Source organism: Phoenix dactylifera, chromosome 5 (genome assembly GCF_051530095.1).
Source record: "Phoenix dactylifera cultivar Ajwa chromosome 5, Ajwa_hap1_PhDact_Kaust_v1.1, whole genome shotgun sequence".
NCBI lineage: Eukaryota > Viridiplantae > Streptophyta > Magnoliopsida > Arecales > Arecaceae > Phoenix > Phoenix dactylifera.
In genome coordinates, this window is record NC_143194.1 from 32,729,311 (window position 1) to 32,871,714 (window position 142,404).

Genomic DNA, 142,404 nt, shown 5'->3' on the forward strand with positions numbered 1-142,404 from the left:
TCTGCAACCATAAGTATTGGGCTGCTAGATGGGCCGACATGGACCAAAGTTGACAGCCCATCTGGAGGCCACTACCCGTTGCTTCGAGTGGAGAGAAATTGATGTACGGTGGTTTAGTCGTCGAACCCTCCAAAATCCTTCTATTTTCTGACCCCACGTCACTATTCCTCCCTCACTGTTCTCCTCCTTCCTTGGAGACAGAGTTTCCTGAACGAATGTCTGTGTCATCGGGGAAGGTGCTTGCGACTCCTCCCCGAAGCTAGGTAAGCTCCCGACCACCCTATTTTTCCTTTCCCAGCCTTCTTCCCTCCCGATTTACTCGGGATAACACAGAGAGAGAGAGAGAGAGAGAGAGAGAGAGAGAGAGAGAGAGAGAGAGAGAGAGAGAGAGAGAGAAAGAAAGAAAGAAAGGGAGACTCACCTCTTGCGGCCGCCATGGGTTTCATCTCGCCGGCGCTGCTGGCCTCGGCCTGGGGCACCGCGACGCCGCTGGCCTTAGCCGGCTGCTCTCAGCGCGTCTTCTCTGTCGGGGGGAGAGAGGGCCGGCCGCCGCTTCCCGAGCTCTCTCCTCTGCGGGAGGGAGAGAGGGCCGGCCGCCGCGAGCCGCTAGTTGCCCACAGGCCTCAGGCCGACTCCCACACGAGCTTACCTTCCTCCTTTCGTGGGAGAAGAAAGAGAGGAGAAGAGGGAAGAAAAGAAAGAAAAGAGAAGGAAAGGAAGGTTCGGGAAGAAGGAAAGAAAAGAAGAAGAAAAGAAAACGAAAAAGAGAAGAAAAAGGAGGAGAAAAGAAAAGAAGAAAAAAAAGGAGAAGAAAAGAAAAAGAAAAAGAAAAAGAAAGAGAACTAAAAGAATCGAAAGGAAAGAAAAAAAAGAAAAAAATAGAAGGCCCATCGTGGGCTGAATTAGGTCAAGCTTGGGCTCTATTCATTGTGGGCAGTTCAGCTGTGTGGAATCTTATTGGGCCGTGTCCAATAGTATTTTAGGTTTTGCTTAGCTATGAGATTAATAAAAAAATTAATTACATTCTAATGATATTTAAATAGGTGCACCTGACCTGTTTATCTGAAGTAGAAATTAAGCGAAAAGAGATAAGTAACTTAATACTTCAATGTGTGTTTTCTAAATTATTTGATAAATTAATTATCAGTAGATTAAATTTTGAGATATGTTTTGTACTTAATAAAATGGGTCAGACATATTAAATATAATTTGAAAATTTTGTTATATGCTATGAAATATGTAAAATTTGACTAAGCAAATTATCTATTTTGTATGTATGTATTCCTAGCATGGTTACGTTCTGGCTCCGCCAATAGAGATTATTCGGTGGCGCTGTCGACTTGTATCTGTGAGAGACTAATTTCAACACCGTTGTCATTGGTGATTAGAATATTGATTTTTGGACACCGTTTTCAACAATGACTAGAATAGTGGCTTTTGGACATCGTTGCCACCGATGGTTAATAATAGTAGTTTTTGGCACTTGTGCAACTCATGCCACTAGGTTATATGGCCGTAGCCTATTAATACTGGGAGTTTAATATCAAAGTTTTTGTGAAAATGGTAATAAGTTTCAAAAGGAAGGGTACTTGAAATTGTTTTCCTACAATCCCTTGCATTAAGCTAATTAATCAAATGAAATAAGAATTCATTTTTTCTATGTCAGGATGATGTGTGCTTAGGCCAACGTGGTCACCGTTAAAGTTAAGAACGGATATGGACATCTGGACCCTTTAAAATGGTACGTGTCCTTTTATTTGCGAAGTTATCCATAACTTGTTTCAGTATTACTTATTGGTTTGCCTCTTAACCACTTATCTAGATCCCATATGTTGCTGTTACAATCTGAGGTCGGTCTCCTGCTGAGGTATAATGAGGCCGGCCGAAATTAAGATGAAAGGCAGGTTGGCCAAGAGAATGCCGATGGTTCTGCATCACAAATTCAGTAGGCGAGCACGACCTACAAAGAAGTCTACTTGTTGGAAGGTTTTTGTCTAGAAACCCTCCGATGTTTAAATCAGTGGAGATGTAAAGCAACAATGGAAGAAAGAGAGAGAAGCAGAGTGGGAGGTGCTCGAGAGAAAGATAGAACTTGAGCGTGCTTATATGAATAGAACTTGAGCGTGCTTATATGAGAATCCCATGATCATCCCTATATATATAGAATGGAATGAGTATACATTACCTTATTCGTTGGGAAGCATAGTAATTGCATGGTAACAAATACCTGCGATGTTAATTGTGTATTTATGGTCAGGTTGAGTCGACCGCCATAAGTGTGCCCTTTTATTGATCCTTGGCGTCACTCTACAGCTAATTCTACTAGAATAGAATATCAGTCTGTAGTAAAGTCATTCACCTCAGCTAAGGTTGAGACTAGAGAGATCAAGATGACCAATATTCATTTCATCACAATCAAATAGAAAGAAAAAATCAGCACTCTGTTGCGGTATATCCCCTTTCCGACATCCCCTCGAGATTCTAGACCTCTTCCGCGCTCTCATCCTGCTGGGCCCTCACACATGGACCGATCTATAGGATCTTTAGATAATTTTTTATGCAGTTCAACAACCCAACCCAATATCCTGATCCCAAGAGGACATCCGTGGGCCACCAACTTCCAGCCCAGGTCTTGGACGGCGAGAATGCACTACAGTCCAAAACTCTACTTCTTGCTGACTGGTGTAACTAACCGTTGCCCACGCGTTGCTACGCGGCGAAGGCCATACGACATGTAACTATGAACGTGCCCCATCCCTCTCTGCGAACCCAGGGCACATCTCCAAGCTAAACCCAAAACACAAAGCACTGCAAACCCCTGCCCGGCCTCTGGTTCCTTTGCGAGGTCGCGTATTTGGTGGCTGTTTCGTCGCATGTATACCGACGTCACATGAAACGTGAACTCCCTCGCCAGAGACATGCGACAGCGAAACTGCAACGGGAGCTGGCTCGGAAAGGGCTGGCGTCCATCCGCTCCCCGCCCCGATCCACCGACACGCGTCCGAACTCGTAACCGTCGCTCGCGCATCCCGCCACCCCCCATCACTCGCTAGTCGCTCCGCTCCATGGCTTCGCTCATCGCTCCCCGTTCGCGCTATACAGTTCGCTACAGCTGTATGGGGCCCACTTTAGGACTCTTCCGAGGCTTCCACAGGGGTCCACCCCAGCCGTTGTTCTAAATTGGACACGTCAGCCTAAACGCCTCGGCAGTTGTCCCGAGCGAGACAACCCGGAACACCCTGACGCATATCATCCTTCCCCACTGTTAAATCCCGATCCTAGCATCCGTGAGGCCACGTATGTCGGTAGGGGAAATCTCGACCGTCCACGTCCCGACCAGCCAGCGTCCCCGTTGTGATGCACCCGCTGTACCGTCTAAGCGTCGCCGGCGTCCGTCGATCGCATCGCGACATCCGACGGCTGCGATTCCTTTATCCCCTCTTCGCTCCAAGTGTTTGATGGCATGCTTAGCTGCCGGTTCCTACGCTTGACACCAAGCAGCGAGCGGGGACAAGGACGACGAGATTAAAAGGAGACGACGAGGGATGGCGGAAGGCACCGATACCCCTATCCTTGCCCCCAGGCCCAAGGAGGAGGAGTCGGACGGAGCTCCCACCATTCAAGCCAAAATGGGCGGTTCCAGTCCTGGGAATTTCCAAGCTCCGCCTCCGAAGAGGCAGCAGGGCCCGCAGGAGGGCTCCGACGATGAAGCGCCGCCTAAGCGGGTCCGGAGCGTGGGCCAGAGCTCTGGATCCACTCCCGAGGCGCCTCCTTCCCCTAATCCCGCTCCGCCGGTGGCGGGATTCGATCCTCCTGTCGCTCTCGCTGCCGACGGAGCTGCAGCTCCCCAGGCGTCCGCCGCGGAGGCCGCCGCCGTCCCGGCCGTCGGCGTGGACGTGGAACCTCCGGGCCGGCTCCTGACCCTGCAGCCGTTCGGGGTCACTTCGCTGATCGGGAGACGGCGAACAATGGAGGACACCTACAAGGTGGCCCTCGGGTTCACTCACTCGCTGGTGGAAGGGGAGCCGGCGTATGACTTCTTCGGGGTGTATGATGGCCACGGTGGATCCGCGGCGGCGAAGTTCTGCCGTGATAACCTGCATTTGGTTCTGGCGGTCGAGGTGGAGAGGCTGCGGCGGTTGGCGGGGGAGGAGCTGGGGGAGCTCGAGCTGTGGCAGAGGGCCATGGCGGATTGCTTTGACAGGGTAGACCGGGAGATGCTGTTCATGGTGCCACAGGATATATTGGTTGGCTCGACGGCGGTCGTTGCAGTTGTGGGGACGAGGTCAATCGTAATAGCCAACTGCGGCGACTCAAGGGCGGTGCTCTGCCGCAATGGAATCGCCGTTCCCGTCACCTCTGATCACAAGGTTTGCGTTTTTCATATACGGATTAAAACTTTATTCTGTGGGCTTTTTTGCCATTACCTTACCATCATATGCTTTTTAAGTAACTCTTAATTAGATAGACTTGCTTCTCCTGTTGTGACGTGGATACGGTGTTTCAAGTTCTAAGAGAGAACAGCAGTAAGAGATCTATATATAGTATATACAGTTCTTTCTTTTTTTTTCTCTCTGACTGCTGAATATTTCCGGACTGCTCCTTGTATCTCGTATCTTCTGTTTGCTTATATTATTTGTTAGATCTTCACTTGGTGCTGTTTGGCATAAGAATAGTTATGTTTTCAAGCTTGATGTTGTGCTTGTTTATCATTTTTCGTCTTCCTTGTGATGAATTTTTCTTATTGCTGAAATGCACTTGCATGCATAGTAGGAATTCATAACGTGAGCCCGTATGGGCTTCTTCTTGTATTGGCAAAAGGCACAAGATGACTTCTGCAGAGCGGTCCTAGTTACATTATGTTATGGGATTTGGATGAAAATGTGTAGAGCGATGTTATAGAGACAAGGATTCTTTAGAGAACCTCCAAGCAGGCCAGTTTCAGACACTTTTTTTTTTGTTGCTGAAAAAAAGAGAAGGGGGGAGGAAGGGACAAACCCACCCCCGCGTAGCAGCCCCTAGGGCCTCCACCCTGCTAGGAGAATGTTCGATGCAGACAGAAATGACCGTGTGGGTTTCAGACAGTTCAAACAAGCTAAAATAGTGACTGGAGAATATAGAATTAGGTGCAGAAAACATAACTTGCGTTTTAATATTTAAATTGCCAAAATTAAAGGAATTTAAAATCTGTTTCAGTTTTTGCTAGAAACCATTGCATGAAATATATTGACCTATGAGCATCAAAAATGTCGCCATGCAGATATTTCTTATCCATTCACAATATCTAATTGTGTGAATCTTTGCTGCAGTTAGGTTCATCTGTCGAGCAATAAACATCGAGAACGTGGCCCTACTATATCTTCGATATATATTCTTTGTTTGTCGTGTTCAACCGTATCGCTTTTTATTTCCGTTAGGCTCAATTTTTGAGTAATGAATGTTGACAACATGGTCGTAGAGATATCTTAGATATATTTTCTGTATTTGTCGTATCCAGATGTATTAATCATTGTTGTCGTTACGTTCATTTGTTAAGCAATGAACAACAAAAACATGGCTTAAATAAATATCTTCTCTATTTGTCGTATTCGATAGTGTTACATTTTGCTATGAACGAGCTCATTTTCTGAGCAATGAAGGTCTAAAATGTGGCCCTAGATAAGTGTCTTCAATGTATCTTCCCTATTTGTCGAAACCACACGTGTTAATCTTTGTTATCGTTAGTTCATTTGCTACGCAATGAAAGTCAAACACATGGCCCTAGAGATATATTTTCAATATACCTTCTCGATCCATCGTATTCAACCGTGTAATCTTTTATTGCCATTAGGTTCATTTTTCGATCAATTAACATTGAAAACATGGCTCTAGAGACGTATCTTCAATATACCTATCAATTTGTCGTATTCAGTTAAGTTAGTCGTTGTTGTCTTTAGGATTATTTGTCATGCAATGAATGTCGAAAACATGGCCCTAGAGATGTATCTTCAATATATCTTCTCTTTGTCATACTCAATTGTGTGTTACATTTTGTTTCTGGTAGGCTCATTTTCTGAGTAATGAATATTGAAAATGCAGCCTTAGAGATGCATCTTCAATATATCTTCTCTATGTGACATATCCAACTGCATTATTTTTTTTTCCCTTTGCCCTTCAGTTCATTCTCCGAGCAATTCATTTTCTGAATTTAGCTTTCTATTTGTAATTATTTTTGCCTTTGGCTTAATTTGTCAAGCAATGAATGTCAAAAACATGGCCATAAAGATAAGAAATATATCTTTGATATTCTTCTCTATTTGTTGTATTCAACCATCTTACTTTATGTTACCGTTAGGGCCTTTCGCCAACTGAACATCAAAATTTTATCTATGAGGTATATTTCCTCTATATGTCATATCTAACCATCTGAATATTTTATTGTTGTTAGGTTCATTTGCTGAGCAATGAACATTGATAAAGTAGCTAGCTAAGAAGACATATGTTTGACATATTTTCTATATTTCTTATGTCCAATTCTATTAACTTTTGTTGTCATGAGATTCATTTGCCAGGCAATGGATCGATGTCAACAAGGTGGTTAATTATAGCTAGGTGTATATCTTCAATATATCTTCTTTATTTATTGGATGTAACTATGATAATTTTTGTTTCCATGAGTTGTTTTCTCCTAAAAGCCATTAGATTTACTTGCTGACCAATGAATGTCGACAATGTGGACATAGAGATATTTCTTCTTTATTTGGCATATACAACTATGTCATTGCTTGTAGCCTTGGAATGACTTTTAATTCCTTCTGTCATTAGGCTCATTCACTGATAATTTTCTTTCTTGTTGGTCCTTTTTTATTCGATTCATTAATTTCAACACAATCAGATAATGACTTGTTCTAAATCTAGAGCCCTGAATGGAATCTAATATGTCGTGTACCACACCAAGCATAGTATTATGTACATTCCACTTGACTTCTAATATGCATGCGATGCACATCAATTCCCAAGCTGTGTGATATACTGTGCATGTCGCATTCCTATACATGATAGTATATATAAATTTACCATGCTCTTACATATATCTTCAAATCAATTCGTATTAGTGAAGGGTCAAATCATGTTCACGAGCTGAATGTCTTGTCATGTGAAGAATCTTTAAGGCAAAAGTAACAACTACTATTTTGTGATGTTGTAAAAATTGAAGAAAAGAAATGTATGAAACATTCACTGTTATATAAATTACAATTATGAATTTGATTATTCTAGACAAATATGAGAGCCATTTATGATACATTTTCATGTTGCTAAGCCCTGCTAGCCTGAAACATAGAATGCTTACTGTCCATATCCAGGCAAACTGGCTATTGAATACTTTTCACAAATAACTGGTTTGCATGGGAACTCCACTTTTAAGCATTAGTTAAAAACTTAAAAAATAACCTTATACAACTTGCAGTTGAGAGGAGGTAGAAGATATATATGCTTGTATATAGACACATGCATACTTCTATGTACATGTTGCTTTCAAAATTCTTATGAGTGCTTTGCAAATTTAATGTTGTAATATTGGAATCACATAGGTATTATCTATTCAACTTGGAGTTGAGGAGTTGCTAAAATTAGATGCATGTGTACACAAACAAACACACATATACAAAGTTACTAATAATAGTTATTATACATGATGCACTCCACTAAGAAAATACCACTTGGCAGTGTATCGAGCATCATCTTCTTAATACTATGATGATGGTTATGAACTACTAGGTCCCGACAATCCTGACGCACCTATTGCAGTCTAGTTCCACATATTGGTTGATAGGAGTAATTAGGTCAGGTTATAAATATTGAACTCCAAGTGCGTGAATGATCTGTAAACATGGCACTAGGATTGCCAAGCATTACCGGAAGACCTCATAAGTTGACAGAAAAAGATATCAAGACTAATTGTTCGTACTCTATGATCCATGCTTTGTTGAAGTATGATGATTGCCAAGCAAGAAGAAATTCTTGAGCCCCATTTCGTGTGGTAAGCTTGCATTACATTTCAATTTTTTTCCTTGATCCTTTAGCCAAATTTACAATACAATCAGACTTGTGTTTCATTACTCTCATAAAAGATAAAAAATCATATCCTTTGGCTAAATTTATGACATTCTCAGAGTTGTTCTTGTTTCATTAATATTCATAAAAATGAAAAATAATTTTTTCTTTCATTTGGCTAGAAGGTTACAATTGATATCTTGGTTTTGATGTATCTAATCTCAAGTTGTATGCTTCCTGGACAGCCTAACCGGCTGGATGAGATGCAAAGGCTTATTCGGGCTGGAGGAAAAGTCATTGACTGGAATGGTTACCGTGTAATGGGAGTACTAGCAACTTCGAGAGCCCTAGGTATGTAAAATTCATATATGGTAGAACTAATCTATAGATACTAGTAGTTATTCTGATCTATACTAATCAGAAACATGGCAAAACAGATCTAAAATTGAATTTCACTATTCATATATTTCAACTTTAGTCATAGCTAAACCGAATCCCATGCACATGAGCTTAAATTTGTTTCACAACTTTCTTTGCTGTGGATATTTTCTTGTCCTCGACTTGGTTATTGATCCTAAGGGGTATACCATTCATTTGTTTATGGTAATGCTCCTCACCTTGTTTCTTTTACTCTTTGTGGAGTGAAATAAGGTGGAAGCTTATTTGTTTGCTTGAAATTAAAGCACTTGCTAAATGGAAAATATTAGCATATGTGGAGTGGTATTAGACATGAACGAAGATTTTCAAATAAGAAAAGACTAATAGAGCAGCTGGTTGTGAAGTTTGATGACTTGCACCAGCTAGTTGTGAAGTTCTGGATCTTTTGTATCATTTACGTTACCTTTGTTAAGTTTCAATTCTTCACCCTTATTTGTCCTCTATCCTAATGCCTGAAATTTGTTTGCCCATTCATCTTGCAAATTGCCTCCGGTTTAAAGATGGTTAATGTACAAATATGTTATGCTCTTGTATAGATATCATTAATTAAAAAGGGGTAAAAAAAACGGATGCTTTATGTAATTATATTTAACTATTTCACAGTTGTATGAAAGTTTCCTCGAATGTTTCTTTTCATGATTGCAATGCTGTTATATTCTATGTATCTTATGCATAGTTTTCAGACTGTGTTGTCATTTTCAGTATTGGTAAGCTTTTATATTATCAGAAATGTAAATTTCGTAAGAGACATGCTTTACTTTGTGGTTATTCTGCTTCCATTCAATTAGGTTCCGTTGTCTCGGGTGATGGAGCAAGCTCAGATAGTTTACAATCTGTCTCCCCAAAACAGCAATGAGCTACGAAATCTAATGCACATTTCATTGCAAGTGCTTCAACTATATCATTCCCAAATAAAGCCTGCCATTTATGTCATCGAGTTCAGTATCTGAACCTGTGATGAAATTATCTCTGTCAGCAACTAATGAGGGGTTAACTAGTTGTCTCAATAGGTAGATCTCCACCTTCCATGCTTATCCAGATTGCTCAACTATGATTTCCATCTAGATCCACTCAATAAATGATCTTGACTTCTTGACTAACTTTTTTTTGATTGAGGACCTGTGAGCTTTATATATACTAGAGTCAGTATAGACTAGGGTGAGTCTGACTAAAGTTAGTCCAAAGGTGAGCTACTTTTTTTTCTTCTTCTTCTTCTTTTATCTAGATGGTGGCAAGCTACTCCACATTTCATCGATAATGATATGAGACCAATGTTGAGCATACCGAGAGACTGTCCTGAACATGGACACATCAAACAGTTGTGATGCAGAGAGTTTTGTGTCTTGACCGTAAAGGCTGTTAACAAGTTTGTGGTAGCCCATAATTTGGATGACCTTCAGAACCGTAAGGTTGTCAAGCATCTTTTCTGAGCATCTTAGTGTAATGACTCTAATCGTAGCTAGAAAATTTTTTGTGTTAGTCCTAAAATAGTCTTTTATATCTGTTGTCTTTCTCCTTAACAAGCAAGACTGATGCAGGGGACTACTGCCTCAAACCATTCGTCAGCGCTGAGCCTGAAGTTAGTGTTATCAATCGAACTGAGGAAGATGAGTTCCTGATACTGGCAAGTGATGGCCTTTGGGATGTTGCGTCCAATGAATTTGCTTGCCGGGTTGTGAGACAATGCCTCAAAGGGCAGCTGCCCACGACATCCCAAAATGTAGTGCTCCAGCCTGCTGCTTCACAAGCAGCTTCCTTGTTGGCAGAGCTTGCAATAGCTCGAGAAAGCTTTGACAATGTCAGTGTGGTGGTAGTTCAACTTAAGAAAATGTAGGATGGCAGTCGCCTGTTTGACATTGGCAGTCCCATCTCTATGGTTATCTTTGTTCTATCTCTATTTTCATGTTATAAGTACTGTTGTAAGGGATCATAAGACTTGGGTTAGTATGTTTTATTTTGTTTCATGGAGGACCCAGTTAGATTGCTCATAGCCATACAAGCTCCTGGGTCAGGATGTGGAAAGTTTAGTTTCTCTAAAAGGTTGTGTTAAAATACCTCTGCTTATATGGTGTTTCTTGTATATTTGCGTGTGCATGCATGTATTGCTATATGAGTGCTTCAACTCTGATCTTTCCTAACCTGATTTAGCAGTAAGTTTAGTAGTAATGCACAGTCAGGAAGGACCTTCTCAGTTGACAACATTGTACATAGAGTATGACTGAGGTAGTTAGGGTTAATTGCAGAAAAACATATGCATCAACAACAAATAATCTAAACTTTAGACAAAGCAAATTAGTTCTGATATCACCGTCCCAAGCTCACCACTAATCTGCAAACATGAATGTGTACTAGACTAGCGCACATCTCAGTATTTGGAGCAGTTATGAAGACTGGAACTAGCTACTACCATATGGAGCAAGATCTTGGAGCATGCAAAAAGATGGCTAACACTGATCTTTAGAAGAAAGATGTGCGTCAAGACCACCCTTGACTATGTGCCCAAAAAGAAGAAGAAGAAGAAGAAGAGACCAGTACCCTTGACTTGATGCACCACAAACTTTTCAGGATGGAAACAGAATAGCACCTTACCGTGTTATTATTGATGGTGATAATTTTAGCTGGCGACTCTTCAGAAGAAAGCCCAGGGATGTGATGGTGGAAACTGTTGAACTCTTTGCTTGATGGATGTTCACACAAATTTATGGCCATAGGGGACGGGCGGTAGTTTAGCCGCGGTATCTGTCTTTAGGTTTGTTCATAATGGTAGCACGGGGTGCAGCATTCCTAGCAGAATATTTTGAATACGTGTGCATGGCTTTGTCCCAGAGAGGGGCTCTCTCATCATGAAGCAGTATCTTGGCTAGCTTTGGTTGTACAGATCAGGGCTAGCTTGTATCTTTTTCATCTTCTTTACTGCCATTACCATTAATGAAGCCTCTCTAGTCTCCAATTTAAGAGAGGCGGGGAGAGAGAGAGAGAGAGAGGAGAGATTGAAACTGCGCAGTTTTTGTTTAGATTAGATCTTGCTTGAACATTACGCATGCTCAACAGGATTGCTGATTCTAAGATTCTTTCAGCTTGTAGTAGTTTGGTTGGGAACGGCTGGAGGTAAAACGTAACAGTTCTATAGTGAAAATATTCTGTCTTCTTTAGCATAAACCATCTGAGGGACTCCTCTCTTTCAAGAGAATTTATGGCATGCCAAATCCTGATAAAGTTCCTCGCTTTGTATCAAATTAAGCCATAGGCCCATAGTGTACATTACTAGGGATTGGGGCATGCATGGCACTCACGCTACGGTACCAGCCGTTCAGAAGAGAAGAGGAAACCACATTTCTACATATGAAATCGTCATAATTCCCCTGGAAAGTTTTGTTGCCCATAAATCTCTAACAAATCAATGTACATTGGCGAACATAAGCACATTTACCTACTTTTTCCAACTTGATGCTCTTCCCTTTCTCCTCCCTCTCTTTCCCATATCCTTTTGTTTGCATCATTTTATTTCTTTTGTGACGTTTTTATGTAATAAAATTTGGATGATCTCTCCCTTTCTTTTCTAAAACAAATATTTCTGCATGCATGCCCTTGGGTGCGCACGCGAATACGCAATTGAGACCACAAGATCTATTCCACAACTAGACTAGCAATCAAAGCTTGTAGCAGATTCAATAACCACCATCTTGGGTTTACCGTTCGTTTGATAGGTTTTAATATCATTCACTCCAGAACTTATAAAGGAGAAGCAATTTCCCATATGCATTATCTGTGTGAGATTATATGGCATGCTACAATGAAGCAGTAGGGACTAAGCGCCTTGATTAGAGAGTGGTTATGAGAAAGTGGGGAAAAAAATGAGGAGAAGAAAAGAAGACTGCAACAAAGCAAGCCTCGAAAGCCCTTGTTTGTCGGGCGGGGCACGCTAAGAGGTGGAGCAATTAAAACACGTAAAATCTATTGTTGGGAATAAAAAATTTGTCTCTGAATTCGACGACAGTTATGGTTATTTTTTTTTCCACTAATTTAGATCTCGGAGGTCTTTGGCATTATGCTTGGAGAGGAACAAAAATCATCTAGGGTGGGCAACATAGAAAAAAAATATGGGCTGGACTCTTTATTTGAAACAATTCTTTTTGTGCCTGTCTTAAAAAAAAATCCAAAAGTCAAATAGAGATAAGAAAATTCCTACTAATGGAGTTCATCAGTTTCCTAACTTATAAGAAAACCAAAAAAAATTGCACGCATACAGAGAGATCATGCACGAAGAAAAATAATCTACATCCTCTTTCTTCCTCATCAAACATTTCCTTCTATCCTCTTCTTCATCAAGCCATCTCTCTCATCCACGTGTCTTTCTTCTTTTTTCCAATCTCTTTCTTCCTTCCTTCTAGAAATTATATATCGATTTATCTAAAGGTATGCATTGAAACTTGGATGACTGTTTTGTTAGGTATATATCATCCGACCGTGCAGTATGTACTGGCGGATACTATATTATGGAAACTATGTACCGATTACCTAAAGGTATATATCAGGTTACCGCTGAGTATGTATCAGAAAAGCTTGCATTATGTATTAGGAAGCCGATAAGTGTGTATTACTTGATCAAGTAGTGTGTACTGGTACACATCATATCCTGAAAACTATATATTGATTTATCTAAAAGTATGTATTGAGATATTGGATGACTATATTGCTCGGTGTATATCAACTAGAGATATATTATGTACTGGTAGACATCATATTCTAAAAACTATGTAATGATTTATTTGGAGGTATGTATTGGTTGCTATTAGGTGTATATCAAATAAGTTTATAATATGTATCAAGAAGCTAATGAATGTATATCACTTGACGAAGAAGAAAGAAGATGCGGCGGTCATTTTTGCATATGGTCTTTATTGATACGTAATTTTTTTTAATTTTTTTAAGTTATGAAATTGACAGATTCCGTTAGTAGTAGAAGTTCTATCTTTATTTGACTTCCGTGCTTCTTCTTTAAAATGGATGTAAGAAAAAATATGACAAAAAAAGTTCCGTCCTATATGATATCCTATGGTGCCCGCCCAATATGATTTTTGTTCTCGAGAGAGTCCTTATCCTAATTAGTAGCTCATACCTCCGCTCTTGTTTCTCTCTATTTTATTTTTCTGCTTCTTGATCTCCCCCGTTTCCAATGATGGAGTTATTTCCTTGCCCTCTCAACATTCCCAAATATATCTATAAGAAAGAAGAAAAAACTTTGTGAAACACGATAGGATGGGTAGTCATATTTTCCTTCATTAGGTACTTGATATGCGGACAAAGCTGGCATACCTACTCCTGCCCCAAGGATCTTGTTTCTTATTTTGAATGTTGAGGGCCAACTTGGAATCTCCTGAATAAAAAAACATATGAAGCACACATAATACCACTTTCCTAAGTCGTGAGGTTGCATATAGACATACAAAAAAATTATAATATTTTGTAATCTAATACAGTATTCGAAAATTATATGCCGTGATTTAATCCAGTTGGATGTTTGGTTTTCTAAAGAAAATAGATAAAAAAGTAAAACCATGATATCAAAAAATTTGACCTTAGTTAGAATTTTCGGATCTAAATTCATGATTTCCTCCTCTATAATCTTATTCATTTATTTCTTTCCCTTCCAAACTTTTTATCCATATGAAAACTAAATAAAGATCTTCTGAAATGATCTCAATTCTAAAATCTAAAAAAGTTAGTTGAGAAAAGGAATAAAATACCGACCTTGTGATTATAATAAACAAATGCTACTTATTTATAATTTTCATTTTTTTATAGTACAAATAAATCTACTTTATTAAAGAAATTAGTTGGCAAGCCTCTCAAAAAATGGTTGTTAATGTTCATCAAGAAATGGAGGGAGAAAGAAAAGCAGGTGGAAGTACTAGTCTCTTTTATTTATTATTATTATTATTCTTTCTTGTTGTTGTTGGCTCAAAGAAGCACCAGTCATCACTCTCTTTTCTCTTTTGACTACCACAATAAATACAAATAATCTTCGTACTTTGTTAGAATTGTCAAAGTGCCTCCAGAAGAAGGGGAACAAATATTGTTAACTTTGTGGTCTTGAATCCCCCCAGATATTGTCATTATATGTGGATAGCTAGATGTGGAACGGATGCACATGAAGCATTAATTATCTTGTAATGTCGCACGTAGCATAAAGTCTAAACCTCCCAATCACAATCATGATGCGCATTACCTATAAAAATATATTGTTAAAATAATAAAAAAAAAACACCATCATTTTCTCGAAAGGAACGTACTCAGATTAAAAGCAATGGCAAAAAAAAAAAAAAAAAACTCTTCGAATCCATGTGCACTTAAAAATCGATCGCTTTGGCTATAGTAGTTCCTAGGACGCAGCTCCTCATCTTTGAGGACATGTCGTGTCTGTGAATAGTAACCACTAATTGATGGCATACGTTCAACATGCACGTCCAATCAAGAGATGCGCGATGATATTTGATGGTTTTTGTCCAATCCAAAGGTACGTGGCTCTTCCAGTCCTCCAAAAAAAAAAAAAAAAAAAAAAAATCACTTGCACAAGATGAGCAGCAGCAGAAGAGAAAAAAATAATAATAATGATCCCGTCAACAAGGGCATTCATCTTTCGAAATATATACAAAATTTGGTAGACGTCATATTTTTGTAGCACGCCGGATGTCCTCTAGAAGCAATCGAACACCTCTGATTCCTATTGTAGAATTTATTTAATTATTTTTACTGAGTCTCTCTTTAGGATGATGCACCGAGTTTCTAGAACTCGGCATCCTCCCAAGCAATTTTGAGTCCCGCCCTCATAATTGATAACTCAAAGTTGCCCCGCTCTATCGCCATAATCACCCTAAACTCGTGATCTTTAATCACTAAGGCAACACCATGCTGCCTCCGACAGCTGACAAAGGACAGGCCTCTCGTCGTAGCACTCCTCTAAGTTCCGAGAACGTGTGGCAGCGCGGTGGTTAGCCGCGGACCAAAAAGTTTAGGTGGGCCGGGCCCAAAACCGTGGCTGTTTTTGGGTAGAGGAGACGTCGCCCTTATTTCTTTTTGGAATAATGGAGCGATACGGCGGTGGCAAGCATTCACAACCATTCCCATTCGGAAAGTTATCTACACGCTGTCAGTAGCGCCCACCAATCACGCGACGCCGTCTCTTTGATGATGAAGGAAGTCCGTGAAGGTTATTGAAAAGGAGTTCGTCGTCACGGCACTACGCTATCGTCGACTCGCGCCTCGAAGACCGAACCAAAACGGATTGAGGGCAAATCGGTCTTTTCGTGAAAAGAGGTGATGATCCCCGTCCACCTCTATAAATTCCCCCTGCCCGCTCCGACATCGCATCTCGAAAACTCGAACAGTGAGTGAGACCGAGAGAGGGAGCGAGCGGGAGCTATAAGGGTAATTTACTCGATAACGGAGAAGCATAAGGAGTTCCAAAGCGACCTACTCTTTCTCCAAGAAGGCATCTGTCGACGCCTTTCTTTCCCTCGTTCGCCATTGGAACCCGGTAAGCCGAGCCGATCGCCTCCTCCCTTCTCTTTCTCGGACTTCTTGCTGAGTTCTTACGCTTCCGCTAGGGCTCGGTGAAACCCTAGGTCGTTGGTCGGCGATCTCGCTCTGGAGACGCTTCAGTTAGCGTGGCAGGGGAATCGAATCTTGATTTCTTGATTCTTGCGTTTGTGGATAACTGTCGGTTACTTCCTGTACGTGATCTTCTAGGTTTTTATGGTTTTTTCTTTTGCTGTTTTAGTTGCTCGTTTTCGAAGATTTATTGGAGTTTTCTCTCCGATTTGTCTCTCTCTTCTTCGAGGTTTCTGTGGTCGGCTGGGTTTGATTTGTTGTATCATGTCTTTCTTTCGGAGAATCAGATCGTTCTCAGTGGTGATTCATGTTTGGTTGCGTTTTTAATCTTTCGTCATTGCGATTTATGCTTGTTGGTTGCATTCTTGTTCTTTTGTCGGTGCGGTTCATGTTCGGTTTCTTTGTTTTTGAATAACGGTGAGGGACTCTTGATTTCTTGATTCGTATCGTGGTTGCTAGTCAGTTGCTTCTTTATTTTTATGTCGGGGTTGATTGTGATATTAGAACATCTTTTGCTGTTTTTGTTGCCTGTTTCGGAAGATTTCTTGAAGGTTTCCCAAAATTCGCTTTTGTTTGTCTAGATTTCCATGGTTGGTTCTCATTAGAGTCTTTGATAAGTGTCCAGTTTCATTCTTTTTGGACAATGGCTAGAGGCTCTTGATTTCTTGATCTGTAGCGTTCTGGGTACTTTTTTCAGTTGCTTCTTGAGGTCCTTTCAATGGAGATGATTTTGATTCTTCCTGAAGATTTGAATTTTCCCAAGATCTATATATGTTCTTCTAGTTTTCTCTGCTTTTTTCCTTTTGGTGTCTTCCTTTTGGGAAATAAAATCTTTCTTCCGTGTAGCTCATGCTCGTTTGCTTTCTTTTCTGACTTGGTGAGATACTTGAAACGGCAAAAGGAAATAGAATACATGGAGGGAGGTGGCGCAGGAAAAGATTTGGATAGGATGCAAGAAACAAATGGAAGTGGGGGAAATGGCTCCGTAAAGGTCATTCCTCCTTGCTGCTTAAAGGCAAGGGCTTCGGTGCCAGAGTCTGAGGCTAAATGTCATGCTACTGTGGTATCAGGGTGGTTCACAGAATCTCGGTCATGCTCGGGTTATTATCTGTTATTTGTATCTGAATTTTGTTATTATCCTGACAATGATGATAGGTATATGAGGTGGTTTAATTTACAGTTCTTTTTTCCTTGCTATGGAATTGTTGCAGGTAAAGCTGGCAAGGTCTTGTTCTACAATAATCCTATGTGGCCAGGTACCCTCTCTTAAATTTCATGTTCAGTGTGTGCGCTTGTGTAGTTTCTATATACACATCTATGTATATATGATATATACACATCTATGTATATATGGTTTTTCTAGTCATGGACTTGCTTGACCTGACTCAGCCAATAACCCCACAAATGCCAAAAGCATTCAAAACATGTGAGGAGTATCTGGACCATATCCTCATCATACTGAGACCCTTGCCATTAAGTAAATGAATATTTATGCAAATTGTTTGTTATTTACTAGGTTATATTCAGGTTCTGGTATGATACTTCTACAAGATGTGGCATTCCTACCCTAAGAAATTATTAATTCTTCGCATGACGAGGCATGCCTTGAAGTTTTAAGATATTTATATTCAATTGGAGCCCTGCAAGGATGCTGAGGTATCAGATATACCTGGATACGTATTTGTGCTTGGCTTGTTTCTTAGTTTAGGATATTTATATTCTCTAGGAGCTCCTCAAATGTTCTAGGGAAACTTTCACTATGATGGACATTAATTTTTGAATTTTCAAACTCATTTTGTTGAACCATATTTTTAGATTGTTTGTCCTTTTGGATAAGGATTGCTTAAGTTCTGAATTGGTCTACAAAGTTAAGGCTTCCTCTAGTCCTCAGCCTGGTGAGATATTCATCTTATGTATTATGATCTTGATTATGTATGTCCATGTCTGTGATATGATTTTTTCCCCTCTAATGAAGATAGCCATAACATCCCTAATTGACTTGATTGCACTTTATAGTTGGCAAGTTAGTATGCATTAACTCCTTTTTTGACTATCACTTTTCATAGTTGGCCTTATATTGGAGTTACCAAATCTTTTTTGTGTTTTGTGGTGATAGTCCAAGGATTGCCATACCACCCCGTATTGCTAGATACGGGGCATATCATACCATACCGAGAGGAAACTGGTACAAAACTCAATTTTAAATCGGTACAAACCCCATACCGCCTTGTACCCCATTCCATACCGCCTCATACCGAGGCGTACACCGACCTGTACCGAGGCGTACCGAACGTACCGACCTTTATTGAGGCGTACCAAGATAAAAATTGAGAAAAGTGGTTGAAAGCTATTTCGGTACATGATGCGTATCGTACCGTACCGAACCTGTAAAATACCGATATGGTACGCGGTACTGAGATTGCGGACCTTGGGTGATACCAATCTGGCATGATGTCTATGCATAGCTTAAACCATTTGCTCTGTTGTCTGCAAAAATAGGTTCAATATGAACTTTAACGTTGAATCTTTTTTGCTTGATACTCCCTTGTATTGTAGCATTATCATTTGCTTTGTGCATATATGAGATTTCTTTTGTGCATTACAACATATTACTCAATGTTGACCTATATCGAATTGTGAATTCTTATATCTATTCCATGTGAATTTAATTGCTGCATACAGGAGAAACTCATTCCTTGGAAGTGGAGAAGATTCTATACCAGGGGAGGTCAGAGTACCAAGAAATATTGGTTTTTGAGGTTTTTCTTAATCTTGTTTGTAGACATTTAACTATCTTGAATATTTTGAGCTCTCTTTTATGCTGCTTTCCTATGCAGTCTAAGACATATGGAAAAGTGCTTGTGCTTGATGGCATTGTCCAGCTGACGGATAAAGATGAATGTGCTTACCAGGAGATGATTGCCCACCTTCCTCTGTGTTCAATTCCATCCCCCAAACATGTAACTTTACTGTTCTAAGCCTTTCTTTGTCTAATTACTTTTGGTACTTGATAAATTTTCAAACTGCGAAAGACAGCATGCTGCACTTGTAGCTTCCATGGTTAGGCACTTGCATGGTGTGACATCACATTTTACCATCTGTGCTTTAAGCTGATATGCCTTTGTTTCTCTATGTTAACATTACAAGTTAATGTTAAGATCATGCATCTATTAGTTCACTTGCCACTTCATCTATTCAGTATCAGTGGGACTTGTTAGTAATTCTTTCGTTTCATATTTCTATAGGAAGAACAAAGAGGTGAAGAGAGAAGGTGATGGTGATTTCATGCTAATGCTAAGACTGTTTGTGCTTGATGATGATATTCACTTTTTTCTCCATGTTAACATTAGAAGGTTAATGTTAAGATCATGAATCTATTAATTCACTTGTCATTGCATCAATTCACTATAAGTGGGACTTGTTAATAATTCTTTTGTATCATATTTCCATAGTAAAGTCAAAGAGGTCGACAATAGAAGAGAGAAGGTGGTGGTGATTTCTTGCATTAGATGGAGGTTTTTTCCACCCACCTTACATTTGTGGAGAAGGATATTTGTTCTAGTGCTATTGGACATGCTTCTGAGCTTTTATAATTGATTTGCGTTAATGAGCACATCAACTTCAGTTGCACATCATCTTGTTGTAGGTTATTCTAAGAACATTATGATAATGATACATTTTTATAGGTATATTATAATTTTGAAATTGTGTTCATGACGATCTAATGTTTTATTATATGAAAATGATAGTGATAACAAGAATCAATGCAAAGAGAGGGTGTGAAATGCTGTTCCAAGTTTCAATGTTTAAAGATTTGATAGATTCGTAGATGGCATATGTTGTTCTAAAAGTTTCTTTAGGCATGGGCTGTAGCTTGCTGGATTTATTTAGCTCTCTTGTAATTTGAGCTGACATAAACTAATAAGTGGTTTAGAAGTAGGCAGTTTGATTCTAGATGGCAGAATGGACAAAGGATCCAGAGATCTTGAGGTAAGGTTGATTATATGTATGGCATTTTAGTGAATTTTTTTCTTGTTTTTGTAATGTTAAAATGTCTCTTATCCTGTGTTAGCACTGATTTTTACAATACAAATAGCAATTATTCATGCTATGACAAGCTAAACAAGACTATTCAATGCAGGTTTTAGTCGTTGGAGGTGGTGATGGTGGTGTGCTTCGAGAAGTTTCTAGACATAGTTCTGTGGAGGTCATAGATATTTGTGAAATAGATAAGCTGGTGATAGATGTGAGTGTGTTAGGAATTTCTTTACCTTCTCATGTCACGGATATTCTCTTTTGTGGTTAAATATGTATGTGTTATGCAGGTTTGTAAAGAATTCTTCCCACATCTATCTGTTGGGTTTGAGGATCCTCGAGTTCGACTTCATGTTGGTGATGGTATGTTAAGAAATTGGCATATGCATGCCATTAATTGAGCAGTTTGTATTTATGGCATTGCTGTGGTTGGCAATTTGCGTCAATGTGTACTGTTATTATGGAATGTGAAGTCATATAAGCAATTAGTTTCTAGTTGCAGCTTTACCTACTTATGCTTAACATTTTCCTGGGTAATATGTGGGCTTCTTACAGCTGTTGAGTATATGCAAAATGTTCCTGAAGGGATGTATGATGCCATCATTGTTGATTCCTCTGATCCAATAGGTGAGCTGCAGTTACCACTTCTCTTCAGGTAAATTTTATAATGGTGTTATAGTTCATCTAGAAATCATTGAGGGTGAAAATTTTCATGTCTAGATGCTAAATCTTTAAAATATTATCTTTGCTTAGAAGAAATCACTTCTTATATCGTTGCAACAGGCTGCTCAAAACTTAAATGATCTATTAGAAGGCAATAGCCAATAATTTATATTCACAGACGTACAAAGCTGTCAGTATTTTTACAGGGGTAGTGGAATTATTATTACACATAGATGTACAATGTCAAATGGTATCATTCAGTTAGGTAATCACTAACACTATTAGATATGAATGTACAAGTGCTGTTCCCTACCATGCTGTTTTATATGTGCTCCTTATCTTTTTATTATTTTGCATGTAATTGAATTATTGTTTTTTAAAATAATCTGGTCGGCCTTATTGATGATGTTCCCACTTGTATAGGTGCTTAAACTTTATATGGTCTGTATCTAGGCTGTGGGATGTTCCTCCTTCAGCCAGTCACATAGTAATATTCGGTCGTTTGTAACGCTTCATGATCTCTGTTATATAGTTGCTTAAACTTCATAAGGTCAACACATCTAGGTTGTGGGATGTTCCTCCTTTGGCTAGTATAGTATTGTGTTAGCTTTCCTTTTGGTCTTCTGTAACCCTTTATGATTAGAGGGAGAAAGGTTCTCCATCTCGGTACTGGACCCCGTACTGGTGCCACACTAGCAGTGTCGGTACGGAATCTTTTCGTTGTACCAAGTGTTAGTACGCCACCTATATTGTGTATCGGTACCGAACTGGTACAATATGGTACGCACAATACTGCCTGGTTCGAGTCAGTACGATGAACCATGAGAGGGAGAATCCACCATTTATTTGCTAGTGATATCCATCTTTTTTTTGTAGGTCACATCGGGCTTTTTTCTCCCAAACTTTTTGAGGTCCAAGCAATCTTATGTGTATTGACCCATTGAGATGTTATGAACTTTATGCACATCGTGCCTTTTCTCTTCAATTTAATGACCTTATATGCGAGAAATCCTTTGCTCGACCTATCATCTTCTGTTGAAAACTTGCACAATCTTGTCTCCGATTCACATCTCAATCTTGGATGGCATCATCCATTGCAGCATCTTCATTCTATTGTGTTTACTTCAAGCTGATTTTTTTTAAAAAAAAACATGTAGTAGGGTTTTCCTTATATTTTTCTTTCCACCATCATTTTGGCTCCATAGTGGAACTCTATTTTCTTTGTTGGTATGATTGTTGCACCAATCAGTGATTCTTGGTGGTGCTTCATAACTTCATGTTTCATTGTGCATTGCCATCTGGACTTACTTTTTTATTTCATCTCCCCTTGTTGGTGCCTTCATTGAGATTCATAACCTTCATTTCCCTGCCTAGAACAAATCATTGTTCAATTACTTGTCAACATCAATAGCATGCATATTGGTGACATCATCTGTTCTGTTGAAATTGCATGTCATTGTACATCATTCAAGCTGACTTTGCTAGCCGGCTAGCTCTGTGGCCAGCTGACTTTGCTAGCTGCTTCATTCTACTGGCATGGTTCTATCAACCCTTTCATGTTGCAGCTCTGTGGGGTACGTCATTCTTCCAGTAGATCACGTAGAAGCTGGGTTCCCTGCTGTGCTTTGACACCAACTGTGACATACATGCAAATAGGGGTGTAAAAGGGCTGAACTTGAGCGAGCTGACCCCAGCTCCAGCTCGGTTTGATTGACAACTAGGCTGGGTCGAGCTCAGCTTGAGTTCAACTGCAGCTCAGAGAACATGGCTTGAGCATGGGTCATTTAGAACTTGAGCTTGCTCGATTAGCTTGATTGCTTTTTTTTCGGAGGGGGGGGGGGGGTTGCGGTGCAAGATCTAGGGCCATCAATCAAGAAATGTGGGGTGGCCACGGATATGACAAAGGTGGTCATGGTGAGGCGGAGCTCTAAATGGAAGCGAAGCTGGGGTGATGAAGGGGCTGAGAAGATCTAGTGGCCGGTGAGATCGATGACCTGCAGAAATCAAGGAGATTGTTGGCTGGAAGTTGGTGACACAGAGATGAGATCTTATGGCTTGCTGCTGCTGCCATTAGAGAGTGTGAGAGAAGGGAAAGGAAGGGGAAGGGAAAAAATAATGGAGAGAAGAGAAAGATTAGAGCTGATCTTGGGTTTCCCCTCTTTGGATCCCCTTTTTTTAAAAGGATTTTGGTCTCAACCATTGGTCTTGATTCCAGTAGATGGGAAAACTAAAACTCTGATATAACTTGATCTCCTTCAAGTTAATGATCTTAACTCTTAGACATCATCTGTATCTGAAATACTTTTATATTAGAAATAAAAATAACAGAAAATATAAAATATATATTTGAGCTATATTGAGATGATTATAAGCAAGGGTTCGCTGTACTGTACCGAACTAGGCGGTATGGAGTATATTGTAACGTACCGGTTTGGTACCGGTATACAATATGAGGGGTGTAATAACACTCGATACGCCGAATAGGCTCTGAATTGTACCGTACCGACACAGTGATAATGTGGTTTCGATACAAGGCCTGGTATTCATTACTGAGACGGCTTATCTTGATTATAAGCGAGCGGTCCAGCTTTTGTTTTGCTTGCTTATGTTGAGCTCATAATCTTTGCTTATATTCAGCTTATACTAATTAAGCAAGCTTATTTCCCTCTGAATTATGAGCCGAACATGAGCTGCTTACGAACAGCTTGCTTGTTTGACAACCCTATATCCAACTGCCTTTGCTGTCTTATTCTGCTTGCAACGTAAACAATTATGCTCCATTTTGCTTCTTCAGTGCCATCTTATCTCACCTATAGCGATCTTAGTTTTGATCACTTGATTCTATTTTTCTGGTAAATCACTTGGGTATGTAAATGCTACTCAAGCGGCCTTGCTTTGGTTTGACACACTATGACATCTATCCAACTGCCTTAGGTGTTTTTGCAGCTTATGTGGTTTGTGGGTATATGTGGCTACTATTTTTTAATTATTTTAAAATAAGTATAATATATCAAGTACAATAAAAACAAAAAAATAATATATTACTGGGCTCCCTCACTCCGGCCTATCCGATGAAGTTTCTCCCGTAGAAGACAGCTTCATTTCCAGTAGAAGATCTTGCTTGCCAAACTATCTCCCCGGTATATCTATCAATCATTGGGAAAACATCTCTATCCACGGGTACTAACGTTTATCCATTGGAAGGCAACTTCAAAATCTTAGACTTGTAACGGACTCCGTCCACGCTCAGTAACACCTGTTGTTGGGTCTGTGCTCATAAGGTTGCCCATGACCGAAAGACCGATCGCGACACAATTGTCAGATTAGAACTGTCTCAGTTGGAGGGTGCCAACACTTGGTCTTAGATCCTCTTTTCGTAGCGGCCAAAGCAGTAAGCAGTAGTTTTCGCTTCGTTTTGAGTTGAGTTCCTTTCTACAGGGACGCCCAAGCAGCGGGGATATGTCAAGTGAAAATGGAGATTCAAAAAAGGTTGGAACTATTTGAACACGACGTTTTTTGGGGAGTCTGAGGATCCTTCGATCCGTCCGATGGGACGCTCGATATAAATGAAATGTTGGCCTCTTCGCTTCAAATGGTAGGGTAGCCGGGCGATCCGTTTTCTTTTCCTTTTCTTTGAAATCAGCAACGGACCTTATTTCTTCAACAATAGAAACACGTGACATATTTGCAAAAATAGAGATTTTAGGCGCAATAGAAAGGAATGCTGTCACCGGGGTGGGTGAACCCTCATAGATATCAGGTGCCCACATATATTGAGTCAAAAGATATTAATAACAATATCTATGAGGGTAAATTTTTGTGGATCAATAATAGCAATATTAATAACAATAACAGCTAATAATTAGTGCTTATTACTTGACTATGACATAGTCAATATTTTATCACTATTAATGCTTGTATTAGGCCTACCTGAAACCCATATCAAACCTAATCATCACCTCATGGCCCACGTAAGAGTGGGCTATATATGCAGCTCCAGAATGCAATGGGCTCACATATGTAGCTTTATGATACTAAGCAGGTTGTATATGCAATCATGCAATGCTAAGCTGACAGTTTTTTTTCCTTTTTATAATATATGCTGTATGAGTGCATGTAGTATTGCATATAGGCAACGCAGGCAGTCAAGAGACCGCATGTCCTGTGCAACAATATGCACTGCATTTTACAACACTTTTTTTTTTCAAAGATACATCATTGTTTTTTTTTTCTAACATGAATTCTAAGTATATATATATTACAGCATAAATTTATTTGTTATACTGTCTTTCTTTGCTACTTTTATTTTTGTTGTATTAGTATCTTTATAGGGTATATATGTATTCTTCATATATGAGCCTCCAAATGTGCTGCCATGCTCGGATGTCATCTCTTACGTTTATTGGTTTAATGCCCTTATGAAAAAGTTCATCGAGTTCAGCACTTGCTCACCGAAGTCATTTTGAAAGAAAGCATCTTTATTGTGACTTCAATAATTTATTTTTGAAATGGTTCCAATAGTCTTCAATTAGTTATATAGACGACTGCATATCCACATGCGACTAGAACAGCCAAACCATGGTGCTCCCTGGCACCTTCATAAAAGCATGTTACTCTATGCAACTGAAGAAGTCTGGAATCAATGTTTTCTTGCTTTTCCTTTTGTGCTTTCTTTAATGTTATGTTTCTTTTTTCTAGTACATTTATCATTAGTGTTGCACACTGAACCTTCCCCCCATTGATTTACAGGGCCAGCTCAGGAACTTGTGGAAAGGCCATTTTTTGACACAATTGCAAGGGCATTAAAGCCTGGTGGTGTTCTTTGTAATCAAGCAGAAAGCATGTGGCTGCATACCCATCTTATTCAGGATATGCTTTCTATTTGTCTTGAAACATTTAAGGGTTCTGTCCGATATGCCTGGACAAGTGTACCCACATATCCTAGGTACTTTTACAGTTTTATTTTTCTTTTTTTGAGAATAGTTTTTGGTTATCTTTATCTGATCCTCAGAAGCTTTCGAACATGATGTTTGGCACAATGGCGGTTACAATAATGTTGCACTCTGTTTCTCTTATGTCTGTAACAGAGTGCCTGGTTCCTCCTGAAGCTTTTGATATCAGGAGTCTACTTCAGGTTGGGCATAGATAGACTTAACACTTGGACAGAAGTCTCCATTAGACAGTTTGGTATTGCATACAGCACCCAATCATGTTAAATGATTACAACGTGCTGATTTTGGTGCATGAAAGTGGGCAAGGGCTCTATGGATGAATGGCATCCATGTCTATGTGATGCCTCTTATAACTTAGTGACTGAGGTAGCCAAGCATCCATATAGCCCCCAAGTGTAGCCTTATTACAAGTTTGATATTGAAGAATAATTCAGCTAGTGATAAAATCTTGAATTTAGGAAAATGTAAAAAAATATTAATATGGAGAGTTAGATGGTCACGTGGATGGGAATTTAAGAAAGAAGAATGCTACAATGGTATCCTGGTACTCTGTCGCCAAGCAATAAGCATAGGTTGACAACAACAATGATGACATTAGCAATCACTTATCTGTGAACATTTGCTGATTAATGAATTCTTAGTAGTGAATGTTTCATGAATATGTTAAAATTAATTTGTGAATAGTTCAAGAACCAACCTTTGAATTATTTGAAGGTTTTTTGATTGTCTAGTAGTATATTGTATAAATTGTTTAGCAATGAGTTGAAAAATTGAAAGTATTGGGACTTTTTATGTAGCAACATCTCTCTTTTTCACCTGAAGGAAAACTTTCATTATGATTATTTGTTCTCGTCATCATAAATTGTAACTTGCTGGATTATTTGCCATCTTGTTATGCTATACTGTACTAGCTAGTGTATCAATTTGAGATAATTTCTTTACAACTTACTTAAACATTCTAACTCTTTTTTTTCCCCTTAATTTTGGGGGAAGGGATTTGCTATCAGTTTGAACATGTAATCTTGTTTATATGATTTTATCTTTAAGATGTGTTCCCTGGAGAGAAAGGTATATTAAGTTTTCCGCAGGGGAAACTTTTCTAGTTTATTTGTTTTTAATCCTGTGAAACATATAGACTGACTTATGACTGCTTGTATGCTAGCATTTTGTTTGTCTCTGCAATTTTTTTCAGCAGTTACATGTAAATGTTAAATTTGAAAAGAAAAAATTTCGGGTATCTGTAGGGAAACAATAACCATGATACTCCTTATCCAACTGGTTGGCTCGTTCAAATCCTCCTACCCCTTTAATTCCTAATATGGGCAGCAGTCACTGTCAATTGTAGTAGCAAAATCACCTTTCACTGATGCTATCTGCATTGTCTTCGAGTTCTCTCTTACTAATATCTGGTCCTGCTTTTCAACTCCAAGTGTTTCTCTTTACATGGCTCTGTAATCTCAAGATTGCTACTGAACAGTTTGTAATAACAAAAGAATAGTTGGCTAACTCATTGAAGTTGATGATGGTCAGCAATCGTCTTCGCTCCTTGTAGCCAGTGGCTGATCCAGGATATGATGTAAGTTGGGACAATCCTGATAACTACTGTTCATGAATACATCCAACATAAAAGTTTTTTTAGAGGAATAACAAAATTATAAAAAAATACATCTCATTAAAATCTATTGAAGTGTTCATTTAAATAATACAAGCAAGCCAGTATAAGATAGAAGTATAAAATAATAAAGAAGAAGATAAATGAAAAATAAATTGATCCCTAGTGAGAAGTCTGTAATATTTCACCGACCACTGTTTCTTGTATGTATAACATTTTAAACAAAAGCTCTAACCAAAAACAGTGCAATGACTATATATAAAAGAAAAAGTTAAACATGCACAAGGGAAACAATAATAATAAGATAAAATGAAAACGACGAGCCCTCCTCTCTCTCTCTTGGAACTTGGTAAGGGCATATGACTGCAAGAAGCTTGCTGCCTCTTCACAGGTTCTGTTTTATCTCCTTTATTCCAAGATGGTTGCCAAGTTATCCTGAACCGGAAAGCCAAAAACGGGCAGATCATGATCGGGTTAAGAAAAAAAAAAGAGTCATTGTTAAGGGATGAGGCTAAAAGAATACTAACTCTCTTTATCTATCAAAAATCTAATGGCCCAAGATTTTTACTCGGCATTTGAAAAAAAAAATCATATTGTTAAGGGATGAGGCTAAAAGAATACTAACTCTCTTTATCTATCAAAAATCTAATGGCCCAAGATTTTTACTCGGCATTTGAAAAAAAAAATCATATTATAAGTTGGTTCTTCGTTCAGAAGGAACCAGTAAAGTTTCCCACTTGAGATCATGCATATCTAAATGAGAATCATGATTTAAATAGAAAAGTTTGAATTAACTCCAAAAGAGATGAGTAGTTGTGGACTGTTACAGCTACTCCAAAAGTTTTTTTCCCCTTGACTGCCATGATAGGAGTGCATGACATCAGTTAGCAATAAAATGGAGCAAATAGCACTCTCAAATATCTGAGACATTTCTCCAATCCAGGGGGCCAACTGCACCCCCAACCCCCTGGCTCCACCAATGTTTGTACCTTATGAGACAATCTTAGCAATATGGAATGGCTACAGTTTAGATTCGCTTTCTTTGATGTTTCTATGTTAAATGTAAATGCAGTGGTGCAATTGGGTTTTTATTATGCGCAAAGGATGGCCCGCCAGTTAACTTCATGAACCCTATAAATCCAATTGAGAAGCAGGAACGAGCAATCAAGGTTGGGAGAGAGGTCAAATTCTATAACTCAGAGGTATTGTTATTGTTAGGAACGGTTTAAAATTTCCATTAGCCATAATTATAGTTTCACTGGCTTCTTGCACTTTCTTTTTATTTCTTCTTTCTAAATTTTAAGTGATTTGGCTGGCTGCTCATAAAGTTAATATTACATGGCATCAAGTTGGGTAACCTATTTGCTGTTTTTCAGATGCACAAAGCTGCATTCATCTTGCCATCATTTGCAAAGAGAGAGATAAATGCTGTTTATGCTTCTTCAACAATGGTAAAATTCTCATAAATTGCCTTGTTTTGCTACTCCTGCCAGATTTTTATTTTATTGGTGCATGGAAAATCATGGACTGATGACTTGAAAATGTCTTAGAAAGTTCAATCTTTGACGAGCTTTGTTATGTCAACTATAAATATGATAACTTGTCATGGGGTGCTTTGCTCAAAAAAAAAAAGACATTGGATGCAAATCATGAGTGCAACAGACTCCTATTGAGTGTTGGCTTTCTTATATAATAACAATCATTAAGGTTCCTGTAATGTTGTCCGGTATTTTGCTTTTACCCTAATGGTTGAGACTTAGGATATTTGAAGAAATAGATTAAATATACCAAGGTAGTTCTTTTTCCTGAAAATTCAAAGTCGAATCTTCTCTTTTTCAACATTATTTCCTTTATTGATTTTGAAGCGGAAAATATGCATTTCAAAACAAACATAATTGAAAAATGATTCTATAAGAGAATGATTTGAATAGTAGCTCTCAGGTGATGCCAGGAAATGCTTTTTATTTAGAGGGGTGGCTGGGTGGGGGTGGGTTCAACTGCTTTATGTGTTAAAGCAGAAAACATGCATTTTTAAAACAAACACAATTGAAAAGTTCTTCTCTGAAACGAATACTTTGAAGAGTAGCTTCCGGGTGATGCTAGGAAATGCTTATGGGGGTCCTCTGCTTTGCTTGTTGAATTTTGTGCTTTCCCCCATTTAGTGGTAACATTTTTTTTTTTTTGTCTTATTTCCACTAGTGGTACATGCGAGTTGTATGGTTCCCAGTATAACCACAACTTGCTCTGATAGGCCTGAGAAGAATGTCATATTTTGACTTGACGGTCAGGTCAAATCCTGAAAATAAGAATCAGAGCACCGCCACCCCCACCAAATCCTCAGGGCCCCAGGCGTGCATGTGCATGTTTTCTTTTCTTCTCTTCCTCCATTCTTGAGCCCTTTCCAAAATCTAATTTCTATCATTTTTCTTAACAAAAACACTTCTAGACCCTTAGAATGCCAGTGTCCTCTACTTCTCTCCCCATCTTTCTACTTTTCATTTCTTCTTTGCTCTTTTGTCCTTTCTTTTCTTGCTAATATATAGGAACCAGGGTTATCACATCCCGTGTCCGTATCAGATATTGATGCTCGTCGGATACTTTTTAGATACATGTTCTATAGTTATATTTAAGTATCTTATTTTTCAAAATTAAAAAATATTCCAAGTACTTCATGTATACACTCTATATACTTCCCCGATACCTCCGAAAATGAGAGGTTGAGGATTAATTTTGTAGTATACATTAATATCAAAATATAAAGTATGAATTATGGTCTATGAGATAATGACTAATTATGAGCTTGTAAAAGTTAATATTATGGTGTAAATTATGGATGTGCGCATGCATGTATTCTAGCCATATCATACGAAAAAGTTTACCTTTATATTTAGTGTGCTACAAAACTTATTGAAATTTCCCTATACCGCTGGTCCAGAACTTCTGCTGTTACAATCCTGAAACTATGACATGTTTCCTTTTTTCAAAAAATGCATCACCATTTCATCTATTGCTGTATTGTGGCAGGTGCAATTGAAACAGGCTGATGACATGTTGAAGACAAATGCAGCAGCAGAAAACGCAGACCTCACTTCCTAGGACCTGGTAAAATGGGTCAAGTGTATTGTATGTGTAGCGATTGAGTTGGGAGAGTAGAAAATGCCAAGTAGGGGACTTCATAATACAATTGGAGACGTATATTGCCATTGATAAATGAACTTATGATGTATCTTGTGACTAGGCCAATGTGAATGAAAAAAATAAATTTGACATTTTTCAACAAATTAGATCAGCAGATATAAGTGGGTTGCACAATATGCTCATGTTATCATATGAGATCTGTTTTCTGTGGTCCTGGCCATAAAACATGAACTTTATTCTTATTCGGGTGCATAAAATTGTGCACAGCCATTTTATGGACTTGCTAAAACAGTCACGGAGACTTGCTACATGTTCAACTTTTTTCAATGCTGGCAGTCTATGCTAAGATTAAATGTGAAGTTTGATTAAGTGAAAAATTATACAATGACATGTAATTTTGTGATTTGAGGTCTATTAATGGTTCTGGCAATTCTATGGCATCAAACAAGCTTATCTTATTGACTAATTCCTTGCCTGTTATTTCTCATGGTAGATGTAGTTTTTATCTATGGTTTTGTAACCGTGGTAGTGTTAAATTTTTTGTGCACCAAGTTACCGTGAGAGTAAACTGGGGGGCAAAGTTTGACCTTGTAAAATTCAAATAAAATATGCATGTGAAATTGAGTAGCTAAACAGTGCGTCGGAAAAAGGTATGTAATTATGTCTTTATCTTAGAAATTCTTCCTGTGTAAAATTGACAGCCTTACAGAATTTTGTATATGGAGATGTTTGTCATGCAGCATGTGCAGGTTTGCTGGTTCCAGGGGTTTGATCATTCCCAGTCTCCAAGACTGATAAAGAAGTTGGAGCGGCTAAGAGATGTGTGTAAACTTTAGAAGATTCGAAATTAGATCAACAGGTCGATCTAGGCAATGCAAGTTGGCGAATATCCAAATCAAATACGAACAAGATTTGAAATTAGATCCCATATCTGATTCAGGTTAAAACAAAATTCAACGTATATATGGTGCATTTAGATTCTGGTATATATTGAGTGCACGTGGATATTAGGTACTCATCTATGTGATACCATGCCACGCCACTATATTTGTTGATCTGTTTCTTATTTGACAAGGTGTCTTATCGGTGCCTTGGTGGTCTCATCCCTTTGAATTTCACGAGTCTTTTCCTGTGACGTTATGCGAGGAATGCAGCTGGTTATCTAGTGATCTAGTAATGACGTAGAAGAAATGATTTGTATGGTGTCCTAACATTTTTTCGGATGTAAACTAATATATATTGAGATTAGCTATAATGTGGTTAAATGTATAGGTTTAACATAATGTAGAGTCCTAACATTTTTTCAGACGCAAACTAATATACTTTGAGATCAATAATAATGTGGTTAAATGTATAGGTTTATATTTTTTAAGTCCTATTTGGCATTGCTATACATGGTAGAGTTTTTGTTCCTAGAACTTTAGATAGTAAAATTCTGCTTATAAAGCTTTTAATAGAAAGTTTATTTGCTGTTTACTAATTATATTTTCGAAGTGTTGTGAGACTTTAACATCTGTTTTATATCCTATTAAAAAAATATTTTTGGTATTATGAGATGATAATAAACGACACTGCATAATGCTTTAATTATCTAAATATTCGCATTATAAAAAACTAATATTATAAAGTATTCTTAAATTATAAATTATTTATTTTGATATTTAATCTAAATAATATGGTAAATAATAAATATTTCAATTTATAATAAAATATAACAATAATTTTATAATATTATTATATAATAATTTTCTTATTATAATATAATATTATTATATTATTATTTAGTATATTATAAAAACTATTATATTATAATACTATTAAAGTATAATAATATTAAAATAATAGCGATGGTGATGATATATAATATTATTAAAACACAATATAATAATATTATTTTTTTTATTGTATTGTTATTATATTATATTCTAAAAAATGGTTATTATAAAATACTATTAACTTATAAATTATCTTTTAATAAAAATTGTTCCATGGCTTGAACTCGGATTTTTTGGGGGAGCCTTTTGCCTAAAAAGGCAGCTTCAAGTAGATATTTCGCCTAAAAGTTCTAAATTAGAGCTTGTCCCTTTTTTTTTTTTTGATTTTTAGAGGATTCCGAAAGTTGTTTCAAAAGTTTTACCAAAGACATCAGAATCGTTCAAAAGAGAATCCAGCTCTCCAAAAAGTGCTTTTTAGCTTTTCAAAAACAATGATAAGTATGGTTATAATGTATTTATTTTTTCCAATGTAGAAAACAATTATTGTATGATTTTATCAAGAACTTTTTTTGTATTAAATAATCAAATATTAAGTTTTTTGATAGAAAATTATCAAATATTAAGAGATAAAATCATAACAGATTATTCTCCTAACTAGCCTTTATTGAAGCCCTTTTAAACTTGATTTGCATTGGTTCAATAAAGTCTTTGGTCAATATACCTAGGAGATGGGAATGGAATCTAGTACCTAAATAGTATGTAAAGTACAGATAACTAGATAAGGGTCTAAGACATACTTACCAAACTCACAAGGAGATTGACCCCTCAAGGGTTTAGATCATAGTCCAACCAAACTTGCACTAAAATACTAAGGAAAAAAAAATTATCTAAAATAAAATATATGATATAAAAACATCAATAAATTTAGTAAATTTTCTACATCAAATACCAGAATTACTATTTAATTGCAACATTTATAAAAGCTAATCATGAATTGTTTATTTTTTGAGAGCTGAGAAAAAAAATAAATGTAAATGTAGGAGTATGTAAATTCATTTTTCATATTTATTAAGAGAAATGGCTTTTTTTTAAATAAAAATACGAAATATTGTGACTTACACCAAATAACTCTATTTATTTAAGTTGAGGTTTAAAGACATAGAATAAATCATTGCCATAAAATTTGAAATTAATGCTGGAGCCTGACGGTTGAATTCTTGTTGCAAAATTACGTAGGGTTAATTTTTTACTAGGGTTTGTCAAATATCCAGACACGGATTTGAAAAAAAAAATGCGTGACGTTTGGGAAGCATGAGCAACCCATGAGCCCTCTTTAAAATCCAAAATTGGATCCGAATTTGATAAACTTTATGAATAGATACATAAGACCTAAATTTTTATCCGAATCCCATCTTACACGGGTCCCATCGTATATTATCATTATCCAATTCGTATTCAACCCAAGTCCGAGGCATCGAGGACTTGTACCACCGAGATGGTAGCCCAGTGGAAACTAGCCTGTCTTCCATCAGGGTGGTCCAGATTCGAAACGCGTAAATTCAGAGATCGGATATTCCACGCTTGGATGCTGCTGGTGGAAGTGCTACTGGTCTGTTGGTAACCAAAGTAGTGCTGGGGTGACGTACTCACATATAGGTAACCACGGGTGAAAAGAACACGCGGAAATTTGTGATCGGAGTCAAACATGCTACATGGGGAGGGCCCAGGAAGGCCCTTCTTCCTTCCTTCTTTTTTTTTTTTTTAATATATTTTTTACTACCAAAAAAAGGGGGACTTGTCCTGGGTACTGGCTACCCCATTAATATAATATCATCCTCCTTGGCTGCCAAGAAATCTCATCGGTAGGTCCATCGTCGGTCATCTTCCTGTCTTAAAGGGGAAAAGAGAAGGAAGCGGGGACGACGACAGCGAAAGAGAAGATGGAATCTGGCGGGGTTGGAGAGTTGGTGGAGATGTGTATTGAAGCGGCGAGCGCCAGCCCGGAGACCGTGGAGAAATGGCGGAGGCAGCGGAGGACCCTCGAACGCCTTCCCGCCCAGCTCGCCGACGCACTCCTTCGCCGCCTCATCCATCGCCGCCTCCTTTACCCCTCCTTGCTAGAGTTCGTTGACCTCTCTCCATACACTCCCCTTTTTATAAGAAAATTTCGTGTCATCAAACCTAGTTTCCTTCTTTCTCTAGCACTCTTTTGAGGATGAGATGTTTGATGTTCGTTGATTCCTGTGCAGTTCGAAGGCTAACCTATGATTCGTATTTTTTTAATGCTAAACGTTATCGTTGATCTCTTTTTCCCCATCGATAAAGGTTTCATCTTTGTAAATTCTCGCGGAATTTGGTGGTTATTTAAATGGGTGGTCCTAGATCCCAAAATCATTCTTTGGAACAAAATCGCTGCCGCTTATTTCTTAAATGGGTATTTTAGTAGCTCTTTTTGTTTTGTAAATTAGATATTAATTTTGACTCAATTGTTTTCTTAAAAATAAAATTAGAGATACTTATGTTATATTCTTGTTATGGTTTCAAAACAATCCGTCTCTTTTGTGTTACAGGTCTCCAATTTATCATTTATTCAGGTAAATACATATATTGTATTGGTACATTCAGTACGTGTGCTATGGGAATTTTGTATCATGGCAAATAGCAAGGACCAGTGCTATCGATGATATTGCGAGCCATATGTTATTATCATCACGATCATCCTTGTTCTTATTTAAACATGGTGTAATTGGCTTTCATTTGCAGAATTTTCCAGCACTCAGTGGAGGAAATTGACTTGAAAGGTGCAAGCTACGTGGATGCAGAGTGGATGGCATACTTGGGTGCATTTCGTTACCTGCGTAGTTTAAATCTTGCGGACTGCAGGGCCATCAACAATTCTGCTCTTTGGCTAGTCACAGGTATGATTTATTTACATGTCCTGCCATATAACGAATTCTATATTAGATGCGATAAAATGCTTAATATTCTGATCCTGGTCTTGGGATAGCTTTTGCTCCATTGCAAAATGTGTTCTGATGTTTGATGCACAATCCACATAATTACCATCCACATAATTACTTTAATAGCATTAGGGTGGTCTTTCATTTTTAAATAAACATTCCCTAAAGATAAACCTGTAGCCCAGTTGCCACTACCTCATTCCCCCCAAAAGTTCGGTAAGATACTCTGTAGCTGTTGTATTTCTTATCTCAGCATATCTAATCACAAACTAGTAGGGAAAGAAGTATACATTGTAATTCTGATTATCAGCATGCAGAATACGATGCTCAGAAAATGGTTGGTATAAATAATATTAGTTGTTCAAGCAATGTTGCTAAATTAATGTTCTGATTTTATTGTTTGTGGGAGGTCAAGAAAGAATGTGAGAAAGCCTTTGGCAATTAGTGCCACTGTACAAAAGTAAAACATGGGTGTGGAAAATGATGATTAGTATGTTGATTACTGCAAACATGAAGTTGTGAACAGCTAATGGATTAGGCTTCATCAACCATGAAGAATATTCAGTTGATTCAATGATGGTTAGAGGCGAATGCTACTTTATCTTTATAAATGATTAAACTTGATGGAGAGAGATTGTAATATCCCAACACATTGATGCCTATTACATGATCATCCGTATATGCAAGCTAAGTGAACTATAATAACTATTGATATATGTAAATAGGATCATCATGGGAATGAATCTTTTGTATGGGAATTAGATTGGTAAGGACTTGAACTTAATGACAACTAAGATCCTACTTCGAATAAGAAAAGTTTGACTATGCTAATATAGAAAGTTAAAGCCACCTTGTGCTTTCTCTAATAAGGCTGCCACCTTGTGCTTCTTTAAGCAACTGCCAGCTCGTGCTAATGACACCTCGTGCTTATTTCCAATCTCATGCTTTGCAGCCATCTTATACACATGCCACCTTATGCTTGTGCAGCCACTGCTTACTTATTATTAAGCTGCCACCTCAAATTGTTGTCTTAGCTACCACCTCACTTTTGTACACCTCTTGCTTAGGACTATCAAAGTATCCACCTTGTGTTTACATATTGGGGATGGATCCCTCATGTTTGAAGACATTTATAAGTAGGAGGCTGCAGCCCACATTCTATCATTTTTGCTTCTCTATTCAGCCACCTACAATGTAGAGAACTAGTGATAGAAATGAGAAAAAATAGAGAAGAAAGGAAATGAATACCAAGCAATCCATTTGAAGAGAGGAGAGTAAGGTTTACCATCTCGCTACCGGACCCTATACCGGTAACATCTTGGTACAATGTTGGTATGCTTGGTACAATCTCGGTTCGGCGTACTGGCAATTAGAATGTTTCCCATACCATGTACTAATTTGGTACCTGTACAATATGGTATGCCCAGAATGCACCGATACCAACTAGTATGGCATACCATGGAGGAGAGAGTGGCCTGAAGTTGTAAGATGGAAATTGGTAGGTGCCCTAACATGATTTACAATCTATATTAGTAACTAATTGATGGGCTTCATATGGATTTAGGAATTGGTTTTCTACTCTTCACTGTCTATGAATTGTCTAAATTCCTTGTTTCTAACTAAAGTTGGGGCAGCTTGTTAATTTTACTTTTAGAATTATCCTTGGTGACATGGATACTGTTCTATGTTATATATCTTGGTTATATGTAAATGATGAAAGTTTTCATAATTTTTTCATCTTTTTTTTCTGAATATTTAATGGCAAGTGAATTTTGAAAAATATGTACTTTGAATGAATATTTGACATGCAGATTTATCAGTGTTAAGTCATCGTGAAGTAAAATTTATCTCAATATATTAGGGAGATTTCTTTGATTCTAGCCATTTGAAATGTCCATTAACCATTATATTGCCTAAAAGTGAAACGTTTCATTTGTTATGATGTGAAACGAAAACTTTGGTTAGTTATATTATGATAAGTGATCTCGGCTAGCAAGGGTTAAGTTGTTGTCCTTCATGTTCTAAATAGAGACACAATGTAGGACCTCGGCTAACAAGGGTTAAGTTGTTGTCCTTCATGTTCTCGGTAGAGATATGATGCAGGATGCTGGTTAGCAAGGGTAAGTTGTTGGCCTTCGTGTTCTCAGTAGAGATACGATGTAGGACCTTGGCCAATAAGAGTAAGCTGTTTGCTTTCGTATTCTCAATAGATATATGATGCAACAAATCCTTGATCGACGCGTATAATAGTTGGTCTCAGTGAACCTTTAGTTAATGGGCATATTGATCAGTAAACTCCTGACTAGCGGATATAATAGTTGGTTACTGGCCAGTTGGTATTGAAATGATTGTAATAATCCTTTCAAAGTTTTGATATAAGTGTCCCTAGGGTAATTAAAGTTGTTCTAGATGTATTTTAGTGTTTTTCTAAACAACTTTTTTTCAATAATTTTGCACGAAAAGCATGCATATTGATGTACGAATTGTTTTCAAAAGCGTTCAAGTGTTTCAAATAAAATTACATCTGAGTGTACTTATTATATAAGTATTATAAGATATTGTTTATTGACTATTTTAATTTTAATAAGTATGTATCTTCACTATGCTCATCGTTCTATTTTTCTTCACACTTTATTTTTTGCTGTGTTTCGGTATTTACTAAGCTATGTAGCTTATCATTCAGTTATGACATTTCAGATTGAAAGTCTAATTGGTATTGGTCTACTACCAAGCTTAACCTTTCGGTGGATGTAGGGAAGCTACTACCATAAAAGGAAGAGTTAGATCCTTCTTGTGTATCTTGAGGTAATGCTTGTAGTTATAGAAGTGACTGTACTAGTAAGGTGAGGGGAGAGTATATAATGTTCCTATATTGAGGGATGAATATTTGCCTATAAACTAAATTATTTTGCATATTATAAGACAATGGAATGAAATAAATCTTGGGTTGATTTTATAATTTTGAGTGGCAAAAGTTTAGTTGGATGAAATTTTAGTTGCTGTATGATCAAAGTGCTATTTACTTTATAGTTACATGTCATGAGGTTTAAATTGATGCATATGTGCTTCTATTGGCAATCAGTTGAGTTCAATGAGGGTATTGATTTATTGAGAATCTGAGATTGTTGTCACACTGGGATTTGGCAGAACCGGGCTCCAGGTTGTGACAGAGATACTTCTTGGAAGGAGATTTTCGGCATGTAAAGAAAGTGGGTGCTCTCCTTAGCAAAAAAAAAAAAGGAAAGTGGGTGTTCTTTTGGTGTGCTGTCATATTTTCATCTTTCTGCTTTTCCTATGAAGGGAATGGGTGGTGACCTCACATCTTTATTCAATGATAAAATTCTCATTTGTTTTGAGCAATATGAACTTCTTGGACTTTGATTGAAGAGAGGCCCTTTTCTATAATCGAGTTTCGACAAACATCCTGCACTGTACGCACTTGGTGGATGCATTATCATTTTAGATCATCTTAGTTTCAGTCTCCTATTTTCACAGTACTCTTTAAAGTGTTATTCTATACTTTCATCAGCAGATAATCCTAAATAAAGTAACAACTAGTTTTAATAGGAATATTGGATTTGATCTCTTTTGTTAAAGGGGTGATTTTAGAAAGGAAGATAAATTTTTAGGTATGGATTTGTTATAATTTATGCAGGAGCATGCTGATACTTATAAACAAAGGATGTTCCATTATAAGTGAAACAAGTATAAGAAGAAAACTATATAATGTGCGGCGAAGCCTTCCTTCGGTAGTAGGCTTGGTAGTATAGGTTATGGTCGTATAAATCATGGGTGGACTGAATTTTAAATTGGCTTTTCACAATGATTATATTTGGATCTTTTAGAAGCTATTTTAATAAGCACTAAGTGTTTAGATGATAATATGTCCATGTCATTATCATTACTTGTGGGAAGCCTTTTAATGGATTCTTTATTACCTAAATCAGGAGTAGTAGGTGCATGTTCATTGAGTAATGTACTAGACATCTTAAAATTCTTATGCAGAAGTAAAATAAACAATTATGTAATACCAAATATTATTTATTGGATACTTTATTTGTATAAATTCATGAAAGGAATTAGAAGAAGAGAATTAATACGAGAATGGCTAGGGTGTAGATTCTTGATAACTTTTAAACGGTGTTCTGTGCACTAGAAAAGTTTGAATGTCGATTAACAAGTGATCGCTCAATATGTACACCCCCCCTCCCTCTTTCCTTCTCTCTAAGGTGATATGAGGTGATCTTTGGTTTTAAAGTCAAGTTTTTTTAGTAGTCCTGCAAGGGTTCATGTTGAGCTTTATGGAACATGCAGATTTTCTGTGGTCAGGAGTCTCCACTTAGCTTGTTTTATCAGTTTCTTTTAGAGCTTCTGGATGTACCTTCTGTTGATGACTTTTGAAGAGGGTTCATAAATAAGGGATGAGATGACAACAGTCATTTGGATGAACTTATAATGAAAGAGAACCACTTCTTGAATGATATTTGACTGTATTCTCACATGCTTGATGGGATTAGATCGTCAAACTGTTTTCAGGACAATTGTCATCAGGTCAAGGAAAGTTTGTCAGCAAATGATTGACGCCAGTACTCTGAAGGACCTTCATGCTAGTAACCGAAAGGTTTAACATCAGCTTGCATGATTAACGTATGAAGAGAGTAGACATATAGGGCTCGTTTGGTTCGCAGGAAAAGGAGGAGGGAAAGTGTGGTCAACGGGAAAGTAATGAAATGCCTCTTGTTTGGTTGGAGTTTTCAAAGGAGAGAGATGGAAAAGTTGTATTCCCATGGGAATATGATTCCCACATTTCATGGGAAAGTCTTTCCCATGAGAAACATGGGAAAGTTACTTTCCCATGAGGTGGGAATCACTCCTTTTTTATTTTTTTCCAAAAAGACCCTTCAGCATTAAAGAAGCACTAAAGAGGCATTAAAGACCTAATTTTTATTAAGGGCATAATAGGAATTATACTTAACTTTCCTAGGAAAGTGGATGGTCAACCAAACATAAGCACTTTGGAAATTTGTCACTTTCCCATGGTTAACCAAACATGCCAAAAGTACTTTCCTAGGTATCCTCTTCCTAGGAATCTGATTCCCAGGAATCATATTCCTAGGAGGGAAAATACTTCCCGCGAACCAAACGAGCCCATAATCGTCTGTTCACGTCGGCATGTGAATTGGGAGGAGACCTCCAACAGGAATATGCTCAGGGACTTGATGAGTGAGACCGAGCAATTTGAAACATACTATTAGGGCGGAACTTCATCAAGCCAGCACATTGATCCTTTTGCCCTTTTTTTGGTTAAAATTCATTTTCTAGTTGTTCATGAGGATGCTAGAGTTAGGGCACCTAAACTGGTCTCTAAGGGCTGACCAGTATCAATTTGGTTGTGAAGGAAAAGCTTAATTTATTACTTTGTATGTCTCTTTGTCCTCTCTTTCCTCTTTTTTATATACTCTCTTTTTTCACGTTGTTTTTCCAACTTCTCAAGGGGAAATTTATAACATCAAAGATGACAATAATGGGACAGGTAATTTATTTGTTTTAGACACCTTTGGTTCATTGATGAAGGTGATATGATAAATTTCTTTTATACTTTCTTGGTATTAGGAATGACTAGTCTCAAGGAGTTGGATCTGTCAAGGTGCTCTAAGATTACTGATGCTGGCCTTAAGCATGTGCTATCCATTAAAAATCTGGAGAAGCTATGCATTTCAGAGACTGGATTGACTGCTGATGGAGTGATGCTCCTCTCTTCCCTTAGCAACTTGTGTCTGTTGGATATAGGAGGCATCCCTGTCACCGACAAAGCACTATCTTCATTACAGGTAACTTTATATTTGTCTGTGAATCATTACATTTTGTATCATTGGTGTAGTTTAACTACTGTTTATGTTGTATCATTGAACATTTGACACATCCACTTTTGAATCTTATGAAGTTCATCTGCTGGTCACTATGACATGTGCGTTATTTTGGAAAGTATTTCTACTGATTGGTGCCTTTGACTATTATCTTCCTATTTAGATCTATTTGAATCTTGTATCTTTTTTCTAAATGTATATGTCATACTTATTGGTGCTTTTAGATCAAAATTGTGTTTTTCTCCCTTGCATTATATTTAAGCGAGATTTATCTTTGATAACTTATTGCAGGTTTTGACAAGACTGGAGCACTTGGATTTGTGGGGTAGCAAAATTTCCAACAATGGAGCTGCTGTCCTCAAAACGTTTCCTAGATTAAGTTTCTTGAATCTAGCTTGGACCAATGTCACTAGGTTGCCAAATCTTCCTTCTCTCACATGCTTAAACATGAGCAGTTGCACTATTCGTTCTATATTTGATGGAGACTGCAAAGCTAGTGCTCCTTTATCAAAGCTTCTTCTTCCTGGAGCTATTATTGATGATATTGATAAAGCATTTCGCGGTGTGGAAGTAAACCATATGGCATTCCTTGATCTGTCTGGCTCGTCCATTTGCAACTTCCATTTTTTGGTCAAAATGAAAAGACTAAAGCATTTGGATCTCAGCTTCAGCAGAATGTCTGATACTTTAATTGAACAAGTTGCAGATGTTGGAGTAAATTTAAGATATTTAAATCTTAGCAATACCAAACTCACCACCCAGGGAGTTTGTATATTGGCTGGAAATGTAATGAACCTTGAATCTCTATCTTTATCTCACACAGCAATTGACGACACTGCTCTCGCATATATTGGTATGATGCCTTCTTTAAGAATGCTTGATTTGAGCGCTACAAATATCAAAGGTATCAATCTTACTAAAAGTTTGCTTTAGGCCCCCTTATCACATAAAACAAGTGGTTGTTATATGTGCTTATTGTCATGTGTCATATATTTTGGAATGTCAGGTTTTGTTTACTGGCAAAGAGATGATTTAGAAAAAATATTTTCACTAAGCATGCTTCAGAATCTTAGTCACTTGGAAAGTCTAAACTTGGAAGAGACAAAAGTAAGAGATGAAGCAATCTATCCCTTGGGATTCTTGAGGGGATTGAACTGTTTGTATCTGAAGAGTGATTTCCTATCAGATATCTCCTTGCATGCCTTGGCGTCTCTGTCAAACTTGAAATTTCTTGGATTCCGTGGTGCTGTATTGACCAACTCTGGGCTTCTTCTATATATGCCTCCATTAACACTTCGTGTACTAGATCTGAAAGGATGCTGGCTCTTAACTGAGGATATTGTTTCATCGTTTTGTAGAACCCACCCTCATATTGAGGTGAGACATGAATCTGTTCAAATGATCTACACTAATGAAAATGTTAGTGCTGGTTCATCCCCATTCCACAGAACAACCCAAGCACCAAAATTGAAATCAAAGGGGGGAAAATTATCACAAGCCCCAAGTGGATTCCCAGAGGTTGCTTTTGCAGGTAGGAATCTCTTGTATTTTCTTGTAGAAAGCTGCTGCTGCTGACTTATCAGTTAGTTGTTCCTGTATTTTTATTTTGTTTATTTACAATATTCCATGTCTTACCATGGCAATTTTTCTGATATAGATGAAAGAATTAAATATACCAGAGAGGAATTGCTGGAGTTGCAGCTTTTGCCTCTATCAAGTTTTGCACTCTGTGATCCAGATGTGCTGCCAAAAGTGCTGAGGAAGGAATAAGATAGATATATGTAATTTCAAAATTTTTATTCATTTTCAATGCAAATTTGTTGTGATTATATTATAATATATTGTGAAAGGAAATTGCATTCCGGTCCTTAATATGAAGTCAAGCATTTTTTTTTTCTTTTCCCAATTTGCTTCCAACTTGCTGAGCCTGTTGTTGTTTATGCTTCGTATACCGTACAATTAGAGTATGTTATTTCTGTTGGAAATGGATAATTATGAATGAGCCTCGTTGACATCTCCTTGTTTTGTTTTTTCTTATTTGTTATTTTATGTTGAAATAATGAAAGCTTAGTTGAGTTGGCAAGGGAGGTTAATGAGGTGAATATGAGCTCTCCTCATAATTGTTTTTAATTGACTAATTTTTTTGTAGCTTGTACTAATTTTGTTATCAGTCAGTGCTTTAAACTTTAGACATCAATTGGGTTCAAGTTAAGGACTAAATGCATTATATAGACTCATTTTGAAATAAAAATCATTGATGTAAACTAGATACATCATCCCTCTATAAGTTTAGCTATTACATGTCCAATATGCAATGTATGAGGGCTGATATGCGTTGTGCTTGCGTCTAGTCAATCGTCTAAATGTTTGATGAGTCAAATTTTTGGTACTCTATTTAAAAATGAATATAGGATTCTGCCTTCTTGCTAATTTGCAACATCTTCTGCAGAATCCGACCCATACTAATGTTGGCACGGATAAGTGAGTTTTGGTCTTGCGAAAAATTTCAGTTGCTCATTTTATTTCTTCCCACTATCCAAATCCTATATGCATCCATGATAAAGACACCTTCAGGAAAAACATTACTTTGCCATAGCTGGATCATGTTGCCTCTTGAAGTTTCAGTCACTGCATTTGATAAAGAATTAAACTTAATTGAGAAACTTTTAATAGCCCTTCCTCTCCAGGGGGCTGCCCTGTTTTAGGAGAATGGAAGGGAAGAAACCTGACATTCCACCAGCCTTGCATGTTTTTCTTAGCTTTTTTCACTTCTACATTCTCTATTTGTAGGCGAGGTCACTGATGGTTATTGAAAGGTTACGAAACTTTAACTATTAGAAGAAATGAAGGTGTGATGAAAGGAAGACGAGAGGCCTACGGCCCCTTTCGTATTTCATCATGATGAATATATATCAGCTTGATCTGGAATGAAGACTAAACACAATTTTACAGGAGACAAGTTACTAAATGCTTATGATACTTGATTACATAAAGACAAACATACAGACGAACTAAGATTCTCTTGTTTCTTGATTCCATTACTGCTGCTGTGGTCTCCCTCCTGATAAAGCGTTCTTCCAGAGCCACTCACATATTTCCTTTATCTCTCTTTGCCTTGACCTTCCTTGAGACTTAATACTTGAGGTCATGTACAGTTGGAATCATTGAACCGACTGGATTGAATGGCCTTGGTATCCAAGTTTCTTTGCCTGGTTTAACAGCATGATGCGATAGAAATCCCCAGAAGGCAACGGACCTTCAGGATGCTTTACAAATGGCCCGAGATAACGGGAATCAGTTTGTACTGGCCCCAAAAGAATGAAAAAGAGCTTTCCTTAAGAAATCTCTCCTGCGTTTGACCTGTGAGACGACAGTGAAATATCACCTGTGAATTGTGATGCACAAATTCAGGGTTGCCGGATCCTGATAAATACATAACATTTTGCAAGATTTACCCTTTCAGTTCCTGCACTGACTTTGGATGCATGGACGAACTTCCTGCTTACAATTTAGTTCCTACAGTACATGGATGAGCTAAAAGGAAATGGTTTCCTTCAAATTTTAGTTTGGACCGCAGCATGCACCATCACATAACCGCAAAGAGCATGCAGAGTTTTACCAGTACCCCCCGCAAGAGCACTCCCCATTGCTGAACCGATGGAACCGATTAGAATCCCTCAAAATTACTTCCCGTCCAGTGGCCTTTGAGATGTACATGATTGCAGCATGACAATCTCCACAAACACGAAGGTTCTTAAATATGCGAATGGGTTTTGGTGCAGATGTGCATATAAGACCGTAGGCCACTGCTATCTTCTCACTGTGCTGGAACAGGTACTGTTCCTTTAGCTCATCCTCCATGTCATGAAGAACGAAATTTGTGTCAGGTACATACCCCATTTCCTTGATTTCAGCCATCAATTCATCCAATTTTGCATATGTCTCTTGGGCTTGTGGATGAGAAGTATCTCCTGCATGAAACTTATGGATGGTGTTCTCTATCTCCATCCAACTCAATCCAGCTTCTTTGTTCAATTTCCTCTCTTTCATGCCAATCCTTATTTTTTCCACATCCTCCCACTTGCCAGCTGCAGCATACAAGTTTGATAGCAAGACATGGGCTGCTGGATCTTGCGGCTCCAGCTCCATGATATTTTTAGCAGAGAGTTTGCCCAGCTCAATGTTTCCATGAGTTCTACATGCACCAAGCAAAGTCCTCCACAACAAGGCATCAGCCTTGAAAGGCATCGAAGTTATTAACTCAACAGCTTCATTAAGAAGGCCTGATCGCCCTAGCATATCAACCATGCAAGCATAATGCTCCATCCTTGGAATAATCCCATGATCCCTTTGCATGGTGTAGAAGTGCTCCCACCCTTCCTTAACTAGACCCGCATGGCCACAAGCAGATAGAACAGCAATGTAAGTGACCTCATTTGGCTTAGCCTCAGTTGAGATCATCTCATGGAACAACCTGAGTGCTCGGTTTGCATACCCATGCTTAGCAAAACCTGTGATCATCGACGTCCATGAGATCACATTATGATCATCCATCTCATAGAAAACTCGGCAAGCATCCTCTATGTCTCCACACCTAGAATACATAGATATAAGTGAATTACCAATACCCTTATCCAATCCAAATCCTGTCTTTAGTAGCTGGGCATGCATCTGCTGGCCCTTGCTCATCATTCCAATGCTTGCAGCAGAACTCAAAAGACTAGCAAATGTAAAAGCACTTACTCCAATGTCCATGCTCTCAGTTTGATGAAGGAGCTCGAGGGCTTCTTCGGCATTGGAATTCTTCAAATAACCATCAATAACGGCATTGTATGAAATGATATTCTTTTCATACAGTACATCAAAAGCTTTGATGGCATCTTCCATCCTACCTGACCGTGCATACATGCTGACTAAAGAGTTACCTACGAAATTTACCGATGCTAGACCTGATTTCACAACATGTGCATGGACCTGTTCCCCCATCTCAGGATCAGATAGACTGGCACATGCCTTGAGAATGCAAGAATAGGTAAAATGGTTTGGCCAAACTCTTCCCTGCATCATCTTGCACAAGAGCTTTATTGCTTCCTCATCATGCCCTCCACTTTGCACATAGCCTGATATCACCGCTGTCCACGACATGACGTTATGCTCAGGCATCCGATCAAAAACCTTCCTTGAATCATCCATCGATACCCCTACTGCACATTTTGCATACATGTCTATGAGGCTGCAACCTATGCAGGTATCGGAGGCAAATCCATTTCGAATCGCTAGAGAGTGCAGTTGCTGCCCCAACTTAATGGACTCCAGCTCGGTGCAAGCAGAGATCACGCTGCTCATGGTAAAGCGGTCAGGCTCGAACCCGTCGAGCACCATATCTACGAACAAACTGATTGCTTCTTTTCCACAGCCATGTTGCCCGAATCTCGTGATCATCAGGGTCCAAGCGACCAAGTTCCTATCGAGCATTCTGTCGAAGACCTTGCGAGCTGAAACCAAGTCGTGGGTCTTCGCAAACATATCGATCAGAGCACACCCAACTGATACATCCCACGGGAAAAATCCCATTTTGGACACAGATCCAAGAACCACTTTCCCAACCGACATGAACTTCGTATTCGAGCAAGCTTGAATGACGCTAGAGAAGCTGAACTCATTCGGGCTAAACCCCATTTCGAGCATTTCGCGGAACATCTCTATGGCTGTTTCTTCCATCCCATTCTGGGCCGCGCTGGAGATCATGGCGGTCCAGGAAACTAGATTTCTTCGGCTGCCCATTTCCTCGAAGATGGAGCAGGCGGCGTCCCAATCGCCGCATTTGGAGTAGAGGGTGATAAGGGAGTTGGTGACGACGGAGTCCAGGGGAAGGGCGGAATCGAGGAGGCGGCGATGGAGGAGGCGGCCGCGGGCGAGGTCGCGGGAGCGGATGCAGGAGCGGAGGAGGATGGAGTAGGTGACAAGGTCGGCCGGGACGCCGCGGCGGGCCATGAGGTCGAGGGCGGAGAGGGCATCGTCGAGGCGGCCGCAATCGGCGAGGCCGATGACGCGGCGCTTCAGGGGCTCGAGGGCCGGGTGTTTGGTGGCTGCTGGGGTTTGGGGGACGGTGGTGGTGATGGGGGTTTTGGGGTGACAAGGGGAGAAGGGTTTCAGAGGGAGCGGGGGAGTGGTTTTGGCGGGGAGGGAGAGGGCGTGAATCATGGCGCTCCTTCGTTCTCGAGCCCATCGCGGTTCCCAGACAAAACATTTATATGTACATATATATATATATATATATATATATAATAATCAGTATTACTCTTTTCTAACCAAAAAAAAAAGTATAGAAAAAATTGAAGTCTAGGAAAAGAATGATTTAACGATGAATTAAGAAATGGAATTATGGTGAATAGACAGAGCTATGTCAGGTTTTCAAAAAAGAAGTTGATAGGATCATGACACTAGTGGAGTTCTCAAAAGGTAAAAATTTAATTATTGGACAACTATAACTCTTTAGAAATCTACTCGGCTCAGACAAGTGATTGCGAGTCATAATTTACTCAATGAAGAAAGACTTATTCAGCCTTTTCTCTGAAATACTCTAATACAGGTTGGATTATTAATCAAGTGGCGTCTTATTAAGGTAATTAGAACGATGAACCTCTAATAAATGTTTATTTTGAGCTAAAATATTGTCAAGTATCTCATTAGTTTTTTTTGGCCTGGTTTCATCTCACAAGTGGAATTTTGTTAGTTCGAAATATTTATGATTCATTTGGATGGCTTTGATCTTTTAGCATATATATGATAAAATCCATCAAATGGTGCAATCATAACAGCTCTACAATAAGCCATGACAAAACGATGCACAAAAATTATAAGAAATGATGTAGTAAAATTGCATGGGGAGTTAATTTTGGGTTGGAGGTGCGTGCTTCCCTTAAACCCAATTCTGTCCATCATTCTCGATGGTAAATTTGGTGGCATATTTTGAGCCCAAGGAACAATGATTCATTGATCACTCAGCACATACTTACTACAATCACAAACAAATCTCGAAAAAGAAACACATCACCAGTACTGAAAGATAAGCGTTGTGCTTAATAGAACCTATCTCGTTCGGAGCTTTAAGTAAAATAAAATCTGTATTGTATAAAATAATAAAAAAATATTAATAATTAATTTTTTTTGAAATTGCAAATCTATTATATTAATATTAAAGATTCTTCTTTTGAGGTTTATAACTTATTTGTTCAAAAAAAATGGATTCTTCATGCAAGCTATGCTACCTTTTGGCTAACTCGTGCAATCTTAGAAAAATTCCTTCACGCCTAGCTTATAATTGCAAGGCTGCGGGTCATAAAGCGGAACTCTGTACGGTGAAAGTGACTCCTACTTTGGTGCCCAAGGATCCAAACGTTTTGGCTTTGGTATTGCTAATTATCAACAAAATAACAGGTACAACATACAAATATACTAGCAAAAGAGCTTAAATGAACGAAATATAACCCAACAACAGGATGAACATGAATTCTGAGTTGCAGCAATTCATCATATGTTGTTCAACAAGAACAGTTTATATTACCAATGTTCCCATAAGCTTAAAAACATCCAAAAGGAGAGTGTGTGTTTTCATCCAAGCATGTATTGCAGGTTCACTATACACAACTGTTTTGGGGGTATGAAATAAATAGGTTCAAGCATATTAATAAAACAAATTGATAAAAAATAGTCTCTACCACCAAAGAGAAGCAGCAGCAGCAGTTCCCTTAATCAGATATAACAAGGGAGCAAAAAGGGAGAAGCAATGCTTTGCCATATGCATCAGTCCCTCCTGTTTGATCAGTTAGTTGATCACTTGGTGTTCTTGTACAGGCCATTAATGACCGTCTGAAAAGAACAATTACCATGTTAGCAACAATTAAAAGAATATGAGGAATGATCAGTTTAAGGGTTTCTTCTTTCCTCCTTTCCTTTTTTTTTTTAGAGCTGGAAGATGTTTAACACGACCGAACTGTTGTACAAGTAATCAGCAAGTGGAATAAGCTCCTCAAACCAGGGAGATCAGGTTCAAAGAGAAGAGAAGATGGCTAACCTGGTAGTACTTGAGCAACTGGGGCCGCTTCTTCTTGTAAGTTGGGGTAAGCAGATCACGTTCCATGTCAAATGGTATGGGGTCAAGGTGAACAGCTTTAATGAACTCAAAACCTTTCAACTGCCAGAAGATTAAAAAGCAGCACTCAGCATCAAATTCCAGGAGCTAAAATATCATTTATCTAGTAAACAGGGCAAATTATTGGGTGATGATTGCAAAACCAAATCAAATATAAGTTACAAAAATTTACTTTCTTTGCTTTTGCAATTTTTGTGAGTTCCCCAAGGATTGATTCTTTAGTTTTGGGATTTTCACAGATGGCAGCAAAATCTCCACTTATACCATTTTCTTTAGCCCAACGCTCCAGAGCCAGTTCATTCGGATTTACAATGGCAACAAGGAAGGACTCAAAGCTATTCCCGTATATCCATATCTGAAACAAAGTCGATTATGTTGGTCAATTATATAAAGTAACTCATAAAACGAAATGATGAGGTAGATAATATGCTAGTTATTCAAATTTATTTTGATTCAGTAAACGTGGGCAATTATAATTTACTATTTGTTGCTAAACTGTTAAAATGATCAAGTCAACATCACAACGTCATTCTACTAGCCAGCAGAGTAGCAGACCTTTCAGCGTTCAGTTTATAGAGCAACTTTATTGCCACCTTTGACAGCCTTTGCAGTCAAAATGCAGAAGCCCACTTCTAATGCTTATGAAAAAATGATATATAAATAGTAAATAAACTTGTGAAGAGATCTTCAATAAGAGGGCTTGCAAAAATAAAATGACTGGCCTTTTCATTCTTCCCTTTAGTCATGCTCTACTGTATAAGTTCAAACAATTGTTAAACAAATAAAATTATCTGAGCAGAAAAGCCTGTTAGAGGGTCTGGTTAAAGTCTTTAACAGGAATGAAAACATAACAGCGAGAATAGCTCAACTGTTAGGAGCTGGCTCTACATAACAGAAATTCTTCAATACTTAAATATGGTTCTTTCTTAATTCTTCGTCATAAATTCAAATCCCTCAATATATCAAAAACCTCCTTTTGTCTCTCTCGCACATGACAATCTGAGAATATCATCTTCACCAATCATTTAAGTTTTAATCTGATGTCTTTGGCATCTATATTTCCATCAATAAAACCATGTCAATTGTCAACTATATAACCAGAATGTCCTGGCCATTGCCCATCCATGAAACCTAGCAGCACAACAGGAACCTTATGTGCTTATAGACATGCACGACACTTCATTTTTGGATAGATACACCTGCCTAGTTTCACTTTCCGAACATAATTTAGAGAAGACCCTGGTGAGGTCTATGCTGTGATAAAGCAAGTGCATTTATCAATCCAGCATAATTTTTTAAAAGAAAATCATAAATTCAAATTCTGACATCTCACTTCTCCTGCATATGCTCAATACTTGTGCAACATATAACAAGAAATTCCTTAGTCATGCAACGTTAAAACTTGAAACCTTCTTAAAAAATGCATGGTTGTATCTAACAAGGAATGAAGTGCATATATGAATTCAAAAGGCCCATACAAGAAAGATCATCAGTAGAAATCTTTTGACCAATACATGCTCCCCTGCCCCCTCCCTCTCCCTATCTCTGATAAAGAGAAGTATATGCATCAAAAAAGTGCATTTATGTTATGTGAATCCGTAAAGAGGTTATTTTATAATGATAAGCTTCCCATCCATAAAGATTTCATAAGAGGTCATTTATGTGCAATTTTCATGCCTTTATGCCACTTGCTATATCGTCACTACTTTAACGGTCCCTATTAATCCAATACATCCATTTCTGCATTCTCATGTTTGCTACACTCAGCTCTAATGTACGCACCATCTTTAAGACCTCATTTTATGCCCAAACAGACAAAATTGTTAGGTGCATTTGTCTATAGGAAAGCTTTTTCTAAGAATTCATTGCATGCACCAAATACTGTGGAAGCACAGATTTACTTCAGGAACCGATATCAGAAACATCTTAATGTGGTATCTGATTTTAAGGAGTTCTTTAGATGAATTAAATGAAAGGAAAACAAAGGGTAACCTTGTGTTGCAGCAATCATAAATGATATAATTTTTTCCTGCCAATAACATATTCCTTATGCCATGTCCTTGATAAGGCAGTCAGACCATGAGCACTCTATAGGGACATCATCAATAACCAAAAGAAGACAAGGAGACTAAGCTATATATTCTAACATAGTATCATATCAAAATAAATTGAAATAATAAACTTGATTATTTCTTAAAGAATTGTTCACATCGAATACCGCGTCTATATCAGGAACAAGACCATATATGTTCTCCAGATTTTCAACTGCAACATACTCTCCTTGAGAAAGTTTAAAGATATTTTTCTTCCTGTCAATAATTTTTAAGCTTCCATCTGGTTGCCATTCTCCAACATCCCCTGCATACAACAATAACTGTAAGCATCATTAGTGAAAAAATGGCCTCAAAATAAAATAAATGTAACACAAGAATAGTAAAAGTTGAAATTTTGAAAAGTGCCAAACATGAAATTAAATGTGTAGAATGTGAATTAGCATCAGAAGTTAAAGTTCTGACAACAGGATTTCGACAGTAACAAACAGGCGTGCAACTTTATCATGCATGATCTAAGTGAATGCTTATTCAAATAGAAATGAGGCAAAAAAAGTCATATTCAACAAGGTTAACCAAGCCAAGCCCAAAAGTGATAAGCAAATTTTCACCATAATCTAGAGAGATATCACATAAACACCACCAAAGTGCATGCTTGTTTCATCATGCATGTATAGATGACAGGATTTTATGTGACAAACCTGTATGAAACCACCCATCAATCATAACTTCATTTGTGAGGTCTTCTCTTTTGTAATATCCTGAGAACAAGGTTTTTCCTCTGATGCAAATTTCTCCACGGGGTATGCTGGAGAGGGCATCATATCCCATTTCAGGAACAGACTCAAGGCACACATCAACATTTGGCACTGGAGGGCCCACTGTTCCAACCATTGCAATGTCATTCGGTAGTGATACAAAAGTTCCCGCACAACTTTCCGTCAGACCTAAATCGAGAATAAATGCAATCAGCAATTTATGATAGACCAAAAATAAAGAAAATCTCTAGACTAGGTATAAAATAGAACAATTCTCACTGCCAATTCATAGAAGCTACAATAGGACCTTGTACATATATTCATATAACAGAATCATACTGATGGAAAACATTTTTTTAAAAAAAAAAAAATTAAAGGGAGGGTAGTTCCATGCAAAGTTTATTATGACAACTTTTTATGATACCTTAACTGGTTATCAAAAAACACCAATGAGCCGCTTAGGGAGTCGCAATAAGTTGATGAAGGACTTCATTTTTTTGCAATGTCCATTATAGTTTAGGTAAACAAATTAATTGAAAGCAGTATGCAGTCTATCAGAGGATGTAGTTGCATACCATAGCCTTGTACAACATGGGCACATGTCACCACCCGTAAAAAGGCTTCAACATGGGTAGCTAATGGAGCTGCTCCAGACAAGATAAGTCGTACCTTTCCACCTAGTCCTTGTTTCACCTAAGTGCATAAGAGGTCCAAATTCATAAAGCAATATAAAAACAGTTAAGGGCCACTAGTTTGAAAACAACAATATACAAGTAATATCTTTATCAAGAATCTCAAGCCACCTTATTAAAAACGATTTTATCTAAAATTGGAGACGCCTCGTCATGTTTACTTCCCCTATTCATGTTACGTAGTTTGCTGCAAAATTCCATCTCGCATGTTAAATATATTCAACAACATTGATACAACTATTTAATAGGTAAATCGAATTAGCAAACTTTAAAAAGCAAAAGAAAGAAAGAAAAGGTAAACAATATGAAAAATCTAGAATCATAGTTTGTGCATCTAAGATGGAGATAAATGATTAATGACATAATACTGCTTTTGGAATCCAAAGAGCTGTCAGCATCAAAATGTAGGAAGCATAACTTGTCGATTTTAAATGAAAATTAAAAAAAAATAATAGCAGATAAAAGAAGTGATTTAACAAGAGATAAATGAATCATGAAACTTACTATTTATAAGCAAAATTAAACAGAGTTTGCTTCAGAAAACCACCTGAAAAAATCTTATCTTGCAGACCTGGAATAAGTAGAAGTCAAGTTAGATAGTTTCATTATGCATGAAAAATGTACCCATGAACAATTAAAGAGGTAATTCTCTGTCAGCAGTCTCTTGAAGGTAAACAAGAATTCTCAAAGATCAAAAAACTAGTTAAAAAGGGAAAAAAAAAAACAAGAATAGTATGAACTATGATTTATATGCAAGAATCAGGCTTCTGCTTTTATAAGAAAAATCATGGCATCCTCATGTTAATGTTATCAAATTCTTTAGATGGAAAATTAAGATTCAGTGAGCTGTATGTGGCGTAAAGCAAGGATGCTTTATTGCGAATGCAATTATATCCAACTATGTGTTACAAATATCCAGCAGTTTCACAGTATGACCACACTGCACACTCATGTATATCACTACAACTCTTTCTTCCCCTACTTCAAGAGGATTCATTTAACTCGATTTTTAGTATTGCACAGGCCAAAATGATAACAGAGATAAGGTTGAAGAAATAAACCTACACAATGGAGTGGTTATGCATACCTTCAAGTTCTCGCAGATTGTTGACATATTTAAAAATATATCAAGTATTCAGCTATAATACTACATGCAGGTGTCCTAGTACATGCTGTGGTAGCAATGCATTAAAATTTCCATGTAAAAAACTACCTGAATAAATTCGATCCAGTACACGTGGAACCGCACAAAAGACAGTTGGTTTTAGCACCCCAATATCTTCAACTAACAATTTGATATCCTGAAGATGAAAAATTGAGTATTCAGTAACGATTTTTATTCAGATAATATAAATTCTAGTTGATTGGCTTACCCCACGCCAAAATCCTATTGAGGCCCCTTGAAAGATAAATAACTCCTCAATCACTCGATCAAAAATATGCGCCAAAGGCAGATATGATAGATAAACATCATCCTCATGAAACTATAACAAATTAAGGAAAAAATAAGTTACGTAAATTTGAGATGTAGAGTAAATTATGATAGGTAAACAATTCAGTAAATACCTAAAATTGTGTTATAAAGCTTTATGGTTTCATTTTGTTGAGGCATCTACTATGGAGCAATGTAAGATACTAAATAACAAATATGATCTTACCTGTTCATTTACACAATGAAGCAGCCGATCCACACCAGCAATAAGAGTAATAATGCTTTCATTGGATATCATTACACCCTTAGGGTCGCCAGTTGTTCCACTGGTGTACATTATTGTACAGATATCTGTTTTTTTATTTACTGGAAGATCAAATTGTTGATTTTCTCCCTGAAGGTAAATTGCATAAGGTGAGAATGTATCTTCCAGGTAATAGTTAAAAAACCATATTTACTAAAGTGTGAAAAAATTGTGTGCATTTCTGCTAACTTGCATGCAAAAAAGAACAATGGACAGAGAGATGCATTATTGTTAGTATTTCTCCATCATTGCACATCACTTATAAGACGCCTCTATTTTTACATCTATTTATTTCTGATATCTTTTATAGCTTATCCACTCCGTTGGATAAAATGTCAACTAGTTTCTTTTATTAAGAAATTAGAACAAACTATGTTCAAAAGAAACATCATGAGGAAAACTCAGTCACTCCTTCGACACCTTTATCCAGGATGTTGGCACCGATAAACTCTGCATTTCACATCTGATTAGCTAACATCATCTTCCAAAAGAATTAAACTTTCCACAATTTTCACAAGGTAGCACAGAACATGGCCACAGCATGCAATCTGAACTATCCGTATGTCCTTACAAGACTCTTTCTCTTCCTTCATAGTCAGCAATCAATTTCTAGTACATCTATGTTATCTCAGCATCCTCAGTTCAGTATTGCACATGCAATTTACCAGTTCTGAAATAACAACTCACTGCATTTGGCTGAATAACTTCCATGACTGCAATTTTGCTTTCATCAACTTTGTTTTATGAATAGATGTCTAATGCAGTCAACTTGAGATTTTTCTATGAAAGTCATGATGGACTAAAGTAGGTCCTGGAAATGCTGTAAAAATGTTTGCACCAACTTATCCCATTTAAAATGGAAAAGAAGAAGAAAATAAGCATATGCATGAAAAACCAACTCAATAAACTTTTGGAGCCAACAAAAGGAGTAGCTGTATTATTGTCCCATTTGATTTTTACACGGCTCTGAACAATTGTTTTCAAGTCCTATCTATGAATAGAATATTTAGAGCCATTAATTGGAGTCAAACATGGGAAAGTTGACAAAATTTGTCACCAGTTATTTTAAATGTGAAAAATTATTTTATGCAAGAAACCTCAGGAGTTAAAGCAATAGACATACCACAAGCAAAAATTCATCCCAAGAATACACTGCCACACCAAAATTTTCAACCTCTTCTCGCTGCTTAGGAGTGACCTTCCCAAAACTTACAAGTGCTGTAAACAAAATGGAACTATCAAGATAACACAAATGGTGCACAAAAAGCACCAGATCTGGAATAGAAAAAAGGAAACTCATGACACTTACTTTTCAGGAACTTGGTTGAATTGGGAAAAGTTTTCAACAGCTGAAAGGATCAAAAGTTCACAAAGAGTTGATCAAACTATATGCAGTAAATTCTAGTAGTGTGCAAAGATTTCAATATAAAACTAATATTGTCGTGATTGATAATAAACAATCTGAAAATAATTTTCCTAATTAAATGCAATAACAGCTAACTTACATTTTTCGCTGCCTTAAAATAAAATAAGGGAGATAAGCATGAACATGTATAACAACCCACAAGAGCAACCTTGAAAAGCATCACTTTGGCCTTCACACATCTACTGCTAAAATGTGGAATTTTTTTTAATCTGGTTAAAAATGAGGAAAATCAGGAAAATAAAAATCTTGAAACTAAATAAGATTCTATAAATTAAGGAAAACTCAAGAGTTGCTTGAACAACAACTTAGCAGTCTCGCTACCCTAGCACCTAACCACAACATCAAAGAGCTAATGCATTACTTGTGAAAAGAACATGCTCAGAATTTTAACCAGTGTTGCATGGACACTAGCATGAGAATCAGATTTGGATATTTGTCCAAGAGTTTGACTTGGAAAGATTAAAAAAAAAACACAAAGATATCTGGAAAAAATATTTGAATAAACAAGTACATGTGTAAATATTATAATAAAAGAAAACAACCAAACATTAAACAATATCATTTGTTAAGGTCTTCCAATACCCATGCATCTCATTCAAATTTCCCAATAAGCTTAAGGATATTAAGAAAATTGACATTTTGTGAGGTTACTTTAGTAGCTACATTCTTTACCAATCTCCATAAAGAACAAAAACTCATTTTTAACATTATTTATTGCGTTGAATTCATTGTTGGAAGAGTCTATCAAAGCTGTGATCAAAAAAAGGTAAGTATCCAACTGTCTAACACATATCTGATTTAGATATGTATCTGACATGGATTCTTGGAGCTGGATATGAGCATTTAAATGACAAAGATATGAAACTCAGCATGTTAAATAGTCTTAGGCATGGATTTTCCATTTGTGCTGGAAGACAGCTAGATTAAATGAGAATTGAAGCTATGGCTTGCAACCCTTTCTTTCCCTACTCAAAACAATGACAGTCCAGGACAATGATGTCATGGCAATAATGTGGAAACCAATTTCAGATCATGAAACAGAAGAGGTTGGAAAAAAATTCATATAACATAGTCTTTTATAAAGTTGTCAGAACAATTGGTTCGAATTAGTTTTTTTTTAAACATCTCTAAACTTTTAAATTAATTCCCATATCTTCTTTTTGATTGATCTTAACTATAATGTGGTTGTCCATATGCAAACCCAGCTTATCATCAATCAATAATGAAATATAGATTATTAAAATAGAACTGATATTGGTATTTACAAGACTAAGAAATAACCGTAAACCATGAAGAAATAACAATATACCAGAATGACCTACACTTTAAATGTAAAAAGATTTTAGATATAAAAATTAAATGTGATGTTAGGTAGCTACGAATAGTGGTGTACAAGAAAGAAATCATGAAAACATATTGGAGTACAAAGGATGCAAAAACTGCAGCACAGAACCAGAAGCTACTGCCCGTACCACCCTCTACTGACCACACAGCAACCAATTTTGATGTAGATATTCCATAGTGGCCAAACCATGAGTAGATATGGGCCTGTTTTGCAGTGCATGCTATACCGACCCATGATTAATATAGGCTCAAATCATGGTTTGACATTCTCAAGAAGAAAAAGAACTTCAAAAAACTGCGGATGCTCACATCAGGACATGGTTACAGAAAGAAGAGAAAAGTACTGAATGGCATTACAGGTTGGGAACTTAAAAGATATATTAATAAACTGATATTAATGACACAACATAGACATTTTATGACATTCTCAGGCATTTCACTTTCAAAAACTGTTCTTGGAGCTACTGAAATATTTCCAAGACTTTCTAAAATATTTTACTAAAAAAATTACAAAATAAGTAAACAAAGTAACGCATTTGTTCACAGGCATGTGAAAAGGATAGTATACCTCCATAATCTTTTTTTCTTCAACAAAAACAATCTGAACTTCTGCATGACATATAATGAATTCTACTGCGCCAGGGCCTAAGTCAAGATAAAGAAATAACAGATAGAGTTGAATCATAATACTCAGCATTTATCAGAACAAGGTTGAAAGAAATTGAATTTTCCAATTAAATTGCATCAAAGCTCATAGCTAAGGATCTGAATGAATCATAAGCACATTAGCTGCTCGCAAGCATCAGGCTGCTTCCTTCTTGAGACAGATTGGAATATGCTGACAGAGTCTATGTCAGAATATGGGAGGACTTTCTTCTTTGAAATCGGCAGAAGAAGGAATAATGAGATCTGAACCCCCACAATGAGAAAGGGTGAAGGAAACTCAAGAAAGAGAAACTAAACAAAGGGAAAAAGAAAAAGCAGCATGCCCCACTTCAAATGACATACAGCTTTTACTTCAACTCCCTTGTATCAAAATGATAGATTGAAGTCAGCACCAACTTTAGGAGAAGCAACATTAAAGAGAGACTCCCACCATGGTTGTGGTTATCAAAACTAAGTGAACGCATTTAAAATGCCATAAAGAATAATATAACTACATACCAAGGGTATCATACAGGGGAACACAGTAAATTCCATGAGCATTGCAAGCCTGCACAAGTCATACAAAATTCATCAGATAAACAAGAATAAAATGCAACATGCACCAATGCAATATTTTTGTTTTCATCTAAAACTTGCATGAAAAATATTATGCAGAGAATGCTTGACTGTCAATGTCAAAAGATCAGGACACCATGAGAACAAAATTTGTCCATAAAGTGCAAAAATACTTTTAAAGCCTCTTATTTGATAATGGTAATTGAAATTCTCAGGAATCAATAGTAACAATATTTGTTTTAAAACAACAATCACCAAGTAAATAAAAGCATAATACCTCCATAGTGATGACCCACTCAGGACAGTTGACTCCATAGATACCACAACGACCACCCTGGAACAATCAACTATAATAATTAAGTCTGAGTTTCACAATATTTTTATACTTTAATAAGAATATTTCCTACTGAGAAGAGAGAGAAGGAAGGGGAGAGAGGGAAAAACATCATCTTGGGTGATCCGATCTCAGCTCCAAATCTCATCCTTGGCATGCGACACAGGCTCAAGATTTGGCATGCGGTATCACATCCTCTTACTTGGTACCAGTTTTGATCTCTGTATTTTCTCTTGCGATCCTCCCGCTCCTTGGCATGTGGATGAAACCATGTATGGGTTGTACACATGAGTGGTGATCCTCGTTAGGATTTAGCAGCCTAAAAGATGGACCTGTAACCCCCATTGTTTAGTGGATTATTTTTGTCGCCCCGTGGTTTTTCCCTGTTCAGGATTTTCCACGTAAAACTTATGTGCCTATTTTATTACTTGTTTTTTCTCCTCTTGCAGTTTGTCAATCCCATAGAGACATACACAAAAGTCCTATCTTGGTACAACAGTTTCCACAAATTTCAGCCTGACATTTCACAAGTTCAAAATTGTGTCTGAACCTCTGTTTCTGCTGAGAAATCTTCTGCTACATTGCTGTGATATCCGGTAGAGACAGGTGTTCCGAGACCTAACACTTCCCTCACTTCTTGTTCCTTTATTATTTTATCCGTTATAGATGTTTTGCTACTCATGTCCTAAAGGATTTATAACAAGCTTGGAAGGAGAAACAAATGATGGTAGATTTCTAATAAGCTTTGAAACAAGCTTGGAAGGCGAAATAAATGGCAGTAGAGTTCTAAATTAAACGGAAAGTTCCAGCTGGAAGGATCAGATGCTTATATTTTAGGATCCTCAACGTAGCAATACGTACATCTCTTTGTATATTGAGAAGTTTTTCCTACTCATTGCTAGTAGTGATCCGAGACATGTATCTAATCATCAATCTTAGAACAGCATGCTAAAAATATTATAACAAATATTTTTTTAGAACCAAAAAAAAAAGTTACCTGCTCTACTCCACAATGGCGAATGGAAGCCCCAACTTTCATCACAGTGTTATATACTTCTTCGTAACTCCACCAGATATATTCACCCGCCTGCCAACCACAAAAAGGGACAAAAAAAAGGTGAAAAAAAAATCCAACATCAAGAAATGATATATAGGTGGTATTTATGATAAAGAGTAACGAGGACTAACCTTCCCATCAACAAACTCTCGACTGCCAAGCATTCGATTCTTGGGATTCTTCTCCACAGACATGCTGAACCACAACTACAAACAGGTCAACACTAATAACAAATAACGCCATATACTAAGAAAAGGGGTTTTAAAAAAAGAAAAGAAAAGAAACAATGTAGCTAAAATCCTAATCCGTTTGTTCTAGTCCCGATTAATTTCACCCATATTTTCCCAAAACAGAGAAAAAAGAAATCATCTAAGACAGCTGAATCTCGAAACAGAGAGCACGGAACAAAGAAAACATAAGCGCGCGAGAGAGAGAGGAGAAGAAGAAAGCACCGGTTCTTATCTCAAAAAGAACGGAAACAACGGTAGAAGAGGAGAGGAAACCCACCGGAAAACATCCCAACAGCTCTCCAAGCCGGGGACGGGCTGGGGGAAGCCATCCTTGGCGAAGACGCTCCGATAGGCGGGGCCGACGGACGGCCTGCCGTCGCCGCCCTCCCGCCCCTTCTCCACCTCCACCACGTGCTTCATCTTGAACACACCCCCTCTCCGCCTCTCCACGCCGAATTCCTAAAACCAACTCAGAGAGACAAGAGGGAAGTCCCGGGTTTTAAGCACAGGGGCGGCGGAGAAAGACTCATCGATGGGTTGGTTAACCGCTCTTCTCCTTGTTGTTGGCCAACGCCGTTGTTAAGAAAAGCAGGGGAGCTGTTGGAGGCGTTGGGACTTTCTCCCACTCTGGGATTCTGACCTTCTTCCCCTCGTCTCGTAGCGGCCTGCCTCTGTCTTTCCTCCGTGGAGTTGGAGTTGGAGTTGGACCAACGGCAGTGTTTTTAGTACAAGTAGTGACGTTATCGATGGCACGTGATGACGGGAGCGTTGCATGGAAATCACAACCATTGTTCTCCAAAAACTGGAATACACCAAGACGCGAGTGGGACCATCGGAAGAAGCGGCGTGGCGCAGAAGACTGATAACAAGAGTCGAGTTTGGCGTTTAATTTGGGTGCGTTGGATGCAGCTGGATAAGAAGTCCATTTTACCTGTCAAATCATCACATTGTTGGACTCATACATCGACACGTAGAACATGCATTTGTGACCATCATCCAGTCGTAAAAGACAACATTAGCTGGGCCTTGCCAATTGGGAAGTCCTGTTTTGGGACAAGCCCGGTTCCAAATCGTGGGCCAATCTGAGACCAACGTGACCAATTAATGACTCCGATTTACCTTGCCAGAAATTCATAAGCCCTTATCACAATGATAATAGCCCAACAACTAATTTTTGCCAACCCAAGCTAGATAGATAGAGTTACATTAGCTAAGATAAAAGAAAAGCATATAAATCTCCATATGTACATGGTGGAAGAAAGCCCACAAACTGAAAATTGTCCATATGAAGGTAACATGGACTCACAGAGTCAGTAGTTTTAGAAATAATATCATTATTATATAATTGTTCAAACTTTCATTTTATAGATTAGCCATGGTGCTGCTGCTGCTGCTGCTGCTTGTTCTATGACGAAAAGTAGCCATTTCAGCTCAAAGTCATGGATCAAGAACACAAAAAGGGGCAATTACCAGGGTACTAAAGGGTTGGCATAATGCTTTGGAGCTAGGTTATAAATAATTAGAAGCCAGCTATCAAGAATGCTGTCCATTAAGTCAGACATGTGAGAACGCTACATGCTGAGATGCGAATGGTGAGGATTTCTATACGACAGGCTGATAGTTGATTGTTGTCAACATTATTTATGTATGGCAAAAAAATGTCTCCACATACAGTAAGGCTAATTAGATATGGCAGTCATCTTTTCTTAAAAAATTGGAGAAAATGGTGGTAGTCCAATTAATTGTAATGCCTTAGCCACAAAGTGGGTGTCCCAGGCATTTTCTTTAATTAATTACTAAAGTTACTCAAGTAAACAATTGCTACAAGCCACTGAGATAGAATTACTGAAGTAGACATTGTTACAAGCCGAATCCACGACTTTTGTTGGGTATGAGCCATTGCTTGTATCATCAGTAGGAGCAATGTAGCAAGTAAACATATGGGCAAATAATGAAACAGTCCGAGTACTGACAAAAGAAAGTCAATGCAGAAGAGACCTAACTCATGATTCTTATCTGCTATACTTATGATCTACCCATAATGGTTACTTTGACAATCTACTATTCCCTTCAATTAAAGATGATCTCTTCAATCCCATTGACATTTATATCTCTATAATGTGCATGGCAAGTGTCTTTGGTCCTTAATTCATAATTACATTACATGTCAATCAGTTGTTCTTTCCATGTATGGCCAGCTGACAATGTAGAAATACCATATGAAGATGAATATTTAAAGAGCAGCGACCAATTGGATTTCATTTTTTTACTCATCAAAACAGTTGCATTAAATTAACAATGTGCATACCAACTTAAAACACGCAATATTGATAGATTCAGTTCAAGCACCCATATTATGTCACATGGATATACATGGTTACGTTGTACATGCATTAATATGTACATCCATAAATAGAAGCAGCAGCAGCAACTGTTTGATTAGATACAACTATTAGAATAATTTCAAAATATGGGCTTACACTGATTGTGTATTTTTGTTTTATAAAACGGGTTAGACATATGGCTCAGAATGGTACTATGGTTAAGCCCAATATGATGTGTGATCATTTTGTTTTATGGGCTTTGGTGCACCTTGAATGTATAGAATTGAGTCCTATTTATTGTGGTAATTTTGGTATGTAGGCCAGAAAACCCAATTAGGATTTTGGAGCCTTTAATGGAAAGGCTCCTCTATGTTTCCTATATATAGGCTAGGTCTCCCTCTCCTCTCCATATGGTTGATAGCTTGCCCCATTGACGGCTATCTGTTATTTATGACTAACAACAGCAGCACATCGGAAAAGGGATGAATAAAAATAACAGTTTGTACATCAGCTGCACTTGCAAAATCACTTGATCACTTGGTGCTTTTGTATAGCCCGTTGATGATACTCTGAACGTACATTAATATATTAGAATGTCAGGCATTTAGATCAAGTATATCTTGGCACAGTTAAAAAGATGTGTTTTATGAAATAAAATGTAAGGAATGAACAACACAACACTTCTCGTTAATCAGCGCTTGCAACAAGGGTCACACCCTTTTGCTTAGCACCCAGAGGTTCCGAGTTCGATTCTTGGATAGTGCATCCCAAAAATATGAACCTGGGGAATTATAGTGTGGGTATGTTCCCCTCCCTTTCTCTCTGTCTCAAGAAAAAAAAAAAGGTTTCTTTTGTTTTGGAAGAACCATGAATAGTTTAACAGAATCAGATTGCTGTAAAACCATCACTGAGGAAGCAAAAAATTGCACACAATAGGGATATGGACACATGCCTCTTTCTATGAGTCATGGAGTTCTTACAGTTCAAAGAGAAGACAGGATAACTAACCTGGTAGTGCTTGAGCAATTGTGGCCGCTTCTTTGAGTACTTTGGGGTCAGCAAATCGTGCTCGATGTCAAATGGTACTGGGTCAAGGTGAACAGCTTTTATGAACTCAAAACCTTTCAACTGTCAGAACATAGATAAGAAACAATACAGGTCAAGTTCCAGGAGCTTGAAAGCCATTTAGCCAGCAAATGAGAACGGCTTTTAACTGATAAAAATAAAGAAAATAAACAGCTAGATGCCGTTATGAAGTTTGACCTTCTTTGCTTTTGCAATCTTTGAAAGCTCGCCACGGATATATTCTTTTTCTCTGGGGTTCTCACACAGGGCAGGATAATCTCCACTTATCTCATTCTCTTCAGCCCAATGCTCAAGAGCCTGTTTGTTGGGATTTACAATGGCAACAAGGAAAGACTCGAAGCTATTCCCATATATCCATATCTGGAACAGAATCATCTCAATTACTCAAAGAGATAAAGGATTCATAATAAGGAAGCTGGCTAAGGAAATATAAATAACAGAACTAGTTCTGAAGATTTACATTACCTATTGAAATTATGATTTTAATTTACTACTTGTGCAATCATAATCTGCTATTGTAATTGCTACATGCTAAACACGTCAATATATTAAGTCATCATCATTTATTATCATTCCACAACTCAGTGGCCCCATGCACATTGAGCCCATATAGCAATTAATTGCCAGCTTTGCTTGCACCATCAAGCAGCATTTTTAAAATTAAGTAGCATTTTGCAGCCAAAGATGCAGAAGCTGGCTTTTAAGATTAGAGGAAAATAATAACTTAATAAAATACACTAAAATTGTGAATGGATCTTTAATATGGGCCTTGCAAAACATCACGAGGGGTCTATTTTTCTTTCTTTCTTTGTAGGTAGCCATGCATCAAAGACTACATGAAACATTTTCAGCAAAAAAAAAAAAAGACTACATGAAACATAAACAACCAAAAACAGAAAACCTGGGCATAAAGAAAATGTTGTTGAATGTTTCTACTTGTTATAATCTATAGCAGAATAATAATGATAGCCATAATGGAAAATAAGATTTATCCGGGATCTGGATCTTTAGAAAAATTTTTACAACCTACACATATCAAAGCAAGCATTTTTAAATCTTTCCTTGCTAAATGATTCAATTTATTTCCCCTCTCCCAACTGCATTTCCAGGTAAATGCCAAAATCAAATTTCTCAATATCTCAAAGTCCCCTCTGGTATCTTTTGGCAATTCACTGCCATTTTCAACAATTATCTAATTTCTTTACCTCATAGTAATGGATGTCTTAGTTTTCTTCTAATGCAGCCATTTCTCCTATATATAACCAGAATGCCTTAGGAATGCCTTTGTCATGCACCAGCTGAGAAGCTTACCTACTTGACAAAAACACTTGAAACTACCCTTTTATTGATAGCTATACTTAGTAGGAATTACCAACCTTCGGAGAAAGACATTGGCAAAGTCTATTTTGCTATCACTGTAGTCAATTTATTAAACCAAAAGCACTTATAAGGAAAAAGAAGTCAGGTTCCACCATTTCATTGGCTTGTGCCTTGCACATGCTCAATATTTGTATTAAATATAAACAGAAAGTACTATGTCATATTCCAAAAATATGGCCTGCTTACATGATTTGAAGCCTATATCATAAACATGTTTTCCTTTCTTAACAAACATGCAAAATTGTATTTCATGAATAATGAATTTCATAGATGAACTGAAAAGGCCGAAAGAACACTGAGAACCTCTTTTTCCCTTCCAACCCACAATTCTAACAAGCGAATTGCACTTGCTAAATATTCATTGCCTTTACCATCCTTACTGATCCAATATCTATCTTATACATTCTCATTATTTGTTCCCATGGTTAGTGCCTGTACCATCTTTCAAAACCTCACTCCATGACCAAACAAAATTAGCAGTTCTTTTATAAATCTTATACAAAAATTTCTTCTAAAAATCCATTGCATGCAATGATTGCAAAATATTCTAGAAGCAAAATTCCAACTAAATAACAACATCCACATTTACTGGCACTGCCTCTATCTTTTTTCTTCCGGATATGAGGAGTTTACTAGATAAATGAAATAAAGAAATATGAAAATCATGTTCCTTGTGAAGTGAAAATGGTAGAATTTTTCCGAAAACATCCCTTACACTATACCCTGAACAATCTGTGGCATGTCTATATAGGCACTCTATATATCGAAAAAAAATGCAGAAGATATATCTTTTTTTGAAAAAAAAAAATCTGAAGCAATAACATGTCGCAGAAAACAGGAAATATCAAACATAGGTTCTTCTACAAGATATTGTTCGCAAGACATACCGAATCTATATCAGGAATAAGACTATAGATGTTCTCCAGATTTTCAACTGCAACGTACTCTCCTTGAGAAAGTTTGAAAATATTTTTCTTCCTATCAATAATTTTGATGCTTCCATCTGGTTGCCATTGGCCATGTCCCCTGAAGTAAAACAGAACCAGGTTAAGAATAATGCACTAAATATATAGATCCACAGAAGAGTAAACCATGAAACTAGACACATAGCCTGACATCAGATGTTAAAATATTTACATCAATGTTTATCCATTAAGCTAAGTATATAATATGTACCCTAATTTATCCAAGTACGAACATGCTTAGTCAATGCTTAATTTTGATATAAAGGGAAAGATGATTAAGAGTAATGCCCAACCAGATTAACCTAGTGAGGCAAAAAGTTGATCAGCGTATGTTTACCTTAATCTTTAGCATGGATTCAAAAACCATCAGGATGCTGCAATCCGTACTGCCATACTGTTCTGACAGGAAATCAGCACCAGTACAGTTGCTAGGATGTTGAAACCCTATCTCGTATACAATCAAGATGACTTGAGAAAAATAGTATCATCAGTTGAAAACAAAACAAACAAAAACATCAGAGATAGTCCTCAATATTTTTAAAGAAATAAAGCTTTACCTTCTCAACTCCACAACTGTGGATGGAAGCCTCAACTTTCAACACGATGTCATATACTTCTTTGTAATTCAACCAAACATATTCACCCGGCTGCATCAGAAAAGGAAAGAACGAAAGAAGAGTGAACAAAATCGATATCAAGAAACCATGTCCACTGGCACTAATGGTAAGATGACTAACCATCCCATCTACATCTCCCGACGGCCAACATTCGGTTCTTGAGATTTTTCTCCGCTGACATGCTGAACCATAAAAATAGACATGTTTACGCCGATAGCCATCACGACCAAGAAGAATTTGAAGGCTACCTTTGGTCCTTTATCATATTGTCTTGAGTAACTTCAAACAGAAACACCGAATCAAGATTTAGTAATTTTTTTTAAAGAAAAAGACAAATAAAGATGTCAAGATAACTAAACTTCAAAAATTAAAGAAAATTAAAGAAGTAAAGCTCGCCTCTGTTGAAAAATTGCATGTCTGAAAACGATCTGGACCATCCATCAGGATCAAGAAGTCCCCACAGCAGACCCAAGAAACCAAGAACAGGAGCAAGAAACGGAAAGAGAAACGATGGATGGACTTCCACCGTCTAACAGAATAATGGTAGTGGAGGTATGGAAAGAAGACACAGATTCGAAGAAACAAACCGGAAAACGTCCCAACAGCTCTCCAAGCCGGGGATGGGCGGTGGGAAACCGTCCTTGGCGAAGACGCTCCGGTATGCCGGGCCGACGGAAGGCTCGCCGTCGCCGCCCTCCAGTCCCTTCTCCACCTCCACCAAGTGCCTCATCTCCGCCGTCTCTCCGCCTCTCCGTTTCCTAACCCTACAAAAGTTTCGGATTTAAACACGGCAAAAGGAGTGAAAGCTCTGTTCTTGGGACAGAACAAAAGGGCCTTTTTTCTTCGCAGGGATTGTACGGAAGAAAGAAAGGAGGGAAGTTGTCCGGTTTCCTCTCTTTAATTCCCTCCCCTTTCTTATTTATACCTACATTCCTCGGTCATCGTCAACCCGTTAAGAAATTGGAGGCAAAGTCCTTGCCCGTTCTAGAGGGGACTTAGTGGACATGGTCGAGACTCGAGAGAATTCTACTGGGGAGGTTGTACCCGACCATCCGATCTTAAAGGGCGTCCGGCGCTTATTACAGGTGTGCAATATCTTTCAAACCATACATGTATTTCCAAAAACAAATAAAATTGTTGGCTGGATCATCTTTTTAACTGTACATCATTTTAAAAAAATTTTCTGAACCCAAATATATTTGTTCCTCCATTTTTTTTTGAAATATTTTGGTTTTTAATTTTATAGGCAATATTCATGCGAGACTAGTATGAGCTGCCGATATACTAAAAAAAAAAAAAAAAATACAAACCACAGCAACGCCGCCCACTTAGTTCCACAAAAATAAAAAACATTATATATCTTGTGACCATCAGTATCAGAGTTTTGGGGAAACTGGGAAAGTCAGCTGCCATATTTATTAATCGGATATTTAAAAATATGTTATCTGTCCCTTTTTTTATTACAATAGCTTGTATATAATTTAACAAGAATAATATTTATTATTTAATATTTGCATCGACTATCTGTAACAGATGTTACATTTAACACTTAAATATTTGAACTAGCTAAAAAATAAATTGTTTGATAAAAAATGATATTAAATTTTTTTTTTGGTGTAATAGTAATTAATATACAATCATAATAGTATTATTTTAATATTAAATATTATAATCCAGGTGACTATTAATTGCTATGATGAATTTTTTGAAGATTGGTAGAATGTAGAATATGTGGTAGTTAAATCTACTGTGCAGCGAAAACTAGGGTGCAAAGTATAATCCATCTCAAGAATTGTGGCTGGAACGTTACTCACCATTATATAAATTTTTAGGCATCATATTCCATAAACATGAATCTCAAAGTTGGCTTAACCCTAACAAAAAAGTTGAGTGGTACCGATCATACCAATAATTGAAAATCAAAGCCAAACCCTACTAGAAAGTGGAGAAAAATGATCTAGGAATTCTTGCAAACTCTACAAAAGATAAATTTTCTATTAATATCTCATTTCTTTAAAATTCTTGCCACATAGCTTCTCTTTTATTTATATATGGCGGATCCAACTATTTGAATGTGAAAGGACAGCAATAATAACAATAACGATAATAATGAGAACATCATATTTTATTTATAATAAATTTTGAGATAGCATGCCCACAAGGCATTTATGGTTAATATCGCCAATAAGAGCTTCATCCTAGATGACCAATTATTACACCGGTATGGGAAAGTCCTAATGACAAAAGAAGAGCGTGGAAGGGCTGAGTTCTTAGAACTAGGGAAGCAAGTTGGATGATAGCATGGTAATCCAAATAATAGGTTGGTTGGTTTTTCTTTTGAATAAGAAAAAAACAAGAGAAAGAGAGAGAGAGAGAGAGAGAAAAATAATTTTATTTTTCTGTTCCATCACATTCGGTACATCTCAAGGGTTATATATATTCGTGAATAGACTTCATATAAGAAAAAATAATATAGGTTGATATAAAACAAGTTGTTGCGTGATCCCTAAAATTAAATTAACATCTTCCTCAAACTTAAGATGGTACTATAGGTGCCAGCTTGAGTTTGGAAACTAGATCACAAATGTATTCAAAAATTCGGCGTACTAGATCAAGAGCTAAAGTAACAACTCAGAAGCTAATATAATAGACTGGAGCGAACATAGCAGCTCAGAGGTTGATATGATGGTAATTCAAGAGTTGATATAGCAGCATAGAGCTTGATTGACAGAACACAAGCTGTAATAATAACTCAGAAGCTGATATAACATATTAGGAGTGGACACAACAACTCAAAAATCGATATGGCAGAATAATATGTTAAGTTAATGCGACAATACAAAATTTAATACGGTAAAACAGAAGCTGACATAGCAGCTTAGAAACTAATGCGGTAGATAAGAAAACTAATGCAGTAAACTGATGTGTTTGACAATGCTGATGTAATTAACTAATATGGTAGACTAATGTATCCATTGACATAACTGACTAACATAGCAAACTGGTATAATGTCGATGTGTCTGACTGACATGACCAGCTGACATATATACCGATGTGACTATTGACTTATTGAGAATACACGTAAAAGATGTCAATTACAATGAGGGCAGAGCTCAAAGAGAAGGTAACCAAAGGTTGGCGATCCTTGTAGATAGAGGCACTATGGAAGAGGAGCAAGAGACCTCGAATTGGATGGTAAAGAAACCAGAGGCAGCAAATAAAATTGGAGATGGAAAGAAAGGGATTGAGCAACGGTGAGGAAAGATGACTGAAGATCTAAAACTGAAAAGAAAAGTGGTGGAGAGAAGCTACGGATCTATTAGAAAATAAATGATCTTCAAATGTTAATCTACCGAAAATAGAGGATATACAGATCTACTAAAGAATATGGAATTTTTGAATGTTGATTCACTAGTAAATAGAGAATCTACAGAGAAACATAGAATCTTCAAATCCACCAAAAAATAGGGGATCTTCGGGTGTTGATTTACCAGAAAATAAAAATCAATAAATCGGCAATAGAGATCTTCGAAGCTTTTAGACATGGTGACGACGGCTATAGCAAAGGCAACAGAGATGATGGCAACAAATTAGATAATCAATGGCTCTGATACGATATTAAAATATTTGTAAAAAAAGAGAAAAAAGAAAGAGAAAAATAATTTTATTTCTCTATTCCATCATATTCAATATATCTTAGGATTATATATACTCATGTATAAGCTCCATATAAAAAAAATAATATAAACTGATATAGAATCATACTAACAAAAAAAAAAATATTATGAATTGATATAGTTTGTTACGTGATTTATAAAATTATGTTAACATGATTGAATATAGAATGGTGGTTATTTAGGCTAAAAGAATATCAAACATCTCTCACTAACGTCATCTCTTCGATCAGCTTTAATAAATTTAAACCGGTCCACTTGTGAGGGACGTAGAAGTGCTGCTACTTATGCCTTCCTTATTTCAGATAGGCTGGTTACCTTAAAGAATTAGCAAGAAGACCTTTTTCGGTTCCAAGCTATCACATCCCTGGATCATTTATCATGCACCACTGGTGACATGATGGTTTAGTTTGAAGCTGGGTTGAAAGGTACCATCAATCATAATTCAAATGAAAGAACATTGGCTGGAGTAAGCCATCCTCTGGTTCTCCTTAATATATTATAACTAAAATGGTACGTCGAAAAGGTATATCAAAAGTTTGGTGGTATGTGTGTCATATAAATTACCTTCCGCATGCTTTCATGAAGACTCGTGTTTGCTTGTATATGGTGTCATTTGAGGAGGAAAAGTGGCAATCTATATTGGTGTATCTAAGCTAATCACTCTCATATTTGGAGGGCATTGTGATCGCAGGTGATTTGGCAATTCTACGAACCCTTCATGGCTCGTTAAGCCGTCAACAAGTTAGTTTGCCAATTTATTAGATCTTGTCCTCTAAATAGTTATTCAATATAGATGCTTATCAACGAACCCTATTTTTCAATCGAGAGATTATACGTAGAACACTTGTTTCATTGAATTCCCATGTCTCTGCAAGTAATAGAACCTAAAGCTAGCGTTGGTAACTTTATTCTCAAAGAAGGTTCTTCTGTTTATTTTTTCTAAATTATTACCACATGGCTGGTCTAAAAACAATCATATCTTGAAAAATGATAATATAATAAAAACAACCCTCGTGAGTGAGCAAGAATAGATTTAACGCCCAAGTAATTGCGATTAAGGGTGAAGGCCTGTGGTTGGGGTGTATCTTTTGTGCAAAAGAATGAATCACCTTCTTTCACGACGTCAACCGTAGGATCGTATAATAGCTACTCAGGATCTACGAGGCAGATGGAAAGCAAGTTAGGAATGCTCTGAGATATGTGCAAGTTGCAATCAGTGTTGACATCATGAAAGAAGATCGATCATCTTTTTGTGCGAAAGATATATACAACCCAAACCTTACGAACATATACTTGATCTAAAGTCTAAATCGAAGTAAACCTGATTGGTAACCCGTTCATTCACTAGCCAAACCAACAATGAAGATCGACAGCCCAAGTTAGGGGTTTACCGTTCGATCGTTTACTTGGTCGGACTATTTTGGAGCCCTAAATTTGAATTATGGGAATCATTTATGATGGACCGAGGCACATGACTACGTTACTCTACCAAACCAGGACGGGTTGTTCGTGACTTCCTATCCGATACCAACTCAATTTAAGTTTCGCAATACGAAACTAATCTAAAGTTTCATACGTATCATCTAACGAAACCCAAACTATAGGTTGGATCGATTGGGTGGATTTACGTTATGCGCGCTCACTTTGTTGCACAAACCGAGAAATTAATGTACAAAGGAGGCAGAACGCTGCTTAGAAAACTTTCATGCACCAGAGATAAAACAACAGTCAGTCTAAACAAAATACAAGCACAAGTATTACATCCTTGCATTGAGACAATCACAATGAGCATCTACATGCTGCAATTATTCGTTCTACTAATCTATCTGTGTAAGTTTAGCCGTAATTAATGCATGCCTTTTAATGCTGAACTTCCTGGAGTTCTCGCGGCGGTGGAAGGCTGCAAAACAAAATAAAAAGCCAAAGGTGATTGTCAATTATCGTGCGTAATTATCCATCGCGCGGCCAAAATGGCAGGAGAAGGGGATGAGTGTGACCTGCTGCAGTCGATGGAGGGGGAGATGGTGATGTTGATGAGGACACCACACAAGCGCAGGAGAGTGGCGGTGCGTGAGAAGTCGACGCCGGGGAAGTTGGGGACGACGCTCTTGAAGCAGTTGCAGATGGCCACCCGGTCGCCGCGGGTGGCGACGGTCCCGTTCAGGGCCGCCACCCCGGCGCAGCACCGTCCGTACGGCACCCACACCTGGTACGAGAGGTAGGCCATGCATGGCGCGATCACTCGCGCGATCTCGTTGCACGGCGGGGCAGCGGCATACGCCCATGCCCGGGCGGCCGCGAGCACCGCCAGAAGCGCAAGGAGGCGAGCCATGCGACGAGAGTCGTGCAGAATTCTCGAGGGTGAACGACTTGGAGGAAACGTTCTTCTTTGTGGGGGTAAAAATTTGGAATAAAAGGTTCAAAGATTATTATGGTAAAGATGGGGAAGAGATGAGAGATATATAAAGAAAGACAGGAGCATTAAGTCTAGTTGCGTGAGCGGCCATGTATTTGTCGTGGCAGCAGGGAGGATGGAAGGGCGTTGCAGTGGGGTGAGTCGCGTGAACGCCCGGTTTGGGTGAATCACGCTCACCAGTTCGCGAGCACACCCCCGTGGTTTGCGAAGTAATTGTATAGCGGATGATCCGAGGAGATAAGTTCAAGCAAGTTTGCCTCCACCCTAGAGGAGATGGCCCAAAACTTTATTTATTTCATTGTTAAATTGAAACTTCTAAGATCCTGTACGACCTTACAAGGGCTCCATATGGCATGTCTCCATTTTCATAAAGATTGCGCATGCCAAAATCTAGTAAATATAATTGTGAGGCTGTCTGTAAATTTATACTGGGAAGAATGTTAATATGTTTTTTTTTTATTTCCCTTGTTCCAAGAGACCGGGTAAGACTTGTTGGGTTTGAGCTATTCATGCCTTGCTAAAAATTAATCCTCTCTCTCTCTCTCTCTCTCTCTCTCTCTCTCTCTCTCTCTCTCTCTCTCTCTCTCTCTCTATCTATCTATCTATATATATATATATATATATATATATATATATATATATATATATATATATATATATATATATATATATATATATATATATATATATATGGGGAGTCACACAACAAGAACTATTAATCCATAAATTTATGTCATTTTCAAGTTGCACCAATGTTACGCATGCATCATAGTCATGCCGCTAAGAAATGCCGAAACACATCATAATTGGACCAAAATAATTGGACCATTATAAGAGGGTGACGATCTTAATTGGACCAAAATAATTTATGTCTCTTTTAGACAACGCACGCGCACATGCGGAAGCATTCGGGTTGTATCGAATGGCTGACGTTAAGAAAGAAGATCAATCAATTAAGCGATTGAGCAATCCGATGGTTGAAATCAAGAAACAAGGTGGTGGGTGCTTAAATGTTCCGGGCTTGTTAGAGAAATTTGTGGTGATTATTGGAGGCTTGGGGAATTGTTTCTCCGGAAAGAAGACTCAAATCAAATCTCATCAAAGAGCACAAAATAGATATGATGAGCTGTGTCCATCCTCCAATTAGAGTGTGAAACAAGTAGAGGTAGACGGTACAAGCCCAAAGCCTTGAAACCAGACCATTTGGTACCGTGCGGTACATGTTAATATGTCATAGGAAATTAGTATAGAGACAAGATTTTCTTAATGAGAGGCAAAAATTAAATGAATTTGAAATTCAGAAACAATTTTCCTTTAGCTATTTGGTGCCTGTGTGCATACGGTTGGCACGTAACATGCTACACACAATAGTTGGCCGGGGTCATTGATACGCTTGGGACCCAAGCACTAGGGTTGTTAACAGGTTCGACATGGGACATACCAATGTTGCATATGCATTGGTACTAGATAAAAAAAAAAAAAAAAAAAAATTAAGTTTGAATTGAGGTTTGGATCCATAAAAAAATGGTTGAACTCTAAATTTGCATCCAAAATCAATAGGTGACTGGATTCAAGTTCTAATTCAAGTTTTTCTTTAAGTCAATTCAGTTATGCTTTTAGTAGGCTGATCCACCATGAGTTAGCAATTTCCAAAATTGAAAGCTCTATTACAATGGTACTCTATATATAGGATCTAGTGACAAATTTTGGTTGGAAGGGAGCATGGAGGGTGAATGATTGGTTTTGAAAAAAATAGAATGACTTTAAAAATATATTTATTTATTTATTCATATTAATCAATCTAATTAAATATAGCAAAAGTAATAGTAACATTAGTAATAGTGGTAGTAGCAGTATTATTATCATTGTTATTGCTGTTGTTGTATTATTATTATTATTATTTACATTATATATTACATAATTTACTGTTAGAAACTTGAAATTAATATAGACCGGCAACAAAATGCCCTTCCTGCTGGATCGAATCTGATCAATAATTGAATTTTCTTGTCATGCAGTGCAAGGGACAAGAATTGAAATCAAGGAATTGTATGCCCACCACGCTCTCTCTTCAACTTTGGGCATGCTCGCAATGCGGTTCACCCATACAAGCAACCATTCATGCTATAAGAGCCATGCATTTGTATACATTGCATCATATAGGAGCTCAAATATATTCTATGATTTTAATGTTCAAGGATGCACAGGCTTGCAATTCACTGAATTCAATGCCATGCCATGGATCAGGGCAATTACGTTGTATGTCACAAGCTCAAAAGACGTATGGAGGCATCTGGTTAGAAGCACTGCAGTTCACACCTGCGATTGGTCGCATCTAAAAAAATTTCGCTCCATATTCATCTAGTACATATTGTTTGTTAATATTCAAAGCATGTATATTGCTTTTCTATAGCTAATAAAATAGGTGAAATCAAAATACAAGCACAATTAATTGGTTTATGTGGAAGTCTAAAATGGCTATTTATTACAGATTTCTTAAGCATCTTCTTGATTACCTCTCTATGACATTTAGCATCAAAATTATTAGTGGATGGAAACAAGCTTGGTATTCATTATAATGCATAACAAGCCAGGACATGATACAGATAGGAGTTGACCATAGCTAATAATTACGAGAAGGATGTAATCACAAAAAGTATCTTATCAAGAGGTTTCATTTTTGTTAATTTAGAGAGAGAGAGAGAGAAAGAGAGCACTAAAACAATATGTATGTCATGCTATGCTTGCATACATAATATACAACTTCCATCTGTTTATAGTCTTTCATCTTGCATTCATCACATCACTCTACGTTGTATCCAAGATAATAAAAGTATCGGATATGCAAACATATGTTCATATTCATAGGTAGTCATCACAAACCACATCCTTCCCTCCCTCTGTGTGAATTGCATGTCCAAAAAAGACATAATATGGAGTTTAAGTGCGGTTCACAATAAATACAGGTTAGACATAAATACAAAACTATAGATTCCAATATATGCTGTCCATGTATCTTTCATACAAAGCAACGTGAGCAATGATATATGAAATGCTTTATACAAACTCTACATTCATTCGAGGTTTGGAACCAATTATGCTCGCAGAGGATTACCGAAGGTCATCATCAAATCTAGAATGATTTGAAATTTTTGGTCTAAACAAACAGACCTCCAAATTCTTATGCTGTAATGTACAGCAAAATTGGTCGAAATATAAGTTGAAGTTGGTCCGCAGAAGTAGTTCAAGCATTTATCTTTCTAGCTGTGCTGTTCTTGATTTGCTAAATTTTTGCTTGTAATTAGCTACTGATTGTTTAGACTATCGAATATTATATAAATAGTTTTTGTTTCTTGAATTTAGGTGGCATTTCCTGCCTCCTCTTCATTAAAAAAATAAATCAAACGGCGTGGCGGGAAATCAAATAGAAGCCTCCCTCGAGCCTCCATTTTCCTTTCACCGCACTGCCTCTTCTCGTCTCTGTCCTCGCTCTCCCATTTCCCCGCTCTCTTTTCCTTCTCCCGATCCTTTCCGTGCCCTAGAAACTGCTAAAAAACCCCGTTCCTCGCACTCGTCAGCGATCTCGGTTCCTCTTTCTCCTTCTCTCCCCCTCTTCCTCAAAACATAGCGGACACAATCTAGGATTTCTCTTCTCGGAATTCTGAGATCGGGAAAATGGCTGACGCGTTCGAGGACGAGGCAGAGCAGAGGGTCTCGAAGCAGAAGAGCTGGTACGGATCTTTTTATCTTTTCTTTACTTGAAAAATAAATCGGTGATTTTAGGGCATTTATAGTTTTTTTTTCTTGCTGGATTTATTTCCATTACCCTGTTGATTGGAAACCCTAGGAAGCTGACTTCGTTCTGGGAGGGGACGAGGGCAAGGAGTGGACTCATGCTAACGGGTACATGAAGAGGCAAGCGATAGCCAGCAACGCAGGGGTTTGCACGGCCTGTAGCCTCTCCTGATGAAAAGATAAAATAAAAGGGGAGAAAAACAATCGCCACCGCTGTAGCGAGACTGGTGAACTCTCTAGTTTGCTTAGCCAGAACTTAGTCTCGTGGTTGTATCTCACTCAATCTGAGAGTCCATCTCTTATAGAAGCGCTCCAATGTTGGGATTCTAAAACCAGATGGAAGCTGCGACAATTCTGTGTCATCCATTCTCCAACGGATAATTTAGTTTTAGACTCACGTATTTGCTACGATGGAGTACCGAGATACTCCATTTATTTGGGTTTCATGGCCACAGCGATCAACATCTCCTGCCACAATGGCTATGAGGTAGAAGGGATCCTCTCTTATCTGTACGTGTTGCATAATTCATTGTCGTTGTTCTCATGGAATTCTTTCTTAAGGACATGGAGTTTTCAATTTATTAGCTCAAAAATTGCATCTTTATTGGTTTGAGTGGTTAAAATTGTTAGCTTTACAGTGGAGGATCATTCCTTTGCGCCTATCAGTTATCATCTATGAAGAAAAGGCTAAACAAAGAGATTTAGTGACAATTCACTTAACAACTTAGTGAGAACAAAACAATGTCAAATCCCACACAAGAATATTGCTGTAACTTAGGCCTTTTTTTCTCTTAGTTTCGACAAGACCTCTATTTTTAGAATTTAGAGAATTTGGGGAGACAATGTTTTGGTTGGAGATTTCTCCTTGTTGTTAGTTGGCAGGTCGCCTCATTAAATCCTACTAGTTACTCTAATCTAGCCAAATAGTTTTAAGTTTTCTGTTCCTCCTTCCAAATTCCAACTTGCTAGTTCGCAGATCATGTTCTAGTGTAGATGACAGTGTATCGGTGTCCATTACAATAAGTACTATAACTTATTTTGCTTGTAGAGAGAACATCTCAAATTTCATTCCAATTGATGTGGCCATTTTCTTCACGATGTCTTACCAAGTCAATGATGTTGAATGTTTTGCTGATTCCCAGTTTTTGTGATTGTTCTAGGCACCAAAGCATTGCTTTCAGTAAGCAATTGTGTGTAGCAAGGCATTTGACTGAATAGAAAACTTGCTGCCTACATCTTTCACGTCAAAGAAATTCTATGAGTAGGATATCATTAGGGGCTCGTTTGGTTCGCAGGAAAAGGAGGGGGGAAAGTGTGGTCAACGGGAAAGTAATGAAATGCCTCTTGTTTGGTTGGAGTTTTCAAAGGAGAGAGATGGGAAAGTTATATTCCCATGGGAATATGATTCCCACATTTCATGGGAAAGTCTTTCCCATGAGAAACATGGGAAAGTTACTTTCCCATGAGGTGGGAATCACTCCTTTTTTATTTTTTTCCAAAAAGACCCTTCAATATTAAAGAAGCATTAAAGAGGCATTAAAGAACTAATTTTTATTAAGGGCATAATAGGAATTATACATAACTTTCTTAGGAAAGTGGATGGTCAACCAAACATAAGCACTTTGGAAATTTGTCACTTTCCCATGGTTAACCAAACATGCTAAAAATACTTTCCTAGGTATCCTCTTCCTAGGAATATGATTCCTGGAATATGATTCCTGGAAATTTTTCCTCCTCTTCCTAGGAGGAAAAATACTTCCCGCGAACCAAACGAGCCCTAGATATTTCTTCACTTCTACTACCTTTTTTTTATTGAGCAACTAATGAATAATTTCTCCATTTTAAGTAGCTTTGCTTGTAACTTTTACGGACTTCGATCATATATGCTGCAAAATAAGCACCAATGAATTGCTTTGGATTAGATATTCAATCAATGTCCAGAGTTTGTTTGAGTGCTCCTTTACTTAAATTTCTTGATAATGTCTTTCATGTGGTTTTTGTTTATCTCTTTGAATATTTTTGTAAAGTACACTTATACAAATATAGAATGTCCAATCTCTTGTAGAACCGTGAAGGGCATGCTGCATACATGATCAGAACCCTCTGTTTGCAATAGTATTTCATCAATTAAGTTACAGAATAGAAAAAACATTCTGCCACCAGTTTTTGAATGCTTGGCACAACTAAACTGCAATTCTGATTGCTCAAGTTGCCATGATACTCTCTAGAGGCGATCGATAAATCAGGTATCTTATTTAGATTTGATGACTGGTAGTACACTATAAGTCTGAAATTATTTAGGGAAGAGTGTAGTGATAATATTGGTGGCTGGTGAACCTGCCAATTATTCTGAAACTTGGTATATATCAAGAGTTTGCATTATAATATGGAAGACAACAACATTCATGTAGGTTACAATTACTAATGTGCCACTTAAACAACAACACCCCCCTTCCGACGAGCATGTCTCATGTGAGTTGGATGGGAACTCTTCATCAAGAAGTGAAAGTTTGCAATTACATGTGACAGCTTTTGCCTTAACTGCATGGAAGTCTAGCATGTGGCAGTAGAAGATAGTTGGTAAGGGATTGATGCTATTTAATGGGTTGAATTGGCATTTTTTGTATATATGTTGCTTTTACGGTAAGTTGTTGTAAATGAAAACAAAGAGATAAAGGACTCTAATTTCTTGATATGAAGGGCAGAATTCTTGTTAACCCTGCATCGTGTTGCTTCAACCTTTTAGATGGGCTTCCATGGCTGGAAAATTCATCTTCCAGCGTTTATGAAGGGGAAAGCACATGTCTGTCTTCCATATACACTTCTTTCCTTACTTTCCAAACCATAACTCTTTTCCATAACATCAATAAGAGCAGCCAGTCATGGATTTTTTAACAAAACCCTCTTACTGTGCCTACACCTCTTGGCCGGTCTTCCTACTTGTTCCTTCCTTCCCTTCTTTTTTACCATATTTCTTCTCAAACCCTCGGTTTTTTCCTTTATTATATTATTTGGATGTTTTTGAATAATTTGATACCTTATAATTCACCTCCAAATGCGCACATTGTTTTCAACACTTCAGTAACTTGTAGTCACATATTGATGTTACTGTATGAAACTAAAAGCAGCCTTATAGAGGTTTACTCCTATTTTTTTTTGTCTATCTCCTTCTAGTTTCCCCCCCTTCCTTTCTCTTTGCTGGTGAAGAATTTGAAATCTTAAATAATTTTCATGCATGTCACTTAGATCAATTATTGCTTGTTAGGCAGCTCAAAGTTGGCTTGATTTAGCAAAATGTTAAATGAAGGCTTAAGTAGTGTGATTTGCAAAGAGTACTCCATTGAACTCTTCTTCTTTATTCTGCATTTCTGCGGGATTAGAATTGCTTTTTTGTTGATTCTTCAGTATGTTGTGGACCCTTAGTGGTTGACATATCTGCTCATTGGTATTTTGAAAACTTAGCCTTCCATGAATATTTAGCGGGGAACAGTATCCTTTATATTCAGTGGAGCATCTGAAAACGTTAGTGCAAAAATTTTTGGTAACAAGGACGCCTGAGAAAAGTTTCATAAATATGATTAGTGACTCCTTACCCTTTAATTTGCATATATTTCCTAAAACATTAAACTATCATCCAAAGGTGACTAGAAGAGAGTCTGGATGCTATTTAAATGAGAGGACTCACCTTTAGTAATTGTCTCCCCCCCAAATTCTGCATCAGAACTTGGTCCTAGAAATGGGAGAAAGGCTGCTGACTAAGCTGGATATGCATCACCTGCCACATTTTGATGTGGTTGCGTGGCCATTAAGAGACCTACTGGGTGCAATTTTCCTTTTTTGTTAGGGTTCTTTTGTTGAAGCATTGCCTGTAATTTTGCAGGGTACTGGCTCAGGTTCGATCCAGATTTTGCCAATAATTCCACTAACTTAGCGGGGTGTACATCATCTGAACTGCTGATGCTCCTGGTTAGCAGCATATGCCGCTTGTCTATGCGGTGACCGGCGAGAAGGTAGGTTAGCATGCAGCAGGACAGGTATGATAGATCTGGGCAATTTATGATCTAGTGAGACCTACATAACAAGATTTGATAGTAGCATTTCTCCCATTACCTGGGTTTCATGTTACCTCAACTTTGCATGTGTATATGGTGTCTCCTGACAGTAAGAGAAGATAATGGACTGCAAATATATGGAACTACATAGAAGTTGTATATAGCAAGGTTATTCAACTCAGTTCCTTCAATAACAGCATGGTCTAGCCATTGGAGATCCAACACTCATCACCTACCTGCCTTCCCCTGCATGTGCTTTTGTCTGGAGAAGTCATTTAGTCAAATGCCACTTCTTGGCTCTAGTCATGCGTAGTTATTATGTCATTGTGACGTACTATGGGATTAGTATATTGACATTTGTGTACAGGTGGGGATATCCACTATAATTCCAATAACAAGAGAAATCAATTTATGATAGTTTTGTAAGTCATGGCCTACACAGCTTCACTAGCACGTGGAGTTTGTGTGGAGAAATCCATATCCTGTCTTGGATGACAAGTTGGCAACTTCATTATCTTATAGTCAAACTTACTTACTGCACTATTCTTATGTTGATTGGGACATGATAACTGCCATTTTTTCTATGCATTATACATTTGACACTTGGTGAAATAATTAAAGGATGATCTGTGGTGTATGTCATGAGGGTAGGGGATGTAGAGATTGACCTCAAGTGATAGTTTGTTTATTTATTTTAGCTGGTGAATAAAGATTGACCTATCAACCAGAAAATAAAGATTGAGCTCATGACTGCCCATCTTTTTTTCCTTTTTTTTTCTTTTCTTTCCACCTGTATCTCCACAGTGACTTGTTTTTGCCTTGTTATTTTTTGTCTCGCTGCACAAAATAAGGTTTCTAAATGCCCATTTCATCTATCTTGTTCGAATCCCATTTTCGATTTCCTTGTCCTTATCGGTGCTTTTCAATGTCCACTTAATAATACGGTGTTGGTATAATCTTTTATGTCCTATTTTAAAGCGCTTCACATCTTTTCTCCATGTGTTCATACTAAGGCCAGTAATTGTCCTAGAGTGAGAATTGACAAGGATTTTGTTCGGTTACTGATGGTATCAGTCGTATGTGTCGTATGGCCCTGCAAGAAGATGAAGTTTAACATTCACCCTTAAAATTTATATCTTTAGAACAAGGCTATTAAATTCACAAATATCATTTTACCTGAAATTTTCTGAATTGCCACAAGCTTCTCACATGTTTAGTGGATTCTGCTGCTTTATTTATTGGTTGATATAGATGGTATTCTGGAGCTGTCTACTTTAGTTGAGAGGTTTTGATATACTAAAATTTCTGCATCCGGGTAGTAGATATTATGCAACAGATTTTTGTTGGTTGTACACTAATTTGGTAGTGTGGTAGGTGTTTCAAATGGAAATGACAGCAGCCGCCCCTACTCTTTCCCAAACTTTAAAAGGATGCCTGCCCAACAGTGTCATTAGGCAGCCTACGGTTGTCTCCTATTTCAGTAAGTCAATTTAATGGGAATAATCAATGTGCCCGCCAAATTTATACATCTCTTTCCTTTTGTTTTGCTCTTGGAATCCATACTCTTACAATAGTAGTCTAATAGAATTTTACTTATTGAATAACTCTTCTATTTCCTTGCTTTCTTCTGTTTGCTTGTCTGTAGCTTCTTCTTTTTTCCCTCTTGTGCTTATCTCACAAATGAGGAGGCTTTAGGATCAATAAATGCTACAAGAGTAGAATTTTACTTATAACTGTTCTGTTTCCTAGCTTTCTTTTCTTCTGTTTGCTTGTCCGCCGCCTTATTTTTTTACCTCTTGTGTTTATTCCACAAATGAGGAGGCTATATGATCAATATATGCTACAAGAGTAGAATTTTACTTGCTGATTAACTGTTCTGTTTCCTAGCTTTCTTTTCTTCTGTTTGCTTGTCCGCCGCGTTATTTTTTTCCTCTTGTGCTTATCTCACAAATGAGGAGGCTTTATGATCAATAAATTCTACAAGAGTAGATGCCTGACTGTGACTAAAATATATTGCTTTCAGAAGTGCGATCGATTGCTCCAATTGCCATCTCTGGAGATGATATAAGGTCATTGACATGTTCCTAGGTGTAAATGGCCATGATTATCTTGGAGTAATCAAAGGATTCTTTGATTGGAAGGTCCTGCTTAGCGAATTTGCACTACAGTGATCTTTTGCTAGTGTTCTGCTCTAATATTAGTTAGAAAGGGACATCAGTCAACTTTAACAATGAAAATCTTAAATTAAGATGATGAGAGCAGGTGAGGTCTTCAATGCTATAGTATGTTATTCCAGTTATAACGACTGCTGGCTTTAGAATCTGAAACATCTCCACCTGCCTCCCCAGTCCTCTCGTGCCCTGTTCGCATGAGCTGGTCTACTTTGATGACATTGTTTACCCCCTTCCTTTCTTCTTTCCACTCCCATGAGGATTTCAATTCACAGCAACGTAGAATCTTTCCTGCCTGATCTTCTGGAAGCCCTTTGCCTCATTTCCCAAATGTTGCTGATTTCAGTAGAGCATTGCATGCTCATCAAAATGCTTCTGATTTCTTATAGTCTATCGATACATCCGATGTCTCGCAGGCATGAACTTTATATTTGCTGATTATGGATCGTAGACCATGATAGACTAGCAATCTGCTTTAGCAGCATATTTGACGCGTAATTGATTTAGATGTTATTTTATCGTATAAACAAACAAAATTTCACATATTCATCGTATCTATGTTTATACTATACCTAAAAAAACCTAAAACGCCATAAATCAGCTCTCACCCTTATTCCTATTCATTCAACATGAGTGATCCTGGAGCTGCCCTGGATGTGCTGCATTTTTCAATTTCCATCACACTTCCTCTCTCCAAAACTTAAAGCCCTCTTAAGTTCCGGTAATTAACCAAAATGATGAGTCTGTAAACTTTGGGAAGGATTGGATATGTTCTGGGAGATCAGTATGACTTATTTAAGCATATATTTAGTCCCATATTAGATATTTGTCATAGAGATCCTGAGTACTTATATAGAAATAAAAAATTTAAAAAATATTTTTCGACTAGCCATTTTGGATGAAATTCTGAATTGTTACAAATGGAATCAGAGCGAATACAGTTTATGACCTATATGGACTAGACACTGCATTATAGGCTTATTGAGGTTGAGGCTAGGGGTGGCAATCGGGTCGGGTCAGACATAAACAAGTCAGGTCAGATATAAATCTGGTCAAAAAATCATAAATTTGAACCGAACCTATTTATTAAACAGATCAGAAATACAACATGAACCTGACCTGTTTATTAAACAGGTAACCCGACTCATTTAACCTGTTTAATAAACTGCCCGACCCGATCCCACCTACCCGACCCGACTCGATCCGTTTAACAATTGCCCTCCCTAAAATTGACCCGTAGAAAGAAGAGTCAGTTAAAATAAAAGCCAATTTATTTTCCTTGTTTATGACCTCCCCTACATTTCTGTCTCTCTTTCTTTCTCTCTCTTCATTCAGTTGCAGTCTGCCTCACGTACCGCCCATCGTTGGAGGAGATGGGAGAGGCGAGATGGGTCCTCTACTTCACCGATCGGAGAAAAAGAGCATGTTGAAGCTGCAACCGGCGGCCGTCGTGGCTCCTCCTTCGCCGCTGGCGGGCTCCGATCGGTTCGGCAACGGCGGCATCTGGATCGCGGATCCGGCTCCGAACCCGAAGCCCCTGCAGAGATCGCGCCCCGGGGACCTGGACGCCATGGCTTCGCAAAAATCACGAACCAAGGGATGATCCGGATCCTTGGAGGAGATTTAGAGTTAGGGTTTCATTATTTCATACCTCTCAGTCTTCGGATCCGGTTGTAGAGAAGCTCGTAGAGGAGGACGCGGCGCTGCCATGGGACTATGGGAGCGGCCGGCGGCGACCTCGTGGGCGATGTACTCGTGGGTGCCGACGAAGGAGCAGGACTGGGTGGCGATCGGCTCGGCGACGAATCGGCTGGAGAGAAAGGAGGGGGTCGGCTTGCGGGGGTGGAAGAGGTGGTCGGGGAGGCAGGAGGGGTCGGAGGTGGCAGGCTTGAGGGTGGGGGAGGAGGTGGACTAGAGGGAGAGCCGAAGACTCGGAGAGGGGTCGAAGCGTCGAACCAAAAAAAAAAAAAAAGGGAACTGGTGCCCTAATGACCTGTGGGTTATGGGTTAGATATCTTAAATCTGTATCCGACCCAATTAATAAACAGGTTAAACGGGTCAACCTGTTTATGATCCGAACATGTTTAGACCAAATCCAAATCTGTTTATGGCGAGTCTAACATGGATCGATTTGACGGGTCGGATTATATTTTGCCACTTTTAGTTGAGGCTGATCACGGGCTGATCTCGCTAAAATAAACAAGTGCCACCGTGTTCCGTGAACGTTTTGCAGATAATGACACATTTGGGCGTTACTTGTAGAACCCCTCGAAACTTCAGCATCATATAGGGAACGGTACCAGTTTGTAGGAGCCCATGCAGGAAGAAAAGTCGTAGCAGTCGCTTTCTTAAGCGACACATCATCGATAAAAAAAGGTTTAGAGTTGCCATCCACCACCGCAATTTAATTTGTCCATCATTTCCGAATTCCGAGTTAAGGACAGCGGTTTGCTAGGAAAGCTCTAAAACGGCGGATCCGCTGTTCGGCCGTGGTTAAAAGTTGTGTGTTTTCGGTGGGCCTAGTCACGTCCTAACGTAGATTGACGGCCTTGATCTTTTCAACCGGTTATTTGCTATTATGGGCCGAGTAACAAAACCCTGGCCCCACCACGTGCTTCTCTCATCGGAAGCTTCAATCCTGGCGATCGATCACCTTTGACCCTAAAATCTTGTGTGTTGCTCTGTAATCCCTGGAACGTTACACTACTAGGATTGGAGAGCACTCCTTTTATTTTTTCAGGGCCATCATCCCAAAGCTGGCCTCTTGGAGACCACCAACAATACCAGATAGTAGTCTCTCTCTTAGTTTTGCTTGGAGCCAAGGATCCATGGGCAACTGCATGGAGACCAGTTCGCCAAGGCTGGAGGAGGGAGAGGTGAAACCAAGAGGAGTAGGAGAAAGTGGTGTTGGCGTTGGAAAGGAGGGTGGCTTCAAGGTTAAGATCTTGTTGACAAGAGGGGAGCTTGAATGGTTGATGCTTCAGATGGAGAAGGGGGAGAAGACGCTGGAGGACGTGTTGATGGAGATGGGTAGGGAGAGGAGGGAGGGAGCTGGGAAAGCCCAAGGTTGGAAACCCTCTTTGGAGAGCATAATCGAGGTACCGGAGGTCCAGAGTTTTGATGCGGGCGAATGAGACACCCTCCTCGGCTCTTTTGCAGTCACGTCTTCTTTTTCTCCAGGTCTCGTGCGATCTCCCATTGACTTCCTACTTTGCTTAGTCTAAGTTTGCAAGTACCAGGGGTTTCTCGTCTTTGAATCTCCATGATTAAAGTCGGAGATGCTAATGTTTTGATTTCATGGTCGGTGAATATGTATAGGTTTTTATAGCTAGAACATCTTCTGTTTCTTTTCTCTGATACGAGTGAAAAAGAAACTGTCTCTTCTATTTCGAGGACTCTGTTTTGGACTCATAACTGCAAATTTTGTTGCTCTTGTTCATCATTTAACGCCCGAGATGCAAATCCATTTGCATATGGTTTTGGTACAGTAAATATAACCCCTAGCTTGTGTTATGAGATCTCGATTTGGATTTACAACTAAATTTTTTTTTGTCTACCTGTATATTTTTTCCTCTTTTTTAATCGGTGCACTTACGGCATGGTTTCTACTTTCTTGAGACTATGCTGTGCTATGTGGATTTACGCATAAATGAATTTGCATGAAAAAAACATATACATGTCCATAAAGTAGGATAATGCAGATCTTCTTGATAAATACTTCTTGGGGTGTCAGATCTTTTTTTATCTTTTTAGCTGTTCGGACAATTCCAATCAGATCTGATGACCTCACTAGAAAAAAGGTACTAAAGTGCTCGCAATGAAAATTTTCAAGCAAGGGACTGAAAGATATCCCTATGGTAAAACATCTATATCCAATTTTGTAGGAATTTTATATCATATATATATATATATATATATATATATATATATATATATATATATATCCTGCTAGTGATTCATTTGCAATGGTTATTTTGATCAACATGCATCTATTATTCCATACTCCGCTGTATCTATTCCGCTGCTTGTAAATGTTAAATCTTACCAATGAGAAGCTTTCAGAAGAGTGTTAGGACCTGCTGCTGCTTTCAGAAGCTTTCATTAGCATTGTTTCATAATTATTCTAATTTTTTCATGATAGTTGAACAAAAAAAAAATTTACTGTTCTTCAATGAATTATAACGCTACTACCTTTTTTATGATGATCCACCCCTCTAATTATCAATATTTTATTTCCAAAATAGCTGGTTATATAGCCAAGCAATTAATGCTTCATAACTTGACATCATTAGTCAAAAGAGTGGATTGACTTTTTTGAGAAAAATCAAGGGAGTGAATTATCCAAGTGTAGAATGGTAATTGCAAGAAGACTACTAATTCCTACATGATTAAAAGTACAAGAATAAGATGGAAGATTTGAAAATGCCAAATACCATGGATATCAGATGACCTTGTGTACCGTTATAGCTTTAGTGTATAATCTCTTATCCTGGTTGAAGTCAGATGCAGAGACGCTGCAACGATATACTCTCCTTTTTCTTCCACACAAGCCTTTTCCATGCAATTCTGGATTTTGCATTGTGACCGTTATCACCTATCTTTTGGGCTTCATAAAGTTAAAAGGTATTTCGTCTATCTATCAAAAAAAAAAAAGAAGGAAAGCTTAGAAAGAGAGATGCATTCAATTGTGGGGTCTGCTCGTTAAAGTATATCAAACTTCTCACGTGGTAGGTAGAGTGGTGGACCATGAGATGTTGCAATGATTGTCAAAAAAATTTCTTACCGATGCTTTTGCCAGGAGCGGTGATTGGACCGCTTGAGCTATACTTTATAGTTAGGGTTTGGGACCTCCCATGTGTCTTCTGTGGGACGGGGTCACGGGATTCTTTCTGATAGCTAGCATCCGAGAAGATTTAGATCCCCTAGTCTTCTACGTTTAGGTACAGGATTTGGAGCTCGTTCTCTTCTGCATGGTTGTATTAAACTGTTCGTTTCCTTAAACTTTAAGGCACTCACTCACCGTCACATTGTCCCACCCTGTTGCTGCTCGTGATTCATTCTAATGTGGGGCTCGGGACCAGTGTCGCCATTGATAGAAAATGTGATGCTGTTTGTCTTCTAAAGCTCCTTGTAACAACCACTTCAAGGTTATTTTAACATCACTCACTTCGTAGACCTCGCTATGCATTGGTGAGCCATAAAATTGGGTTATTCCAATTAGGTATGCTTAAACTCAATGTGGTATCATGGGGGATAGGAGTCCAAATATTGTGTGTGAGAGAGAGAGCGTTATCCTTACAACAACCACTTTTAGGTTCTAAGAACACAGTTCTATATCCTCTCAATGCCGTACGTGGTGAGCCATAATTTTATTGGAGAGGCATGAAATTGAATTTAATGATTGAAATCATAACTATTCTTATGGTTTTGCAATCTTAACAGCATATTGTAAGATAGAGTTCTCTTGGCACAACAGACATGGACTTCAATGCCGAGCCTGGCTGGCTCTTTATAGTTTGGGCCCATTTTCCACCTTTCAAGCAGAATTACTCGGTAGTAAGTTTTCATGAACCTCTTCATTTTCTTGATAAATGGGTGATAGGAAGGCCTCTTTTGCATCCTCAAAACACTTCTTCCTACTTCCCTATGGTTTTTTTATTAGTTTTAGATTTTTATTCAAGTTAGATCTGTTTCCTCTTCCTAGAGAACAGTATATCATCATCGACTCTAAAGCAGATAATAGAGTGGGAGGGAGGATTTCATTACCCTGCTTTGCCTTTTCTACATGCCTCAATTGATTCATGTACACAGTTTTTGTTAAAATCACTAATTGTCCCGAAAGCTTAATGGGAAAACTTGGTATCAAAGCCAGACAATTTCACATTCAAAGTAGGCAGATTACGTTGTTGAGAGGAAGTAGCATCAGAGTGCGTCATAGGAACATTAATAGCAAAACTTGATGTTTGCACGACTCTGATACTTTGTTAAAATCAACGGGTGATTTTAACTGTTTTTATAGCCTATAAGCTGTTCTCGAGTGATATCATTTATCAATAAACTATCGGTCAAATAGAAATATTATGCAAACTTATCTTTCTCAACTTGCTAAGAAAACAACTTTGTTGGATGTATCTCTTTTGACGTCTTCAATAACATATCCAACAACTTCCAAGTTTTCCAACCATAATTAATAATTGGCAATTATAAAAAAACATTATTAGAAAACCAAGCGTGTCCTTAATTACACATCACCATGTGTCTAGTGGCGATTCTCATTGCACATGCAATCAACACTTCTGCAAGCCTTGGTAGATAGGGGAGAGAGATTCCACGCAAGCATATATGCTCAGGTGTTTTCCTTTTCTTCATTATTAACATGAAAACTTTATCCTAAGAGGTCTGCCATTTTTCACAAGAAAGTATGGCAAACTCCCCTCCCATCATTCTGTTTCCCCACTAGCTAGATACTACATAGAGATGCTTCAGAATTTTAATCATATTGTCCAATCTTCCATTTCAAATTTCTAGAGAAGTATTTGCTCAACCTTCTTCTCTATTAGAACAACTGAGTGGTTTATAACCCCCTCTAATTTCTTAAGAGTAGGAAGTAGTGAGTCATCTGTGAAATTTCCTCAAGAATGTCAATGATTTAGTTGCACTAAAATAATGAAGCCTCTAGGACCAATTATATAAACATAGACTTGATTAATACACACACCCCAAGTCTAGATTAGTTGTGAAAGAGTCCAATCATTTAAAATATTGTTGCTGCACGATTCGTCTTTTTATAAACATATGTCATCTCAAACGAAATAAAAGTTGCCTTCAAAAGTTCCTCATTTTATAATACATCCAGCGAAGGTAAGCGTCATTGCTTTATTGGAGGGTTCAAAAGACTCAAAAACACCAACTGCAATAGTTCAAACAAGCGATCTGGGTCGTATATTTCGCGTGGTAGAAGGATTTGGCTGCACAGAACGGAAGGTGCATCCTTCTTCTTCTTCTTTTTTTTTTTTTTTTTTGCTAATGCGGGTGGATCAGACCGGACGGGACCGGATACACCCAATAAAGTCAAAAAATAGAATACCTCGAAGTGCCAAGGACAACTTCCCATCGCCAATCCATAAGGTGCCTCCGGAGTGACAAGCTATATACGCAGCTACCCAATCCGCAGCACCATTACCTTCACGGTAAATATGCTTGGCCTAAAAAGCCCATCCATCCCTCGCCATAACCCAAATGTCACGGAGCAAGGGATGGTCACAACCGCCACGCCACCTTCCTTTCCTCACACAAGATCCCAATCGGAAATGGTGTAGTTCCGCCTCGCAGAATTGTTAGCATGTGCCTACCCAACTACGAAGAAGATATTCTCTGGCGTGGACCATCAAATTAATTAAACAAATCACTGTAAATCCTCACTGCTCCTCTGACCTTTATTAGTCGTAAGAGTTGCTATGCATGAGATTCTCCTAACCCACTTGTAAGAGAGAGAGAGAGAGATGGGTAGCTATGTATGCCTTGCATGGAGCCATGGACTGAGGTCCATAGGGAGTAGATATGCATCCAGCATTGTGGAAGCTAGAGAATGGTAGTTGTTGTTGATTAGCAATTAGATTAACGAGGTGATTTCTTTTTTTATTATTCTAGCAAAAATGGGGAAGGCCTGCCTTGTTTTATAAGGGGAGATTTTTATGTAAATGATATATCTACCGAAATAAGAAAAGGATTCATCAGATAAAAATTGATAGACTCTCTGCTTCCTGTAACTCATTCTCTCTGTAATCCTTTTAATGAAATCTTAGGTGGCTTTTGCCTATCAAAAAAATCTATAATCATTTCCATTACAAGGATCAGAACGAAGCGCAGAAGACTATCTTCCAAGGGATTGTTCGTGAAGAATACACTTGCAATGAGATGGGGAGAATCTGTACAGCTCCTCTCATTCGATTTTCTCTCATTTATGTCCCTCACATACCCCTGCAATATTGGCTAAATACCAGTAATGCTAAGAAATGAAAAGAAATTAAGGAGGAGGGGAAGAAGAACAAGAGAGAAGAGGGAGCTAGAGACCAAGAGCCTTGTACATGAGCAAGCACAACTAGCTATATATATGCTGATTCTTATTCTTTTCATGCGATCATCTCATCCTCAGGAATGCTCTCAAGCACCGGTCTCCACCCACCATGGCTTGATCCGAGTGCGACCCCAGTCGTGTGGCGACTCTCGAGCTGGCTCATTAACTGCGTCAGTGTCTTCTCTTCTTCACCTCGGATGCACATGGATAGTAACCGAGCTGCCTCCTTCTTTGTTAGAACGACCTTTACTCTGACGACTCCCTTCTCTCTCTTCTCTCGCTTCTCCAAGTGATCATCTGAGAAAGGTTTCGGAGTGCGATCACTAGCCTTTGTTGTGCGACCCCTGCGCTCAGCTTTCTTGCTCTTTTGAAGCAACTTCACGAGGTCGTAAAAACAATAGAGCTTTGGTCTGCTGGCTTCAGAAATCATGGGTTTATTGGCTCCATGAGCCAAGCAAGGTAAGAACTTGCCCATGGATGGGGAGGGGTGGGAGCCGAGAGAGAGACAGACGGAGAGATGCGGTGAGTGCCGATATGTTGTGAAATGAATATATAAAATATAAAGAGAGACGTGCAGAAGTTGGTTCAAACGGCCCACGGGAGGAAATCTTAATAAATTCCGTCAAAACACGAGGCTTTTGACGGTCAGGATGGATGAACTTCTTTAGCAAGATGGCTGGCCCGTTAAGGGGTGGTAAGAGACCACCATGGCAAACTAGTTGTGGCGGAAGGCCGGTGTACCGGGCCTACCAGCCCTCAGCTTGACTGTCATTAAGATGGAGCTTCCGACAGCGTAGAAGGGCATCTTCTATGCGAGGAGGATACTTGATGCTAATAGAATTAATATACCTTGAGGGGGATTCCTCCACGGTGATCAATTGGATTTGGAGTGTGGATCGATTTGGAGACGCACCCACTGATTTGGAAGACTAGCAGATTGGTTAGGACGATGTGTTCCTTTCAGGTAGCACATGTGTATCTGGAGGCTAACAGACCTGCAGACTGGGTTATCTCCTATGTTGCTCAGCACTTCGAAGTGATTCTTTGGACGAGTGCCACTAAGATTTTATTTTCTTTGTATCATCTTATTTCTTCTGACTCGGCAGATTGTACCTACGGAAGCGCTATATGAATGCCGTTTAAAAAAAAAAAAAAAGACAAAAAAACTACTCGGCATTTGAATCAAAGCCTTGTAAAGCAAATGAATATATAAATAATCAAGGCCCTGGTCCTTACTATGTAAAACAAATGGGATATATACAACCCATATGCATGATGGCATCATGTGAACTCCTAGTTGAATATATAATATATTTTTAATAACAAATGGATATGGATGACTTGATCCCACTAGCCTTTATGTTAGTTTTAGCACCCATAAATGCTTATTCCAATGGTTAAATTTCTTTGCTTAACAATTGGAGATTCTTAGTTCGAATATTACGTGGTGTATTCCAAGTATATAGGGCGCCTGGATAAATATACAGCGATGGATTTCATGAAAAAAAAAATACATTTGGAGATGAATCATGTTGCACTTAACTAAATTATTAACTGCTGCTGAGGGCATGTACCTTCTTCTTAATGAGTGATGGGTATGATGAGATCTTCTATTCCTAGTGACTGCTATGATATACCAATATTCAAAACGTCAGAGATAGTTCCCAAAAACAATCACAAAACAGACTGTTAGTTCTCTTTCACTCTATTATCTATCTTAAACTGTGGCCATTTGCATGTCTTTAGGAATGTAGCTGCCCCACAAATTAAGCCTGACAGGTAACAAAAAACCATGCTGTTATTCTATTCTAAGTTACCTCGATCACACAGTCATAAGCTGATGATTAGCTTCTCAATGGATGTGAACGATTTAGTGTAAAAGTCAGTATCTTTCTGCAAGCTTGGATTTGTGCCAAATATAATATCTAATGACTGCATAGTGTTTATATGCAATGTAATGCGTACGGTCTTGTGGAAAGGGCATCTCGTCCTCCGAGGTTGCGTTTGGAGACCAATCGCTATCTTTGAAAACTAAGAACAACCATGCACACCGGATAACAACAAAAATGCACCTAAAGGAGACTAAAATAGCAGCTAGCTTTTATCGACTTTTTCAAGGCAAAGTGCAAACTTGAGTCTAAAAAACATACGAAATCTCACTCTCCACCGGCTTTCGTCGTTGGTTCGTTTGGTTGGGATACATCAGATTATGTATAACTTGATGGTTTCTAAAGACTATTTATTTTAAAAAATAATTATAGTAGAGAATAAATTTTTATTATGTTTGGTTGATTTGATAGAAAAATTACTCTAAAAAATAGCACAAAAAAAAGTTTATTATGCTTGGTTAGAAGTAATCTTATGTAGAAATATTGTCAAATTTTTAACAATATTTTTAAATAAATAATACAAGTAATAATATTTTTTTTCGATTCATTTGTTGGTCATTTATGTCCAACTTATATAATTTTTATAAGTATTGGTTATTTTGAATATTAAAATATATTTATATGAGTTAATAAATATTTTTAAATTAATTATATATATTAGAAAATATATTTCTCATTATAAATAAATTTTAGTAATTTTTGGATATATAAATACATATATTAATTTTTCAATAAATCTTATATTAGATTTATTTTATAATTAATAAATAATTTTTAATTATTTTAAATAATTAATATTTATTAATAAATATATTAATATATTTATTATATGAAAGTATTTTTGTTAAGAAATAATAATTTTATATTATCTCTGCTCGATAATCCAGTATGGAAAAATAAATACCACCTTCTTAATGTTATTTATTTTATCTTTTTTTTTAGAAAAATAGATGTGGGATAATCATTGTCACTGACAATCCTCTTATCTTGAATGAACTTTTATGTGATCGTGTCATGGAGGGCCAATGCTTTTGTGTCACATGAAAGATTTATTTTACCCTTCTTATCTGCCCATTCATGAGGAATGTTTATCCATCTATGTTTCTATATCTGTATTTTCACATTTTTTTTAAATTTATCTATATATTTTATCTCTAATTCTCTATATTTTTAAAGGTTACATCTCCATATCTTTATAAGAAGGCAGATAGCACTGTTAATTGAGTGGCCAACTATCATAGTGGATCCATTTTGTGGGAGGCGTTATCAAAGTTATCTAGACGCCTCAAGAGATATTATAACGACAGGATGCAAGGAGTTGTTTTTTTTTTCTTTTCTTTTTTTTTTTGCTAGGAATGCAGGGAGTTGTGTTTGTACAAGAGTTTGTAAGGCAGCTGGTACGACCCAACAAAATTAAAAAAAAAAAGGGAATCACTTAGCTGGGGAAGCTAGATGTAAACTACTACAAGATTAGACACCAGCGTTCAAACCTTTCCTATCATATTTATTATTACTATTATTATTTGGTTGAATCTCATCTTTTTATTTTCTTTTAGGAGAATAGGTACATCACTTGTACCACACTCTAGTTTTTTATAGGAGGGTGGAACATTATTTTTTTTTTTCCTTTCATTTCCTTCTTTTTTTTCTTTGTTGTTGTTTTGTTTTAAGTGCGCGCCATCTTGAAAGGAAACGTGACATTTAGTTACTTAGCTCTCTCTCGCTCTCTCTCTCTCTCTCTCTACAGTTTTTGCAAACTTTCTTTTTTAATAAAAATCGGGAGCCTCCCTCTTCATCAAAATACTTAGCTCTCTCTCTCTCTCTCTCTCTCCCCGTTTTTTTTTTTTTTTTCTTTTTCGAGTTCACATGATGCATGGCTTACTCTCCTCGGTCCAAACTGGCTACAAATTAAGCCCGTGTGGAACACGTGTTGGAAAGGCGTTGGCTAACCCGGTCGCCCGGAGAATAGCGCTGTTTTGTCCCTCCATAACATTCTCCCGCTGATCGCGCAAGACTTTTTCGGCACGAGGATAAGAACGTGAAGAACGTTGATACGTGGAAATAACGGATCTCATGGAGAAGATGACACGATAACCAAGACAACGAATAATCTCTATATTTGGAGAGGCTTAGGTGCAGTTTAATGACGGGCATTTGGACGTCAAGGTCGTTCTACGACTATGAAGCCGATGAACTTCCAGCTTTGAACTGACTACTAGCCTCTGCACGGGCGTGGGCCAGGTTGGTGGGCTTGACAAAGATGAAAATTCCGTTATTTATGAAAGATCTCGCTCCCAAGAGATTTTAATGATCGAGATAGATTAGAGTATTAAGTTAATGTTTTAGTGGCTCTCGATCGAAGAATTGTGTTTGGTGCAATGCTATTGCCTCTTTTGGATTAACATCAGTGATTCAATGTGCCGCATAATAAATTCAAAATTACATATCAAATGAGTTTTTTTTTTTTTTTGCTTTTTCACGTGAAATTTTTTAACTGTGCTAGCATTGATCATGCGTGAAAATAGGATGCTTTTGTAAAAGGAATTGGCCTGAAAATATTGCTGGACCTCCTTACCCAGGATAGAAGTCATGCATGGATGTTGGAACATGTAGGCCTGCGATTCTTTGATTTTGAATAATCTATGTTGTAGATCACCTAAATATGTCGCATCTTGTAAGTCATGAGGTGAGAGAACCGCCAACATCTCCCATTCTTCCTATTGGTTGTGCTCTTCTTGGTTTGGTTCCCATCCAAGATGAACTCTAGGGGCTCGTTTAGTTCGCAGAAAAAAAGAAAAAAAGTGTTATCAACGGAAAAGTAATGAGATGCTTCTTGTTTGGTTGGAGTTTTCAAAGGGGAGAGATAGAAAAGTTGTATTTCCATAGAAATATGATTCACACATTCATGGGAAAGTCTTTTCCATTAGAAACATGGAAAAGTTACTTTATCATAGGCGGAAATCACTTCATTTTTATTTTTTTCCAAAAAAGCCTTTTAGCATTAAAGATGCATTAAAAATCTAATTTTTATTAAAGGTATAATAGGAATTACATATAACTTTTTTAGAAAAGTGGATGGTCAACCAAGTATAAGCACTCTGGAAATCTGTCACTTTCGCATGTTTAATCAAACATGCCAAAAGTACATTTCCAGGCATTCTCTTCTTAGGAATTTTCTTCTCAGATATCATATTTCTAGGAGGAAAAATGCTTCCAGCGAACCAAACGAGCCCTATGTGAACACAAGCTGGTTATTCATAAATTAGTAGATAAAATTATACATTTTATCACTTTCTTATAATTAGGGTTGCAACTCAGTCAGGTTGAGTTAGATTAAGGATAAAGTCAAACTAAAACTCTTGATCCTAACCCAGGCTGGACCAGTCTCGAGATGGGATTGCTCTAACCAATTTGGATTGGATCGAGATATTCATATCCGTTTCGGTTGTGCCACTCTAATTAGATTAGACTGAATCAAATAGGAACTTAAGATAAAGGAAAGATTTAGAACATTTCTTGTTGCATTAATGCATGTCGGGTCGAGATCTTAGCTATTCATTAATTTCTATGGCACACTACTATATAATTTAACAAAACTAAGATATAACAAAATATATAATTTATAAAAGTATAAATATAAATCATTTATTTATGTATGCATGTGTTGGGTCGGTATTAGGTTGGATTGAAATCGAATAATGATTCTCTAAGCCTAAATCTAATCTAAATTTAAAAATTCTCACCCAAATTTTAGCTAATGAGCGAGTACAACTACAGATCTAGATAGAACCGAGCTCTAACTGTACATCCGTTATACCACACTAATGGGGGTGGCAATTTATGATCCGTCAATTTGACCCATGAACGATCTATTTTAAGCAAGTTTAGATTTGACATAAAACGATTTAGGTCATAAATGGGTCAACCCATCCAGACCTATTTCTTAAATGAGTTGGATTCAAATTTATATTTGTAACCCATTTAACTCGTTTTGATCCATTTAATAATTAGATTGGGTCAAACCCAATTATCTAATATATATTAAATCTGTTTAACTTCTTTAAAAACTTACTTAACTTATTTAATTTGACTCGCTTTGCTTGTTTAACCTGTTTAAATCTATTTATTCCATTAAATATCTATTAGCCATTTAACTTGACTTGACCTGTTTAATAAATAATTATGTAGGTCGAATCAGATTACCTGTTTAATAAATAAATTAGATTTAAATCTAAAAATTTAACCTATTTAATAATTAAATTAAATTATGTTGATGAATTTTTGATCTGATTTGCAATCTAAAATTTACAATCCAATTCATATATGACCCGATCTAAACCGATTGCCACCTCTAATTGTAACACCTGCCTCAAAATTGTTGCAGCGTGGCGACCCCGATTCGTCAACTCGTAACTACCCATGGGGACCGGTTCAGTCTAAGGAATCCGGTTCGCCCAAACCAATGGGTCATGCACCGGTTCGTCCGTTGTCGTACAATGGGGAGCGACATATAGATCAGGAGATCCAAGAGACGGCGAGACGGAAGAAGTTTCTCCCTACGGTAAGAACACATCAGAAGCGAGAGCGAGGGAGAGAAAGGAGATGTCTGGGATGCATGTGATGAAGAGGATTCCTCGAATTAAATTCCCACAGAGGCATCCTAATCCCCAAGGTCTGATCCCGTTTCTCCTCTCCATTTACCGATTGCATTGCCCTAATCTCTCCTTTTTCTTTGTTTTTTTCTTGATGAATGTTTTCCGTTAAACTTCAAGATTTTTCTTTTCGATTGTTAGGGATTCTTATAGTTTCTTTGCACCCGTCTAATTTGTTTTTAATTTCTGACTGTCAATTATTTGTTTTGATTTCTTTTTTAGGATCATCTACCGCATCTGAGCAAATATTGTTCTCTCGATCGAGTAAGTTTATTTCGTAATCTAATCAAGAAAATTATTTGCTTATATGTGATTCGAAGAAAATTTGATTGCAAGGTTGTTTTGAATTGCTCCATTTATTATTATTATGTTTGTTGAAATTTCGATGTTCTTGCAAAAGAACTTTAATTCGTTTTTTTATGCTTGACATGGCGTCATCTGGATATCTGTTCCATCACATGCGTTTCGAAACTTTATGGGGATTATTGATCTAGATTGTGCTTTAATTGTCCCTTCAGCAATCTAGTAAAGATATACGAAAACAAGTACTTGTTTTGTTTTTGCTCTGTTAAGAGTAGGAAGTTTTTATAAGCAATTTGATATACGAGGGATTTAAGAGGTGGTCCTTGTTGTCTGTAGCATTTGTTGATTGAGGAGAGAATATCAGTTACGGAGTCTCTTTCGGTTAGCCTAGCGTTTAATTATTGGCCTAAACCCCAGTATATAGAAGAAATGACCAATTCCTGCTGGTCTTTTGTTGTTTTTTGCTAATTTTGGTCAAAATATTATGCATCCTGTTCTCTTGCGAAAGGGTTTACTGTCATACTATTGGAACTAGAGTTTTTATTATTATTATTTTTGAAGGCTTTACGTTGGTTATGTTTTGAAAGTGTCATTACAAATCGCGATGTTTTTAACATAAGAGAGGAAGAAAAAAAACTTGACATCATCTTTTTTTTTTTTTTTTTTTGGGGGGGGGGGGGGGTTTGGGGGAGGTGTGAAAGAATAGATGCCCTACAAGCCAATCGCAATATGTATTGCGAAGGATTTTTCTTTTCATTTGTCCAAATCATGTACATGACATTTAATTATGAATAAAGGCATTATGTTTCATCATACGATGTTTATTATATTTGTGATGAACCCCTTAGATTAGGGCAATGGTTTTAGGGCTATGATGAGATCATACTAGTGAGACCTAAAATCCTAAAATCCTAATCTTAAATATTTTCAGTCGTTGGTACATTGAGTCGGGGATCAATGTTACCGGCAAGATTGGCACATCTTATATATGCTCGATGCAGAGGGTGTTTGATCTCACAATCACTGAATTGACCTGTCTAGAAAATATCTTATGAAGTCTTACTTACATGTCAAAAGATGATTCTCTTAGTGGGAGTTGTGCAACTGATCCTTTAACCTGAGATCACCATAGTATCTTGTGCACATAAATCTATGTTTTGGTTTACACTCATTCATGACAATAAGTTGTATACGAGGTTTTTTGGATATGGTGGATTGTGTACGAAGATTATGAGTAGGTCAACAAGGAATCAATCACTTCTAGTAAAAGAAGATCGCATCCCATTTATTCTAATCATATGATAATTCAAGGAGCCTTTGATCAAAGCAGAATGAAAATTAGAAAGAGTTTCTAATGTTTCATGATTTGAATTATCATTAGAAGATTAAGAGAAATATGAATATGAAATTGAGTTTGACATCCATTCATACTCATACATATTCGGGATGCAGTTTGATTGAATGATTGAATTGCACGGTAACTTGCCACTGAAGGGTATTTTTGGTATTTCCACCAAATTTCATATTTTCCGGGTAGACATGACACGTTGCTAGACGTCAATCTTGTCTTATAGGTTTAATCGAATTAAAGAGTTTAATTCGATCGCCAATTAGAAAGAATTCTAATTGTTAAGTTCAAGTTCGTGTAGTTTGGACCTAAATCGATTAGAAGAATTTTAATCAAGTTGGGTCAACTCGCACTCACACCTATTGCTGGCTAAGTATGGAACCCAATGGGTCACACACAAGGAAACTTATCAGGGGTCTAATTGGATTAGATCATGTTCGCAAGGTAGACATCCTAGCAGATGTTGCAAACCCTTAGCTCCTGATTCGAATTGGATTCTTAATTGATCTAATTTGATTAGATCATGTTTTGATATGGGTTAGCCAAGAGTTGGCAGCTAATTGGCTTGGTTTGAGTCTAATTGGATTAGATTTGATAAATTATTCAATTTAGACCGTTAGATCTTTATCTACCGTTGGATGAAAACATAATAGTGAGTTGGTTTGAACCCAATTGGATTGGGTTAAATGTGGCTTTTAATCATGACCATTGGATCTTCTTCAGTCATTGGATGAAGACATAATGGGATGATTGGATGGCGCCATGAATGAGGACCATTGGATCATCCTAGAACCGTTGGATGATCACATAACTCCTTATGGCGCCTTGCATTCTAGCCATTGGATCATGATCATATGATGGCACATCAAAGGGAGAGGATGGATGGCGTGATGAGGATTTCAAAGGGAGGCGTGATGATGGTTTTCTTCAGAAAAATTATTTGAAGGAAAAGGATATGGCACCGCATGAAGAGGCGCCACTTGGTTTGGATAAGGATGTTTCATCCTTATCCACTTATCATTTTTTCTTGATACACCTCCCCCTCTTTTTTTGTTGGCGCCCCATCCAGATACGCCTCCTCCTTGTTACGCCTCTTCATGATGGATGTGTGGATTGGATGCATCTTTTGGTGATGCATCCCTACGCCTCTTATAAATAGGCTAGCGCTCCACCGTATTATTCCATTCCAATTCCAACTCTCTCTCTCTTATCCCTTCTTTCTTACAAGCCTTCTTTCTTTCTAACATCCCTCTTAGGTTGTCCTAAGCCAAGACAAGGAGGTCTTCTTTAGGACAAATAGCTTAGAAGAAGATTTAGAAAAAGAAAGAAAATTAGAAAGGAAGGAAATCAAGCCATTAGAGTTCTTTAGAAGAATTCTGCATTAAGGATCAAAAGTCTTGGGAGCTAAAGTCTTGATCAAGTTTTCGTGTGGATCACCATTGGAGGGCGGACACTTGGACGCCTCGTGGAAATCATTCATATTGGATTAGCGTTAGAGGTATTCTTCTATTCCTACATTTATATTTATATATTATTTGATTGTTACCATTAAGGTGATTTAGGCTTATAAGGGTTTCATGTTAAGGGACTTTATTAAGAAATTTTTAAAATCCCTAGCTTCTGCTGCCCATTATGACATGTTAAAACCCTTCAAGGTGGATGTGAATTTGTGTACAAAGCTAGCATTGTTATCCTTGTCGAAGATTTCAAAATGATTAAGCCTCAAAATACAGAATGCTAGAGGATAAGGTGAAAGGAGTGAGGGAGAACCCAACCTAACCTGCGCAAGTGGTTTGATTTGATCTTCAAGAGGTCAAGTCACCTAGACTTCTTAAGAATAGATCAAAAGTTTCTCATTCAAGGAACCAACTTGAGCCCAGCGGCGGCCCAATGCATTTTGGGGCTTAAGACGAACTCACTAAGAAAGACCTTTTTTTTAAAAAAAAATGATGAAAAAATTTTAATAAATGCAAAATACTTTAAAAAATCATTTAAAATATATGGTGAACTCAAACCAAAGATTTTAACTAGTTTATGATAATCTGATTGTACCCCTGCCTCATTTTCCCATCTTTTGAATGATGGTACTCAGATTTAAGAAGAATCACTGACTCGACCACATCCGGTGCATTTGAGAATACATGAACCTTCACCTAGTGATTCACCATCACTGCCCAGAGAAAGTAGAGGTCTACTTCTACACGTTCCATCCTCCATTACAGAGAATCATCAACAAGCTAACATATTTATAAGCAGCATCCGCCTAGTCTAGCACAGAGTGTTCTTTTGCAAAATCCTGCACAGGCTGCAGCTTGAAGCCCATTTCCTTGACCCTAGTGGAATACTCATGCACTAGATATAGTTTTGTTGGTATCCTGTTTATGGCAATATCATTGCCTGTTTCTTAATGATGCTAGCATGTTGGCATGGTTTCCTGACTTGTTCCCTGAGATGATGGTTAACATCCGAAGTTTATTTTCTATCTCTGACTTTCCATTGGAATAGTTCACGCAAACACTTTAACGAAAGAGTATTTTATATGTGAATGGGTTTTGTTTTTGGCAATCAACTCCCTTGCTTCTTAAGCTAAGGACTAAGAAAAAAAATCTTTTATCATTTGGTTTTTCCTTGTTACTTGGACGTTTGATGCTAACATATGTGAGACATTGTGTTATCGCATGGTGGCACGCACAAAAACCAGCAGGTGATTTTGCCTCTATAAAGTAGTATAGAGTAAGCAATTCATGAAGCGAAGATAGTATATGCACCCGTGGATTCCATCTTGTTCGCTTGAACAATTCATAAAAAAATATTTGAGAAACTATATTATACGCATGGTTGGCTGGACAGAATCCAGCAGGGACTTTGCTTGTATAGTAGCATGGATTGAAATAGAAGGTCATAGAGCAAAAATAGTTGTGCCCCTGGATCCTAATGCTGTTTTTGTATCTGCAGCATGTACAAACTTAATGCTTGACTTATCTACTCATCAATTATGTGATTTCATTTTTGCTTGCAGTTAGGGTGCCTAATCAATTTGTTCTTCCAATCATGAATAAATTTTATAGGCATTATTCTCTCTAAAATGCTGAAAATCATTCAAGATTACAAAAATCTGACTGTATGCAAAATTTTTATGAAGAATTAAATAGATTGCCAACTATTCAATGGTTGACAAATTTTCTGAATTATCTGCATATAAAGATATACTTAGTTTCTAAATAACCATTTTCACTAGTTCCCGCATGCAGTTGCGCACACTATAATTTTGCATCTTCTTTATGAGTTAGAATTAATTTCTTTATTAAATCACACTTTTGAACTTTTTTTTCAAATTATGAATCCCTACGGAGTTATTTTCGATAATTAACTTGTGAGTGTTTAAAGGCTTGTTCCTGCCCTAATGTTGCAAAGTCATTTTTGTGCAGATTGGGCAGGCTTCTGATGGAGGAAATGATTAGATGTTTATATATTTGGATTAGATATTTATATATCTGCTATGTTTGATTTGGTAATAAATAGAAGCATAATATATGGTAGTGGACCATGACCCCATTTGGATTTGTGTTGTTGAAGACCTCTCATAGGAAAAGATTTTCCTAATGACAAAATAATGCAGATGCTCTGCAATATTCAAGATATTGCTTTTTGTTAATCTTAATCTTGTATTTCATGAGAATATTAAACGATTGGGTTGAATTGTATTTTTATAAGGTAGGGTTTCTTCAGGACTTTGATGATGCTTATATCAAGTCTGAATATAATTTGGCTTAATTGGAAAATCTCTTTGCAGTCATCATTATTCTAACATGTTTCAACTTTTAACTTAAGAACTATCTGGTCTTGAGCATGAATAAGAAATTGGTTCAGACTGACTGGTGTTTGTATCACTTATAATATGCCATGATACCAGTTATGGTGGATTGGTGTATATTATGTGTATTGTTAATGGGCTGGTTAATTATATGTATAATTAACATATTTGCAAAGTTGATATATAGCCCAAAGTTGCTGAAGTTGTGGCTTGAGAGATAGATACTGTACAATTGTTAGACCGCTCAGCTGTCTCCATTTCTCTTTTTTTATGCTCTTCTTAGTTCTGTTATATGTATAGAATAAGAAAACATGTTTGTTTTGGTACAAAGAAAAGTTGTTTTCATTTTCAACAAATTATGCACGAGATCTTGTTGCTACATTTTTTGTTAATTAACTATTCTGAAATCTTTCTTTTCTGTCCGCATTATCACAAATTCACAATTGTATTCCATTTATAGGCGTGGCGTCCCAACCACAATCACCCCCATCATCTGGTGGGGTTCCAAATTACCGATTCAAATCAGATGTTCCTGCCCCACCCAGCAACACTGCCATAGGTGGGAAGGCTTCACTCTTACCAAAGCGTACACCAGTCTCAGAGAAAGAAATTGAGGCCATATTGGTACGCTAATTTCCTTTCATGATTCTTTTTCCTTTTTAAGGCACTTCATGATCCGTTTTTCTTTGTAGTTCCTTGTGCTTCATGCAAAGGTCAAAACCTTTCTTATATCTTGTAATTTAGACTACATACTGTTGCAAACACATGCTTCTATGGTGGCTGGAAGCTCAAAATTTCTATTCTCATAGTGTATGGATTATACTAATAGCTGAAATTTAAAATTGTCCTCTATGAAACGCCTTTCACTTGTCTGCTTCCTATGTGGCACTGAATAGATGCAGCCTTCTGTGAACGGCCCAATCCCTTGCAAATAACACTTACCTCTGAATAGCCACATAGTTAGGGCACATTAAAATTGATATGCTCTTTTAGATAATTAGTCTGATCTTCTTCTTTTTTTGAATGACTATATCTTATTCTGATGGGGATTTTTATTTTTTTGGCAGCTGGGTGGCTGCTTTTGACTCTGGATGCTGTCTGTTAGCATCACAAATAAGATTACATGCTGATTCTGTATGTTACTGGAGGTTGATGATTGAATCTTGTGAAAGTATGAAACAAAACATGGTTCCAAGGCATTTATCAAATGAATACTCCAGAATATGGAGGTTTAATGCGTTGTTGTTTCGTAACTGCTGCTCAGAACTGTAACTTTATGCCACATTTGACAATGTCCTTTTGAAATAATCTGCTACTGCCTGTACTCTTCTAAACCAGTTATCATAGTTCTTTTACTTGAATTAGAGGTACGTTCGGCATGATGATGTAAGCTTAGCTTCAAGTCTAGATTGACTCCTTGGAAGGAACATAAAGATATGCCAGGTATAGAGACCAAAAAGTGAAAGGCAGAACTCCTCGTTCTACATTATCATCTATATTTTTTATGGGGGTTTTTGAGTTTATTTTATTTTTTTAGCATTCTGCATTTCATTCTAGTATAGATTAGATGGGCAAGGGTTACTAAGGGAGGAAGGAGGGTGTTGCAAGAGAGTATTCAGACCCGAACAACACTTGAATTTTAGTATCTATTCTTCCGGGCTGGACCAATTGGGCAAGCCTCGTAGTCTATAAGCTCTTCTAGGGCTTGTAATTTGGAAGTTTTCATTTTGTTTGAATTTGAGATGGATTATATAGATGGTTACTTGTGTCGCCTATTTTTTCCTTCTCATGACTAGGCATTTTTATTGTGTATTAGGACTATCATATTTTTACACTATCCCACCATCGACACAACCTTGTAATAGAACTTTACAAAACTGTACCCCCAAAAAAATTATAAATCCATAGCAAGGTTTGCATGTCATGCGGGCCGCCCAGGTCTATGGATTACGTATCATGCGGGTCGCTAGGTTTGAGAACGATGGGTGGCAAAGCCAGTGGACATGGACTTGCAGTTATACTCAATCCCAAATGTAGTATAAGGTTAAAACAAGAACATAAAAGGTTACGCGCTCTTATCGCCGAAACACTTAACAAATAAATGCTCGGTAGATGAGCCTACTTAGAAACTCTTAGTCAGTGGCTTATATGAGCGTTTCCATGTTACTGGTCTATGGGCCCTATCAACACTTCTGTAATATCTTCTGAAGCTTGAATGCTGCTTCTAAAATGGCAAATTATACTCTATACCGCTTGCATCATGCCAATCAGCTCATCTTCTTTCTATAGGCCAATCACCAAAATAAGTGCAGGATGCATGAGGCCTATATGAAGGTAATAAGGTGATTGACGTGTTGCACGACCATATTGTGCATGTGGTATAAGGTATAATTTCGAACTTGCCGGATCAATTAGCAAGAACTTATGTCACTTTGTCCAGTAAAATGAGAGCCCAGAATTCTATTTACTTTCTCTGTTTTGCTCTGGCAGCTACATCTATTTAATGCAAATATCACTAAAAGATCACGAGCAATAGGCAAATGGGAACGCACATATCGTGTACTGCACTATAGTAATACGGAGTGGCTTTCGCCCCAAAATTTCCGCCAAATGAATTTCTTTAGTTTTGGCGGAGATCCCATGCATCTAAAAATATTAGTCCTATATACATCTAAGAAAGCCGGTTATCTGTAAAATGACACTAGAAGCTAAATGAGCTGCTGGGAGATTCTTATGGAAACTACTTCTCCATCAGCTCCTCTGCTCCTCATCGCCTGGAATTTCACTTGAAGCCCTGCGTACGCGCACGCAGCCCATTCTATTAGACAGACTAGAACCAAAAAGAAGGGGTATTATTTTGCTTCATGCGAGTTACTTGCTCACCCTCGTTTGGCTGGAGGTTGGTGTTGACGGCGACAGCGTGAAGGCAGAGCCTGGCCTTGGGCTGCCAGTCGCTGGGCTGCCCGATCCACGACTTCACATCCAACACCCCTATAACACCACCAACACCAGCAGCAGCAGCAGCAGCAGCTCGTTTTCCATTGCGACCATTAGAAAAGATAGGACTGAGGTAGAGATAAGAGTGATGGTTACCGGCGGTGCAGGGAGAGGTGAGGTATTTGATTTCGAAGATTCCCCCGGTGGCCGTGTCGGAGGGCTTCTCGATCCGGTGGATCCCGATGTCCTCGTACTCCCAGCTCCCGTTCCTGTACCCCTCCTCCAGGAACAGCTCCACATGCCTCGCGTCCAATACCTGCATCGTTCCTGCATGCGAAAAAAAATAATAAAAAAAAAAGGAGAGCGGATCAAATCACAATGATTGGACTGAAGAATCATATCATCTCGGCCGTCCGATCATCTAAGCCTCTTCCGGCCGTCCAATCTTTTGCGTTATATGTATCCGCCTGACCGTCGTCGCTTGGGAGCGAGGACGCACCGTGAAGCCTGGGGGTGCCTTCGTGGACACAAGCAAGATGGGGGTGTGTTTCTTGGCTCGGTCCCATACCTTCGCAGGTGTTGAGGTTGCAGACGGGGCATCGGACGAGCTGCAGATCTGAAACGTCCATTGAGATTAACAGAATCATAGTCGTCCCGTCTGAGGGCAAATCGGGAGATCAAACGGTCCGGATCCGCAGTCCTTGAAATGAGAAAGGATGCAGGGCGGGGGAAATGGTACCAGCGAGCCATATTCCGGTTCTGACGTTAGTTAAGACGCACGTGCCGGAGGTCTGGATGGTCCGCTCCGGGTTCCCTTCAGGCTTGGGCAGCTTCTTGGGCAGCACCAGCTTCTCCGTCAGCAGCACAGATGGCGTTTCCAAGACGAAACCGCCGATCCTCATCCAATCTAATGTCCGTCAAAACGACGTCAAATACCAACCGCAGGTAACAAGCCGACGTTAAATTACGGCTGCTCACCTATGTGCTTCTCCTGTTGACGGAAGCAGTACGCGTGGCTGCCGTCTGCGTACAAACGGACACGCGTCAGTTGGACGGTCTGGATGGGTGTTAGATGGGGAAAGATTCGTACGAGTACGGAGTACCAAAGGCGGATTTGTAGAGCTGCTTCCAGGTGAAGGACACGTGTCGAGGAGGAGGCACCTGGAGGTCGCGAAGGCAGGCGTACTTCCAGATGCTGTCCTCCATGATCAGACGGTGGAACCACCGATTGGTCATCCCCAGCCTCGCCAGATCCTTCCCGTCCAAGTACTTGGCCACCTCCGTCCATATGTCCGCCTCATACCTTTTATTTTTTTCTCAAAGTAGAACAAAAGAGAAAAATAGTAGATCAATTCATTCGTTTTTCTTATTTATTTAATCGAAGACAGTATGAAATCCTTCCGTCCAAAAAAATAGATAAAATAAAAAACTGCGGTTAGCTGACGGCATTCTGCGGACGTCCTTTTGGTTTCAGCTCACTCGCCTCCAAAAGGAGACGGGAGAGGGCAAGTTCGAGAGAGACAAGGGGTCGTTGATTTTTTATTATTATTATTATTTGAATTTCTGGGTTCCCGCTGCTTGGGATGGAGGGAGGAAATACAGTTACGGACTACGACCTGCACAGATCAGACGGCAGGTATTAACTGAGTGAATGAATCGAAGGCTTCTGTCCGCCTACGGAGATGAAGCGGCTCATGGACGGCCCAGATTCGTTTGTAACAGACTGTAAATGGCTTTTTGTGTAACGAGAAACGTAAGCGGGAAGCTTTGAAATGAAGAAAGAAGGAAAAACTAACATCAGGAATTTTCCATTAGATCCATATCTTCTAATCGGCGTCGGTACGTGCATTTCAGATCATTTGCAGCAGGAGCTGCGCCGATCCGCGATATGAGAAAATTTAATCTCGATTTTCCCAACGGGACAAATCGGATCAAAACAGACAAGCTTAAACGGCTTGAATCGATTAGATTTCTAGAGCTCCAGGTCTGATATAGCTTTATACATATAATTTGAATCTAAAACTAAAACTTCTCGATTCACAGATTGTTACACGGATCGCTAGAATCAAGTTGCTATGACCAAGATCAGTAATCTAAGCATGGATTCAGTGGAATTTTATAGTTCTATTAGAGAAACTCCAAGATGAGAGAGAGAGAGAGAGAGAGAGAGAGAGAACCAGTTGAAGCCGGAGCGGCAAGTGAGGAAGTTGGGATGAGGAGAGGTGCAAGACGAGATAGTTCGCTCTCTCTTTTTCGATCTCTGGATCGCCCCGCCTCCCCTCTCTCTTTTCCTCGATGGTTGCATCTCGTCGCCTCCTCCTTCTTCTACTTCCCTTTCTCTTTTCCTCGGATCCTCTCTTTCCTGTGAGATCGCTGGAACTCGGGGGAGAAGCCTGTGACGAGATGGCCAAAGACCCATCCCCTCCCTCTATTTGTAGGCGCTTGGAGGGCTACGTTCAAAATTTTAAATAGAAACTAAAACGTAGGAGATCCAAGTAATTTATAGTATCATTGGAGGGCATTTCTGGCATTATGATCAAATTGGGGGCCACGTGCCCACGCCTCAGTTACACAGTACGGCTTCATCTGTTTACTTGATCCAGCCACGTAACAAGATCGTAACGCCTTTAGATTTACAGAAAAAGTACATCTATGTCTAATAGTTTCAAATATTACAGGGGCCCGCAAGGCAAACTCTCGCTCATGATTTCAAACATTATCGTTGCAGCTGTTGGTATTAACGTTATTGTTGTGGTTAGAAATTTGGTCTAGGGTGACCATGCCGGAGTAGTCGGGAGAGCCGCCAGCCGGGATGGAGAAAGAATGACGCCTCTTGCGCTCCAGAGATCTTGCACAAAGCCTCACCAGGGATTCCGGTGAGGGCCCTCCAATGCTTAAGTTAGAGTGGATCTTGAGTGGGTTCGAAAGTCCCCATGCGTTACTTGATGTGAGCTATTTATAGTCCATGCAAGGTGTCCAGGTGGCGGAGGTATGGCCTGTTCTCATCATAGGAGGAGATGGCTTTGGTTCGGTGGCATGCAGACAAAGTTTGCTTAAGGCACACGATTTGAGCAGTCTTTGTGGACAGTGTGGTGTTGACAGATGTGACAGGGTACGACTCCTGACAGTAAGCATGGCTGGAGCAACAAAGCATGGCCCCCGGTTGACACGTTATAGCGTGATCAGCAAGCAAGGCATGGTGTAGTGAGGTTGTGATGTACGGCCGCCTGTGCGAGTATGGGCGCGCGCGTGGGTGCGGCGGCAGGCAAGGTCGGGGAGGCCGCGGCATATGCTTGACGAGGTCAGCTCGGTAAGCGTTTGGGCGACGTCGACTCGGTCTTCCTTTGGCCGAGGTCAGCTCGTCCTTCGACAGGATCTGAGGTCGGCCTAGCCTCTGGTCGAGGAGCCCGCGTTATTATAGATACCTGTGGTCGCGGGAGCTTTTTGGGCTCTTGGTCGACTCTACAAGGCGCCCCGAGCCCGGCTCGAGGGGCGTCATTGTAGGTACCTACAGTCGACGGGGCCTCTTCAGCTCTCGATCGACTCTGCAGGGCGCTCTGGCTTGAGCCAGGGCGTCATTACTTGGCAAAAATTGGATGGTTCCGCGCTAGAGCAGGACGGACCATTTTGCCTCCCATCAGTTATTACCATCGTTGTTACCACTAGCTTATTAAGCCCAGATATAACAATTCAGCCCCATAAAACTAATCAAAAAAAGGAGAGTAAAACTATGTAGAAGATTAACAAAACAATGAAGACATCAAGCTGAGGCAAATTCCTGAAACAAATTCCAAACCTACCCAATTGTATAAACGAGACATCTCCTTTCTCTATCCAGCTACCGTGTGTTTGCTGGGGTGGTGTCTTCTTTCATCAAGTATTTATCCACCTGGCATGCTGCTTGCCGGCCCTCAGAGATAGCCCAAACAACCAGTGATTGGCCACGTCGGCAGTCTCCAGCTGCAAAGACTCCATCAATATTAGTGGAGAAATGCCCATACACTGCTTTGAAATTGGATCGGCCGTCCCTCTCCAAACCTAGTTGGTCTGCAATAGTCTGCGAGAATATATTGGTTGAATATAAGTTAGTCCACAGAAGAAAAAAAAATGATATCGTAAAGGGAACTTGATTGGCCGACCCTTTGCTTTCAGCTGCGCGATGAGCCTCGAGGTCGAATTAAGTTCACCTTTAAGTATATGTACATAAGCAAATGGAGTTACTAAATTCTTGCAGTGCAACAAAAGTATGTATCATATGTTTGCTGATCTAACAGCAATCCAAGTAGAAGCAGAGTAATTCAAGGAAGGAGTTAAATTTTATGTTCAAATATGCAGGAAGCGTAGAAAATATGGATGTCAGAACGAGGAAGGTACAATGACAAAAAAAAGAGGGTCTTAATTAACAAGATTTCTATATGGGTTTCTTGGTGGAACATGATGAATGGTGAGACAAGGAACAAATGAGGAGCAAGGATGCTTATGCACAATAATTCCGTAGTGCAAATAAGCACTCGCAAGCGGAGCATGAGTAGGTGGGATGAGGATTGTTGCTCGTAGTTAAAATTATGCAAGGAGGTTGATGAAAGGATAATAAAATAAATTATTGACTATTGTGAGTAACGACCAGTGCAGACCCTGCAATGGCGAGAGCCCCGTGCACTAGGCTGCCTTTTTGTGGTTGACAACAACCAAGATTTCCGCATCTAAAATAGCATTCGTTCCTAGCATCATGGCCGCATGGATGATTTAGGAACTGATTTTAGCAGAGGTGGGTGGGCGGGCGGGCATGCGCAAATACAGAATATTTTCAACTGCATAGATCAAAAACTCGGGAAGCAGAACTCACTGATTCTGGACCAAGAAATCCCATGGCTAAGAGCACCAGATCAGCTTCAATTATTTCCTCTGACCCCTTGATTTCCTCAAATTGGAACTTCCCACAAGCATCCTTAACCCAAGGCACATGAACCACCTCCAGTGCCTTAACATTTCCATTTCCATCTCCTATAAACCTCTTGGTCAGGACTTCATAAGATCTTGGGTCTTTTCCAAACTTGGCAGCTGCTTCGTGGTGACCATAATCAACACGGAAAATGCGAGGCCACTGCAATTTAATTTATTACAAAAACAATAATAGGATGGTTAACACAGTTGCATCTGGTGTCAGTGTAGTAAAAAATCTTGACGGCATGCTATGTGCGAGAAACCATGGCCTAGTGCAAGTCTGGATCCTCTCCAGTTCTATGTGGGTCCCATGTAATCATAGCCATCCCACAATATATGGATTGCCATGATTAATCAACTGGCCCCCTCCAGTCCAATGCTGAATGAACCAGGGAAGATCAGAACTCTAGGGGAAATACATACTTCGTGCATACAGTGGATTTTCTTGTATAGTTGCATTACAGCAAACTTAACTCTTGTAAGCAGGGGAGGGCCACATTCCTTTCAAATGACCTGAAAATGATCATAAGGAAATTGATTTCTTTATCTGATGGTCATCATGATTAGATCATTCCATTCACTTGGAAAAAAAAAAGGCTTCGACCAAGCGACACCCGCAAAAAGGGCCACCATGAGCATATGCCTAAAAGTGAATCTAGAAATGCAGGGTGACAAACTTGTTATTTAGGTTCAGAGCAGAACCTGAGGCCATGAGTTGCCTGGAGCTCTTGTTCGAGGTGGCTGAGAAAGGAGTTCTAGATTGATAATGCTCGTACAACCATGCCGTATGGACGTCCCTATGCAGTCCGTTCCTGTATCTCCGCCACCTATGACAACGACCTCCTTCCCTTTGGCAGATATATATCTACCATCTTGTAGGTTGCTATCAAGCAAGCTTTTGGTATTCATATGCAGGAATTCCAAGGCAAAATGAATTCCTGAGAGCTCACTCCCAGGAATAGGCAGATCCCTGGAGGATGATAATGATGACGAGTTGTCAAACCTCTTAAACTTCTTACAATCATACATGATCTATATTATCACATTATAGGTTGAGATTTGTCACAAAAAATAAGATAGCAGCCATACAAGGTGGAGAAGAAAAAAGAAGATGAGGAAAATGTAGATGATATAATATGGAATAGGAACTAACATGTTCACATACTTCGTCTGATGCACTAAATCAACAATGATGCTCAGTCTCCAATAGCTAAGGGAATGCTTCATGTGCACCTTTTGTTTGCCTAGTTTCTTATGTATCTGATATTCCTTTCCCCTCTCTCTTTTATATTCTCTTTGTAAGATCAATGACACAGCAGCCAAATAAATTGATTATTAGAGTAATTTTCAGAAACAATGATGGGAAAAGCAGATTTACCAAGTAAGAGCACAAATTTCACTTATAATTGCAAGCGAGTAATGAATTTGCGCAACGGGAGCGAGTAATGAACATACACAGAGGAAGCATCAAGTTGAAGTCCATATGATTTTGCAGGAACATTTAGAGAAGAAATACATGATATTATATTTAGTTTATGGCATAAGACTTACCCAAAGGGCAATAACAGGGGTCGACGACGCATCCATCAAGCATCATTCTTACCTGTGAATCGTGATCTTGGTCCAATCAGGAAGGCCATGTTGCCCCGCAAAGGCTCAACTTACCATAGAGGATTTCCAGAAAATCGAACAATGATCGAAGGAGGAAGATCGAAAGCAGAAGAAAGAGCGGAACTAAAACAAATGGAAAAACAGCGGCAAATTAGTACTTTGGAAAAACAGAATAAGAGTTCCTAGAAATCAGTGTTGTTAACATTGAACATTGAAAGTCCTCATTGCAAGGAAAAACATTTACAATATTTACAAGAAGATGATCACCATCAATAACAGAAATCAAGTATAGATACATTTTGCTCAACCCCAAAAGCCCACCTCCCTTTGCAAAGGGCAAAGGCGAACATTATGGGCTCGTTTGGTTCGCGGGAAGCATTTTTTCTCCTAAGAATATGATTCCTGGGGAACAAATTTCGAGGAAGAGGATGCCTAGGAAAGTACTTTTAGCATGTTTGATTGATCACGGGAAAGTGACAAATTTTCAAAGTGCTTATGTTTGGTTAGCCATCCACTTTTCTGAAAAAGTTATGTATAATTTCTATTATGTCTTTAATAAAAATTAGGTCTTTCATGCCTCTTTAATGCTTCTTTGATGTTGAAGGGCCTTTTTGAAAAAAAATAAAAATATAGTGATTTCTGCCTCATGGAAAAGTAACTTTCGCATATTTCTCATGGGAAAGGCTTACCATGAAATATGTGAATCATATTTCTATGAGAATACAACTTTTTCATCTCTCTTCTTTAAAAATTTCAATCAAATAAGAGATATTTTATTACTTTTTTGTTGACCACACCACTTTTTCCTTCTTTTTTTTTTTTTCCGTGAATCAAACGAGCCCTGCCTACAAATTTGATAGGCATGGAGAAAACAATTAAGTGGCTGCACAGGAAAGGGGGAACACACCAGAACTTAAAGTCAAGAGCAAAAGACTGTAATGGCCATGTTTCCTTACAAGAATCAACGCATACCCGGTCCTTCCCTCTTTTATTTTGCGTAAAAAACCTCAGCAGCACCGATCAACGTTGTCCCTGCGGGATTATCCAACGAAGAGCCCGAGCCTAATCTCCCTTTCCGTACGGACTACCATGTCAACCGCGAGACACCGTACCGCTGACATCCGAGCCTCAATCCAATTACCATCCTACCCTTATCCCGACGGGTGCAGCAATCCCTACTGAAGCCAAAACCCCCTGGACCTCCCAGGAATACCATAAAAGGATCAAGGATTGTTTCGTCCATAGGGGTTCTAAGTTATCCACGGCTTCCCCCGGGCGCGACTGGAGTCCAAATTTTATCTCGAGAACGGAAATTCTCAGGGGTGTTCCTCTTTTTTCGTTCTGAAGGAGAAGGAATATCCCCTCGCGATTTCTGTCTCCGTTCTCTTCCTCCCATCGCCCTTGTCTCTTCCCCTCTCTTATTTCATTCCGATCTCCTTCCGCCGTTTGGAGAGATACTGCTCCGCTTTTTCGATCTTTTCTTCGGTATCTGATCCCAAGGCGAGCCTTTTTTTTCTGCGGCGGTGCCAGATTCCGGCAAGTACCGCAAGATTTCGTTCTGTTTTGCGGCGGAGCCATCCGGAAAGATTGCTTCTTGAAGAGGTTTGGGCGGGGTGTTGGGGTTTTTGTTCGCGTTTTGGATTTTCGACCCGGATTTTGGAGTTAGGGTTTTTAGGCTTGGCGCAACATGCCGCGGAGTTCCCGCCATAGATCGCACAGGGAGCACAAGTACCGCGAGCGGTCAGACTCTGAGGAGGATAGGAACTCGAGGGACCCCAAGGAGAGGGTTGAAGAGCGGGACAATGGTTCTAGGGTTTCGAGGGATCTGGAATCTAAGAAGCGAACTTCCTCTTCCGTGCCGCAGCCATCGCAGGGGAAGGATCAGACTGGTGCTGGTGGGGGGTATGTGTCTGTGGAGCATGGGAGGAAGCGGAAAGATAGGGAAGAGGATTCGGCAGCGAGTGATCGGTTGAATGGCGCTAGAGAGGATGATCGCGTGGCTGATCTGGGCCATATAGATGAGAACTTTGGGCTTGCGGAGTCGAAGAAGGCCCCAAAGTCGAAGCTTTCTGCTGTTGCTTCGAGGGAAAGGGCAAGCAGAAGGCCTGAAGGTTCCGCTGAAAGGTATGAGGATGGTAGCAGTAAGGTCGAGTTGACGAAGCGACGGTCGGAGAAGGATTTGAGTCGTGATTCGAGTCATAGAGAAAGCATCAGCCAATGCAAGGATGCAAAGGAGAAGGGGAGGGAGCGTGGATCAGAGAAGGATTTAAGCCGTGATTTGAGCCATAGAGAAAGCAGCAACCAGTACAAGGATGCAAAGGAGAAGGAGAGGGATCGTGGATTGGAGAGGGATAAGAAGGTCCATGGATCCAGGCATGAGAGGCCCAATGATGCTGGGAGTCGGAACCAAGCGGCCAAAACAGGCTTCTCTGAAGAGGAGAGAGCACTGAAGAAGGATAGGGAACTTACCGGTAAGATGACCTGTTACTTTGGCCTTTTCTTTTCCAGATTTCCTCTTGATTACTTTCTCCAACAATATATGCTTGTTAGGTTGTTATACGACAACTATACGGCAAGTTCTGTAATATCGTTCGGTACTTTCGGAACTGACATTGATGCGTGTTTTGTGCATCACATAGGTTTTGAATTTAGTTAGGTAGTACTACTATTAATGCACGTCCAAATGCATGTCTAGATGCATGTGGTTATCGCTCTAGCTTTTAGGTACAGGATAAAAAAAATTATCGTGGACTAGGCATTAATATGCCTTCCTCAAAATATTGATGAAATTGTTTATGACTTATGAGGCATATCTTGCTACGACCAACAAATCATGATTATTTTGGATTTGGGAGGATGAGGGACTCTTATCATGTGTAGAGTCAAAGAGAGTCCCCCCTCGGACTCCTGCTTCTTGGAGTTCAACGACGTTTATACCTTTTTCTGTAGAAGTTTAGTATGATTTAAGTGAACCCTAAGTAAGGTTATTATAGAAATTGAAAAGTTTGGAAACTTGCTGCTTTTGTATACTCTTAAGACTACAATTAGAATGGTAACCAGCACAGTTATCAAAATTTACAAGTTTATAAAAAAAACATACTAATACAAATGCGGTGAGTGGCACGTAGGCACCTGACTGCTCATTCCCAATGTCGATTATCTGGGATTTCATAAGTTTGATGCTGCCATATCGTTCTTCTACTGTAATTATTTGTATAATCATGTGACTGAAAAAGTATATGCAGGAAAAGTGTATGCAGCAAATGCCTTGATTCTGATGCATAATAGAAAACAAGCTCGTGATTCTCATTGGGCTGTCATGCATTACTTGTTAGCTATATCTGTGAGGATGGTGCAAGGCTGCCCTTAGTGCTAGTTAGGTCTTTTCACATTCTTGTGGCTATTATGTGTGGACTAGATGCAAGCTGTCCATCTTTTTTGTCTGTTAACTTGTTCTTATGTTTCATCAAAAAATAAAGAAACTTCTTGTTATTTTTCGCTCGCTTGAATATTCAATTCTTGTAGGTCTCATGGAGTTCGCTTTAACACCATATAATAGACAGTATCCATCATTACATATTGCTCTCATAGGATTAAGTTAGATTGAATTTTTGAGTGGGGTTATTTATAGTCACTCCCCCAAAAACTAGGGGATTGTGTGATTGGACTTGTTACCAAAGACTTGATTCTGTTCTATAGAGTGTCGATTCCATGCCATAGAGGGTCGGCCGATGCCATTTTTTCAATTTCTGTCTTTAAGTGGTTAATCAATAATCATAGATGAGTTCTTCTAGGGTATCAAGAAAAGTGCCAAATGGATCTTATATGGAACTTCACATAGCCAAGCATTAGATTTCAGGTCAAACCCTAATAAGAGGGAATACAAAGGGTAAAATGTAGGGATGACTGCTTTCTCCCTTTCTTAAACTCCTATTGTTTGCAATAATTGTGGAAATCTTAATGGCACTCTAGAATGGCAAATTCAGTAGTTTCTCTTCTATATGATATCTTTTTAAGGCTTGACATGAACGCTCTATTTCTTCTTACTTCTGCATTGAAGGCCTTGGCTTTTTTCTTGGGAACAGGCAAAAGGTATGGGTACAATGCTTTCCATGGACTGAACTTTATCGATTCTCTCTCTCTCTCTCTCTCTCTCTCTCTCTCTCTCATTTTTCCATGTTTCAGAACGACATCGCCTACTTTTTTTTAATGCATGCTGTTTTAGAACGTCAAATGATGTGGCCAAACTGACTTTTCTAAATTGAAGTAATCATGTTTTGAGTCTCTTAGCAACATGATATCTTTAATTTAGTCAAAAGATAGAAGGGGTAGGAGGTGTTTTTATGAAGGTTGATGAAATGGGTTATGCAATAAGAATTTAAAGGGTCTTGTTGGTGGAGTAATAAAAAGTGTGCTACTAGGTGGTGATTCACTAACATACTTTGTTCTGATGTCAAGCTGTTTATCTGTTTAATTCACCACATTTGCCACCTAACATACTTTGTTCTGATGTCAAGCTGTTTATCTGTTTAATTCACCACATTTGCTACACCATTAGGGGAAGTATTTATATCATTTTTTTTTTTATTTCGATTGATACTGATTAGATGTCCACCAATTTTATAAGATGCACATATGATGGGTCAGTCAGAATATGTCCATCTGTCTCATGTGAAACTTGATATTTTGACTTTCTCACCCTCACCCGGGTCAACTGACAAACATTTTTAGGTTATTGACAACAAGAGCGTCATCTAAACCAATGAATAGAGTAGTTTTGCGATAATCAGCTAACCTCCCTAAACCTTTGAAGAAGTTGAAGCCCCAATATTGCGAGCTCATGGATGATCAGAATCATTGCAGTAACCTTCGAGAGTGATTATTTTCTTTGGCAGAAATGACTAGTTACTTATTTATGATTAAAATACTTCTGTACCCTTGGTTGCATTATTGTTCCTATACATGTTTTGGTTGTTGCAGGCGAAATGGCAGTCTTAAAGGTTATTGACTATTTATTATCATGATTTTTAGTTTTATTATAATTTTGACATTTCATTTAACAATTTTCTATGATTTTGACATTCTATTTTTTGAGGGCATTGTTGTCTTGTTTACAAACTTGTATCCTACTTATTTGAATTTGAAGTTGAAACATGAAAGATGACAATGACTCCAAATTCTGTTTGATGAATATTGCTATCAGTTTTTTTTTTTTTTTGTTGCTTCTAAACTGCGTTTGTCCCTTCCTTGGTCTGCATGCACTAGCTACATTACTAGGAGGGAGGGAGGCAAAGCAGGGGAATAAATCTTCTACTTTTGGAATTTCATGATCTGTTAGAGTCCTCTACTGCTGATAACAGTTCTCTTTTTTTATTTTCTGTGAAAACTCTTAATTCTTTTTGATATTTTATAGAACTGTCTGAAGCAAAACAATTCTAAGATACATATTTTCTGTAAGCATGATAAAATTTCTCATTATGAACGTATTATTCCAACAGAATAGGGGATTTGACGAGTCTGGTGGACAGGTGATGGAGAAGTCAGTTAATAATATTTAAGGTAGTTAGATTATTACAAATCTTAAGAAGTCAATTTGGTTGCTTAAGGATAAAGCTGAGAGCTCATAAGTCGACCATTCAGGAAAAATAATCTTAGATGAGTCTTCTTTAACGCATTTTTCTGTGAAATGATGATCTCCACATTACTTAATTGTAATTAGATCTTTCATTTTAGAATACTTAGACATATTACACTATCCAAATTAGGTAAGGATCTAGATTATATTGGTCTCCATGGAACATTTAAAAAAAAACAGTCTTTGTTGCAATTCATAAGTTGTGTTTTTTTTTAAAAAAAATAGTGGATTTGATGTAAATATCTTTCTTTCATTATTACAGTCTCAATCAAATTAATGCTACACTCTATTTTGTGTTTTCCATGTTTCAGTGTAAAGAAAAAATTATCTACCTTTCTGTAAATCAGATCCTTAGATCTGCTGTACTGTTCTGGAGGTAAAAAAATAGTGTGTCATTTTTAGTTATAATATTGGCTTCGGCAACTGGTTGAGTGTCAAGTGGTGATTCTTGCCAAGATGGAGCAAAATGCTATTGGTTAGTACAGGAGCCTCAGTGAATGCGTTAGCTTTTAGTTCAATTTGGCTAGGCCAGTGGTGATAACAGTGGCACAAATCAAGCCCTCATTGTTGGAATGAGGAAGGATAGGCACAGAACTTTGTTAAAATAACCATAAAGTAGAGCACTCAAGTATATTTTTTGTTATTTTGATGGCAAGGGAGTTGTTATATTGATTTAGGTATGTTATCATGCAAGTTATTCTTTCTTTTGTTCTCTAGTTACTTGGTTCTTTTTGGGGTAAAAGATCCCCCTATCAAATAAGCTAGGATTGTCACTTTGACTGCATGGTGTTTTGATATAGACTTTTGCTATAATTTTATAATTGAATATGCATATTCTTGTAGTTTAGATTTCAGAGATAAAATGTGAAACTGATTGACTGATTCCTTTCTTTTCGTTTTAAATGTCTATGGAGATATACAATTGATTTGATAAGAAGAAGGATGGTGGAGGCTCAGATCGGAACAAAAATAGTATATAAAACCAACAATTTATTTTTATTGAAAAGTGTAGCAGAACTTCTAGAAAGAACTCTAGACAGCAGGGATGCCTAGATAACATGTTATCAGATGATGTGAAAAGCATGCCCACTAATAACTTTCATTGCCCCTACAATCAAGGTCAATCTTGTGAACACCTTCTGAGCTATGCTGCATCATTTGTTAATATGAGCTAGTTAAATTCTTGTCTGCATCTTTCTGGTTTTGAGTATTGAAGCCCTGTGTATCATGCATGTGCCATCTAGGGATCATGGTGGTATGTGTACTATGTTGTACCATGTTACACAAAGCTGTCAAAGTGCTTTGTAGCTGGTGTTTTAAGGTTTATTTGTTGAAACAGACCAATATTTAATTGCTTTATATTATTTCATAGGTGTTTTGAAGAAATAATGCGGCCATCAATTACTTCACAGAAATCTAGCATTGAAAGTCATCCTTGGCATCATTGTCAATTGCTGTCCGACATAGTACATACAAATTGCATAGTTAGGTAACTGTTGATAGAAAGAATTAAACAAACAGGAAACAATTTAGATGATTTCCATGTTCTGTTGCAGCCTTGAGAATAATATATACTGTTAGTTTCACTAGTGGTACGATCTCATGTACTCCATATACTCGACAAGATTGTGGTAAGCACTGACCACCACTGCCAACATAGGTAGCAAGCACATACTATATTAGTTTGGTACGGGGAAGGTAGCTATTAGTGGTGGTTGCACTTGCATATGCCTTCTAGGTATCCAATGACCAAAATATTTGAAACTGTCCAACTGTGCAAGTCATGTCTGTATATGAGTTACTAAATCTTGTTATGATTTTCACATGCATGAATAGGCACTACAGATCTTTCAGTTAAAACCATGAATACGCTAATAGAGATGCTAAACTCCCATATGAGATATAATTACTAATGGATCTCACCCAATTTGAATAATCTGGAGATCCTCCATTATAGCTTCTAAACCCCTGTCTCCCAGAGGATGTAGATGACATCAAACTGTGGTTCCTCTCATGGCATAATTTCTTCCATTTGCACAATTTTGAATTGAAGTGAGAAAAAATCTAGCTGGTTCCCTTTTTATATTTACTAATTTCTTTTAGCAAACATGCAGGTTGCTCCTTACTTTAGTCTCCCAATTCTTTGTTGCATTAGCTTACACCATCTTAACCAATTCACTGTAATTTAAAAGTAATGAATATTTTTGCTGTTCATTTGATTTACTCTTAGCCGGTTAGCCCTGTATTTCTTAGTTTTTCCTTTATCACTTTAATTGATCAGCATTCTGATCCATTTGAAGCTGTCAATGTTATTGCTGCCTTATAAAAAAAATATTACATTTCAAAGGCATTTGATGCTGCAATACTTTAAAAAGATGTGGTTGTTTGGCATTAGGTTGAAGGCAGTTGTTGGTAAAATGGTTCAGTTAGTAATGAAGTCTGACATGTTAATTCATTTCATTTGTATGTTTGAAATTCTCCCTCAGTTGAATATCTGCCTCTCATCTGAATCTTCTTTTTTAAAATCCCAAGATCAACTTGAACCAGTTACCAGGTTTCAGTTACTATTTTCCATCTTCAGTCTTTTGCCTGTTTCTGTGGAAATTCAAACTAGAGAACTGTCTTTTGCAGATCAGTTAGGTTATGAAAAGGGATTAACAGTTTGTTCATTTTCCTGTTTTGGCATATTGTAAGAGAAATAGCTAAAGAGGCATATAAAGCACACCACTAATTGATGTAGTGAGTATATGGATGTCCCTTAGATTGTTGTACTGAGATTAGGTGTGCACATACATCAGATGTTGAGACCTGAAATACATTGGAATGATCACAGTGAGATCTATACTTGTTGTTTCACAGTCTTAGCTTTGAATTAAGTGTTTCGGAGGCTAAAACTACTGAACTCTCAGACAGGTATAATTTCTTTCCATTATTTATAGTAGGTCATTAGGTTTTTCTAAAGCAAGAATAACAGTAAAATGTAGCTTGAGCTTGCTAATAGCTAAAAAATTAACCTTTTCCACAGTGCCGTATTGCCAGCCAATATTTTCTTGCCACCATTTTTCTCCGTTGGTTACAGCAAGGATTTCATTTTTTGGGTTTCAGTCAAATATATAATCATTAGCTTTTGACATCTTATGCGAGATTTTTCTAGATCTGTTCAAACCAAACTCTATTCTTTAGCATTTCTACATTTTCCTAATAACTTGTAAATAATATAACCTCTTTGAAACTAAGATTGGAGGTTCAGGGTTGGGCTAAAATATGGTTGCCAGAAGGTCTCATTGATGTGTTTTGATATGTTCAGTTTCCGTCATGGACTAGACTGTAGGTTATGGTTCTTATGAATAGCTCTCCCAGTAGGTCAGATTTGGGATCCTTCTGTATTGAATTTAGATTTTGATTTCAAAGTTGTTTTGATATCTGGATTAAGGGCATGGAATTTGATAGGCTTCCTCACCCCTTTCTGGATTTGTTCCAAGATGATAAATATTGGATATTTGGATCCGATGAACTTGATAATATATTGAACTCAAGTTTGATCGTTACAATTGGGGAGGGAACTTTTTTTTCTAGGGGGCATGCATCTCTTCCACTGCATATACATGGTCTAAGCTTTCATGCTTGGATTAAGGTATTTTCTCTAGATCATTTTCAATCTTTCAGTCTGCCTGTTGGGTACCACTTTCAGGGAGAGTGATTCTGCTGATGTCTAGTTTTTATGATTTGGTCCTCTGAAGTCAATTATATTAGTAAAAGAAAAATTTTCATCAGGTTTACAGAAGTTGGTTTATGATAGATTGATGGCCTTGAAAGATGGTTTTTCTGTTAAATGTTTCGGAATTACCATTATTTAATTTATGAGCTAGTTGAGTGACAGAGTGTAGAAAACACCGAACCTAAAAGTTGTTTTAGGCTTTAAGCAGGTCACTAAATAATTTAATTATTTGTAACATAATGTTGTATAGTTTCTCTGATTGGTATATTTTGCTAGAATCACTTTGAGCTGAAATATGAAGAGTTAACCATGCCTTTTGAAACTGTCAGAACAAGACACTGAATGTGATTCTCCTCTGCAATTCCTTTTATTAAGTAGTACCGTTTAATTTACTTTCCCTATTATCAGTATATTTGTTAGGCAAAAGCTCTGGATGGAATTTATGTTTACTTGTTATGCTGAAGTCCAGATATATGAGTCTTGATAATGGAGGTCATGATGATTTCTTTAGAAAAAGTATATGAGGTCGGGTATAAGCATATTTGAATATAAATTATGAAATCAAGTGTCAACTTTGGTGAAGCAGTACTTGTGCTATTCATTATGTGTAATTTCATCACATGTAATTGAACTTGGGAGGTGTCTAGAGTTGCATCATCAAGGAAGTGGTGGAGGCCTGGCAATGATGTTGATAGGGTTTTAAATCTGTTTTATGCTCGAATATGTGAGGACCCCAGATAACTTGTAGTAACTCGAACATGCACGTTAAAGTGATACTTACACCTGGCCTCTATTATGCTGTTGATTTATATAAATAAAAATATCTTTGTTACTATGGCAGCATACACCACTAATAGTTTCTGTAACATATAAAAATGGTCATTTTTGAGTTTAATATGGTACTCTCCCGTGAAAAAATGCTTATATGTTTTATGTTGTGTTGAATATTGCTAGAGGAAGAGGGTTCCATTCTTCAAAGGATCATATTTACTCTGTATCCTATTAGTTATTGGGTACGGATAGCTAATGAGAAATTAACAGTTTCGAGGGAAAACTCTAAACAATCCATCAACCTAGATAGATTTTGAGTATGCTTCCTCTTAATTTGGCAATGCCTGTTGTCAAGTCTAGAGACCTTGCAGCACATTGACAATAAGCTCAGGGTTTTAAAAGATGAGAACATCATCTGCAAGCCAATTTGACAAGGTTGTGGAGAGGCCATTAACCTTATGGGGTCCATAATAGAGAGATCCTTATGGGGCCCATAAGGGGAGATGGCAAGCTTGTCTGTGCTAGCCTTTCTAATCATAGGAATTCCTTTCAGAGGTTAGCATGTATAATCACAACCTATCAGGCATCTGTTCAGGATTTTTTTGTGCAAACCAACAGCAGGTACAATATGTATTCGTGAAACATTTGTTACAGTGCCCATTTATCTTCTACTTGCTTGAGATCTTGGAAGTTTGAACAGTATCAAATGAAGCATTGATTATGATGATCAAGTTACACGCTTGGAACATGTATTTTATTTTGTTGTGATTTGTGAAATGGCTGTCTGGTTAATATATGCATTTATTAAAAGATTAGTTGATATGTGCTTCTGTTGACCTCATTACATTGGGGAAAGTTTATGAGGGGAATTCTATAAAATAAGTTCTCACAGTAATCATCGATCCCCAATCATGTTCTCAAACATCCCACTTTGACGATTTATCCTTCTCTGTTGGAGATAAAATGTTGTGCGACATTTTTCTCTTTGGTTGATAATAAAGCATAATGTACTCCTCTTTTTTTATGCATCTAATTTCTTTTTTATCAGTGCTTGCTATGTTTAATTAGTCTCTTTTGCCTAGACAGTTAAGCACTGTGTTTTTCTTTTGTACCTGTTAAATTACGGAAGGGAGGAGATGTACTAGATATTTTCTTGATATGTATAATGTAGTCCATCCACATTAATTATTAAGAATATTTTTGACAATAACGATCAAGCATTATTTTTTAATTATATATTTCATTTGTTTTTGGGTTTATAGAATGGCAAATACGAGATGAATTGCGCAATGCTGAGTTGGAGAAGGAGCTTGAGAAACCTATGAGGGGGGGAGATGGCTCTGCTGATAGAGATAAATGGCAGAGTGATGGCAGGGATAGTGATGATAGGCGATTATCTTCAAGAGACGATTGCCCCAGAAATGAAAGCGATAGAAATGAAAGGCACAGGGATGAAAGGCATAAAGATGGAAAGTATAGAGATAAACATCGGGAGGATCTTGACAGAGATCAAAGGCATCGAGATGACAGACACCGAGAAGAGCTTTCCTCAAGGGATCATACTAGCAACAGATCTGACAGTAAGCGTCACAGGGATGAAAATAGGATTTCAGAGAATCGTTATAAGAGAAGTAAGCCTCAGGATAGTGATCATGGTGGTTCTTATTTTGAGGATCACAGCACCAAATATAAGGATTCGAGGGAAAGGAGGAGGTCATTTGATGAAAATGACGCTTATGGTGACTCGAGGCCTCAAAGTGCAAAAGAGTCACACGGCGACGTTGACAGAGCTAGGCCAGACAAGATTGATTCCAATCGCAGCAATAAACGACCAAAGAGTTCTCCCAGCTCTGTTGGTCATGCCATTAAGGATCAAAGCAGGTATGAGCAGGTTTATCTATTATATGCTGTTTACTCCCATTATACTTGGTAGTGCCTGGAACCTTCGGTCTTCATATCCAGTACCTTCATGATCGGTGCCTGCTTTAATTCATTCTCTTTGCATATAATTCAGTGAGATTATCGTGGGAACAAATAGTTGACCTGAAAGGGTGCACATATTGCATTTAAAATTAATTTAGATGGATACAATTTGGACATGGACCTGATATAGCTTTGTGTCCATTTGAGGTTGTTATAACATTGCATGTAGAAAGCCCCACTCCCTCCCACAGTCCCTCCCTCCCCCCCCCCCCCTTCTCTCTCTCTCTCTCTCTCTCTCTCTCTCTCTCTCTCCCCAACTGATTATTTGACTATCTGTAGTGTGTGGGGTTTGAAAGGATGTGCCTGTGTGATGGAGATACCCTATTGAGCGGTACTCCTGTATCTCTAGCTCCTGATGTGTCTTCCCTTGTTGAAGTTCTCTTTCCATGGATCTCTTTAGTTTTGTTGATAGCCTGCTTGTCAATCTGGTGTTCTTCTGCGCCTGATAACTTATATATGTGGTGCAGGAAATAACTTATGTGATCATTGTTTATGTACTAAAGTTTAAGGAATTGTTTTAGTTAGAAATATTCTTTACTTGAATTAATTAGACAGTTGACAGTGGGAAGTGTATAATGTGCTTTCATCTTTATATCTTCAGGCATAGCTTGAGGCAAGCAGAGCCTGCACGCCAAGAATTGCCATCTGGAGAGAGAGATCACTATAGTGTAGCTACCATGGGAGATCTTGCAGGCGTTTCAGGAGGTCGTGATAGAACTTCTGATTCACGGTCATTAGAGAAGACCAAAACAAAGGATCACGTTGCTTCAGGTGAATATCTGATTGAAACAGCTGCATCTTCCAAATTTGGCAAGACCCAAAGATCAGATGGTCGATCCCCATCAGTTCAGTTAATGGAAAAATCTCATTCAATCGATCGACAATTTTTATATAGAGGCGGCACAAGGCGTAGTCATGATATTGAAGATGTGGCCAAAAAAAGCAGCTCTTACAGGGATCAAAGAGATTATCCCATTGCAGATGTCAGAGAGCGAAAGTTACTATTGAAGAACCCCAGTATGGATGATTATTCTAAGGCAGAGGACTGTGAACATGTTCCTCTTGGTCCATCTTCTTTCAACCGAAATGATCGTTTCCTTGGAAGTTTACCGGGTCATCTTCCACCTCCGCAGCCTGTCAGGCATGGAATTGACAGTCCAGTTTTGGGTTCATACGAAGATGATAACATATCTCAAATTGGGGATCGCAAATCCAGTAGCCGTTACAGAAAAAACAGTGATCTCAATACTGGTAGAGGACAGGGAAGTGATTGGAAGAGTATCCCAACATGGCCATCTCCAGTTGCTAACAGTTTCCCGCCTTTCCAGCATGGACCGATGCCTCCTGGATTTCCTTCTTCTATGCAGCATTTTCCTGCTCCATCTCTATTTGGTATGAGACCATATATGGACGTGACCCATGCTCATGTCCGCCCATTTGGGTGGCATAATATAATGGAGAGTCCATATCCTCCTCAGTTGCAAGGGTGGGATGGAAGAAATGGTGTACTCGGTGATGATTCCCATGCCTATGGGAGACCAGAATGGGATCATCAGAATAGGCATCTAATGGACAGCAGAGGATGGGAGACGAGTGCTGCTACATGGAAGGTACAACATGGAAACTTGAATATAGAGATTTCTCAGCCTCAGGAGTCAGATTATTCAACTCATTCACTGCCAGATGAAGGTTGGGCTGGGCAGTCTGGCAACAAGTCAAGCAGTGAACAGGCCCGTTCTGAAAGCTCTGAAATCAAGCGATCTATTGATGCACCTTCTGCTAAGAATGCTGCTGAAGCACCTCCAGAAACTATAGATGAAAAGACCCCTGTTCCTTCTAAAACAGCAGGAGATGATCGGTCCCGTTATTGCTGTAATTACCTTTCTAAGCTTGATATCTCTGTTGACCTTGCCTCCCCAGAGTTGTATAAACAATGCTTAACGCTATTGGGAACTAGGGACCCTGGTGTATGTAATATTTCAAAGCATGGATGCCATCAGGTACTTACAACATTTATTGTATTAAACAAAAAAATTTTGTTGTGTACCTTCATGTATAATGTACATGTGGGTGTTGATTATCAAATTTCTTCTGTTACAGAACGTTAACGATGTGAATAAAGTGGTAGGGAAGAGTCCAAATAACCTCTTAACTTCTCTGTTTCCTACAAATACAGAGGCTTATTTTCAGGTATATTCGTGCTCTGTGGTGCTCTGCTAATTTAACTTTTCTTTATGTATTTTTAGGCTTTATTCTTCTTGCAAACTTCTAGTTTGCATGCAGATAAACTGAGATGCAAAAACCTTTCAGATTCATTCGATGGTGCTTAATTTAGATTCTTAAATTCTAACTGCCAAACATGGAGGGTTCAGTTACCTGTGTGAAGGCACTTTGTGTGACACACCGACCATGTGTACAGAGACATTTTTGTTTTGCAAAATGGCTGGTTGAGAGGTTGATTTAATCATTTAGGCTCATTGCTTTTTGGTAGTTTAGGGCTCTCCTCGTCTTGTCTTCCAGAATACCCACATTCCGCTATCATGTGCATAGATGGCTGTGTCCTGAACTTTTTCTGTATGTGTTTTTGCATATTGTAGACATATTTCCTGCCAATCTGAGTCTCACGACTCAAGTTTTCCACGTTAAGGTGGCTGTTTGTTTGCCCAGTGCCTAATTCTATGAAAATACATATGAGGACCTTAAATTTAAGGTGGTTTTATTAATAACCCTGTTGGGATGCATATCATATTTCCCACTTTGGATAAAGTGAACATAATAAAACTTAGTCCGACCTTCTTTTTCTTTTTGAACTCAACGTTCACCATCATTTGTATACTTGTGACGAGTCATAGTGTAGTACTGAGATGGGAAAAGAAGTTAATACATCTCTCCCGTGAAAGCATATTAATGACAGTTGCAAACAATTGCCAATTAATTTGTTAATGGCATGTGTGCTTGCTCCCTGGTTTGAACTGCGCAGAGAGCCATGTCACTGTATAAGAAGCAGCGCGATGTAGCAAAAGCGATGTTCCCTGTTGTAACTGCAAAAGGAGGAAAAGATTCTCTGGAAGTGTCTGATGCAGATAAAGCGAAGGTGATTGATGAGCAGCCTCCTGAAGAAATGTCATTGGCAAATGCTAATTCCTGTAGGAGCAAAGAAGAAGAGGGGAGCAATGTCATCGCTGAAGCCAAAGATAACGTTTCTGCTGATGCCAAGGAACGGAAGAACACCAATGCCAATGCACCAGGCGATCTTTCTGGTGATGCCAAAGAACAGCATTCTGATGTCATTTCTGATGCAGTTGTTTTTGGTGAGGGTTCACAGGCATGTGAGGCTGTGAGGTCAGAATGTAGGGTAAATTTAAGCCGGATACCTATTTCTCCTGAGAGTACACATTGAAACAATTTTTATTCCATGCTTTTTCTGCAATGCCATCACCAATGAGGATCATGCTCCTCAGCCCATTAATCATGGTTGGATAGATGGCGTCTGAAATTTTTATTTTTCATTCTCCACCCCCCCACAAATACCCATTTCAGTACTTCCCAATTCTCTGTGGAAAATATTCTGCTTCATATGGCTTAAAAAGCGGCTGTCAGCAATATAGATCATAGGAGAAATGGCATGAGAAATCTTTACCTGTATATTAATTTGTATTCCAAGTTGTGTTTGTAGTAATCATCTTGAAAGCCTATCATACATCTGCATAGAGGAGTCTGTTTTCTGTATGTTATTTTGCTAGCCATTTTTTTTCAAAATTTGCATAAATATCATAAGTAGAAGGCCTGCTTTGTACTTTGCTATGTTTGCAGCTGAGAAAGATGAGGGTGATTTCTGGAGAGAGAATAGAAGACAGTTATTGTGACGGTCATTGAAGGGTGCCACAAATTGTGTCTGTATCTTCGTTTTGGTACCAGCTATTTTAAATATTATATTTTTTGTGCACCAGGTGTTTGAAAGCATTAGTTATAATTATGAGACTAAACGTTGTGCAACTACATACGTTCTACTGTCTCTTGTTTTTCTATTTCCAATATCCAGTAGGTATTAGGTTATGAATGTTATGTTAAAAATTAAATAATTTTTCCAGTTAGCCTTTCTTTAAAGAAATTTATCCGCAACTGGTTATAATTTTTTTTTTAAGGCACCTTCAGTGTTGTCAATAACGTGTAGCAAATCAAGAGCGATGGCTGATTTGATTTGAGTTGGTGGATGGAAACATGGATCCAAAACCAAAATGGAATCCATTGGATTGGGTCTTCATCAATTATATTCTATGTAGCGGCATTATGTGCATGGAGATCAGAAGCAGCTGAAGGATCACCACTGAAAATTTAAAAATAAAAGCAAGTAATTATTCCATGTGTACAGGGTCCCAATATAATTCTAAAATCAAATAAACAACTAGCTTAGTGTCGTATATTCATACTTACGTTCTTACTGTGTTTGCTAAATCATTCACCAGCATTCAGATCAAAACTAGAGCATCTAGTTTGGGCTTCTTTAAGCTTTCCATGGTCGGTAGCGGCTGAGGAGGAGGAGAATTAAGGAGAATTTGGCTATACCTATTCTGAAGTTTTGGTCCTTCCTTCTTGTATGTATTCTCAACATAAAAGGAATTACACTTAGAATCCTAACTATAGTAGGTAACTCCTAATAATAGTTCCATATATTACAATAATATTACAAAATCCAATTCTACTATATATGACATGATTACTATATATGGCATGTTCCCACACCACCACCATCACCACCACCAATAGAAGCGGAATCAAGTAGATTGGACTGTAACGACGAAACACTAGGGATTCTTTCTTTTGCGTGAAACAAGATTCACCTTCCTTCAAGCTAATCCACCATTTGATCATCTCGTGCACAGATCTACAAGCACACTGAATCCTTGTCATTCAATGCAGCCCCGAGGCCCCCGACCAAATAATTAGAGGAGAAACCTTTGATCTGCAGATCTGCCGATTATTCTGCACCAGGCAAAAACAGACACATAGAAAGCCATGTTCCACCTACTCTTCTAGTGATGGTCAGTTCCATTGCATTTAGTTCAAGCATGCTTGATAACATTAGCAGCACTTGAGTTGCCACATAGGAGAACCAGAGGACTTAGTAAATTAACATCTCGCGGTATCCGGTGCACCCCTGGTGGCCTATGAAAATCCAGAGATCTAAGGGCCATCTATATCCGGTTGTGCTCATAATAACCGCATCAAGTCTCCAAGCTGAACAACCTCTAGTCTATGGAACAATATAGGCAAGGAAGGTCGGCAAAATGGATCCGTAACTACGGAAAAAAGATTGGCTCAACCCAAGCGTCTCTGCCCTAAATCTATTGGAGACATAAAAATTGAATCCAACATATCTCAATAGCACAAAGAGTAAGAGTATGGTATTCGGTTTCTATACTTGCGCAACAACATATGGATTGCTTCTTGGAGATCCAATAAATGAGATTAGGATCTATGAAGACACAATTGCCTGTCGTAAAGCACCGATCGCCGGTGCATCTTACCTAACCAACATTAGAAAAAAAAACCATGATCAGAAGGGAAAACAGAGGATGCGCAGAAACATAAGCCATGACCAAGAGTCCATTCAAGGTAGACGAGTTGATGCTGGCTCGTGCACAAATTGACAGCGTTAATTGACAGAACAAAAAATATCAGGTCAGTGATGGTAAGGTATGGAAGAGCACTGACCGCACTATGATATAGGGTGGAATCCTTCCAGGGAGTGCCATCACAAGGAGATAGATGGAGCGATAATTTGCTGCCAGTGATGACCAGACTGGGGATTGGTTTTCATTCCAACATGTCAGCTTTGCAAAGAATACCTGATATATACTTGGTTTGAGTGAGATCAAGCAAGTTGCCTTTCTGAAGAAATCCGATATCTTTCATCTCAAACTTTCGTACTATGGAGAGAAATAAGACTATCAACGGAACGAATATATGATCCTGTTAGCACAATATCAGCCATATATAAAAGCAAAATCAATATACTAGCAGAAATTCTGGGAACATACAGTAATCTGATGTGCCAGAAGTAGAGCCAGGCTGCCTTAAAAATGTATTAATGCGGTGAAGACACCTGATTTTTGTTCAGCTTCTTGAAGAATGATTAGAGTTGGAGACTTGGTTACTTGCAGTCAAGGTAGCAAAGTTGTAACAAGGTACTGCTATGCTCTGTAAGTCATACCAAACTGTCGCTTTGTTAGCTCTAATTGCCGACTGGCAACTCAAGCCTCGTCTAATGAGTCATTCGTCTCTGTATAAATTTTTCTCATCATGAATCAATCATTCACGTTAAGGGTGATAAACCTGGTGGACGTGCCCAGCTTTGCATGGCCGTCGAACGGAATCTTGGGAGTAATGTATTAAGCTTGAATTGTTTCTGTTATCCATCTGCAGCTGAGAAGTTAGCCATTTGAGCCTGACCATGTCTGAAACAGAAGTAGCTTTATGTCTATGATTTAGGCCTAGAGCTGAAACATTGAGTTGCGCATATTTGGCGTCTCTAACTCTCTATTAAGATCAGGTTCAGGAGGCGTTTGGAATATGCAGACAACACATACGTTTCACATTAATTTTTTTATAGCCAATCAGGTCCTAATTGATCTAATGTTGCTGGTTATGAGTCTAGTGAATGCATTACTGTCCCAGTTAATATTTGATTCCTTGTTCGAAATAGACGATGAATCTACGTCCCAAGTGTGGATTCTCAGGTCCAGAGATGAGTTTAGCCACCAAATTCCATATATACGAGTCTGAAGGTGCTGGGCACAACTTTGATTCATAAATTTCGAGCCTGACTTGATCTATCTATGAAACAGGCTCAAGCTGAGACCTAAGTAACATCAAACTTGACATCCCAGTCTTGGATGTAAAAAAAATAAATTTTTTTTTAAAAAAACTGCTCAAGACCAAGTTAAACCCCAAAGCTGACAAGAAAACTTTGCATTCTTTCCTGCGTGAATGGTTAGCAATCCTGCTAAAATGTAGGAATCGATCTAGACTGACACACAACCACACCAGCACTACGTCTAACCCAAGATTGGTTGATCTCAAACACGAACTGGATCTCATCACAAGAGTGCAACAAAATTTCGTTGTCAACATTTAGAATTAAATCTCAGAGATCCATTTGAGCTCAGTTTAGATTCATTTGTTTAGGAACCAAAAAGTGCTAATTTGTGATTGCATGAACCATTACTGCTAAAGAATCCCGTTTGTCTGTAAAATTATCAAATTGTGCTTCTACCATGCAATAATCCCTCTATAGTTTTTAATAGAAAATGTTGCATCCCTTCTTTTTGTTATCAAGATTATGTTTGGACAATCGAGCAATTTAACAAACCAATAATTTCAATAATTTTCAGAACATGTAATCCAGCAGCCTCCCCATGTTGAGATTTCCAAAACGTGGGTAATTTGTCATTTTCAATTGATTATATTTTGCAAAAATAGTAACAACGACATAAAGCTGGATGTGTAGCATAAGCATCCATTATCAATTAAGATAAAGAAATCGGATCAAGAAGGCTCTATATATGCCGGTCTAATATCTATAAGGCGAGAAGAGAGATTTATTTGCTAGTCCTAGTCCTAGTTCAGTTCCAATAAAGATTACAAGACTAGAATAGGAAACCTCTCCTAAGAATTAAAAGAACAGAAGAGCTAGTCTTTAAGAAAAAAGATCTCATGAATGACATGCCACACTTTAACCATTCAGAAGTCTGAATTCATCGATCCACAGCTGTTTATGTAGTGTTGAAAGCCGTGAACGGAACGCCTTTGTGCCCCCACGTAAGCGTAAATCACATACTGAGGTTCTTGGCCACATCAACCGATTGTTGGCTGATTTGTCAGGGGCCTCTTCTTTGCAGGGTGGAAGAAAGAGAGGCTCGTCTTGATCTTACTTCAACCTCTGTTTCTCCTGTGACTGCCTGTCTCTATATCGGATTCTGCATTCGCTTTACAGTTCCTGTTCTCGGATGATGCTTCGTTCCGCCTTACAGTTCTTGTTCTCGGATGATGCTTCGTTCAGTAGGGAATACTAATGGGAAGCATCTTCTAGACACTAAATCCTCCATTACCCTTGTGAGTGCCTGGCAATTAAAAATTTATTTTAGAACGAAAGTTAGCAACCTAAAAGTGACAAATAATAACCAGCACTGGCTACATAGATTTGATAGCTACGAGGCCGTGGACAAGTCCTGCATTCAAATGAGATACAACCTCCCCTCGGCATCCAGCTTTAGCTATTAAAGTCCCATTTCTAGAGAGCCAGGAATTATTTTTGAGCCCTCCAAAAATATTTTTGAGATACCAGGTAAATTGAAAATATTCTGATTTCTCAAAAAGTTGAAAACATAGAAAATCTCCATATTGAAGCTTCTCCCCAAAGCTAAAGCTCTACTTAGCTGCAGCTGTTTTTAGTTTAATAAAACTAACTAAAACACCCACGTTAACATATCATATTGTATTTATACTGCATCTAACTTTAACCATTAAATGTCAGCTACGTGGCTGGCCTCCCTGTACGCATGAGTATTTAAATAGAGAGATGATACATCTGAAACAAGAGAGTAAACAGTTGGGCTTTTACCCTTTCATGCTGACCACCTGATGACTGCAAACGAGTTATCCTCCACCCATCACAATGTTCTGAATGTTGGATGATATGGATGACTCGATTGATGCCCTTCCACGCACCCTCCCTCCACATTATAGATGCAAATGCTCAGGGCTCGCCGATGGAGGTAACTACGATCTGATTTAATAAAGCTGATAAAACATTCAATTTACGTCTTCTCCACAGGGCCACCAATTCTGAAACCCATGACGTAGACACACATTGAGCACTTCAGACAACATTGTCACCACCAGCATCTAGTTTCCAAAGATAACCAAGGAGGATCCCCACTTCTCCAAGAAGAAAAAAGGAGGATACCAAGGTGGATCAAACAAAGACCAACAACGGGGAAAATCTAAGAAAATGCTTCATTGACAATAATCCTGTAGTTTGTACATTAGAGTAAGCAATTTACAATGGTGATGATACCCTTCTGAATGTCAGTAACCTCGAGATGTAGCTTGATATTTATTAAACAATCTGGAAATAAAATACAGATTCATCTAACTTTAGCAGTGGAAAATCTCAATGACAAAAGAATGGCTTCCATGTCAAAGAATTAAATGGTAATATTGGCTTCCATGTCGAAGAATTAAATGGTAATATACAACTGCCTAATTCATATATTTCCGACAGTTTGGAGCTTTGCAGAGGCAGGGAACTTTGCATTCCTCAGCTTCATCAGGATCAAACAAGTAATCGTACCTACAGCAAGGAGGACGGCAACTGATTAGCCTAAAGATCATTTATGGGATATTAACCATATTGGCAGAATAGCATGAATGAGACAGCACAATGTCACCCGTCAAGCCAGTCATTCTATAACAGATCTTGGGAAAGGTACGGAAAAAATTATGAAGTGTGAGCACTAGCACTCATTTAATGTGCCACAAGTATTCTTTCACTCAAGATCAACAGCTTCAAAATTTCATTGACTAAAAAAAGAAGACTCGATACCTGTCACACAGTGCCAAATCATGATAATACAGATGCAAGGGCAAGACATTTTAGGACAAGACTGCATAAAAATGTAACTGTTGACCAACAGAGTGACCTGCTGAATTGGTTAGCTGATGAAGAAAAGGCACTCGCCTGATTAAATTTTTTTATTTCTTACTTTTAGTTACAATATCACTTTATCTAAACCCAAAGTTATGGATCTTAAGAATGATTGAAGCTGTTTTCAAATTCCACAGCAGCAGGTTTGTTATTTCTCAAGTAAGAGCCAAATTTAAACTAAGATTAGAGATTATAGAGGTAAGTAAAGAAGCAATACGTTAACTCCTCGCCTGCAGAAACATTCCTCTTGGCGATAAGTACAATCCGGCTCTGATCGTCACCAACACTCATTATTCTTGCATAGCAGTTGGGCATGCACTGCACCAAAAACCCTTAAATGTCAGAGTAGAGATAATTCTAGTAATCTGTTCTATCAAAATCTTAATCAAGGAAAAGGAAATTGTTGTCATGACTTACAGAGTGGTTAATTAGGCGTGCTATGTTTCCTTTATCTGTAGCATCAACCACCACTTCTTCACTGATTTTAAAAAGCTGCAAAAGAAAATAGATGGTACAACTATTTATAAAGAATGCATAAGCTAAAGCCAATTTGTAGTAAACCATAAAAGATTTTCCAGAAAAGCTCTCCGGCACTGCTTACATGCACTCCAAACATATGCACATGGTCGAGATCAATAAGGGATTGTACATTATGAGTTTAACTAATCATCAGAGAGAGACATGAACAAGCTTTTAACCAATAGAGGTTCGGGCCAGTAGCTTTACTGCAAGATTATCAATATGAACCTTGCTGGCTAATAAAAATAAAAAAGTGGAAAAACTAAAAATCTTGAAATGATAGATTCAAAAATGAGCAAGTTTGGGAGAGCAAGACTGGCAATATACTCTAGAGTAGGCAAAGAAACTTCGAGTGATATGGTAATGTGATGATTTACTTCAATACTCCGTGATTAAATTGTTAGGAAGAATTTGTGCATAGAATTCAAGGACATAGACCATGATAGGCATAGTTACAAACTTACAATATCATCTGAATCAGTGCGAAGTTATTTTGTTTCATTAGCTTATAGACTCCCAAAGCTTCATTTGCTGAATGATTCTCCTAATTAAGTCTGCTATAAAATGATCCACAATCTTTTTACTCATTCATCCATACTCAATGTACAATAATCAATTAAATAAATGGTGCTGTTGTTTCTTGGAGGTGGTGTTGTTCCTACTATTGTTGCTGTTGCCTCTTGGATGTTTGCACAAATCAATTCATGAATGTCTGCAAATGTCAAACAACTGTACAAAAGCAGTGGTTATGGATAAGGGATTTGAAGCAAAGGCGTTGGAGATGGCACAGCCTACATGATTGTCAATAGAGGATCTAGAGAACTACTGGGCCTGCCACCAAGGCTGCAAAACTAGAAAGAGAGATTGGATGCTACAGAGCTAAAGTACACATAGAAGCTTGCCTGATGGAAAGAGAATCTAGTAACATCAGAGGGAAGAATTACATCAAATAACTCAGCTCTCAGCAACCTAAAAATTCATTATATGAGCCTTTTTCCATGGAAGTACATAATTAGGATATCAGAATCAGGAGTATCTTCTTGTGGAGAGGGTATTCCACAGGTGGGAAGAATATAATTTGATGAATTGGAAGGTTGGCAAAAGAAAAGAATTTAAAGGTCTTAAACTTGTTGATACTAGGGAAATGAGTCTCACCCTGCAGGAGAATTATGACAGAAGCTGGCAGATGAAAATGAGGCCTGGGTTGCGATTATTTTAAAATGGTATTGGAAAAGATACTCAGAGGAAGCTTTTAAACCCAGAAGTAGAATAAGGGTATCAGAATTTTTAATAAGTAATTAAAAATGCTATTATTTTCGCTCTGGTACATAGGCAGTTTAGTATTCGCAAGACAACCCTTTCTGAAAGCATATATAGGCAAGTAAAGCTCCTTCAGTCCTTCAATTTCCCACTCTCTTGAATTGCTTGGAGTGGAGGCATGAATGGTGGAAGCACAATGGGAGAGTTTCATTGATGAATGAATTTTACATAAAGTTGAGAAAACCCATTGGCCAATGAAGCAAATATGCTTCTAGAATCCTGCAGCTTGGAATCTACAGCCAAATAGGTAGAAATGAGAATGTCAAGAACTAGTACATGAAGAATTCTATAGATTTTCAAAATTTTGGGTACTATCACATATACAAGATATGCCAGAGACTCTCTGTTGAAGGTAAGTGCATTTTGTTGGCTGAAAACCGATGATAGTTTAAACAAGGAAAATTCTTGCAGGAGAGCTGCTTATCTTGCAGTCAAATCAAGTGAAACAGTGAAAGATACTTCCCAACATGCCATTCAGCTGGCTCTTTGGGACCTTTTATGCTTCTTCATTAAGTTTAAATGTCACTGACAGAACAGAGACCAAGAATAAATTAAAAAAAAGTAGATGCATGCATGAGATGGCTGGGCCAGCTTTCTTCTGGAAGATCAGGGAATGGAGGTATATTCAAGGATTTTCCCTAGGAAGAAGACTGTTGCATCAGTTTTTCTATCTGGTTCGGTCTGAACCTCGCTTTCAGTTTTTGCTTCTTCTTAGACCTTAGAAATAAAACAGGTGGAATCTGCATGTTTGCTCAACAAAGTGTGAAAGCATGCAAGCACAAATTTGTATACGCACAAGCAAAGATGCAGAGATATGTAAAATAACAATTAACAAGTCAATAATTCAACATAGGTTCATTCTTCATTAGAACTTTATGTTGTATAAAGAACAGAGCCAGAAAGCTAGACGTAGGATGACTCACATAACAATCCTTTTTTTCCAGCCGATAACGTGCTTCCCTTAGATCCGCAACACTGCGTCTTACCTGCTCACCGCGATATTCAACCACCTGAATATAATCTCAGGTTTGTTAGGTCCAATTTAAGAAATCAAGGGTATTTCTTTTATTCATATGTGACTAAGCAAAATGGACTATTGAAGTGTATGTATCCATATATGTACATGTCATCTCCATATGCATTCAATTCATTCATAGTGGGTAGGTGAGGGTGTGGTGTGATGGTGGTGCTGGGATGTGTGATCAGGTGGCTATGGTTATGGGCAGGCATTGGGCAGGTGCGGTTGGCTTAAATCTAAAGCTTCCAGCATTGACAATCATAAGCATCTCAATAATGATGGGTGCATCTGTGTCTGGATATTCAAATCTGAAACTTTTCACAAAAGATGAACATAAGCAATTCAGTGAATTAAGTTAATTTCCTATTCTTGAGCGTAATAAAAAGATGTCAAGACTACGAATTCAAATCCCCCTAGATTAAGACAATTGAGTGAAGCAACATCTGAATCGACATAATGGGAAGGCAAAGAAGATATTTCTATCACCACCAACGCCTATGCCAACCAAAAATATAAGCTTCACTAACAATGTGAATGGAAAGTGTCAAGCCCATCAAACATTTTGTTATCCATGCATGTGTTTTGTTACCTCTGGGCCTCTTAGAGCATGACATCCACCTATTAATCTCAGATACATTCTCCTCCAAGCCTCACATTTACCTATTTCCCATAAGCCTGTTCACTAGCATTACAATGGAAACAATGAAAACAAATGTAGCATTATTACTTTTAATGTATGAACACTTGTAGATAACATCATCGACTTAAATGGACTTAGATTTCTAATGGTATTTTCCAAAATCAAGGGTGGTAATTTTTTCCTCATGCCACACAGAGATACAAGTACAGAATCCTCCTTGAATAGAGAAGGAGGAGAAGGAAATCGAGTTGCAATCTGGCTCCATCTTTTTAGATAATTCTAGGTGGCTTCTTGTAACTTGAGACTTGAGAGTAAAAGTGAAAACTTTGTTAAGGGGAGAAGAAGCATCAGGTGAGTATGAAATTGAAAGCTTAGACTCCGGAGTGGACGGAGTAATAGAAAGAAGATGCAAATAACTTGGAACAAGGTGTAGATCTTTGGTCTTGTAAGAGCAGATATAGTCTCCTAGAGAATTTTTGAATTATATCCTTAACCAGTTGGCCTATGCTGAACCCCCTGTTTCTCTCTCCAAAAAAAGAGAAGGAGAAAGGCAGATCAGAATCTATTGTCTATAAAGAAGATGAAAGCACTGAGCTGTTCCCCTCTCTTCTACTGCATGAACAAGGCAAATATTCTCAACCCCCTGTTTGTCTTTTGTCCGAAAAAGAGAAGGAGAAAGGCAGTTCAGAATCTATTTTGTATAAAGAAGATGAAAGTACTGAGATGTTCCCCTCTCTTCTACTACATGAACAAGGAAAATGATTCTCATTAGCGAAAAAATTGATCATTATTGATCCTTAAAACTGCACAGCTAAAAAAAATGCTCTTCATTGTACAATGCTGTATGAACTTTTACTTGACAATGTACATGTTTATATGATGATTTATCTTTTCTAGAACAACTTAGTTTGCAACTAAGATACTTTAACTACAGTCCAGTCGTAAATGAAAGTATTATGATCTCAAAAGATAGCAGCAGAATAATAACATCATATACAAATAAATCATCATATTGTTCAGCAATAAGCAGCAAGCTTCTACATCATCCTAGAAGGACTGATCAACAGATTAAAGGTTTTGAACAAATTTCATGCTTAATTACATGATCTCTACCTAGTCCACAGCACCGAATCAACTGCTATATCTTGAGGCAAAAAATCAAAATGATATCTAAATTTTTCAAAAAAAAAACTTCTGAGTACTTCATAGTTGAAAGTAGTACCATTTCTCCTTCCTGAATGTTCCGACGGGCAAAGAGGCCCCATCCATGTATTCCAGACTTACCAAAGCAGACCCTACTGTGTTCAGTTGACTGGAGACATGAGCAAACAAAGAACTAATGAGAATAAAAAAAACTGTACAGTGAAAGAAAATGTAGATGAAGAAGAAATTTACCTGCAAGTATTTAAGGCGTTCCCTGAATGTCAAAAATGATTTAGGATCCTTCTCTTCCTGTTCACAAGATCAAAGGAGTATCTTAAAATTTCCATGGATTATCACTCTCTAAATCAGAAGGATCTGAAGACTAATAACATGTGTATTGAACAGGAGAATTACCCTAGGAGCATTCAAATTTTCAATAGCATCCAAAGGATGGTGGCGAGGCCCCATCACATGGCAGGCAATAGCCTCCTCTTGTTTTCTCTGAAAAGCAGATAAACAATTTAATATAGGTAGAGAAGCACACAATGATTTAAGAAGGAAAAAATAAAACTAGAACTGCAATATTAACCAACACAAACAAGTATACAGAAACTCCATCTTTATAGCATTAAATGTTAGCCAAATTATTCAAAGATAAGTCCAAACATGCTTATGTTCTATAGATGCTATACTCTATGTAACAAATGAAGATTATGACGAGATTTGCATGGTCTAAGGAAAAAATGTAGCAACCTATCTGTCTGTTTTACTAAAGTTAAATGGTTACCGGTACAAGAATTTACAATCAAATGACATTAAGGTTGCAAAGTGACAGACTCAACAAGGTCCAGAAACCACAATCTTTATCAAGGGGGGAAGATAAAATGAAGAATTTGTAACCGTGTTAAAAATTGCCATAGGAGCATTATTATTAAGTGTTCAGCATTTAAAGGACATCTGAATGAATTTAAACACTCAGACATCAGAATTTTTAGATCCAATTTCCCAAACAAAAAGTGCTTCTGCATCGGCAAGAATAAGATCTCCAGTAACATACCTTAGTGTCTATCCTTTTGTAAATCAGGCACCTCGCAGCAGATGAAGATTCAGAAGGTGAAGTAGGTAGGGCTGCATCCTGGGTGATGTCCTTCCTAATCAGTCTCGAACCAGTCTGCTTCTCACTATTTTGGAGCAAATTTTTGGTAGAGAAAACACCTGCTGGTGTCTGCACAATCAAGACAGTATCTGGGTTTGGAGCCCTGCACAGAAAATGGTAAATTCATCTTAATTGAAATATGATATACAGGAAATTCCAATAACTCCAATTTTAACTGCAGGCTTTATACATTGCCCTGCAAATAATGGCAGCAGCAGCAGCATGCTGCTTTTTAATATTAATGCAAACAAGTGCTGCCAGCTGTACTGTACAAATTGAAATGCAATGGAGTATTCAACATCCAGAGGTCGCTTTTCATCATGCTTAGAAGAGTGCAGAAAAAGACCGCATGGGAGGTCCAAACAGCCATATGAAAGATTTTAATTACAAAATATCATGATCCAGAAAATCTTACCTGTGAAATGCGCAATATGAGACCATTTGTGTTATCTGTTTCCCATTTCTTTCTAAGCAGTGCAACTGCAATTGTCAAAGCAAATGTAAGTTCAATCATCCTTTTCCACTAGTTATCAAAATGATGATATAGCAAAAGGGGGGAAATGTAAAATGATGATCTAACATTTATAATGTAAAAAAGTTGCATTTACAAGACCATGCATAATCACTGTGCTTATAAGTCATAGTTCAATGACTTGCACATTGAACATCCTACTCAGAATTCAGGGTCTAAATCACCACGACATAAAAATAAAAAGCCTTACTAGAGCGTTCAGGGAAAAATTGTAGGAGGAATCAAGTTATTATTATGGTTTTTTCTCACATGCTTGACAAACCCAAGAAAAGAATTGAATAATTTCCCTTTAGCTTACAGTTCCAAAAATTTTGTTAGCATTTTCACAGTATGATATGTTCATCATTCATTATGATCAGTCAATACCTCCATGCGATACCCTGCTCTTGATGCACACATTGCATGATAATAAGTGGAACACTTGTAGCATTTTGTGCATGCACCATGCATCTTCTTACATATCACACATGTCTGCAGGCACAATGAAAACAAAATCAGTAATTTAATCATCTTATTTCAAAATTACAAGCTCTGAAATTGTATTGGAACGATGCCATGTTATATTTGTAGAAAACTACAGAGGACAATTATTTAAAAGATCATATCAACCACAATAACATCTTAACCTTAGTAAATGATTGTGGAGAAATATTCAATATGCCAACAGCAGGCTCCATGGTTTCATCACTGGAGAAAGAAACTTCTGGCTGAAACCAGGCACATGTAACATGGACCCATAAAGAATCAACATCTGTTGGCTTTAAAGCGCCCCCTATGAAATAACACAGGCAAAGTTATTAAGATTTATATGTACTCATAATGGAAATCAAACATGCAGCAAATTCGCCAACTAAATAGACAGTGAAGCAACTGTGTCATTGACAAATTCAATAACTAAACATAGGGCATCCAACAGGATTTTCACATATGACTTGGAAATTAAGATAGCAACCAGATCAACTTGTTCAGTTTGTAATGCAGAGGCATCTGTTTATAAAAATAAAGACATCTGTTCATAACAGATGAATAATACAAACATAATAAGATGGAAATTCAGAAATATATCGAAAAATACCTTTTACAGGACAAAGACAGCACTCCCATTTATGCAGAGGCATTTCACATGCCCTGCAAACCCAAGACGTGAAATCTTGTACATTTCGTGCTCCATAACATTCCTGGTGGACAGCTATTTGGCATCTGGAAATTATATGAATTTGATAGTAGATTATCTAAAAGAGTTCTGTCATCATCTTTTTAACTTTAGCCTGGACCCCAAGAAAAGAAATAGTGGCAGAGTAGGCTAAAAACCCAGATGATGAAAATGATTGCCTACCTGTTGCAGATAATGATTTTATTGTAATCCCAATCTTCAACCCATCTGCAGACTGCACAACGCTCTGTTGTCCATTTAGCATACACTGGATCATATGGTTCTGTCAAGAAAAAAAATCACAACCACAATTAGTTTGTCTAGTAAGGATTTCGGGGAGTGACGGGCATATGTGTAGCAATTGCTAACACAAGTTGCTAAATTAGAAGAACAGTAACATTTGAGAAGTGCTGTACCCTGCAGTGATGCTATAAGCTTCTGTTTCCTTACTTTTGGAGGTAAGCATTTAGCATGGTTTGCAGAAGACCCACCATATTGTTCTATCTGCACAATACCATGATCAAAGTTAACATTCAAAGCAATATACCAGATTCTCAACTATAAGAACATTTCATTCAGCAAAACTCTACTTTTACACCAACTGGATAGCAACATATCTTGAAAAATATTATTATTATTCGAAGAATAATGGCAATGTAGAAACCAAATATATAAATATATCAGTATTATAAATAACCAGCATAAAATGATTAAGAGCTTCGAGTAGAGATTCTGTCCAATTCTTATGATCATGGATTCCGCCTGAAGGACTTAATTTACAAGTTATGAGATGTTCATCTAAAGAAAAAGCTGAGCTAGAAACAAGTGTGCAATGCTTTCCCAGAAAAAAAGAAAAAGAAAAAGAAAAAAAGAATGATGGTCCATGGAAGCTGTAAACTTAATCAGAAAATACTGTATCTTCATCAAATACAAACCCATTTTCCCAGTGGCAGCATTGTACTTTTGACTTTAACACTAATCTTCCAATTTTTACTTCTAGAACCTGTATGCCGTTCCCA

The 142,404-nt window shown here is 38.1% G+C and overlaps 10 protein-coding genes and 1 pseudogene across 31 annotated transcripts in view; 6 read left to right on the plus strand and 5 right to left on the minus strand.

Annotated features, from left to right (window-relative positions):
* The first annotated feature begins 3,472 nt into the window (after positions 1-3,472).
* Positions 3,473-10,690, plus strand: LOC103703044 (protein phosphatase 2C 51-like). The gene is made up of 3 exons (XM_008785743.4): positions 3,473-4,370; positions 8,280-8,385; positions 10,011-10,690. The coding sequence occupies exons 1-3, from the start codon at positions 3,546-3,548 to the stop codon at positions 10,304-10,306; spliced, it is 1,227 nt and encodes a 408-aa protein (XP_008783965.4). The 5' UTR covers positions 3,473-3,545; the 3' UTR covers positions 10,307-10,690.
* Positions 10,691-15,841: 5,151 nt separating this feature from the next.
* On the plus strand, positions 15,842-30,626 carry LOC103702966 (spermine synthase-like). 18 transcript variants are annotated; one of them, XM_008785636.5, is made up of 13 exons: positions 15,842-16,009; positions 16,080-16,205; positions 16,966-17,183; positions 17,295-17,339; positions 18,766-18,842; positions 18,921-19,043; positions 20,225-20,329; positions 20,409-20,481; positions 20,674-20,745; positions 25,531-25,726; positions 28,418-28,547; positions 28,722-28,796; positions 30,370-30,626. In XM_008785636.5, the coding sequence occupies exons 3-13, from the start codon at positions 16,997-16,999 to the stop codon at positions 30,439-30,441; spliced, it is 1,155 nt and encodes a 384-aa protein (XP_008783858.1). In that variant the 5' UTR covers positions 15,842-16,009; positions 16,080-16,205; positions 16,966-16,996; the 3' UTR covers positions 30,442-30,626. The 18 variants fall into 18 exon arrangements, 14 of the variants coding, with proteins under 14 accessions (XP_008783858.1, XP_008783855.1, XP_088578587.1 ...); XR_016413323.1 differs by adding an exon at positions 27,264-27,309 and having other exon boundaries at positions 15,847-16,009; positions 16,080-17,183; XM_008785633.5 differs by having other exon boundaries at positions 18,766-19,043.
* Positions 30,627-34,000: 3,374 nt separating this feature from the next.
* On the plus strand, positions 34,001-42,931 carry LOC103702965 (Leucine-rich repeat (LRR) family protein). Of its 3 annotated transcripts, XM_088722466.2 has the most exons (7): positions 34,017-34,320; positions 34,769-34,792; positions 34,962-35,116; positions 40,772-40,989; positions 41,317-41,929; positions 42,032-42,556; positions 42,683-42,931. In XM_088722466.2, the coding sequence occupies exons 1-7, from the start codon at positions 34,139-34,141 to the stop codon at positions 42,793-42,795; spliced, it is 1,830 nt and encodes a 609-aa protein (XP_088578592.2). In that variant the 5' UTR covers positions 34,017-34,138; the 3' UTR covers positions 42,796-42,931. The 3 variants fall into 3 exon arrangements, with proteins under 3 accessions (XP_008783847.4, XP_088578592.2, XP_088578593.2); XM_008785625.6 differs by lacking the exon at positions 34,769-34,792 and having other exon boundaries at positions 34,001-34,320; XM_088722467.2 differs by lacking the exons at positions 34,017-34,320; positions 34,769-34,792; positions 34,962-35,116 and adding an exon at positions 37,861-37,963.
* A 944-nt stretch (positions 42,932-43,875) lies between these two features.
* On the minus strand, positions 43,876-47,278 carry EMB2261 (Tetratricopeptide repeat (TPR)-like superfamily protein). Its single transcript, XM_088722465.2, has one exon. The coding sequence runs from the start codon at positions 47,227-47,229 to the stop codon at positions 44,641-44,643; it is 2,589 nt and encodes an 862-aa protein (XP_088578591.2). The 5' UTR covers positions 47,230-47,278; the 3' UTR covers positions 43,876-44,640.
* Positions 47,279-48,563: 1,285 nt separating this feature from the next.
* Positions 48,564-67,295, minus strand: LOC103702972 (long chain acyl-CoA synthetase 4-like). The gene is made up of 26 exons (XM_017841783.5): positions 66,798-67,295; positions 66,522-66,680; positions 66,342-66,431; positions 66,122-66,252; positions 65,707-65,845; positions 63,617-63,799; positions 63,362-63,481; positions 60,307-60,960; positions 59,931-59,994; positions 59,740-59,829; positions 58,686-58,742; positions 58,352-58,400; positions 57,756-57,832; positions 55,727-55,766; positions 55,541-55,635; positions 54,340-54,507; positions 54,055-54,165; positions 53,895-53,982; positions 53,186-53,252; positions 52,793-52,868; positions 52,565-52,682; positions 51,933-52,178; positions 51,399-51,538; positions 49,353-49,535; positions 49,103-49,222; positions 48,564-48,897 (listed from the first exon to the last, which is right to left on the minus strand). The coding sequence occupies exons 8-26, from the start codon at positions 60,447-60,449 to the stop codon at positions 48,862-48,864; spliced, it is 1,968 nt and encodes a 655-aa protein (XP_017697272.4). The 5' UTR covers positions 60,450-60,960; positions 63,362-63,481; positions 63,617-63,799; positions 65,707-65,845; positions 66,122-66,252; positions 66,342-66,431; positions 66,522-66,680; positions 66,798-67,295; the 3' UTR covers positions 48,564-48,861.
* Positions 67,296-85,341: 18,046 nt separating this feature from the next.
* Positions 85,342-85,647, plus strand: LOC103702973 (uncharacterized). Its single transcript, XM_017841775.2, has one exon. The coding sequence runs from the start codon at positions 85,342-85,344 to the stop codon at positions 85,645-85,647; it is 306 nt and encodes a 101-aa protein (XP_017697264.2).
* Positions 85,648-96,995: 11,348 nt separating this feature from the next.
* On the plus strand, positions 96,996-103,957 carry LOC103702974 (uncharacterized). The gene is made up of 4 exons (XM_008785647.5): positions 96,996-97,151; positions 97,354-97,395; positions 103,057-103,220; positions 103,664-103,957. The coding sequence occupies exons 1-4, from the start codon at positions 97,082-97,084 to the stop codon at positions 103,679-103,681; spliced, it is 294 nt and encodes a 97-aa protein (XP_008783869.2). The 5' UTR covers positions 96,996-97,081; the 3' UTR covers positions 103,682-103,957.
* A 1,283-nt stretch (positions 103,958-105,240) lies between these two features.
* On the minus strand, positions 105,241-107,963 carry LOC103703047 (putative F-box protein At3g61730). Its single transcript, XM_089930912.1, has 8 exons — positions 107,711-107,963; positions 106,637-106,836; positions 106,512-106,556; positions 106,273-106,440; positions 106,102-106,149; positions 105,690-105,860; positions 105,480-105,587; positions 105,241-105,390 (listed from the first exon to the last, which is right to left on the minus strand). The coding sequence occupies exons 1-8, from the start codon at positions 107,950-107,952 to the stop codon at positions 105,305-105,307; spliced, it is 1,068 nt and encodes a 355-aa protein (XP_089787038.1). The 5' UTR covers positions 107,953-107,963; the 3' UTR covers positions 105,241-105,304.
* A 1,406-nt stretch (positions 107,964-109,369) lies between these two features.
* On the minus strand, positions 109,370-111,506 carry LOC120111731 (glutamate synthase [NADH], amyloplastic pseudogene; annotated as a pseudogene).
* Positions 111,507-113,332: 1,826 nt separating this feature from the next.
* LOC120111612 (uncharacterized) lies at positions 113,333-127,924 on the plus strand. The gene is made up of 5 exons (XM_039129155.3): positions 113,333-114,559; positions 123,475-124,093; positions 124,797-126,195; positions 126,296-126,385; positions 127,176-127,924. Exons 1-5 carry the CDS (start codon positions 113,776-113,778, stop codon positions 127,593-127,595), a joined length of 3,312 nt encoding a protein of 1,103 aa, XP_038985083.2. The 5' UTR covers positions 113,333-113,775; the 3' UTR covers positions 127,596-127,924.
* A 5,268-nt stretch (positions 127,925-133,192) lies between these two features.
* LOC103702976 (histone-lysine N-methyltransferase ATX4-like) overlaps positions 133,193-142,404 on the minus strand; it is a 13,790-nt gene continuing 4,578 nt past the window's right edge. For 2 of the 3 annotated variants that reach the window (XM_008785649.6, XM_088722470.2), the window contains 15 exons: positions 142,321-142,404; positions 141,802-141,889; positions 141,569-141,668; positions 141,308-141,432; positions 140,859-141,004; positions 140,599-140,703; positions 140,116-140,180; positions 139,602-139,803; positions 138,959-139,045; positions 138,797-138,853; positions 138,624-138,713; positions 136,667-136,753; positions 134,322-134,396; positions 134,122-134,222; positions 133,193-133,550 (listed from right to left, as the gene is read on the minus strand). The exon at positions 142,321-142,404 is cut by the window's right edge and continues 52 nt beyond it. In XM_008785649.6, the coding sequence (XP_008783871.3) occupies positions 133,460-133,550; positions 134,122-134,222; positions 134,322-134,396; positions 136,667-136,753; positions 138,624-138,713; positions 138,797-138,853; positions 138,959-139,045; positions 139,602-139,803; positions 140,116-140,180; positions 140,599-140,703; positions 140,859-141,004; positions 141,308-141,432; positions 141,569-141,668; positions 141,802-141,889; positions 142,321-142,404 (1,503 nt within the window). In that variant the 3' untranslated portion in view covers positions 133,193-133,459. Of the gene's footprint in view, positions 133,551-134,121; positions 134,237-134,321; positions 134,397-136,666; positions 136,754-138,623; positions 138,714-138,796; positions 138,854-138,958; positions 139,046-139,601; positions 139,804-140,115; positions 140,181-140,598; positions 140,704-140,858; positions 141,005-141,307; positions 141,433-141,568; positions 141,669-141,801; positions 141,890-142,320 lie in introns of all 3 variants that reach the window. The other variant, XR_003384848.4, reaches the window with a different exon arrangement.

What these genes read in the sequence shown, in the direction of transcription:
- EMB2261 (XM_088722465.2), bottom strand. Translation starts at nt 47,229, where the DNA reads ATGATTCACGCCCTCTCCCTCCCCGCCAAAACCACTCCCCCGCTCCCT.
- LOC103703044 (XM_008785743.4), top strand. Translation starts at nt 3,546, where the DNA reads ATGGCGGAAGGCACCGATACCCCTATCCTTGCCCCCAGGCCCAAGGAG. An exon ending in CCGTCACCTCTGATCACAAG is followed by an intron (nt 4,371 to 8,279) that starts GTTTGCGTTTTT and finishes CTTCCTGGACAG; the next exon opens with CCTAACCGGCTGGATGAGAT. An exon ending in AGCAACTTCGAGAGCCCTAG is followed by an intron (nt 8,386 to 10,010) that starts GTATGTAAAATT and finishes AGACTGATGCAG; the next exon opens with GGGACTACTGCCTCAAACCA.
- LOC103703047 (XM_089930912.1), bottom strand. Translation starts at nt 107,952, where the DNA reads ATGGGTCTTTGGCCATCTCGTCACAGGCTTCTCCCCCGAGTTCCAGCG. An exon ending in AACCGGAATATGGCTCGCTG is followed by an intron (nt 106,150 to 106,272) that starts GTACCATTTCCC and finishes TGGACGTTTCAG; the next exon opens with ATCTGCAGCTCGTCCGATGC. An exon ending in CAACCTCAACACCTGCGAAG is followed by an intron (nt 105,861 to 106,101) that starts GTATGGGACCGA and finishes TTTCGCATGCAG; the next exon opens with GAACGATGCAGGTATTGGAC.
- LOC120111612 (XM_039129155.3), top strand. Translation starts at nt 113,776, where the DNA reads ATGCCGCGGAGTTCCCGCCATAGATCGCACAGGGAGCACAAGTACCGC. An exon ending in GCCATTAAGGATCAAAGCAG is followed by an intron (nt 124,094 to 124,796) that starts GTATGAGCAGGT and finishes TTATATCTTCAG; the next exon opens with GCATAGCTTGAGGCAAGCAG. An exon ending in ATACAGAGGCTTATTTTCAG is followed by an intron (nt 126,386 to 127,175) that starts GTATATTCGTGC and finishes TGAACTGCGCAG; the next exon opens with AGAGCCATGTCACTGTATAA.
- LOC103702974 (XM_008785647.5), top strand. Translation starts at nt 97,082, where the DNA reads ATGTCTGGGATGCATGTGATGAAGAGGATTCCTCGAATTAAATTCCCA. An exon ending in GAGGCATCCTAATCCCCAAG is followed by an intron (nt 97,152 to 97,353) that starts GTCTGATCCCGT and finishes TTTCTTTTTTAG; the next exon opens with GATCATCTACCGCATCTGAG. An exon ending in AATATTGTTCTCTCGATCGA is followed by an intron (nt 97,396 to 103,056) that starts GTAAGTTTATTT and finishes TTCCATTTATAG; the next exon opens with GCGTGGCGTCCCAACCACAA.
- LOC103702965 (XM_088722466.2), top strand. Translation starts at nt 34,139, where the DNA reads ATGGAATCTGGCGGGGTTGGAGAGTTGGTGGAGATGTGTATTGAAGCG. An exon ending in CCAATTTATCATTTATTCAG is followed by an intron (nt 34,793 to 34,961) that starts GTAAATACATAT and finishes TTTCATTTGCAG; the next exon opens with AATTTTCCAGCACTCAGTGG. An exon ending in TGCTCTTTGGCTAGTCACAG is followed by an intron (nt 35,117 to 40,771) that starts GTATGATTTATT and finishes TCTTGGTATTAG; the next exon opens with GAATGACTAGTCTCAAGGAG.
- LOC103702966 (XM_089930903.1), top strand. Translation starts at nt 16,802, where the DNA reads ATGGAGATGATTTTGATTCTTCCTGAAGATTTGAATTTTCCCAAGATC. An exon ending in CAATAATCCTATGTGGCCAG is followed by an intron (nt 17,340 to 18,765) that starts GTACCCTCTCTT and finishes TGCTGCATACAG; the next exon opens with GAGAAACTCATTCCTTGGAA. An exon ending in TCAAATTCTATAACTCAGAG is followed by an intron (nt 28,548 to 28,721) that starts GTATTGTTATTG and finishes GCTGTTTTTCAG; the next exon opens with ATGCACAAAGCTGCATTCAT.
- LOC103702972 (XM_017841783.5), bottom strand. Translation starts at nt 60,449, where the DNA reads ATGAAGCACGTGGTGGAGGTGGAGAAGGGGCGGGAGGGCGGCGACGGC. An exon ending in TTTAATTTTGCTTATAAATA is followed by an intron (nt 52,869 to 53,185) that starts GTAAGTTTCATG and finishes GGAATTTTGCAG; the next exon opens with CAAACTACGTAACATGAATA. An exon ending in CCATGTTGTACAAGGCTATG is followed by an intron (nt 52,179 to 52,564) that starts GTATGCAACTAC and finishes TTCTCGATTTAG; the next exon opens with GTCTGACGGAAAGTTGTGCG.
- LOC103702973 (XM_017841775.2), top strand. Translation starts at nt 85,342, where the DNA reads ATGGGCAACTGCATGGAGACCAGTTCGCCAAGGCTGGAGGAGGGAGAG.